General features: G+C 43.6%; 2 protein-coding genes and 1 pseudogene across 4 annotated transcripts; 2 read left to right on the top strand and 1 right to left on the bottom strand.

Moving 5' to 3' along the window:
* Positions 1-7,415: 7,415 nt before the first annotated feature.
* Positions 7,416-13,134, top strand: LOC147458461 (RGS1-HXK1-interacting protein 1-like; annotated as a pseudogene).
* A 17,909-nt stretch (positions 13,135-31,043) lies between these two features.
* Positions 31,044-86,104, top strand: LOC147458460 (5'-3' exonuclease family protein). Of its 2 annotated transcripts, none has more exons than XM_086513080.1 (14): positions 31,044-31,526; positions 32,016-32,135; positions 32,226-32,349; positions 32,443-32,580; positions 32,655-32,864; positions 32,980-33,157; positions 33,307-33,377; positions 33,480-33,582; positions 33,729-33,958; positions 34,151-34,193; positions 34,265-34,563; positions 34,640-34,700; positions 85,318-85,540; positions 85,621-86,104. In XM_086513080.1, the coding sequence occupies exons 1-14, from the start codon at positions 31,366-31,368 to the stop codon at positions 85,766-85,768; spliced, it is 2,109 nt and encodes a 702-aa protein (XP_086369206.1). In that variant the 5' UTR covers positions 31,044-31,365; the 3' UTR covers positions 85,769-86,104. The 2 variants fall into 2 exon arrangements, with proteins under 2 accessions (XP_086369206.1, XP_086369207.1); XM_086513081.1 differs by having other exon boundaries at positions 31,049-31,526; positions 34,265-34,554.
* Positions 86,105-106,118: 20,014 nt separating this feature from the next.
* Positions 106,119-142,464, bottom strand: LOC147458459 (SUPPRESSOR OF GAMMA RESPONSE 1-like). Of its 2 annotated transcripts, none has more exons than XM_086513078.1 (6): positions 142,292-142,464; positions 141,997-142,113; positions 139,982-140,168; positions 107,833-108,350; positions 107,337-107,717; positions 106,119-106,753 (listed from the first exon to the last, which is right to left on the bottom strand). In XM_086513078.1, the coding sequence occupies exons 2-6, from the start codon at positions 142,111-142,113 to the stop codon at positions 106,625-106,627; spliced, it is 1,332 nt and encodes a 443-aa protein (XP_086369204.1). In that variant the 5' UTR covers positions 142,292-142,464; the 3' UTR covers positions 106,119-106,624. The 2 variants fall into 2 exon arrangements, with proteins under 2 accessions (XP_086369204.1, XP_086369205.1); XM_086513079.1 differs by having other exon boundaries at positions 107,337-107,714; positions 142,292-142,463.
* Positions 142,465-144,179: the final 1,715 nt, after the last annotated feature.

The following is a 144,179-nucleotide window of genomic DNA, read 5'->3' as shown; positions in this document are numbered from 1 at the left end:
AACTACGAATAGACATATTGAGCTCTTTACTGATCTATAGATTGCCAATTAGCTGGTTTGTTTGAGCAAAAAATTGACGGTTTATTGGAAGGAGAAACAATAATCTGTCAGGATAACAAGGCCCTAAGGTTTTATATATATACATACAAAAATTTGCATGATCTTTTAGAGAAAATAATCACAGCTTTTTAGCTACAACCTTGCTCATTTGCAATTTGAGTTTTTGTACGGGATATTGGATAATCATGTTATGATATGTTGATGCTTTGAGTTATTAGAAATATTGAGCAACAGGTTGGTGAGGTTGAGTCTCGAGTAACATGTTGCAAACAATTTTTTTTTTTTACTTGCTTTGATGACGGCAGTACAAAGTGACTTCGACATCCGCCTCTTAGCAAGGTTTGGTAGACATAATCTAAGATCCAGTTGCAAAGGTGGCTCAAAACATGTAGTAATTTGTAAATGAAAAATCTTGTATATTTTGAATGCCAAGTTTCTTAAGACTACTTAAATTTGTGCTTACTAATGTATGGCGAGAAATAATTTTTTACAAGGGATATGACTTGAAATAGACAAGGCATGGTTTTCTCTTCTACTTTGGTATTAGTGATTGGTATAAGAGCCTTAATCCTCAAGTGGGGGTCTCGGATGAGATCGCATTTGACTGTACTTTTGAGAATTGATCCAATTTACAAAGGGGATGCTGTCCAAATTTTTCCAGAATTAAATGGCGTAAACATTATTGTAAATAAATGGCTCATTCTCTAAACTTAGTATTTGATCTATGATATGTTGTTAGTTTTTGTTGTAATTTTTGAAACCAATAACAAGGGGAGGGAGTTATTGACACTTGTCTTCCCAATTAATGCCAGTCACACCTTTGCCTTTGAAATAAGCAATGTCCTCTTCTAAATCAAAAAATGATTGATCTCTATCCATGCAAGCATAAAAGGGGGAATCACGGTGAGGAATGTAGCACCGGCTACAAAAATGGGTGCTCTTTTTGGTGTTATAATTTTCGGCCATACGTAACATTTGTACTTGTCATCTTTCACAATTGATACAAAATCTTCAAATCCTTTCTTAACCATACATGCTACCCCTCCTTGCCCTCCTTATTGATTTAGATTCTTTGACCACATCAATGAATGTACATTGTAATCCTCCAAGCTATTAATCCTTTGTGTATCATGCTCCCAAGTTTCAACAAGAAGTACAACATCAGCTTTGCTTGCTAGTTCATCAATGCCACACTGCATTCCATGGGTATCCATTACAATTCCAAAATCATATTTTCAATTGTAACTCCATCTCATAGGTCACGCATCCCTATTTGCTCAAGGGACTTGCCTCCTCCTTGGGCACATTTTCTTTGTGAGAGCTCTCCTTGTTTTTTTTATTCTTTTCATCATATGCCTTGCGACATGTATTTCGTTGCTTAATAGCGCGATCTTCACATACAAAACATTTTGTATCCCTCAAATAGATCCAACTATTATCAAGGATAATCTTTCGTTTGGTCTCATCCAGCATGGTGCATATAATTGGCCGTTCTCCAAAGCGAGGAGCTCCTTGTTTCCCTACTCTATGTGCTCCATAGACCATAACTCCGGACATGCCAAAGTGGGTTTTGAATAAATCTTCGATAACAATGGTAAGAGAAGGAGGTGTCTCTAACTTCTCTTTGGGAATTCCACAAATAACAATGTTCTTAGAACGTCGCTCCCGTTCCTTCAACTCCTCCACATCCACATTCACATTCTCAACATTCTTTGTTTGAACCATAGCTTGCATGAGTATACATTTTTAATGTCACATACATCCCAGATGATGGTGTAAAATTTCTCCTCTTTCAATACATGGTCATGCTCTACTTTGCTCATGCGCTCCTTCAAAGCATTCAAGTCCAGAAGAGAGCGTCTACATGCCTTGACTCCCTCTTCAAGTTGCATGAAACGTGTGGTTTGCATCTCAAGTGTCCTCTTGAGATTCTCATTCTCAACCACAAGTACCCTTAGGGTGCCATTCTCCCTTGCGGTGCTTGTAAGTCTTCGCCTTGTTTGTTTACAGTCTCTTGCAACGATACCAAGTATGCCATGATCATGGTTTTTTATGTCGTTGGTCGGGTGGTTATGTTGCTATCTCCACGCTTAGGAGATTTTGGATCATTTTTCATAATGGTTGTGGACCTTGTTGAAGAAGAAGAACCCTTGCGAGTGTCGGAAGGCATTGATCTAAAATAAGATATGAGAGTTAACTTTCTTGAACCTGTTCACTTCAGAAATGCTACTACAGAAATGCCTTACATAACTCAAAAAACTTATGTCTTTACATCAATGCATAGAGGGCATCTTGCTCTTTGATTGAGGCTATAGATCACCCAAATTGCAGTTCGGATGAAGAAGTTATGATCAAAAGAGTGAACTGTTTCTACTAGGTCAAAAAAACGACTGCGTTTTTTTGTTGAAGGGGAGAGAGAGAGAGAGAGAGAGAGAGAGAGAGAGAGAGGTGTTACATAAGAAAGTATGGAGAAGCATGGAGATGGGTAAATGGATATGGTGCTAAACACACACACACACACACACACACACACACACACACACACACACACAGAATTATCATCCATGAAGGTCAAATATGACCTATGGGAACGAAAACAAAACATTACAAAGGGTTCCTTCTAAGGAAAGGGGTGAGAGAGAGAAAGAGAGAGAGAGAGAGAGGGGGGGGGGGAGGGGGGGATAAACAAAGGGGCCGAGAAGGAGGAGGAAAGAGAAATCAAGAGAGATAATGTGAGAGATATGGAGAGAGAGAGAGAGAGAGAGAAAGAAAGAGCGAGAGGGAGGTTAGATAAGAAATTATGGAGAGACATGGAGATGGATAAATGGAGATGGTGCTAAATACATACACAGAGAGAGAGAGAGAGAGAGAGAGAGAGAGAGAGAGAGAGAGATTGAATTATCATCCATGGAGGTCAGATATGACCTATGGGATCCAAAACAAAACAATACAAAGGGTTCCTTCTAAGTGAAGGGGTTGTTGAATACATCTCAATTAAGGAGTGAGGATCCAATGAGGGGTGGGAGAAAAAAAGAGAAGAAAATACGAAAACCTAAAGAGGGGTGGGTAAGGGGGAAGCTGCTTTGAGAGTTTAGAACTCCTAGATAATGACTTTACCTCCTCGATAAGCTACTCATTTTCCTACCGTGCGTGCTTCTCGCATCTTTTGTAATGTTGCCTTCTTTTGTTTGAGTTAGACGGGTGTAAGGTCTTTTGCAAGCCAAATTTTAGTGTCCTTGAGAAGCCTCGATTACTCAAGGAGTTTGATTCAGTCCCCCTTGGTCTTGAACGTGAGGATTGCATGGTTGGTATGATGCTCGTGTGTAAGATAGGTAATTGCTTGGGGTCCCCCTACCCTTTCCAATTGCTTGGAAGCCCACCAATTTGGACATTGAGGGTGATATCCTCCTGTCTTTGTCGTTCACATAGCATGGATTCCACACGGGCTTCAACCTTGTTAGAGATGACCTCTTGCACTTCTTCCTTTGTTTTGTTGAGCTTGCCTTCCATTTGTTCTATCTCTTGCTTCTTGCCGTTCTCCATTGTGCTGAGTCGAGCCTTGATGGAAACCATTCTTTGTTTCAGCTCATCGTTCTCCTTGCGGAGTCTTTTGACTTCATTTGGATGCGGGCAATGCTCCCCATCTTTGGGGGTGTTGGCACGACCTCGAGCAAGGTGAGCTTGTTGCGGGACAAAACCCAAGTGGCCATGCTTGTGTGCTTGTAACTTCCTATGGTGGGACTCGGGACAATTCTTTCAAAGCTCAAGAATCACGTTAGGCTAGACAGTCGGGGATTCAAGTCAAGGTTAGAGAGTAGGAGGCAGAGAGTTGCGGGTTCAAGTTGGGGCTGGGGAGTAGAAGGCAGAGAGTCACGGGGAGTGTAAAGGTTGCAGGCAAAGGTGAAGAGGTCGCGAGTAGGGAATTGTGGGTGGGGCTTATGCATTGACCCCCCCCCCCCCCCCCCCCCCCCCCCCCCCACGCACCCACCCCATAGGGTGGCCCCTTGCCCACGGGGAGGCTAAGGAAGCTTTGGAGAAGACGACCCAGCGAGAGAGAGAGAGAGAGAGAGAGAGAGAGAGAGAGAGAGAGAGAGAGAGAGAGAGAGAAAGAGCTAAGGGAAGCTTTGGAGAAGACGACCCACACACACACACAGAGAAAAAGAAGAAGAAGAAAATTTTAGCGTCGTAGGAAACTATCCCAAGAGACCTTAAAGATCTATCCGATGAGGAGAGTTGAAAGAGAGAGAGAGAGAGAGAGAGAGAGAGAGAGAGAGAGAGAGAGAGAAAGAAGAAGAAGAAGAGAATTTTAGCGTCGTAGAAAATTATCCCAAGAGACCTTAAAGATCTATCCGATGAGGAGAGAGTTGAAAGAGAGAGAGAGAGAGAGAGAGAGAGAGAGAGAGAGAGAGAGTTTTTTAATTATCGTCCTTCAAGGTCAAATATGACCTATGGGACCAAAGTTACATGTGATGTAGTATGTGTGTGGGTGATGAGTGATTCTTGATGCTCGAAAATTGTGGTGATGGGAGTTGCAATGGAGAGCCCACACTCTGGTTGGGAGAGGAAAGTGTGTAGGTCTAATTCATAGCTAAACATGTGAGGGAAGCAAGTGTGTGTTTTTTTTGGGGGGGCGGGGGGAGGGCGGGGGATAGGTGAGAAAGGAGGGGGCACACACACACACACACCACACAGAGAGAGAGAGAGAGAGAGAGAGACCTTGGGGGGAGGATAGAGAAAGTGTGTGTGTGTGTGTGTTTTGGGTGGGGGGGGGGGTTGGCGGGGGGTTTCTATCCAACCCCGTCGGAATCCACTTATTGAGTACGAAATTGAGGCAATCATGCTTGAAGGTGCTTGTTGAGAGGTGCATGCTATGAAAAATATCAAGAGGATGTGTAATTTGCAATCAAGAATTAGAACGGAGGAAACAGGGACCTACGTCAATCATTACAGTAATTCATTAAAAAAAAAAAACAATTGTCTATTGGATATCTGAATGACAATGCGGATGCCGGCTAGTGTCTGCGCACTTATTAAGGTAGGAGTTGAAACATTGTGAATTTTTGAGACCTCTTATTTGTCCAAGATGGGATAAGTTTATCTTTGCTAGAAAAGGGCATTGTTACACTTTTAACTATTATTGACGTGACACCTGAGTACTAGTGACATTCTTGCATGGCAATTTGATTGTTCACTTGTGTGTGTGTGTGTGTGTGTGAGAGAGTGAGTGTGTGAGAGAGAGAGAGAGAAAGAAGGGGGAGAGGAAGAGATATATATATATATATATATATAGAGAGAGAGAGAGAGAGGGGGGGGGATTAAAAAAAGAGCTCTCTCCAATATTGATTTAGAGTGAAAAATATGAAGAAAGTTCCTTCCATTCCCATCCCCACATGCTTGAGCCTATCCCCTTGTCGGTGATACACACTATCGCAACCATTCGGCTTAGCTCCCATTCCCTTCGATGTGATAGGGCGTCGGGGCTATGGAGAAGAGTTAAATCAACTGTGCACATTATGCTCACTGCAAGTTCAAGAGTCTGAGTACCACACACTACTAGAGTGCTCAACTTTTGGTCACATCCGAACTTGCTTCCCTCACATTTTCAGCCATGACTTAGACCTACACGCTTTCCTCTCCCAGCTATAGTGTGGCGACTCTCATCACCACAATTTTGGAGCTTTCCGAACTTGCTTCTCTCACATTTTCAACCATGACTTAGACCTACAAACTTTCCTCTCCCAGCCATAGTGTGGCACTCCATTGTGACTCTTTGCGACTCTCATCACCACAAGTTTGGAGCATCGAGAGTCACTCATCAACCATACACATACTACATGACATGTAACTTTGGTCACACATGTCAAATATGACCTTCGAGGAGAATAATAAAATCTTTGTCTCTCTCTCTCTCCCCCCCATCATAGGTGCGTTGCCTTTATCTATCCATCTTCATCTCCCTCCCTAGTTTTCTTAGTAAGTAGCCTCCCCCCCCCCCCCCCCCCCCACAACACACACACACACACAAACACGTTTGGCTTTCTTAACCAAATTGTAAGTTGAGCCATGCCTCTATTTTTTGAAGGACAGAGACGGTGAACAATGTGTACTATTGACCTCTGTGCCAATTGTTTTCTCCAACAGGCAATGCTCTAGGCAACGTAACCCTGCTTACAAATTCAAAAGGAATTATTGTTAAACCTTCAAATATAATCAATATTTCCTTTGAATACCACATAAGGATTTTGAATAACAAATAATTTTGAGCATTGACTTATGTTATGGAAAAGTGCTGCAAGAGGGCGATGACACAAGTTGCCGACGGCAGTAGTCAGCAAGAGCTGCTGAACGAGCTACAGGGCATCAGCAGGAGTTGTAGGTTGCAGCAATCGGCATGAACTTCTAGGTGAGGCGACGACAGGAGGTGGCAAAGGGCAGAGCAATCAACATCAGGTAGAGGAGAATAGAACTTACATTTAAAACTGACGAACAGGGCTGGCATGGGTGGGGTGCTATTGTGAGGGCAACCTCGAACTGCTATGAGAGCCCGTGCATAATAGCAAAAGGGTAGAGCAAGGTTTTGATGGTATAGCGAGGACGGATGAGGCCAATGGCAAAAGCTGGCAAAGGATTGAGCTGGCAGTCGACGGCGGGCAGAGCAACCAATGGCAAGCAAAGAAGAACAATCAATGCTGCTTTGAGGGTTAGAGCTAGAGAATTGGCCAAGCTAGAAACCACAGAACTGACGAAGAGGGCTAGCATGAGTATGGTGCTGCCGTAAGGGCAGCTTCCGACTATTGTAAGAGAGCCTGTGCAAAGTTAATGAGTAGGGCAAGGTTTTGAAGGTTGTAGGAATGAACAGGGAAAGCTTAATTGGCTGCAGAGCTACGTCAAAAGACCTCAAGGTATGGGTATGGATGGGGTTGGATATTTAGAAGATGCGGGAACATTTGAAATTTGCTAAGAGGCCTCTCTCTCTCTCTCTCTCTCTCTCTCTCTCTCTCTCGTACAAGTGGGTGCTAGCCGCTCACTTGTAGTAGATGAGAGAGAAGAAGAAGAAGAAGAGGAGAATAACAAGTCTTGAGTTCAACTCTCATCGGATAGATCTTTGAGGTCTCTTGTTATTCTTGAGTTCAACTCTCGTCAGATAGATCTTTGAGGTCTCTTGGAATAGTTTCCCACAATGTAAAAAAACTTCTTCTTCTTCTTCTTCTTCTCTCTCTCATGTACTACAAGTGAGAGGCTAGCACCCACTTGTACATGTGAGAGAGAGAGAGAGAGAGAGAGGGGGGGGGGGGTTTCTTATAAGTTCCTCGAGCTCAAGATACTTGCAAGTGCAACCATTTGGAGATGCTGTCATGGCTCCCAAGAAGAAGGAGGGCGATGGGGAATCGCGTGCAGAATAGTGGTTGGCCTATACGGTGGTGTAGGCACATGAGCTGTATCATAGTGTGGCAGACTCCACTGACACTGTCCTTTAGTCCACGCTCTCCTACCTTTTCGGCCTCCAATCTACCTCCTGCCATTATTAGCATTTCACCCAGAATTAGTCTCACATTGTGAGATCAGTGTTGAAGATGATGAAACAGGAAACAGAAGGAAGACAGCAACTCAGAGTAGGAAGAAGATGGAGAAGGAGAAGACACAGAGCTTGTGTACGAGATCTCTGTAGTCTCTCTCTCTATTGGAATAATTATATTGTGTGTACAAACTCAAAGCTACAAAGCTTATATGAAACCCTAAGAGATAAGGTGTCCTTTCACACCAGATGTCCAGGGGGAAAAACCCAGTGGGAGAAAAGTGCCCCTGGTGAAGCGCGTATACACACTAACACTACTACATGTCTACAAATCCCCCCTGTAGTGATAGTGTGAATCCGTACAAGGTAGCGGATCATCATGTGTATGAGAGTAAGCCCAAAGCTTTTCGGAAAGCTTCAAACTTTTCTCGTGATAACGCCTTCGTAAATAGATCTGCAATGTTATCCTGTGTAGGACAGTAAGTTGCGTATCCATACACAATCAACTGTTGCCGTGAAAGCTGCCCTGTACTCAGCTTCACAAGTTGATGTAGCCACTGTGGGTTGCTTCTTGCTTAGCCAAGATATACATGCATTTCCCAAGAAAAAACAATTGCCACTTGTGGAATGTCGTGTGTCAAAATCACCAGCCCAATCTGAATCGCTGTAACCAAGAAGCTGCATAGAACTGTGCTTTCCATACATATCCCCCCTTGGAAAGAACATGGCAAGATTAGGGGTACCTGAAAGGTAACAAAGTATGCGCTTCACAGCCTGCCAATGATGCATACCTGGGCTGTGCATAAATCTGCTTGCTTGTGAAACCCCAAATTGAATGTCTGGACGAGTGTTGCCTGCCAAATATATCAAGCAACCAACGGCTGCTGCATAAGTATGTACATCAAAAGGTTCTCCAGCATCATGCATGCTCAACTTTGATCCAGTTTCTACGGGTGTAGAGATTGGCTTACAATTTTGCATACCAAACTTGTCCAAAATTTTATGCAAATATTTTGCCTGCAACATGTATATGCCATCTTCTGATTGCACAAACTGAATACCCAAGTAATAATGTAGCAAACCAAGATCAGACATCTCAAAGGTTTTTCTCAAAGCATCTTTAAACGCTTCAATTTCATCTGCAGTATTGCCTGTAAGAAGCATATCATCCACATAAAGTGTTAGCATAATGAGAACTCCATCTCTCTTTTTGACATACAAAGTACTTTCTGTTGGACTATTCTGAAATCCCTGGCCAATCAAATAAGTATGTATCTTCTCATACCATGCTCTTGGAGCCTGTTTGAGACCATACAAAGCTTTACGCAATCTACATACCTTTTGCTCTTGACCTTTTACAACAAAACCACTTGGTTGACTTACATAAACTTCTTCCTGCAAATCACCATTCAAAAAAGCAGTTTTGATATCCAACTGATGCACTTTCCAACCATGATGAGCAGCAATTGCAACTAGTGATCTAACTGTGGACGCACGAGAAGTAGGAGCAAAGGTTTCATCATAATCTATGCCTTTCTGTTGCGCATAGCCTTTTGCCACAAGCCTTGCTTTGTACCTGTCAACAGTACCATCTTGTTTCCTTTTTACCTTAAAAACCCACTTTGTACCAATAGGCTTTTTACCTGTAGGCAAGTCCACTAGATCCCATGTATGATTCTTATGAATAGAATCAATTTCTTGCTGCATAGCATCTTTCCACTGAACACACTCTAAAGCTTGTTCAAATGAATCAGGCTCATCTGCATCACAAAGAGTGCTAAAGCAAGCCAAATCTACTTGCTCTCTGCCAAAAGTAGTACCAGCACGTGTTTTCCGTGGCAACGGTGCATCCAACTTGCTATCCTGCAAAGTTTTCTGAACCCATTTAGGCAAGGTTCTTTCTTCCCTGAGAACTTCTTGCTCTTCACGCATAATTTCCTCTACATCATGAGGTGTCACATGCTGATCAAAGGATTGATCAAGATTATCAACCTGTTGTGATTCTTGATTCTCCACAAAAGAAGGAAGCAAACCTTCAAATACATCATGTGTCTGCATATGAGGTACATCAAAAGCAACCATAGGTTGAGCAGTAGTTTCTGCAAAAATTACATCACGACTTTCAAAATCTTGTTTGTAGCAGGATTGTAAAGTCTATAACCTTTACTTCCACTACTGTACCCCACAAATATACATTTGATTGCCTTATCATCAAGCTTCCCACGTAACTGCTGAGGGATGTGAGCATAAGCAAGACAACCAAAAACACGAAGATAACTGACTGAAGGTTTTTTGTCATACCAAGCTTCATATGCAGTAATGGTCTTCAAGGCACGAGTAGGACACCTGTTCAAAACATGTGCTGCACAAGCAACTGCCTCCATCCATAGCTTATGAGGCAAACTCTTAGCCTTGAGCATACATCTAGCTGTCTCCATTAAAGACCTGTTCTTCCTTTCTGCAACACCATTCTGTTGTGGTGTGTATGGCATAGTGCATTGGTGTTTAATGCCTTTCTTTCCCAAAAAATCCTTAAATGCACCTGACATGTATTCACCTCCTCGATCGGTACGAAGAGTCTGTACTTTGCAACCTGTTTCATTTTCAACCATGGCGACATAATGTTGAAAAACTGCAAACACATCTGACTTTGCTTTGAGTGGATACACCCAACAAAACCTGGAAAAGTCATCAATGAAGGTCACAAAATAAAGGCTGTTTCCCAAAGATGGCGTCCTCATAGGACCACATACATCACTGTGTACAAGCTGCAACTTTCGTGTCGCTCTAACTGAACCATCCTGCGAAAATGCAAATCTGTGCATCTTTCCAAGAACGCAACCTTCACATACATGTCTTGGTGGCATCTCCAATAAAGACAAATCATGCACCATATTATGACGTTGTAAAGTCATCAAACTGCCATAACTAACATGCCCAAATCTAGCATGCCACAACTCAGCATCCTGCATGGCCTGAGTCTTTGTTTCTGCAATACATACCTGAATCTGGTTTTCATAACGATCTAGCACAAATAGTCCATTTTCCAGCGTACCTGTAGTGATAAGAGAATAACCATTCTCTCGATCTCGTACAACACATCTGTCATCCTCAAAAATGACCTGAAGACCATTTTTTGCAAGAGAGGATACAAACAACAAATTCTTCTTGATCCCTGGAACATATAAGACATCTGGCAAGCATAAATCTGAACCATCTGAAATGGTAATCAAAATCTTACCAACGCCTTTGATTGGATAAGAAGCATTATTTGCACATGTCACCTTCTTTCCTGCTGGAGCTGCATCCAATGAACAAAACAAATCCTTCCTTGAAGTAATATGCCTGGATGCACCACTATCAAAGTACCAAATCATTTGTGTCTTGTCAACATTGTAAGCAGAAAAATTTGAACATACTACAAAAGCATAAGAATCCTGCACAAAGTTTGCAGACTCTTCTTTAGCTGTAGAAGAATCACCAGAAGCTGAAACAACCAAACTTGACTCTTTCTTCTTTTCTTTAGCAATTCGCTTTTTACACTCACTAATGTAGTGACCAGGTTTCTTGCAGTAGTGACATTTACCTTTCTTCTTAGACTTGTCGGAATCACCTTTAGACTTCTCTGAAGATTGTCCTGCACTAGACTTGGAGTGATGAGCACTCTCTTTACCCCTGTTTTTGTTCTGTACAACAAGAGCATGATCCATACCATCCACCTGTAAAGACTTGTTCTTACGTGATTGATCCTCCTGCAATAGCAAAGCCACTAACTCTTCAAAATGAAGAGGGTCAGGATTAGCTCGCAAAGACAGAGTCAAAGAAGTCTGAAAAGTCAAATAAGATGGTGGTAGTGAATTGAGTGTTTTGGAAACCAAGTCCTTCTCTGGAATCACTTCATCAATGCTAAGCAATTGCTCTTTAAGATCCCTGATTTTTGTAAGATGCTCGACAATATCGTCACCTTCGTCCATCTGTATTTTGTCAAGTTGTTTCTTCAAAAACTCTATTCTGGCAGCGTTTCTTCCTCCAAACATAGCTTGCAGAGTGTTCCAAGCATGCTCAGAAGTTCTGCAAGATCTGATATGTGGTGTGATTGTCCTCTTTATGGTTAAGGCAATCACAGCCATAGCCTGTGCATCTTTAGTATCCCATCTCTTTTGCTCTGGAGTGACTTGTGAGGGTCCTGCACCAAAAGCTGCACCACGACCAGGCGTGGCAGGTGCAATGCTACCTGGACGAACTTCATCTCCAGATACGTAATCCCACAATCCTTTACCAACCAAAACATTTTTGGCCATAAAAGACCAAAGAGAATAGTTGGTACCATCCAATTTGTCTTCGGATGTAAACGCACCAAAAATCTCTTTCTCCGTAGATTGAGCCATACTGTAGATGCACACAAGAGAGCAAAAGAACCTCCAAGAGATTCACAAATCTCTTCTCCAATCCAAGCAAAACTCTACACAAAATCTCAGCACAAAGCTAAAACAAGCTGCTTCCCAAAAGAACTGTTTACCTGAAGAAAATCTGTCAGAAAGCACACCCTCTTGATCTAAACGCCTCGGAAAAGTAACTTCTGCTACGCTGCTCAGAACGAAATTCTGAGGGCTCGAACGGCTTCGAAAGGGGGGTAAAACCCCAGGTCGCCTGCTCAGAATACTCCCGGAACGTCGAGGATGCTCCCACGAACAAATTTTCCGAAAACTGCCTGAAAACTGCGATTGCGCGCGCGGACGCGAAAACGCAAGTAGAGGCTCTGGAAATCACCTTGCTCTGATACCAATTGTTGAAGATGATGAAACAGGAAACAGAAGGAAGACAGCAACTCAGAGTAGGAAGAAGATGGAGAAGGAGAAGACACAGAGCTTGTGTACGAGATCTCTGTAGTCTCTCTCTCTATTGGAATAATTATATTGTGTGTACAAACTCAAAGCTACAAAGCTTATATGAAACCCTAAGAGATAAGGTGTCCTTTCACACCAGATGTCCAGGGGGAAAAACCCAGTGGGAGAAAAGTGCCCCTGGTGAAGCGCGTATACACACTAACACTACTACATGTCTACAATCAGCATACGGCCATTATAAGACTTTTTTTTGGGGAAACTTAAAGAGGGACTGCAAATTGTGAGCGATCATCCAACAACTGCCTGCACTGTAATGGCAAGGGCAAGGCTTCTTCTAACAAAACGTCCAAGAAGATTTTTTGGTGAGAAATACCATAGGTCGGTTTCAAAGTGAAGAGTCCTTATTGACAAGATCTGAAAATAGAGTCGAGGAACTGCATCAATCCATTGATCTTTTGAAAAAGGAAAGCAAGAAGATGAACTTCTACGAGGAAGAACAAAGCTCAAACAAGTTGGAACTCAAATTCAAAAACTTGTGAATACTATTCATAAGAGAGAAAGCCAGTCAGGGTCTATGGAGAGCGTCAAAGAGTTTCTTGGTAGAGTTATTTTGAGGTTCCCAGCCAAGGTTGCATCCATGACGGCAGAAGAAGCAACGAAATTCTTTGACAAAGGGTCTCGAAGATAGCAAATTTTGGGATACATGTGTGATGCCTTGAGAAGTACATGTATATAACTATAGAAGCCAAAAATTAGTGGTAGTGAGGGTGTATCGAGATGCAAGCATTCATGTCCATGCTTCCGTCACCCAGTGGGGAGAGTAGGCTGCAAAAATTCAATTAAGAGTTGGAGAGGCTCCTGAACTCAACTCATGTTCTTGCAATACTTGCAAATGTTCCACATGAGAAATGCTGATGAGATTTGCCATTATGTACTAGACGTGATCTCGCCTCTTCCTAGAGTTATTCCCAATAAATTTTGTAACCTGATTTTGTTGCAGTATGTTTTTGGGCTTGCATTGAAAAGCGTATATATGTGGTCCAAGTAAACATGATATTTCCTACATGTGAAAGGTGATAAGGTTGAAGTCAAAGAAAGAGAGAGAGAGAGAGAGGGGGGGGGGGGGGGGGGGGGGGGGGGGGCTCAACCCTAAGCATGTAAGTGTGAGTACAGTTCCTCTTTCGGCGAAGAGCATGGTTTTGTAGTTGGGAGCAATATGGGTGGTGTAATGTATGAAGCTTGACCCACTGGATTTCTCCCAAGCCATAATACTTTGGCGTTGTGGAAAAGCTTCATTCACTTGGGAGTCAATTGAAGCATCGTGTAGAGAGAGAGAGAGAGAGAGAGAGAGAGAGAGAGAGAGAGAATTTGGCTCTTTGCAAACATCGTTGATGTGTGTGTGTGTGTGTGTGTGTGTGTGTGTGTGTGAGAGAGAGAGAGAGAGAGAGAGAGAGAGAGAGAGAGAGAGAGAGAAGAAAAGGGAAAGAGAGGGACATGGCCTCCACGTAACCTACCCTTCTCTTCTCCCTCACCTTTGGGACCTTCCCTCTCTTCCCTTTTCCTTCCCAAACGAATACAATATGTTACAAAGGGGGTGAGAAAGGAGGAGGAAAGAGAAATGGAGAGAGAGAGAGAGAGAGAGAGAGAGAGAGAGAGAGAGAGAGAGAGAGAGAGAATTATCATCCACGGAGGTCAGATATGACCTATGGGACCGAAAACAAAACATTACAAAGGGTTCCTTCTAAGTGAAGGGGTTGTTAGATACATCTCAATTAAGGACTAAGGGTCCAACGAGGGGTGAAGAAAAAAAGAGAAGAAAATACGCAAGCCTAAAGAGGGGTGGGTAAGGGGGAATCCGGTTTGAGAGTTTAGAACTCCTAGATAATGGCTTTACCTCCTCGATAAACTGCCCATTTTCCTGCCCGGCGCGCTTCTCGCATCTTTTGTAATTATGCCTTCTTCTGTTTCAGTTGGACGGGTGTAAGGTCTTTTGCAAGCCAAATTTTAATGTCCTTGAGAAGTCTCAATTGCTCAAGGAGTTTGATTCGGTCCGCCTTGGTTTTGAAAGTGAGGATTGCATGGTTGATGCGATGCTCGTGTGTAAGATAGGTAATTGCTTGGGGTCCCCCTCCCCTTTCCAATTAGTTGGAAGCCCACCAATGCGGACATTGAGGTGATATCCTCTTGTAGTTGTTGTTCACATAGTGTGGATGCCACACGGGCTTCAACCTTGTTAGAGATGACCTCTTGCCCTTGATTCTTGACAACCTTTGTGAAGGTGATTTCTACTTCTGCCTTTGTTTTTTTGAGCTTGGCTTCCATCTATTCTATCTCTTCCTTCTTGCCGTTCTCCATTGTGGTGAGATGAGCCTCGATGGCAACCATTCTCTGTTTCAGCTCGTCCTTCTCCTTGCGAAGTCTTTTGACTTCATTTTGGATGCAAGCAGTGCTCTCCATCTTTGGGGGTGTTGCCAGTACCCCGACAAAGGTGAGCTTGTTGCGGGACGAAACCCCAAGTGTCCATGCTTGCGTGCTTCTAGCTTCCTATGGTGGGACTCGAGACAATGCTTTAAGAGCTCAAGAATCATGTCGGGGCCAAACAGTCGGGGGTTTCAAGTCGGGGTTAGAGAGTAGGGGACAGAGAATCACGCGTATCAGGTTGGGGCTGGAGAGTAGGAGGCAGAGAGTTGCAGGGATTGCAGAGGTCGTGGGTGCAATGCTAGTTGGGGCTAGGGCTTATGCATTGATGCCCCCCCCCCCCCCCCAAATAAGGCGGCCCCTTGCCCAGGGGGAGGCTAAGGGAAGCTTTGGAGAAGATGACCCGTAGAGAGAGAGAAGAAGAAATTGGCTGGTGGAGCAGTATCATGGAGTTCTAGATTACAAGATTGTGTTACTCAGTCTACTACAGAGGCTGAATATGTTGCAGCATCAGAGGCATGCAAAGAATCAATTTGGCTTAATCGACTAGTAACAGATTTGGGAATCAAAGAAGAGATGCCTGTGTTATATTGTGATAGTCAAAGTGCTATACAATTGGCTCGCAATCCAGTTTATCACTCAAAGACAAAGCATGTGGATGTGAAGTATCATTTCATCAGGGAAATGCTCGAGGATAAGCAACTTCATCTTGTCAAAGTTCACACCACAGAAAATCCTGCTGATCTACTTACAAAAGGACTTCCCTCAGAGAGCTTTGCGCATTTTCGCAAGCAGTTAGGTGTAGGGTAGTACATCACTTCTCTACATCTCTTGTATATTAGCTTGTATAGTAGCTTCTCTCACACTTAAAGTACCACATTGGACTTAAGTGGGAGGTTGTTGGGGTATAAAGCCCAATGTGGTCGCCCAGGTAAGTGGGCGGGCCGCCAGGTATGTACACATATTCTTTTGTAAAAACCTAATAAGAACTCACTATGCTCTACACATTACAGTAGAGCGAGTTCACCATATCGTCGTGCTCTTCTTCTCGCACTCTCTCTCGCGTCGCACTTCTCCTCGTACTCCTTCAATGGTTGAAGCGAGAACCTTTGGATTTATCCCAAGCCGTGATACATTGGCATTGTAAGAAGGCCTCATTAACTTGGGAGTCGATCGACGCATCCTTGACCAAGTGACATGCATCCCATCTTCCAAACCATTTCTTGATGTTTAGCATCCACCCCGAACTTAGTATTTTGCTCTTGCATGTCTTTTGGACCTTTTGACTTGCTTCATATGCGATTCTAGTAAGTCGATACAAAGGGCTACGTTGTGTCTTAATCATGTACTCCACAACCCTTTGCATACCCAAATACCTCAATGGGAAGCGATCCGGACTCAAGAAGTAAGAACATGTAGGGTGTTTGTGTCTTGACTTGGAAAAAGTTGGTGAGAAAACGCTTCTGAACATTCTCAAACTCTTTCCAAGTAGACTTCCCAATGCTACCACCCCACACCTCCACTCCATAAAGAAGCATCGGTGTCACCAATGGGAAGGTACTTTTTGAGAGCCCAACACTTGATCTCTCTAGCATTGCATATATTCTCAAATGCATAATAAGCCCTCTTTCCGGCTTCCAAGCGACACATTGCACAATCCTTCCATTTATGATTGGATGGAACCTCAAGGCCAAGGTACTTGAAGCTATCTACCACTTCAAGTTGCTCATTGTTGTATACAATGCATGGATTTTCGTCATTGAGGGTCATTACAAGCATAACCTTGGTTTTGGATCCATTCACGATCAGCCTGCTATGTACGCAAAAGCGTTCCAAGACACTCATAAACTTTTGTGCATCTTCTAAGGTATGTGCCAAGAGCACTACATCATCGGCATAAACCAAAAGCATGATGACCGCATTTCCGATCTTAACCTCTTCTATGCCTTCTTGTTGCATAAAATCAAGAACCATGCATTCCAATTCATCAATGAGTAGCCCAAAGAGGGTTGGGGAAAGTGGGCATCCTTGTTTGACACCAATGGTGCTTGCAAAAAATTCTGATATTCCATCTCCCATACGTAATCGACATATCAATTTTTGGTAGATGCGAAAGACTGCATGCATAAATTCTCTCGGCACATAGAGAGAGAGAGAGAGAGAGAGAGAGAGAGAGAGAGCTTGGGGGAGGATAGAGAAAGTGTGTGTGTGTGTGTGTGTGTTTTTGGGGGGTGGTGGGGGGGGGGGGGGGGGGTAGATGAAGGATGGGAAAGGAGGAGGAAAGAGAAATCAAGAGAGATAGTGTGAGAGATGGGGGGGGGAGAGAGAGAGAGAGAGAGAGAGAGAGAGAGAGAGAGAGAGAGAGAGAGAGAGACGGAGATTAATAGACAAAGGAAGTGCACCTATGATAGGTATATATATGAGAAAGGAGGAGGAAAGAGAAATCAAGAGAGATAGTGTGAGAGATGGGGGGGGGGGGGAGAGAGAGAGAGAGAGAGAGAGAGAGATTTTAATATCATCCTTGGAGGTCAGATATGACCTATGGGACCAAAGTTACATGTGATGTAGTATGTGTATGGTTGATGAGTGACTCTTGTTGGAATTAGGGTTGCAGAGAGACACACAGAGCTTGGAGAAGATGAAGGAAGCTCAAGGCACACAATAGAGAGTGTGTGACTTAGTGTGCAATGGAAAGATAGATAGCCCTAGAGTTATGGGCGTACATAAAATGCTCGGGGGAAAAAACCTCCTAAAGAGGGAAAAAATGCCCCGGCGGTCCTAGTGTGTTCACACACATCACTACCACATGTATATGGCAACAAATCCCCGCTGGAGTGATGCGGTGAACGAGAGCTGGCACGTGAGTAAAGGGAAGTGCCATGCCCTGAGGACATGATCAGTCCACAAAGGAGAGTAAGCCCAAAGCTTTGCGGAAAGCTTCAAGCTTCTCACGAGACAATGCCTTGGTGAAAATCTGCAAGGTTGTCCTGTGTTGGCACATAAGCCAAGCTGATCTCTCCTGCTGAGAGCCTCTCCCTGACATAGTGGTAATGCACCTCAATATGCTTTGTGCGAGCATGAAAAACTAGGTTCCTTGCAACTGCCAATGCGCTATGACTGTCAGTGTAGATAGCGTTGGTAGTGTCCTGTCCAACACCCAAATCATCCATAAGGCGTCTGAGCCATACACACTCAACCGTAGTTGTGAAGCCTTCCTTGTACTCAGCCTCACAACTCAAAGTGGCCACAGTAGGTTTTTTCTTGCTCAACCATGATATACATGAATTGCCAAGCATGAAACAAAAACCACTTGTGGACACTCGCGTGTCAAAACAACCAACCCAATGAGTCCGAAAAAGCATGTAAGTCTGGCGGCAATGACCCCCCCTTGGGATAAAACAAGCTAAGATGTAAAGTGCCACTAAGATAGCGGAAAATCCTCTTGACAACCTGCCAATGCTTAGACCCTGGGCTATGCATAAATCTGTTGACCTGTGAGACTACAAACTGAATATCTGGCCTCGTGTTGCATACATAAATGAGGCAGCCAACAACAGTTTGGTAAAGAGTGACATCAGCAGGATCGCCAGCATCATGTAGACTCAACTTCAAACCTGTTTCCATGGGAGTGGCAATAGGTTTGCAATCCTCAAGTCCAAACTTACAAAGCAATGTCTCTATGTAACTTTTCTGACACAAGGCAATACCACCATCACACTGCTTAAACTGTATATCCAAGTAATGATGCAACAGCCCCAAATCTTTCATCTTAAAAGTAGCATTCAAATCAGCCTTAAATTCAGCAATATGTCTCTCATTTGGTCCAGTGATCAGCAAATCATCGACATAAAGAACCACCATTAGGCAAAATTTGGACTTACAAAGGGGCCCTTTAAAGAGTTTGACTTTACCTTTCTCTACCAAAATGGGCGCATGGATAAATTTTTGCAAACAAACTCCGAAGTTGGCGGAGGTTTGACAGTTAGAATGTCCTCTTCAAGCTCTATCTACTGATATATAGCACGCCATGAGATTCCTCATATTTTAGAAGATTCTATTTTGGATTCACCTATGATGTGACAACTCTGTCGGAATCTAAGTGAATCAAAAAAAGCATCTTCTAAAATATGAGGAATCTCATGGCGTGCTATATATCAGTAGATAGAGTTTGAAGAGGACATTCTAACTGTCAAACCTCCGCCAACTTTGGAGTTTGTTTGCAAAAATTTATCCATGTGCCCATTTTCGTAGAGAGAGTTAAAGTCAAACTCCTTAAAGGGCCCCTTTGTGAGTCCAAATTTTGCTTAATGAATGAGAAGTACATCACCCTCACGCTTTACATACAATGTGCTTTCTGTTGGATTGTTACGAAAGCCTTGTTTAACCAAATGAGTGTCAGCTTTCTCATACCAAGCACGAGGAGATTGCTTCAACCCATACAAAGCCTTCTTACATTTGCACACTTTGTCCTCTTGTCCTTTTATGACAAAACCGCGAGGCTGCGTTACATAAACTTCCTCAAATATGTCACCATTCAAGAAAGCAGTAACAATGTCTGATTAATGTACATCCCAACCAAAATGAGCTGCCAATGCACATAGAAAACGCACAGTAGTCATAAGACAAGTGGGAACAAAAGTCTCTTCATAATCTATGCCTTTTTGTTGTGCATAACCCTTTGCAACAAGTCGAGCCTTATGGCGATCGATCTCACCATCCAGCTTGCGTTTCAACTTGTAAACCCACTTCGTACCAACGACCTTTTTGCCAGGAGTCAAATCACATAAAATCCATGTGTCATTTTCTATAAGTGCATCATATTCTGATTGCATGGCAGCCATCCAATTTTCTGAATTCTGTGCTTCATCAAAAGACAGAGGCTCCTCAACATCATGTAAGCTAGACACAACCAAAGCATAACAATCTGATGCATAAGATGCATGGCGAGAGCCTGAACGAGTACGACTAGACAAAGGTGCATCCAATTTACTGTCACGCAAAGTGTGCACCAACCATTTTGGCATACCTCTAGCCTGCTCATTTTCAGCCCTTTCCTTATCAAGTACATCATGTACATTTGCATCAGTAATAGGCTGATCTATATCATTTTCAGAAACCCCCATAGGCTGTACATTTGCCTTATTGGAACTTACATTTGTATTTCCACCACTGAAAAGAGGCAACAAAGTGTCATAAATGTCTTGTGAGCTTATATTATTGTCTCTAGTACATGGCAGCAAGGGCTGAACAAAATCTTCCACAAACACTACATCCTGTGAAACCAAAATACGTTTTGTTTGCGGATGATACAACCTGTAACCTTTGCTTTCAGCAGTATAACCAACAAAAATACATTTGGCAGCCTTATCATCCAATTTTCTGCGCTATGTTTGTGGCACCAAAGCATATGCCAAACAGCCAAAAACACGCATGTGCTCAATAGAAGGCTTTCTATCATGCCATGATTCATACGGAGTAATAGATTGCAAAGCTTTCATAGGACACCTGTTTAGTACATAAGTGGCACACATGATGGCCTCAAGCCAAAAAGAATGCAGCAAAGCTTGACTTTTGACCATACATCGTGCCATTTCCGTAAGTGACATGTTTTTCCTCTCAGCAACACCATTTTGCTGAGGTGTATAAGGCACTGTACATTGGTGTTTTATCCCACGACTAGCCAGAAAAGCATTAAATTCATGAGACATATACTCCCCCCCTCGATTGGAACGGAGGGTGCCCATAAAACATTTCGAGACATTTTCAGCCATAGACAGAAATTCTTTGAAGCACATAAAAACTTCGGACTTCGCTTTAAGCGGAAATACCCATGCATGCCTAGAGTAATCATCAATGAAAATCACAAAATAAAGGTAATTGCCCAAGGACGGAGTTTGCATGGGCCCACAAACATCACTATGCACAAGCTGCAATCTGCATGTGGCCCGAACTGAACCATCCTTTGGAAACTTAGAATGACGCTGCATCTTACCCAAAATACAGCCTTCACAAACATGTTTGATAGGTGCTTCAAGACGCGGCAAAGAAGCAAGCATATCAGATTTCTGCAAACACAGCAAATTGTCGAAATTCAAATGACCAAAACGTGCATGCCAAAGTTTTGCATCTGAAATAGCCCTTGAATCTACAACAACATTTGCAAAATTTTATCCACACTTGTCATACAAAGTGAGCTTATACAGCCCATGGCACAAAAGGCCAGATGCAACAATTTCATCACTGAAACTGAGATCATGAACTGTACATCTATCATGCACAAATTTGACTACAAGTCCAAGTCTAGCAAGTGCGGATACAGACAAGAGAGTCTTCTTGATCCCAGGTACATAAAGTGCATCAACAAGTGTGAAGGAACTGCCATTTGCAGCAGTAAGCACAATCTTTCCAACTCCCTAAACCGGATTAGAGGCATTCTTGGCACAAGTGACTGAATTCCCAAGAGGGACAGACTCGAGAGAGGTGAACAATTCACGATGTGAGGTAATGTGCTTTGTAGCACCACTATCGAAATACCACACATGTGAATTTGCAGCAAAACTGACAATCATGCATCATGGACAGCAGGATTGTAAGTGCACTCCGTGCTAAAAGCCCATTCTGCATCAACATCAGCATTACAATCTCCTTTTACAGAAGACTCAACAATGGCTGCATTTGTAGTGGAACCAGCATTTGCAGTGGAACCACCCTCTTTCTTCTTAGCCACTTTTGCCTTCAACTTAGGACACTGCTTGATCAAGTGATCATTAGATTTACAATAATGGCAACGCATCTTCTTTTTGCCCTTATCACCAGAATTGCCAGACCAAGTGCTGCCAGCAGAAGCATTGGTAACAGAAGTTTTGCCACTCGCAGTAGAACCATAAGAAGTGGCTGCATTGTTGTTACCACCCTTTCTTTGAGAAGCAATAAAAGCCTGTTCAACTGCACGCTGTCTAGTCCTGTTTTTTTGGAAAGTGACTCTTGCAACCTCAATGTGCATAATGCATCAAACTTGACAACTTTTGGATTTCCTTGGGTCATAAGTCTCCAAGTACTAGCAAAAGTCTGGTAAGAATCTGGTAAGGCATCAAGAACAGTCTGCACAAGGGAACTGTCTGAAATGACTTCACCTGCAGAAATAAGTTGCTCATTGATATCCTTGACACTAGCAAGGAAAGTGTCCATATCATCTTCCTCATGCATAATCTTCGACTCCAGCTCTTTACGCAGCAAAGCAATTTTAGCCTCATTGCGACTTGCATAAAGACCAACCAAAATATCCCAAGCCTGTTTTGCAGATTTTGTTGAATGGATGTGAGGAACAATGGTGCGCTTCACAGACAACACAATCAATGCATGAGCTTGCGTATCCTTTACATACCAACGAGCTTGTTCTACCGTAGGCAAAACAACTCTAATAGCTGCAATCCTTGCAGCAAGATCTACAACATCCTCAACATCGCCTACATCCTCAGAACTAGGACGTACATCAATGCCCTGCACAATGTTCCAGACGCCCTTTGACACAAGAACGTGTTGCATCATATAAGCCCACATAGGGTAATTGTCCCCATCCAACCTGTCCTCAGCAACAAACATCTTGAACACATCTGTGTTGTTGTTGTCAGCCATGGTAAATGCTGCACTTGATGTGAAAACTGCCCGAAAATAGGAGAAATGAAGCGGGAACAACTCGTGCTATATAGCACAAACCGTAGAAGACTATAAGGCACCTGTTATGCAAAAAACGGCACTGACAAAATTTTTGCACAAAATGACAAAATTGCCTATGCATACCTGCCTGTAGTGGAAACGGAGGCCGAAATGAGCCCGAATCAAAAACCTGAGCAGACCGAGCTCTACGAGTTCACCCTGAAGAATTTGTCGACTTGCGAATGCTTACCAAAGCTCACTGAAATCGGAGAAAGTGAGCAGGCGTGTGCTAGAGCAGCTGGCGACTAAGCTCGGGAGGACACAACCTGCTCTGATACCAATTGTTGGAATTAGGGTTGTAGAGAGACACACACAGCTTGGAGAAGATGAAGGAAGCTCAAGGCACACAATAGAGAGTGTGTTACTTAGTGTGCAATGGAAAGATAGATAGCCCTAGAGTGATGGACATAAATACAATGCTCGGGGGAAAAAACCTCCTATAAAGAGGGAAAAAATGCCCCGACGGTCCTAGTGTGTTCACACACATCACTACCACATGTATATGGTAACAACTCTCAATGCTCCAAATTTGTGGTGATGAGAGTCATAATGGAGAACCCACACAGTGGCTGGGAGAGGAAAGTCTGTAGGTCTATGTCATGGCTGATAATGTGAGAGAAGCAAGTTCGGATGTGACCAAAAGTTAAGCACTCTAGTAGTGTGTGGTACTCAGACTCTCGAACTTGCAATGAGCATAATGTGGAACAGCCGATTTGACTTTTCTCCATTGCCCCAACGCCCTGTCTCGCATCGAAGGAAATGGGAGCCAAGCCGAATGGCTGCAATAGTGCGTATCGCCGACAAGGGGATAGGCTCAAGCATGTAAGTGTTAGTCCGGTCTACTCTTTCAGCGAGCGAAGAACATGGTTTTGTAGTTGGGGGCAATATGGGTGGTGTAATGTATGAAGCGTGACCCACCAGATTTCTCCCAAGCTGTAATACATTGGCATCGTAGAAAAGCTTCATTCACTTGGGAGTCAATTGAAGCATCATGTAGCAAGTGTAATGCATCTTATCTCCCCAACCACTTCTTTATGTCTTGCATGCATCCCGTGCTTAAGATCTTGCTTTTATGCGTCTTTTGAACTTTTTTTCTTGCTTCCCATGCAATTGTAGGAATCAATGTGAGGGGTTTTGACGCATCTTTATCATGTACTCTACAACCCTTTCCATGCCCATAACCTCAATTGGAAGAGATCTCGACTCAAGAAGTAGGAGAATATATGGTGTTTGTGTCTTAACTTGGAGAAAGTTTGTAAGAAAACCCTTTTTGACATTCTCAAACTCTTTCCAAGTAGACTTTGAAATGCTCCCGCCTCACACTTCAACTCCATAAAGAAGAACCGGTGTCGCCAATGCATCAAAAAGGTACTTCTTGAGAACCCAACACACTTGATGTTTCCTGTATCACACATGTTCTCAAATGCATATTAGGCTCTCTTTCCGGCTTCCAAACGACGCATAGCACATTCATGCCACTTGTGATTGGATAGAACCTCAAGGCCAAGGTACTTAAAGCTCTCAACAACTTCAAGTGTCTCATTGTTGTACACAATGCATGGCTTCTCCTTATGGTTGGTTCTCACAAGCATAACCTTTGTTTTGGATTCATTCACAAAACAACCCATTATGCAAGCAAAAGTTCTCAAGGACAACCATAAACTTTTGTGCATCTTCTAAAGCGTGTGCTAAAAGCACTACATCATCCGCATACAACAAAAGCATGATTACTGCATTGCAAATAGTGACCTCTTCAATACCTTCTTCTTGAATAAAGTCAAGTACAATTTGTTCCAATTGCTCGATGCATATACCAAAGAGAGTTGGTGACAACGAACATCCTTGTTTAACCCCAATAGTGCTCACAAATTTTTGAAATTTCTCTTCCAATGCGCAATTGACAAATCACCTTCTCATAGATTCGAGAAACCGCAAGCATAAACTCACTTGGCACTTGGAGTTCTTCCATCCTTCTCCACAAACTGTTACGTGGAATCATATCAAAGGCTTTCTTAAAGTCCACAAAACAACAATACAATTGATTTCCTTTCAACCGACTTTCCTCCATGAGAACACGAAGAGTGACAAGATGATCAACTGCGCTATGGCATCGACAAAAACCCGCTTGTCCTTTTGCACGCTTGTCATTCTCTTCATTCCAATCACTCAATTTCATCTCCATTATGCACCAAACAACTTTGGCATAAGAGACCCGATCATTATAGTCCGGTAGTTGTTTACATTCTTTACATCCTCTCCTTTATGCAAAGGCTTGACGCAATTAATACTCCAATCTTAAGGCATACCATGTTGAAGTGCAAGGTTGAACATATCACACATCCACTCATCGGTAAAATCTCCCGTCCATTTGATCATCTCCGGCTTGATACCTTGAAGATCTCCGGATTTGCGAGTAGCCAACTTTTCAAGCCCACGGCATACATCCTCAATAGTAAAAAAAGAGGGCATACATGGGAGTGAACCATAAAATGGAATTTTAGCATTTTCTTGCTCACATAATTTCCTACAATGTGTGTACATATCCACAAGACTCAAGTTACCAAAATTCTCAACTTGCTTGCCCCTCAAGTTTCTCCAAAATCTTCCACATGCACGTGTCTTTTCTTGGACTTGAAAAAGTTGTTTCTTTACTTTCCATCTTCTTCTCTTCTTTTGAATCAATGCTTTGTATGTATGCAAATGACTTTGATAGTTGTCTTTGTCACTAGTTCCATCAAGCTTTATCAAGGACTTTCGAGCATCTCTACATTCTTTATCAAACCACCTTTTGAGTGATCTATCTTTGTTGATACCATGGAGACACTTTATGGCAAAGCATTCTTCGGCACAAGAACAAATAACTTTCTTGAAAGCTTCCCATTTAGTTTCCAATGGTGCGTCACATTGAAGCTTTGTCATTCCATAACTTTTGCTCGGCCATTTCAATGTACATTGGTGCCCGTTTCAAATCCATACTTAATGATAATTTTTCTTCCCTTTGGCTGAGATTATCATGCTTATTTACTTCTCACATAAAAGGTCAATACATAAGGTCCGATGGTTTGATTCCGAGGTCCATTGGCCAAACATAAAATTGAGAGAGAGAGAGAGAGAGAGAGAGAGAGAGAGAGAGAGATTTTATTATCTTCCTTGAAGGTCAAATATGACCTATGGGACCAAAGTTACATGTGATGTAGTATGTGTGTGGCTGATAAGTGATTCTCTATCCTCAAAAATTGTGGTGATGAGAGTTGCAAATGGAGAGCCCACACTATGGTTGGGAGAGGAAAGTGTGCAGGTCTAAGTCATGGCTAAAAATGCGAGGGATGCAAGTGTGCTTTTTTGGGGGGGGGGGGGGGGGGGGGGGATAGAGTAAGGGGGTGAGAAAGGAGGAGCACAGAGAATATAGACACACAGAGAGAGAGAGAGAGAGAGAGAGAGAGAGAGAGAGAGAGAGAGAGAGAGAGAGAGAGAGAGAGAGAGAGAGAGAGAGAGAGAGAGAGAGAGAGAGAGTCAGGCTCTTTGCACACATCGTTGATGTGTGTGTGTGTGTGTGTGTGTGTGTGTGTGTGTGTGTGTGAGAGAGAGAGAGAGAGAGAGAGAGAGAGATGAAAAGGAAAGAGAGGGACATGGCCTCCACGTGGCCTACCCCTCTCTTCTCCCTCACCTTTGGATCCTTCCCTAACTTCGCTTTTCCTTCCCAAACTAATACAATATGTTACAAAAAAAGGTGAGAAAGGAGGGGAGGAAAGAGAAGTGGGGGGGGGGGGGAGGAGAGAGAGAGAGAGAGAGAGAGAGAGAGAGAGAACGATTTTATTATTGTCCTCGAAGGTCAAATATGACCTATGGGACCACAATTACATGTGATGTAGTATGTGTATGGCTTATGAGTGACTCTCGATGCTCCAAAATTGTCGTGATGAGAGTCGCAATGGAGAGCCCACACTGTGGCTCGAAGAGAAAAGTGTGTAGATCTAAGTCATGGCTGAAAATGTGAGAGAAGCAAGTTCGGATGTGACCAAAAGTTGAGCACTCTAATAGTGTGTGGTACTCAGACTCTCCAACTTGTAGTGAGCATAATGTTCGCAGTGGATTTGACTCTTCTCCATTCTCCCAATGCCTTGTCTCGCATCGAAGGGAATGGGAGCTAAGCCGAATGGCTGAGATAGTGCGTATGGCCGACAATGGTATAGGCTCAAGCATGTAAATGTGAGTGTGGTTTCCTCTTTCAACGAAGAACATGGATTTGTAGTTGGGGACAATATAGGTGGTGTAATGTATGAAACGTCACCCACCGGATCTCTCCCAAGCCATAATACATTGGCATTGTAGAAAAGCTTCATTCACTTGGGAGTCAATTGAAGCATCATGTAGCAAGTGTAATGCATCGCATCTCCCAAACCACTTCTTTATGTCTTGCATCCATCCCATGCTTAAGATCTTGCTTTTATGCGTCTTTTGAACTTTTTTGCTTGCTTCCCATGCAATTGTAGGAAGTCAATGTGAGGGGTTTTAGTGTTTAGGTCTTTATCATGTACTCCGCAACCCTTTCCATGCCCATAATCTCAATTGGAAGGGATCCTGACTCAAGAAGTAGGAACATATGTGATGTTTGGAGAAAGTTTGTAAGAAAACGCTTTTGGACATTCTCAAAACTCTTCCCAAGTAGACTTTGAAATGCTCCCGCCTCACACTTCAACTCCATAAAGAAGAACTGGTGTCACCAATGCATCAAAAAGGTACTTCTTGAGAACACAACACACTTGATGTTTCTCGCATTACACATATTTTCAAATGCATAATATGCTCTCTTTCCCGCTTCCAAATGACACATAGCACATTCATGCCACTTGTGATTGGACGGAACCTCAAGGCCAAGGTACTTAAAGCTCTCAACAACTTCAAGTGTCGCATTGTTGTACACAATGCATGGCTTCTCCTTATCGTTGGTTTTCACAAGAATAACCTTTGTTTTTTACTCATTCACAATCAGCCCACTATGCAAGCAAAAGTTCTCAAGGACAACTATAAGCTTTTGTGCATCTTCTAAACTGTGTGCTAGAAGCACTATATCATCTACATACAACAAAATCATGATTACTGCATTGCAAATAGTGACCTCTTCAATGCCTTCTTCTTGCATAAAGTCAAGTATCATTTGTTCCAATTGATCGATGCATAGACCAAAGAGAGTTGGTGACAAAAGACATCCTTGTTTAACCCCATAGTGCTTACAAGTTTTTCTGAAATTCCTCTTCCCATGCGTAATTGACACATCACCTTCTCATAGATTCGAGAAAAGCAAGCATAAAATTTCTCCACAAATTGTTACGTGAATCATATCAAAGGCTTTCTTAAAGTCCACAAAACAACAATACAATTGCTTGCCTTTCAACCGACTTTCCTCTATGAGAACACGAAGAGTGACAAGATGATGAATGGTGCTACGGCATCGACCAAAACCAACTTGACCTTTTGCACGCTTATCATTTTCTTCAGTCCAATCGCTCAATTTCATCTCCATTATGCACCCAAACAACTTTGCCATAAGAGACCCAATCATTATAGTTCGGTAGCTGTTTACATTCTTTACATCCCCTCCTTTATGCAAAGGCTTGACCCAATTAGTACTCCAATCTTAAGGCATACCACGTTGAAGTGCAAGGTTGAACATATCACACATCCACGCATGGGTAAAATCTCTCGTCCATTTGATCATCTCCAGCTTGATACCTTGAAGATCTCCGTCTTTACGAGTGGCCAACTTTTCAAGCCCAAGGCATACATCCTCGATAGTAAAAAAAGAGGACATACATGGGAGTGAACCATAAAATGTAATTTCAACATTTGCTTGCTCGTATAATTTCCTACAATGTGTGTAAATATCCACAAGAATCAAGTTACCAAAATTCTCAACTCGCTTGCCCCTCAAGTTTCTCCAAAATCTTCCACATGCACGTGCCTTTTCTTGGACTTGAAAAAGTTGTTGCTTTACTTCCCATCTTCTTCTCTTCTTTTGTATCAATGCCTTGTATGTACGCAAATGACTTCGATAGTTGTATTTGTCCATAGTTGCATCAAGCTTATCAAGAACTTTAGAGCATCTTGACATTCTTTATTAAACCACCTTTTACGTGATCTATCTTTGTTGATACCATGGAGACACTTTACGGCAAAGCATTCTTCGGCACGAGAACAAATAACTTTCTTGAAAGCTTCCCATTTAGTTTCCAATAGTGCGTCATATTGAAGCTTTGTCATCCATAACTTTTGCTCAACCATGTCAATGTTTATTGGTGCCCGTTATAAATCCATACATAGTGATATTTCTCTTCCCTTTAACTGAGATTATCATGCTTAGTTGCTTCTCCACATGCAAGGTCAATACATAAGGTTCGATGGTTTGATTCCGAGGTCCATTGGCCAAGCATAAAACTCTTTATGCAATACATGATGGCTTTGGAGAGTAGCATCTAGTCAATCACACTATCCGCATTATGTTTTCTACATGTAAATCCATTGGTTCCACTCTACAAAGATACACCTTTGGCAATGAGCATACCTGTGCTATTTACACATGTGTAAAAGTAACTTTCCATAGTAATCCGGCTCTTTCTCATTCATATATATATATATATATATACATAGAGAGAGAGAGAGGGGGGGGGGGGGGTAGACAAAGGGGGTGAGAAAGGAGGAGGAAAGAGAAATCAAGAGAGATAGTGTGAGAGATGGAGAGAGAGCATCCACTCCTTACGCAAGAGAAAGACAACGAGCACGCGTGCATATTATAATGGGAAAAGTACCTACCTCTTGTACATTATGCATAAAATAACACTGTCCATACTACTATGGAGACGAAATCATTGAAGGAAGACCCAAAAGTCCCTTGCTACTAAAGGTACATGGGAAGATCTTCACTGCCGATGAGTATAGCCGAGACCTACAAGAATCTTTCCAAAAGATTAAGGAGGCTATATCCGTCTCACAGCAAAGGAAAAATGTTGATGCTAACAAGCATGGAAGGACCTTAAATTTCAAGGAAAATGATTGGGTCCTACTCAAATTTCCCAAGGCTCTATTGAGGCACACTACGGACAAAAATCCTATAGGCCACCAAAAGTATTATGCTAAACTAGCAAAAAGATACTATGGTCCTTTTCAAATCCTAAAACCAATCAATGAGATGGCCTATCAACTCAAGTTGCCCAACCATTTCCTCATTCACAATTCTTTTCATGTGAACCTACTTAAGTCTTACAAAGGAGAGCCACCACAAGAACCAATCATTGAGGACCGGCCCGAGATATATCAAGAAGAGGTGCTTCAACCCAAATCGATTCTTCGACATGAAGACAAGATACTAAGACAGTAAGATTATCCGACGGTACCTTATCAAGTTAAACATTGATCCTTTTGAAGATGCTTAGATGGATGCAAGGAACACAGCTTAAGGATAGTACGAACCTTGTCAATGCTTACAATGCTACATTAGAGTAAGCAAATGTAAATGTTTCTTTTAAATGATCAATGTTTTTGTCTTATAAGACTAGTTCTCTTTTTATTGTGCACAAATTTAAGTAGTATGCATGCTTAGAATCATGTTTGTGATGACGACGTCTCTCAAACACCAAGTAGAATTTGTCACTCTAATTTGGGAATATGATATGGAATCAAGAGCAGACATACTTGTGGCAGCTAAGTCTCCCAAGCACCAAATGGAGTAGTCATCCATTCTGGAATGATGTCGTAGGGTAAAAAGGGATCCTCTACCCGCCAAGAAACATAGACTAATGACTAAGGCTTTATCTCCTCTACCTCATAGTCGAGGACGACTATGATTTAAAGAGAGAGGTATTGTTATAAAATCTAATATCTAACTAACCCAAATGATTTTCTCATATTAAACTGATCATTTAATGTGGGAGAATAAATGGGAACAAGAGTTAGAATATCGACATGTGCTTATGGATCTATCTCAGCACGGGACCAAAGTCAATGGGTCCAAATGAAAGATGGTTTGTCAAAGAGCAATGCTAGCTAATGGAGCTTGAAAGACCTTAGGGTGGGCTTCATTAAAGAACTAAAAGTTAGTGTTAAAAGTCCTTAGACCTAGGACCTTAGGCAAGCTAGGGCTAAGCTTGAGGTGGGAACGTGACCCAAGCTTGAGGTGCTTGTCATGCTTGCTGACTAAGGTGCTCGTCGTGCTTTATGACTGAGGTGCTTGAGGGGCTTCATGACTAAGGTGCTCAAGGAGTGAGGTGTTCCAAAGTCAACATGATCCCTACAAGAAGGGGGGCGAGCACTAAAGCTAGGGGCATGAGAGAGAGAGAGAGAGAGAGAGAGAGAGAGAAGCAACTGCCGCTCTGTGTCCCCAACCCCCGCCTCCAATTGAGAGAGAGAGAATCTTCACATGCATCTCTTATTTTCCTTTTTTTAAATTATGGTGCAGACATAATAAATAATGCATACAGTATTTCAGAAACTCAATTTGATTTTAGCGGGAAAAGCCCAAAGGCGAGCCCAGCGACCTTGGCAGACTTGGCGGCCGGTTCATGTGCAAGGTAGAGGTTCTCCATGAATGCAGATCGGGCGTGCTGATGACTTTTGCATGGCATTCTTCACTCGAAACCATCGGTGCCCTTGTGAGAGCAGCAGAGAGGCACTATGCACCCGTGGCGCACCGTGCTAGACAGCCAGCGGGCACTCACCATCGCTTCCCTTCATGAATCAGGAATTCGACCGTGAGACTCGCCCTTCTAAAACAGCTATGGCTTGTGTTGCCCTTTAGCAAGAGTGATCGTGAGAATGGGAATCCAGGGACTGCTGCCATTGCTGAAAACAACCACCGCCACCGTGCATATCAAGGAGTACTCAGGCAAGATTGCTGCCGTTGACACTTACAGCTGGTTGCACAAGGGGGCGATCACTTGTAGCAGGGAGCTTTGTCAAGGCCTTCCCACTACCAAGTAATCTCTCACTTCTACTCTGTTTGGACTTGCTTGATCAAAGAAAACCCATCTCATTCTAACGTCATCTTTAAAGTGGTTGAGAGCAGAGATTAAGCAATCTAGTCATGGAAATTGGGTTCAAATTTGGGGTCTACATCTGTTTGGCTGGGTGTTGCCAGTGGCATGCACTAAGAACCAAACGTAACAGGTCTAGAATGCCCGCTATGAATTGATTATGAAACCTTTAAGATCCCAAGATTGACAATAAAAAGTCGTCAACAGTGTCTTGTTTATACTCATACCGTGCCTGCTTGATATCAGGACCCCACTTCCTTGATGTCATTTAAAGCTTCTTATTTTGATAGAGAAAATCTCCTTTACAATGGGCTTAGGGCTTTGTTCTCTGAGCTCCATTGCGATCAGGGGTACCATCCTTGTTGTGGCAATAAAAGGAACTGGCCGTTACTTCTCCATGGGAATGCTAAATGGTGTTGCTCTCTTTGGCAGGTTTGTAGATTATTGTATGCACAGAGTAAACCTTTTGCGTCAGTATGGTGTAAGGCCTCTTCTTGTTTTTGACGGGGGCAGACTGCCCATGAAAGAAGAGCAAGAGATAAAGCGAGCCAGGTATTTTTTCCTGTGAATCAATAGTACAGTCCTTAGTAATTGAGATATTAACATCGTGCCTTAAAGACTTCGTCTGTCCTTGTTTTGCAGGTCAAGGAAGGTCAACTTTGAAAGGGCAGAAGAGCATGAGCAATCAGGGAACACTGCTGCTGCTTACGACTACTATCAAAAAGCAGTTGACATCACGCCGCAGATAGCTTTTCAACTTGTCAAGGTGCACACATAGCAGCCCATGAACAACCAATTACTCAGTGAGACCTGCACATGCAGTTTTCTACATCTGATGCATATACTTTGGCTAGTCAAGGTTTTGCAGGAAGAGCACATACCCTACATTGTGGCTCCATATGAGGCAGATGCACAGTTGGCTTTTCTATCCATCCAAGGCCATGCAGATGTTATCATTACAGAAGATTCTGATGCAATCCCATTTGGATGTGCAAAGGTGGGATGCATGTGCCATCTTAGCTGAAAGCTTGCTGAAACTCGGAGGTCTCTCAAGGATTTTGTTGTATCCAGGTTTTGTTCAAAATGGACAAGTTTGGGCAAGGGGTTGAGTTTCAGTACAACGACCTTGCAAAAAACAGGGACCTTAACTTTACAAGCTTCACAAAGCAAATGATTCTTGAAATGTGCATTCTGAGTGGTTGTGATTACCTGCCTTCACTACAAGGCATGGGCATCAAAAGAGCACATGGTCTTATGAGGAGATTTCGCAACTACCAGAAGGTGTCAAAACAGTAATTCATAATCAGAGTCTGCATTGCGTAACTAGCCTTTACTAACAGTGTGAATGGGCACGCATTACCACCTCACCTTACTTGCTCTCATTGTGGTTGTGCAGGTCATCAAACACCTCAAGTACAACGGTGTGAGTGTCCCTTCTTCCTATGAAAATATGTTTGCAAAAGCAATCGCTACATTTCAACACCAACCAGTTTATGATCCAGTTCTTGAAGACATTGTACCTTTGACCCCACTCCCTTTAGAGTCTTCGCAGAGCTTGACCTTCTTAGGCGAATATCCTTTTGATCATGGCTATGATATGTTGAGATCCTTTTTGCAATTCCGTTCTCCCATCGCTGTTAAGAATGGATAGCCTTGTCCAGATTAAGAATGAACCGAGCTAATTACAGTGCATTGGACGGTATCTCCTTAACTGGTAAAACATCTCTCTCACAGAAGCTTGGACAAGCTATTGCCAGGGGTGAAGTTGATCCAATCAGTAAGATGCCATTTGAGGTGAAATTTCTCTTGTTCTAAATGTTGCTCCTGAATTGTTTTGAGCTTTCACACCAGGAAACTAATTTTTTAATCTGGTTTGGTGATATTGCCAACAATCAGTTAAAATCCAGCTCGCTCAAGGCAAAAAATGCTAGCCCCATTAGACAACGTAAAAGGCAGCTGGATCTGCCTATTCAGAAAAATTTGCTAACGAGCTACTTCCGTATCCCTCATTCAGCTGTAAATGAAATGAAGTTATTAAGTATATTGATGTATGTGGCATATGGATTATGAAAGGTCTGCAGAAATTTTAATTGTCTGCAAATGCTCTTTATATTTTGCTCAATGAACAACCTTAACTTTTCAAAGTCTCAGCATCCACAGAAGCAAAACGCCAATTCAAAGCTCCAAGGACATCTGAGCTTGAGACAGTTTCGCTTGAGCTGAGAGATGATTTTGAGAGCTTGGACGTGACTTTTGCAAAGACTTTGGAGTGTAGAGCTCAGAAAATTCCCCCAGCATTACATTGTAGAGCCTCAGACTTTTCATTTTCACTTGAGGAAGAAGATCAAGTTCTGGACTTTCTAAACTCTAAAATGGTAATTGTATTGACTTACTATCTAGTAGGGTTGTGCTACAATCATTAAGGATATTTTCTTTCAAGAGTTATGCAAAACACTGAATCTGAAGATACTTCTTAGTGCTCGACTGCAAGGCTTAACCTAAGAATTATGTCTTGGTGGATGGAATGAACCAGCATCTTAGCTCTGAATGTGGGATCTTATTGACAGGTCTGTGCAAATTTACCAATGTCAGCAGAAGTAGACATTCAAGGTACACTTAAAACTTGTTAGTTTATGTAGTGTGCTGTTGAAATAATTTCTGAATCAAGTATGTGGTTTCAGAGTCTGCAAGCTGTAAGATGATTGAGACATCCTTTACTGGAAAGAGTCGTATTCAGAAGAGTGGAGGGAAATGTGTTGTTCGAAGCATATATTTTTCAAAGAATAAAGTTGCTGAAAAGCCTCTCAGGAGCCTGGATGCAGAACCATCAACAAGTGATAATGCTTTTGTAGATGAAGGGCCCTCAGATGTCCCAAGTTCAGACTCGTGCAAAGTTAGGAATCCTGATGTTGATTTTTCTGATGGTTTTCCTACACCAGTCAAAAAGCATGATCAAGGCACAATTGATAAGGTTGTCAATGTAAGCTCAAGTATTCAAGTAAAACCAACTTGCTTGACTCCGACTCTCTTTGATCATTCTGCTTGTTGATTTTCAGGGAGCTAGACTTCAAGTCAAGCAGGGTAGCAAATTGGTAGATCATATTTCTATTGCTGAAAGTAAGTAGTCCTAGCTGAATAAATTTGGTAATATTAGTCTTAAAGCTGTTAAGCGCACATCTACACGTTCTTCTGCCTAACAAGCCATGTTTATATCTTATCCATGACCGGTCAGAACAGCTTTGGGTATATTTCTAAAACCCTTACAATGTTGAAGTGTCGATACTGTTTCCTTGTTGATCATTTTGATATCAAGCTTGTCCATAAAATCTCCTTTGGCAGCTAATGTTAGGTATCCTAGGTTATCTTTCATTTGACAAGCTGGTGCTTGCTGAAGAAACTATGGGCCTTTGGTCCCTTGGGGTGAGGGAGAGAGAGGTCTAGGAATGAAAAGACGGATCAGGCTTCAGCCCCTAGGCTGTGATTGAGACAAGTATGTCATAGAATGATGACGTAGCCAAGGCCGTCCATATGGAGGACGACCAAGCAAAGACTAGAGAGCAGCAGGGGAGCGCATGCATGCTGAGTGCTTACGTGGCATCCGTAGTATGTACAGTGGCCCATGATGTGCGGTGCTCTATGCGGCGCTTGTACTATGATGATGTGGCTAGCTGTATGCGTACTGCTTATGCAGCATTTTTACTATGCATGCTTTGTTTGCAGTCTCCTAGAGTGGGATCTAGAGTTGCTTTTGAGGGCCAAGTTGTAAACTTGCATTACAGATGCTTTTAGAAGCTTTTGGGTCTTTTGGACCTATAAATTAAAGGTTGGGGCACCGGTCGTAAACTCAGGTTATGTGTGTGGTCTCACTCAACCGTTGTAAAAACGTTTCTGATCTATAATAAGGAAATACAGATACTACCAAGGGCCCCCAAGTTCTAACCTGGGGGCCAATGCTTTTGAGAGGGGAAATGTGTCTAAACTCCAAGTGTTATTTGGAACTTGGGGGCCAATGGAACTCCGTGTGTTATTTCAAGCTCAGTTTGCTGTTTCCAGTTTAATTTAGTGTTGTTGCAGTGATTCAAGCAGTTGTTCAAGTGACCTGCTGGGTACAGCCTGAAGATTGATGTTGTACGAGAGAGGGAACTTTAGGGTGAAGGTACACATGCTAATGGCTGTTCTTAATGGAAGGAGGCAGGCTGGACTCTTTTTGTTGCAAATTACACAAGCAACTTGTATCCAAGGCATTGCCTGGTTGTCCCATATCCCTGCACAAAATACAAGAGGGCAAGAGTTCTAACTTAGGTATCCTACCTGCCAAAATGGTAGTAAGCTCTTTCAAGTTTTAATCTCTAGTGCTTTTGGGTTTGCCTGAGCCCTTCTCTAATATAGCCTATGAAACCTTGTTATAGGTCCAAACACCTTGGAGGAGCAAATGATTGATTTGAGAGAGAGAGAGAGAGAGAGAGAGAGAGAGAGAGAGAGAGAGAGAGAGAGAGAGAGAGAGAGAGAGAGAGCTTTTTATGTCTATTAAAGGCTGAAGTTGGCCTATGAGAGAAATTAAATATACACTAGTGTGTCCTTGATGTATCGAGAAAGGACAAAAGGCCAAAGTAACAAAATGTGGTCCAATGGAAGGGGGTGATTCATGGGAGGCTAGGATACAAGATACATGGTATATGAGGGGGAGGGGTGGAGCTCTATCTCTAGGCGGTATAGGTGCACATCTGTATACTTAGGGAAGTAAATGAAAGCTGCTCCTAAGAGTGAAGTAGGCTCACAGCAAAACGATCCTCCAGTCTCCTGCTGAGACTGACTCTGCGCATCTCTGTGAAGATCCATCTGATGAAAGGTCTCGAGGGGCCTCTTGCTTGAGGCACTCGAGCTCTAAGCCGCTGAAGCAAAAACTCCTTCCAAGGTCCTCCCCTGGAAGCAGTCCTCCGACAACAAACTTCCCAAGAAGGGCTCTGCTCTGCTGTGCTGGAGCCTCTCTACTTGGCTGATACAGGAGCTCGAAAAGATCCAACAAGATGTAATCTACCACATAGTAGCCAACAACACCTGGTTGGCCACTACAACTCTGCCTGCCAAAGAGAGTCGTGCCGAATTCTAATGTAACAACTTCCTCCTGATGGATAGGAGGGGAGCAATGTGTTGCTCAGGAGACAAGTCCAACATGACAGCCCAAGTAGCGAATTGCAATTCTTGGGGGACTCCATCTAAAACCCTCACCTGACAAGACGTAGGAGCATTGCCAACCCAGAAAGCCACTGTCTTCCTCCAGTTGATTAGTGCGCCTGATGCACAACAAAACATCGCTAGAGCCTACTCACATCTGTGTAGGTTGGCCTCCTGGCCCGCCAAGTACAAAGTTGAGTTGTGTGTAAACTCAGCATCCAGTAGCTCATCGCCTTGAATAGGGAGCGCTAAGCCACGCAGACCAACCTGCTGTGAAACCAAGAATCTGCTCATCACCTCATTATAGAACAGAAAGAGGAAGGGGGCTAGAGGATAGCCCTGTCTGACCGAGCGTGTGAGCATGAAACGGTCTCCTCTGCCTCTTGCCAAAAGCACCTGACTGTGTGTACGTGTGAAGAGAGCTGACACACCTTTGATCCAAGCATCTGAGAAACCCATCCTGGGTAGAGTGCCCTCCAAGAAGTCCCAGTCAACTCTGTTGTAGGCCTTCTCAAAATCGAGAAGTATCACCAAATCCTCACCTCGGAGGCGCGCGGGGGCAAACGCCTCCCAAAAAGTGAAGATGTTGTCAAGGATATTGCGCTCCTTGACAAAACCTGTCTGGGTCCCATGTATAATGCTCTCTAGAAGTGGTTGAATCCTCAAACTGAGAGCCTTGGCTAGAATTTTGTAGGTTGAGTTGAGAATGGTGATGGGCTGTCGCTGCCGAATCTCATCCAAGGAGCCACCCTCCTTGGGAATGAGGTAGATCAAGCCTTCACTCACGCTGTCAGGCATCTCTCCTGTGTGCAAGATGTACTGAAAAGCACTGCAAAGGTCTGAGCCAAGCAAGGCCCAATACTCCAAGAAAAAACTGGGAGTCAAACCATCCTCACCAAGACAACTACCTCGGGGAAGTGCTCTAAGGGCTGTATGGAGCTCCTCTAATTGAAGAGGCAGCTCAAGCCTTTGACGCATCTCCTCAGTCACAAGACAAGGCATCTGTGCCCAAACATTCTCTCTGCATGCATCCTGGCGCTTTAATTGAAGCTCTGCTGACAGCAAGTCACAATAAAAGTCAGTAGAAACTGCACACATATCCTCTGGCTCTGAAGTCACCGACACATCTGGTCTTCTCAACTAACTGACACTGATGTGTGCATGACAGGGTCCCACTGTCTCAAAGAACACCCTAGTCACTATGTTACCCACTTGGGTCCATTGAGTCGCCTGTCGATGAAAAGGCGCCTCTCCTCTATGTTGACAAGCTCCTGGCGAGCCTGTTGCAATTGCTCCTCCAACCAAGGACTGTCTGGGTACTGCTCCTGTATCCTTTGCAAGGAAGCAACGCCCCGTCGGAGACGTTGCTCCTCCTCCCTCGCTGAAGCTAGGCGAGTCGTAGACTCCTGAAGAAAGAAACGACTAAGTTGAGCAAGTCCATAGGCCACTCTGTTAGCAAGAGAGTCCTTCGTGTCCAAGCCCTCTGTTTCAAGAGCCACCACTCGCTCTCTGAGCTCTGAGTCCAACAAGATCCTCGCAGGGATGCGTACCATCGTGCTCCCCCTCCTTTGTCTATCTGTCACAATGAGGATCGCTGGTGCATGGTCTGAAAAAGATGTCCCAGTTAAAATGCAAATTGTCCCACCCAAGTCACAGATGTGGTCACTGGCGTGGAAGCGATCTATCCGAGATAAATTCACTCCTCCCACTCTGCGGTCCGAGCAAGAGAAGGCCAAGCTGTTTAAGAGCCTCACAAAGCCAAAGTGCTGCCAAACATCCAAGACCCTCAAAGTCATACATAGCCTCTGCCAAGCTGTCAACTCAGCCCCGTGCACAGTGGCATGGCTACCTCCAATCTTGTCAGAGGGGTCCTCTAGCATGTTGAAGTCATCCCCAATGCACCATTGCTCTGCATGCCGCAAAGACTCTACAATATGAGACCAAAACTCTGCACGTGCACTTGCCACATTGGGCGCATAGATGTTCAGGAAGCCCATGAGGCAGCCTTGAACGTGCATAATAATCCACTAGGCCCTGCTAGACACAATAATACCTCTGTCCACAATGGCATGCTGCCAAGAGTCCGCAATAGTCATATATACCCCTCCCTGGATACCACCAGGTCCAAATGCAACTGACCAAAATGTCTCATATCGCCCGCGCAAAAGTTGACCACATCGTCTAATGTGGCTCTCACATAGATGATGCTACTGCAACATAAGAAGATCAATCTCTCTGCCCACAAGGCATCGCTGAAGCTCCTAACGCAATCGACCCCTTTGACGTTGAAACTGGGGCCCACCTAATCCCTACACGTTCCATGAGACAATCCTCATGGAGACGGAGAAAGAACTATTGCTGCAACAACATCTGACTGTACTATCTTCGAGGCCGGCTTGGATGGGGAATAATCCGCATGTGAGCGTCCCCGAGATAGGCGTGACTGCAAAGAATGTCTAGCCCAAGCCCAAGAAGAGCATGTTGTGCGTAGGGCAACTTCCTCTGTCCAGGAGTCCTCATGTATGTATAACATGGTGGGCTCTGTGTGTTAGCAAAGATGTGTACCACAATTTGTCTACATCCTATCGAGTCTGAAGGTGTCACTGAGAACTTGGCCAACGGCCACAAAGTCTGTACCAGGTCTGTAACCCCCAGGTCTCCCATGTGGTGAGATAACTCGAGGGCGTGTGCCTACAGCCACTTCATCATTGAGTCCAGAGTCCACTCAGATTGGTCCCTGCCACATAGGAGAAAAGAGAAGCCAACCGTTGTGTCCAGGGCCTCTATCCCTCTAGGTGCAAGGAACAATACATGAACTCTGAAGCAAGCTGCCTCAAAGTCTGGTGAAGGGTCACCGAGAAACCGTGTGCAGTCGTAAGTGAAGAAGTCCCACCTGCGACGGATGTCAAAACTTGTCAGTCCACAAGGAACTGCTGCAAAGGGAGACGTCTGCACCAGAAGGGGGATTCGCAAGAAAGGCTGTCCCTCTCTTGCCAAGTGACTCATGGCAAAAGCACTGCCAAGAGATCTCCTAGCAGTCAAGGAAGAACCTACCCCAAGGGTTGGTTGCGGGGGAAGATGAGGAAACATGGGGGGAAGTGGGGGATGGAGGAGTGGGGGTGTCGAGACCTCGTCCTGCTGAAGAGGGTCGAAACGGTTCCCTGTGGGAACCCACTGCTGTTGACCTGGATAGTGACCACTCGAAGGGCCTAGCTGACGTGGTGGCCCTTGACGACGCCGACCACAAACTTGCTGCCGACCCTACTCTGTCTGAGTCCCAGGCTCGGAGGGTGAGTCTGCTTGAGTACCCTGTGTGTCATGAGGACGTGGCAATTGCTAACCTTAGTTGTTGGTTTCTTTCCAATGATTTTTGTTTAATTTTTGAGACCCTCTTTTTGAAGTTGCAAATGGTCGAACATTGTATGGCCAATGTGAACGTTAGTTTCACCCGTAGACGGGAAGTTGGTCGGCACTGGAACTCGTAAAGTAAAAGGATGTCTAGGCTTAGTTCAAGATCATGTAGGTCCCCCCGTCACACTTAGCAAGTTGGTGGATAATAGGACGTGAACTCAATAAAGGCATAAAGTCAAGGTGGGATCACCAACAAAAAGTATCTGACAATTGGGCCACATTGCACTTTTGGATGCGGTCCCAATGAGGATAGATGGTCAAAAGACCAGTGGGAGCCCAACGGAAGCATCTCCTATAATTTAGGAAATTGCTATTTTGGGCCATGAAATTGTTTGCGTCATTAGCTTCAGAATGACAAGGGGAACATTTTATTACTCTGTTGCAAAGTCAATTGATGCACCAGTTAAGAGATTTTTAAGCGGGAAGCCCAATGCGGGGAAATTGCATGGATGAGTGCCAAGTGACACTTTTTGGCCAATTTACCAAGTCTGGGAGAACAAAACTCGTAACTGACTTTGGAGCAGTTTTGGAGTCTGATAACTCTAATTTTCAGCCATTTCTCTCCATTTTTGAGCTTCCTATGATTTTATCTAGGACCAAGGAGCTCATTTCAGCATTGGAAGGCATCAGAAGCATTTTTACAGGGCTGTTTTGCTGCATTTTCAGCGATACACAGGTTTTGGTAACCATGGAAATCTTCCCCTTTTGCATCTATTTGTTCACAAATGCATTACAAGTCCAGCGCAGAAGAGGGGGCGCTCGATTTATGCTGGGGGGATGCTTCATTGAGAACGTGTCACAGGATAAGAGCTATGGAGTGCTTCCTTTCCACTCTATGTACAGTGTGGTGCTAGGAGTGATGACCTGCACACTACACACTGCTCTCTCTCTCCCTTACGTGCAGTTATGTGATGCCCCACAAGAGGGCTCTTCATTTGACTGATGTACAACTGTGTGGTTTCATGCTTTTGTGCCGAGGCAAGAGCCTCTTTGGCAGGAACAGGAGTAGCTAATTGCTACTCCAAAGCAGGCACCGGTGAGGGTCAGAACCTCACCAAACAGGTGCGCTTTCAGCGCTGTGTATGCGTTGTATTTTGACTGTTTTTCAGCCATACAGACGCCAAAACCCTTGGGAATAGTGTCCCACTGCTAGAGGGCCGTTCGGGGACTGTTTAGGGCTGAAAACAGGGCAAAAACCAATAAATACAACGAGCTGAATTTATTGTTTTTGGGTAGAAATCAGAGGTTTATGCCAATGGAAGTGAGTTCCAGCAGGGGAATTGGTTTCGCGCAAGTTTTGGGGCTGTTATGTTCATAGTAACACGGAATGGCCGTTTTCAGGTCTCCGTTCCCCGTTCCCATTCCAAGATCCCGTTCCGAATCCCCGTTCCGTGTTTCAAACGTGAGTACCTGTAACAGGGAATGGCATTTTGTTCGGCGTTCCCGTTCCGCGTTCCCGTTCCGGTTTCCCGTTCCTGGTAACTATGGTTATGTTGCCGAAATTTGGCCAAAACAGGTGGTATCTAGTTGAATACATGTAAAGAATTCCCAGGACTCTACTTTGTAATTTACCCTCTCAAAGTATAAAGAAATACCGAAAGGGGCGCCAATTTTGGGGCCTACAAGTTCTCGGCGTCTGCTCAGAGCATTCTAGCTTCCGAGCCGTGTGTGCGCTTAAGTGTTAATTCCTGTTGCAGGCTTCCTTTGCACGTTCTCTTTGTGTGTGTCTAAAGTAAAGAATTTCGGGTGAAAGTCAAAGCCTATCGCCCCACGGGCCGGTTTCACTGTGATCGTGTCTGTTGCTGTTGGCCAGTCCTAGGAGGCTAGGGCTAAGCTTGAGGTAAAGGTCGGGGCCTCCTCCGTGGATAGGCCTTCGCAAGATGGCCCATCTGTTGACAAATGAAACATTGATTCGGCAAGCCCGAATACTCCACGCTCTGGCGGAACCAACCACAACTCACCCAAGGTAGTAGAATGACCTTCAAGAAGGTGTGGGTGTCTCGAACCAGAACATGTACAGTAGTCTGTGGGAATGCCAGCTGCCTTGGCAGCTACAAAGGCTGCCGTGCGAGGTGACTCCAGGATGATCCCAATCTCTAAGCCAATCCTGGCAGGAGCGGAAGGTACTCTCTCCTCAAGACGGGGAAGCAGACCGAAATGGGTAGGTCTACCTCCTCGACAAGAACATCGGTAGTTGGGTTGAAACCGTGGTGCCACTGTCGAAAATGAGCTCGAACTGCTCGGATGGCTAGGGGGGTCATTGCAATGATCTTGGACGCCATCTTGGGAGTTTCAAACTCTTTCTGGTAGTAACCACGTCCAAGAAGCTGAACATCGAAGATCTTGCCCACCTCTGCAAGAAGGCGGGCCTGGAGGATATCACGCACCTCCCCTCTGCTGGGTCTGGTGCCAAGAATCTTGCAGATAATAGAGGTGGCTGGAAGGTGGGCCACCTCTACCTCTAAGCTCGCTTGCTCTGTCGGCGAAAGAGCAAGTCGGATGGTGGGTTCTGCGGGGTCGGGCGAGGGGGCTTCAGTGGAGTCCCTCTGTGTGACGGGGCAGAATCTTCCATGTGTGTTTGTTGCTGCGAAGGTGAGTCAAGGGTGTCGATGAGAGCAAGGTGAAGCGGCAGGGTGAGTCGATGCTACTGGGAAGCAATACCGAGGAGGGAGAGAGGGAATGCTAGCAGGTTGCGGGCAACGCAAAGGGGGGGGGGGGAGGAGAGTCTGTGGGGCGGGGCGGGCAGCGCTGCGTAGCGTGCGGGCTTGGTGGGCAGCCTTGGGTAGCACGAGAGGGGGGGGGGGGGGGGGGGTGATGGAGCGGGTTGGCAGTGTCAGGGCAGCGCGAGGGGGAGCAGGGGGGAAAGATAGCGATGACGTGCGCGATAGCAGCAGCAGCAAGTTGCAGGAAGCCAGAAAACATAAGTCCGGACTTCTTATTTTCATCAACTTCATTCAAGTAGATTAAGTAAACAAAGAGACTGGATTTCATTATTTTGAATATGGTCAAAGTCGATACAAGTGGGACAGACTCGCCCTACAATTTTACATCAAGTGTGATTCCCTTTCCTTTCTGATTCTTCAAAGCGGCCTTTCTTGCCCGATGATTGACCACAAAGCAATTCTTGTGGTACCAAGAGATCCCCAAAAGGACGTCACATCGCTCTAGAGGCATGATATAGAACTTCAACACAATAGAAGTCCTCGTGCCCTAGATACCCTTGATAGTGCAACAGAAGTTTGCCTATGATATGTGTAATGTTAATGTCCCTCCCTAGTGTCGCTAAAACTGCTTCCATGAGTGACCCTATTTCTTAAAGTGTTATTCCAAGTCAAGCTTCTAATTTCAGTGAGATGAAGCTGGCCTTGGCTCCGCCATCAACGAAGATAAGGACTTCTTTATCATGTACTTTGCCCCACGCTCCGCAGAGCTCTGTACTCTCATCTATCTATTCTAGGCTCGCCCCCACAGAATCTGGAACGAGTCTTGCCTTTATCTTCCCTTTTTTTGCACGCGCATGTACCGGTTTGGAAGCCTCTGGTTTGTACTCTGCCTGCTCCTTAGGAGGCAAGAATGTGCCCTTGCTCCCCACATACGTAACACCTGCCCTCTTTATAGTATTCTGCATGTTGCTCTACATATAACTTTGGGTCTTTGGGTTTCTTCTTTTGCTGCTTGCCCTCCTTTTTGTTTCCATTTGAAGTGTCTTGTCTTGTTGTGGTGGACATTGGCTCGGCAGCAGACCCGGACACACAATGACACGTGGCAGATTGTACGACAACAGAGTACGGCAGTCTTGGATTTTCGCTGCAAAATGCCCGCGGATCTTGTAGTATGCTGTGCATTGGCAGATATAATTCTCCTTTGTCTCTGGCTCTCTCTGGCAAACATGGCATAATCTCTCCTCAAAAGTGGACACAGCCGCACGGAATTTGTAGATTTGCGCTGAGATGCTTTTGGGGCTTGAATGCTTTAATTTCTAAAGCTTTTGGGTCCAATGCTTTTGAGTAAGAAGCTTTTGATTTTGGGGCTCTACTTTTTTTCGCCGCAAAATGCGTTGATATGCTGACGTAGCAAGCGTACGAACAGTTGTACGATTTTCGCTTTTTACGCTGACATAGCCGCACGGAATTCCTAGATTTGCGTTGAGATGCCTTTGGGGCTTGAATGCTTTAATTTCTAAAGCTTTGGGTCAATGCTTTTGAGTAAGAAGCTTTTGATTTTGGGGCTCTACTTTTTTTTTGGGCATCCCTTGTAACAATAAATAAGTGGGCAGGGCTTCAATCCTCAGAGCATCTGGACGCAGAGTCCGAGAGTGAGCACCTACCCACTCTCTTGTACTTTGAACACAGATTAATACAAAAAGAAATACCGAAAGGGGCTTCAGTCTTTGGGGCCAATATCTCTAGGCATGGAACTACGCCAGGCCGTGAAGACTCAATTGTGAAATTGTGACTGTTTTGAAGTGAATCTCTGTTGTGTCGCGGTAGAATCTTGGGGTGTCCAAGTTTGTTACAATATGTTAGACTGTCGGCATGCATTCCAAACCCCTCGTTGGCATGCCCCATAAGTCGTTGAATGGTCTCAGACTTCTGTTTGAGGCAATATTGCGGAATTTCCTTGGGTAGATCGCTCAACTTGTTGCTTGAAGGTGATTTTGTTGAAATAAGGTGATTTGATTGCCCACCCTCCTTGAAATTTGGTCTTTTGCTCTTTTTCTCGAGTTGTTCAAACTTATTCAGATTGTGCACACGTCTTCTCTTCTTCCCATACATTGGCTCGTCAGAGTCAGAACTATATGGTATCCTCGTCGGAATTGCTAGAATGCTGGCATCGCTTTTCAAACCTTTTGTGGAATCTGCTTTTCTTGTTTTTCTTACCCTTCTTGTTCTTCAGAGTCTTTCTCCTCTTTCGGTGCTTCCAGTCCTCCTTGCTAGAGTCAAAGAAAGAGGAGCTCTTTGAACTGTCAGATGATGAAGACGATGAATTGGGATCATCTTCAAAGCAACACGCTTCTTGGATTTGCTTGCTTCCTCAAAAGTGGACTTTTGACCCAAATAGCCGGGATACTTTGGTGAACGACTCTTCTTCAGAGAAGTCTTCTTAGTATTCTTCAGTTTATTGACCTTATGCTCAAGAGCATCGCCAAATTCTTCTTGCAAGTACAATTTTTGCTTATCTGCACCTGGCTTCGCTTTCTGTTTCAAGGCCGACTTGAGAGGTGAGTGTAAGGGAACATGCCATCGTGATGAACCTCGTCAAGTGGGTGTTTCCTTAAGTACTTTGCATACCGTGGAACCTTGGACTACTTGATCAGTGCTCTCTCTTCACTAGATCCATTGCAGGAACCCATGTTTGTTACGGAAAAAAGGATCGGATCCTTTGTAGAAGAAGAATCGTTTGATATGTGTAATAGACTTGGACACTCCAAGCCAAAGATCTACAACAACACGTGAGAAAGACTTCAAACATCTGAACGAAACTTGAAAAGAGGGAGAGAGAGAAGAGGAGAGTCAACACGATACAACGGAGTTTCGTGTCCATATGGTCTGGCCCCAAACACTGGTCTCCATTCTGGTATTTCTTTATTATTGCTTGACAAAGATACAATATTCGAGGGTCCTCTCTCTCTTGATGCTCCGAAGCTAATCTACCAAGAGGAGAGGCACATGTACTTATTTAAAGGACCTTGGCCAAAAGGTTACAATGAAAAGCATTGTAGTGAAAAGTTTTGGCGTCCAAAAGCTCTAGACCTAAAAGCTAGCGTCCTCTGGGCCCCTCCATAAAACATGGAGCATTCGTATTGCCACGTCAGTAGGTTCAGCATTTTGTGGCACTTCCGTGCAATGCTGCCATGCGTCCAACTATACACAATTTTTGGTCTCTTGCTTTATTTTAAAGGGTTCATGCCGGGTTTTGTAAGTTGTGTAGAGTTAGGTTTTTAAATCTAACCCTTTAGTTGTCCCCAGCCGAACTCTTAAATTTTGGGCATTCCACGTCTCTCTCTCTCACTCACACACACACACACACACACACACACACACACACACAGAGAGAGAGAGAGAGAGAGAGAGAGAGAGAGAGAGAGAGAGAGAGAGAGAGAGAGAGAGAGAGAGAGAGAGAGAGAGAGAGAGAGAAGCATATATTTACGTCTCCAATTGGCCAAAATGATCTATGAGACCAATCTGTCACAAAGTGGTGACTGTGATACCATGTCTAGGTTAAAAAATAGAGATATTAAAATGAATCTAGAAGTGCTATTAGCTGAAACTGTGTGGGGTATGTGTGACCACTGATACAATGGGTGCCCAAGACAAGAGGGTGATATGATGGGTGATGAAGCCATCCTCATCTGTACTCTGGATCGAGATAGTATGGCTTGAATCTTTTGCTATATTCTTCGTCAATGCTGTGAAGCTCCTCTACACAACGTGGGCGTCTCGATCTCCCTAGCTCCAATGATCTGTCTGTAACAGACTTGGACACTCCAAGTCAACATTCTACCGCGACACAACAAGAATTCACTTCAAGACAGTTCACGGTTCACAATTGATTCGACACGGCCCGACGGAGTTCCGTGCCTAGAGATGTTGGCCCCAAAGACTAGCGCTTTCGGTATTTCTTTTTGTATTAATCTATTGCACAAAGTACACGGGAGTGGTTGGGTCTCTCTCTGACTCTACGTCCAGATGCTCTGAGAGGTGGGAGCCCAACTACACTTATAAAGAGTTACAAGGGATGCCAAAAGAAGACCCCAAAAGTTGTCCATAAAGAGCTGTCAAAAATAAAGCTATTTTCTCTCTCAAGCCATTGCTTGGCAAAATAAAGCAAAGCCTAAAATTAAAACTCTCTCTCTCTCTCTCTCTCTCTCTCTCGCACGCGCGTAGAGTTTAACGTAGCCAAAAGCTGCCCACGCAAAGCTGCTTTTTTTTCTGTACGCAATTTGCCACATCAGCAACCCGCAGATTCCGCCGCGTTTTCCAGGAGCTGTACGGCAGTGCCACGTCATCTTGCAACGCAAAGTCCGGGATTGCCTGCCACGTCAACAATGACCGCATGTGTGTGCTGCCACATCAATGGTTTGTGACACTGTCAATAAGAGTACTGCAGGTGTGAGTATGAGTTGAGCTTTGCAGTGGTGGTTGCTGAGCTGCTCCTCTATCTGTCTAGTGTCTGGTGTGAAGAAAGCCGTAATTTGTCTCTGGATTGTCTCTCTCGAGCTCTCCTCAGTAAACTATCTCTGTGTCTATGTAGCTCAAGTAGATAAAGTCCAAGACATCTCTGGTCCTGATGGCTCATGACTCTTGAGAAGGGTCCGAAATATATAATGTATCTCTTTCTCTGGCTTTGTATGGCATAGGTGGCATATCCTGCTAGCTGCGGGTATCCCCTGAGTCTACCGGTCTCAATCTCAGGCTGGTGTGAAGATGTCCGTATTCGACTAATGGCACACCGTAACCCATGAGATAGATGTGTATCCATATAGTTGGGTCGAGTCACAAACACATCTCTTGTGAGTTGGAGAAGATGCTCTGTATAAAAAGCCACCTTTGTGTCCAACTCCTATGTGGGCTCTATCCATGTCCTTCTGGTGTCCAAATTGGGTCAGCACCTAGCGAATGAGTCTAGTAAACTCCACCCGTTTAAGAGACAGTGATGGTGCATCAAGGCAGTACTGGAAGGGAGGCAAGCTGTCCATGCTGAAGCCATGTATCTGGAATCGCGATGACATTTGCGCATACCAGCATGATGTGTCCCCTTGTAAAGCTAACTGTCTGAAGGACTCAAGGGCCAATCTGACATATCTGTCTTTGGTAGTATCCCATAAGCTGTGCATAAAGGAGATTGATTTGGTAAGCGCCTCTATCTCCATGGGGGGTTGCTAATTCTGCTCTAATGATCTTGTGTGGCACGGAGGCCTTGGCTTTAATCAACTGAGAGATCATAGATGCCAAGGGCCTTTCCATACCTCTCCACCCATCCTGACCCACAGAGGGTCCCCAAACCTAAACCCTACAAAGCATAGTTGAAGCTACCAAGGTATCAGAGAGCCAACGCTTTGCTCGGGGTTCATGGAACTAAACCTGCAAACACATCCTCTCCAATCCTCCCAAGGCCGCATATGCTCTGGTCAGCCTAGTCTCTGCTGCTCTCTTCAAAGAAAATCTTTGCCCAGCTAAGACTACCTCAAGATAAGTGTATGCATCTGTGTACTCCACATTCTCCTGACCATAAGTGACACTGTGGTGTGGTGTTAAACACCATAACCTTGGTTTTACCAAGTTTTATAGACAATCCACTATCCTCCGCAAAGCTATGTAATGCGTCCAAATGTCGTTGCATACCCTCTGGTGAGTCAGAGATCAACACAATTCATTGGCATATGATAACAATGGAATCCATGTCCCTGCTAGCTGGGCACCTCTGTCACTCTCTGTGTTATTGTAATCAGAAACCTCATCTATATACATACCAAGTAGAGTAGGAGACATTGGACAACCTTGTTTCACTTCAATATTGGAGTGAACTAAATCAAATTTCCCCTCTGGAGTGCGTATATGTCCCATCACTGATCTGTATAGAGCCATGATCTCCCAAATTAACTCAATGGGCACTCCCATCTCTTGTAGTTTGCGCATCAATCTGGCGTTGGGCACCATGTCAAATGCTTTGCGGAAATCCACAAAGCTACAATAAATCGGTCTCCCATGTGCCCTACTCTCCTTAATGATGGCTCTGAATGTCAAAATATGGTCAAGACTGGAGAAGCCTCTCTTGAAACCGGCTTGCCCCGTTGCTTGTATGCCCTCACTCCTTGCCCATTCGCTCAACTGTTGCTCAAGGATGCATACAACCATGCCAATGTGTGTCCAATCATAATAGTGCAGTAGTTTGCAGGCTTCGTAGGATCACCTGCCTTGAAGATAGTCACAATAGTAGACATTCTCTTGAGTAGACCCTCACATGTGACACGATTGAATAGAATTGCAAGAACCTTTGTGAGCATATCTCTAGCATGTATAAAGCGCTCTGCTACTAGACCATCATGATCATATGCCCTCATGGTCCTCATTCTATCAATGGCCGTCCTTATCATCTTAGTGGTAAAGAAGGTACTTGTAGATGGGCATGGCTCAAGAGAATCAGGAAGGGGTGTGTGGTTAGATTTACACCACTCTGTTGCTTCATAGGTCTACGGCATATGCATGTACGGCTAGTGTGCCTCTGGGCTGGCCACCCTTTGCATATGCATTTAGACTGCATTGTCTTGCCGCCCACTTCTAGGCCGGCCGCGCACCTTTGTCCGGGCGCCCTCATATATTCCTATATATCATTTTCTTGTTGGGTCGTGGGGGATTTTTTCCAGGCATTGCCCTACCTCCCCTTGGGCATCTATTTATGGGGCCAGGGGGTATCCACTTCCATCATCTGGTCAATGTGTATTGGGTCTTTTGCTCATGGTAGTCATGGGGGGCTGATCGCCCTCTCTTCCACCATACCTTGTGTTTGTGGTCTCTCTCTCTCTCTCTCATGTTCTTTCTTTACTGCCGAGAGGGTAAGGAAAGCCATTGACAGGATGAAGACAAGGAGAGCACATGGTCATGATGGTCTGGTAGCAGAGCACTTCATCCATGCCAGAGATATGCTTGTAGAACTCCTGGCTATGATGTTTAATCGAGCTATGTATGAAGGCTTCCCGGAGACTTGGAGTATGTCTACGATTATGCCTTTTTTCAAGTTAGGAGATCCCATGATTCCCGCGAATTATCGCACCATCATGGTTGGTCACACATTAGCTAGGTTATATGCATCCGTTCTTGAGCAGGAGTTGTGTGGATGGACAGAGCGAGAGGGCATACGAGCACCATGGCAAGCAGGTTTCAGGAGAGGTTTTTCCACTCTTGACCATATTCTGACACTCAGAGCTATTATTGAGGGGGGTAGACATCATGGCAAGAGGATCTATTGTAGCTTTGTGGATTTCTACAAAGCTTTTGACACAGTGCCGAGAGCCAGACTTATACGCAAACTACAGGACATGGGTGTGACTACAGAGCTAATACGGGGTGTTCTGGCTCTATACAGGACAATGATGGGGCGGGTACGCACCACTGAGGGAATGTCTCCACTCCACTATTGGAGTAAAGCAAGGATGCCCCCTATCCTCGACTCTTTTTGGGATGTAGGTGGATGAGTTTTCGGACTATGTAGAGCGTCGGGGGGACAGAGGGGCGCAGCTAGCAGGGACATGGATTCCGCTGTTACTATATGTTGATGATATTTGTGTTGATTTCTGACTCTCCAGAGGGGATGCAACGTCATTTGGATGCTTTGCATACATTTGCTCGTGACAGTGGATTGTCTATCAATCTGGGGAAAACCAAGGTTATGGTGTTCAACACCACACCAAGTGGGTCAGGAGGTCGGCACCCACATTTACGTATGGCCAGGAGATTGTGGAGTACACAGATACATATACTTATCTTGGGGTAGTCTTCGGTGGACCGGTGTTTTCGCTAAGGAGATCATCAGAGACTAGATTGACGAGAGCATATACAACTTGGGGAGGACTGGAGAGGATGTGTTCATAGGTTCAATTTCAGGAACCGCGAACAAAGCTTTGGCTTTTTGACACTCTAGTGACTCCAGCTCTGCTCTATGGAGTTCAGGTGTGGGGACCCTCAGTAGACCACCATGGGAGATTTGGCAACACAGATGGATGGAGATGTATGGAGAGGCCTTTGGTCTCTATGATCGCTCGGATGATTCGGGCTAAGGCCTCAGTACCACATGATATTATCCGAGCCGAGCTAGCTGCCCCCCTCCTTGTGGTGGAGGCATTGACTAGTATGCACGGTCTATGGGATCTCCCCAGGGACAGATACGCTCGGCTTGCCTTGGAGTCATCTCGACAACTAGCTCTACAAGGCGATACAGCATGTTGATATGGACAGATGACAACATGGTTTCAATCGCATGGTCTCAACATGGATAGATTACCTCCGCTTCAATACTCCCTGGATGCACCCTCCCTGTCTCTCACACGGACAGAGATCACCAGACTCGTACGTCCGGATCTGATTCAGCTAGATACCAAGAGCACATGGATACAGCCGACACAAGAGCTGGGCACGAAGATGGCCTTCTACAGAGAGCATCTTCTCCAACTCACGGAGGACGGCTTTGTGACTAGGCCTGCATGCATGAATACACACTTATCTCATGGGATAAGATGCGCTATTGGACAGATACGCGCCAATTTCGAGGGGTGCCGGCAAGGGCCAGGATATGTCACCTATGTAACTTAGAGCCAGAGACAGAGTTGCACTACACATGTCATTGCATGGCATACTATGAGATACGCGGCCGCTTCCACTGTTTGTTCAGAGAAGGTTTCGGACCTTTTTCTAGAGTCATGAGATACAAGGATCAGAGGTGTCTCTGATTGTTCCTGCTAGAGCTGCGCAGACTTAGGGAGAGCTTGTTGAGCATCAGGGGAAAGACAATATAGAGACGAATCATAGATTTCTTTACGCTCTGCATAGGCGGATGGGGAGATAATGCTCCCCTTCCTATGTTGTTATTTTGAATCCGATCCCTTCCGGAAATGACGTAATTCTCCCCAAGCGAAGCTAGATGAGCTACAAGAGCGCCCAAGTGCCATTCCCCCCCGGGGGGGGGGGGGGGGGGTCAACTTCACCTAAAAGGGGTTGGGAGGTGCAAACGGGAGACACCACCAACCTCAGCGGACGCCACCTGTGAGCCGACGCCCTTCCAAGCGGGTATGGCATTTCCTAGGGGAAAACGTCGGGTTTCAAAGGCAGTTTAGTGAGGTGAGCGATAAGTTACCTGGAGGAGGCAACTCTAAAGGGAAGACCGAAGCAAGTCCCGTAGTACCTAGGCCTCTGAACAGAGGTACTTGGAAATGGGTCTCTCAAGGGATTAGTCATGGCCCTAAGAGTGTAGATAATTCTGGACTCTCGTAGTCCAGAGGAAACTAGTGACAAAAGCGTCTGCCTTCGGTTTCTGGGTGCATAGTCTTGGTCGTTCTTCTTGTATATTTTTTTGGTCCTGAGGGGAGCGGTCGGGCGTGCCCTACCCGACTCTGGAAACAAAACAAAAGGAGAGCCAACGGAGCAGTCATTACAGCAGATCTCAGAGCCTACTCATACTAGAGGTACGTTGCTTGACCGAGCCATTGAGCTTGGCAGATCCAGTCGCCTACGACCTCCGGGGGTCTCCCACTACTGACGAAGGCTGCACAGAAGATACAGATCACTCTAGCTTGACATGCAAGACGCCCAACCAGAGTACTGACCATGGAGGAGGTCGATGAGATCCGACATCGACCGATGAGAGATTTCATCTGAACCCACAAACCCCCCCCCCCACTTTCCTTTTCCTTAGTGTTTTAGTGTCAGTTCTTTGTATCTTTGTAACTTTGTAATTTCCGTACTCAGACATGGTATCAGATTCACCAATTGTAACTTTTTGGTCTCATAGGTCATTTTGGCCTTTTGAAGACGTTAATATAACATTCTATTTCATTTCTCACGCTTCCACACACGTGCACTCACATGGTATCAGTCACCAGCGTTGAGGGCGCATCACCAACAGCATCGGTTCCCCCTCCCAAGAGGCAGATCTGCCAATGATGAGCTTTCAACCAGGTTCACGTCAGCTCTTGGTGAGCTCTCATCGCGGAGACTTCTCTCCCACGTGCGTTTTTGGCTTCATCAGATGGCGATCATCATTTCCCCCCGGCGCTAGACTCCTGGGTCTTGCCATTTATTTGTACGTCCATGCTGGTGATAATGATTATCTACTAAGGGTCCCCATATCTACACTCCATATAGCATAGCTGAGGCAACCGGAGTATCAAAAAGCCATAGCTAGGTGCGAGGCTCCTGGGATTGAACCTTGAACCCATCCTCTCCAAACCTCGCAAAGTTGCGTATGCTCTAGTCAGTCTAGTCTTTGCCGCTCTCCTCATAGAGAAAATCGGCCCACTAAAAACCACCCCAAGGTAAGTGTACACATCCATATACTTCCCTATGTCTTGTCCATAAGTAAAACTGGGTGGTGCTGATTGCCTGACCCATTGTGCTGTAGTATTGAATACCATAACCGTGGCCTTTCTAAGGTTAATAGACATACTAGTATCTTGCGCAAACGTGTGTAAAGCATCAAGATGGCGTTGCATCCCCTCAGATGAATTTGAAATAAGCACAATATCATTTGCATACAACAATAGGGGTGTCCATGTCCTTGCCAACTGTGCTCCTTCCTCTTTATGTAGTCTCAAACCTCATCCATATACATGCCAAAAAGAGTGGGGGATAGTGGGCAACCTCGTTTCACCCCAACGGTGGAGTGAATAATCTCTAACATCCCTTGAGACGTACGCACTCGTCCCTTGGGACGTACGCACTCGTCCTATAATTGTCATGTACAAGGCCATGATCCCTTATATAATCTCTATAGGCATTCCTAGCTCGTGCAGTCTGTGCATTAATGTGCCCCTCCCGTTGGAACTATATCAAAAGCTTTGCAGAAATCCACAAAGCTACTATACATCCTCCTCTCATGAAACTTTCTTTTCTCTCTTTCTTTATCCTGCCCTCAATGATAGCTCGTAGTGTGAGAATGTGATCTAGGGTAGAGAAACCCCTCCTGGAACCAAACCAACTTGGCACTGGAATGCCCTCCCTGTGCCCATGTGCTCAACTCATGCTCAATAATGGATGCATACTGTCTGGCCATGTAGAGAGTTGCATACTCACTCCATATGTCTAAAGATGTAATAGCGGGCGTGTCATAAAATCTAATATCTAATATCTAACCAACCCAAATGATTTTCTCATATTAAATTGATCACTTAATGTGGGAGAATAAACGAGAACAAGTGTTAAGATATAGACATGTGCTTATAGATCTATCTCAACACGGGGCCAATGGTAAAGGGGCCCAAATGAGAGATGGTCTATCAAAGAGCAAGGCTAACAAATGGAGCATAAGACCTTAGGGTTAGCTTCATTGAAGACCTCCAATAATGTGTGTAAAAGGCCTTTGACCATAGTCAAGCTAGGTCTGAGCTTGAGGTGGGAACCCGGCCCAAGCTCGAGGTGCTTGTCCTGCTTGAAGTGCTTGTCGTGCTTGATTAAGGTGCTTGAGGTACTTGACCTATTGCATGATTAAGGTGTTTGAGGTGCTTGACTTGCTGCATGATTAAGGTGCTTGAGGTGCTTTGACATGCTTGCCTGAGATGCTTGTGGGAACACCCCTAGTCCAAGTGCTTAGTTATGCTTGATGACTAAGGTGCTTGAGTACCCAAGGTCAAAAAGATCCCTACAAAGAGGGGGGCGAGCCCTTTTCTTAGGGGTTAGAAAGAGAATACACACACTCTCAAGGAAATTCCAAGCTTAAAGAGGCAGTAGGGACACAAGGCAAGCCCCTACCCATGTTACCTCCATGAGGTGCTTGAACCCTATTGGCTAGGATTAAAAGGGGTCCAATGATAATTTACAACAATTATCTAATTGTTTTTGCATTTATCAAGTCCTCTCTCTCTCTAAGGGGAAAGGGGGACACTTGTCCCAAGACTACACCTATTGCTAGAAATGGCCCAAGCTTGTGATTGGCTAGGCTTGGCATGAGCCAATGAGCTTCAATGATGAGCTAGAAGAGGGGGTCGACCTAGCAAGGAGGGGGGTTGCTTGCAAGGTATACTCACCCACACACACACACAAACACTCTCATTGTGTGCTATGCAAAGTGCCAGAGCTCCCTCTCCTTCTCCAAGCAAGTAGAGGTTGAGAGCCTACACCAACACTCTTGGATATGGAGTGCAAATCCAACCAAGAGCCATGCTTCAATGCTTAAGCTTGCCATCTCCTTCTTCTTCATTACTATGCTATTATGTATGCTAGCAACAAGAGTTATGATAAGTGAGGAACTAATTCTTTCTCCTACGAAATGTTTCTTCTTCCTCTTTCCTACCCTCATTCCTTGCTAGCTCTCTCCACCTTCGAAGGTGTTTGAGGTCTTGGGACTGAGGCTTGGGATAGTTAAAGCTTTCTTCAAGTTTATGTTATGTTTGTGATGCATGAAGCTTTCCATCTTCATTGCCTCACCTAGGTCACAAGGAACACAAAGATTGTATTGTAACAAGTCTCTCTTAATGGGAGAAATCATAATACAAATGCCTATTGGAGGGGGGACCGGCTCCACATAAATCCGGTCCTCAATTGTTGTCATGTTTTCTAAATTCTCTCTCTTGCAAAAGTATTGTTCATGCCAAGTTAACTAATTGCTATGGTTATGTTGCTATCTTCAATTATGTTCACCCGCTATGCTCACAAAGTCATTTCTCAAAAGTACTCTCATTAATTTCCGCTACTCTCTAATTAAATAGGCCAATTTCATTACATTGGTGTCAGAGCATTTGGTTTCTCTTTTCTTGCTTAAGAAGAGAGGTCCTTAAGTAGCTTATAAATGGTTGATGTTGTTAATTATATTAGGGTAAGTGGAACTGGGATCTATTATCGGTTTTGTTGAGCCCACTATGTGGGGGATGGTGCACACCTCGGGAGCTTTGGACTTAATAATGGAGTCTTTTTAGACTTGCCTACGGCTTTACCATTATTGAGCCATAAGAAGTCCGAAAGGAGCTAGCCCTTGGCAACGCTGCTATGTTAGACCTACTCCTCTACTCTCTATAATTAACCACTTCAAGCCGTGGGTGTAGATACTTAAGAGCCGATTTTCAAAGGCTAAGAGGAGTGGTAACTAAGGTTTTGAATTGCCAAAGCATACACTAAGTGCATACATAAATTTTGTTAACATGGCTGACAATAATCAAGAGAGTAGAATGAACATTGATAGCTTTGATTTTGCACATGAAGGTGCTAATGATGATGCTCCCATGTTTATGAATTATCTCGTCACTAGGTTGCAGCAAGCTATGGGCAACCCTGTTTTGCAAGCCGAAGTTACTCAACAACTTCGTGCTTATGGAATTTCCCTTCCTCTCCAAGAGGAGAGAGAGCTTAGGAGGCCTCTTGAAGAGACCCCCAAAAGAAGACTCTCTCCAATCGAGAGGAGGAATCCAAAGAGCAAGAAAGCAATGAAAGTTTAAGTTCCTCTGAAGATGTGGCTCCACGAAGACGGCGGTCTAGACGATCGTCCACTCCTCCCAAGAGGAAAAGATCAACACATAGTCCTTCTCCTCATCACTCAGAAAGGCAAGAGAGGAAACAAAGGAAGAAAAGGGCTAGGAAGAGGTCACCCTCTTCTCCTTCTTCTTCACCTTCCTCCTCTTCTGACGAAAGTTATGGCTATTCTCCTAGAGAATACAAGAGGGGAGGACATCGCAAATCATTTCTTGCATGGCGAAGGTCACAAAAGCTAAAGAAGTTCAAGGAGGGAGGAAAGAGTATCTCTTTTCTCACCTATGATGGCACCTTCGGTGCTACCGACAAAGTGTTGGCCTTCATTCAACAATTTGATGCGGCCTTTGGAGATGAGGGCTTCATAGAGTCCTCCAAGCTACGCCATGTAGCTATCTATGCACTTCCAAAAATCAGCTCGTCCATGGTGGGCTAGCCTTCGTGGCAATGGTGAAGCCCCAAAGACATGGAAAACTCTACGAGTTTCCATCATGAAGCAATTCCTTGCAAGCGATGCAAAGGACAAAGTGCTTACCGAATGGCGCAGCTTGAAGCTCCTCTCCCATGAGTCTATCCACAAATATGTAGACAAGTTTTGGGATTTACATCTCAAGGCTACTGTCTTTCAAAAGATAGACTTTGCCGAGCAAAGGTAGCAATTTTGTGCGGGATTACCTGAAGAGATGGCCGAATACATCAACTCTCAACGGCCTGGTACTATTAGCGAAGTAATCCATCACACCATGATTGCTTCACGCATCAATTTCCATCAAGGGGCTAGACGTAATGTCAAGCCCATGGAAAACAAAGACAAAAATGATGCAAAGGGGAAAACCAATGTTCAAAATACTTCCTAAGTCAATTCCAACAACAACAACAATCGGTCCAAGGAGAAGGGAGTTTACAAAGGTAAAAACAAACTCTCTCCTGAAGAGCTTGAAGCTTTTTGCAAGGACCATAAGTGTTTCAAGTGTGGGGAGCAAGGACATGGCTATCGCTCTTCCCCCAAGAAGAATACTCGCAATGAGACTTCTAGGGCTTCCACCATCGAAGCTCCAAAAGAGGATGCTCATTGCAAAGGATCATCATTTTCCTATGCTTGGGGAAAGGTAAGAGAGCATGATGCCTTCATCTTGTTTGACCCTCGCTCTACTCTTAACTTCATATCAATGGAGTTGGCCACCAAGTTGGGCATTCAAGCTTTTGAGATGGGAGATATAGTAGTGACTGATGCAGCTTTCAAGGGACAACAAGCCTCCGTTACTCCCTTGATTGGGAAGTTGAGGCTTCATGTCCAAAGCTATGTCGACAAGGAAGACTTCTTCATCTCTCCTCTCCAACATGAGGATGTTATCCTAGGGGCACCATGGTTTGATCGCATGGCTGCCAACATGAAGTTCCGTGAAAGGAGAATCTACTTCACCTACAGGGGAAAGAACATGTATATAGATGCTAGTGAGCGTGGTTGCACTATTCCACTTGTAAATCCTCTTGCTTTTGATAAATCAATGAAGAGCTCAGTTTCTACGTACATGATTGTTGTCAAAGAGTCTCTAAAAGATACTAATGTTTCATCAAATGTACATGGTAGGAATCAAGAAGAGTTAGACTTGTCTAATTTTCTAAAAGGATTCCAAGATGTGTTCATCGATGATATCCCTATGGACTTACCTCCAAGACTAGGGGATGATGACCATTGCATTGAGCTCCTTCCTGGAAGCTCACCACCTAACAAGCCTCCTTATCGAGTCTCACAAGCTCAACAAGAGGAGATCATGAGGCAAGTACAAGAGCTGGTAGACAAAGGGATGGTGAGGCCTAGTTCCTCTCCCTTTTGTTCTCCAGTATTTTTAGTGCAAAAGAAAGATGGTACATACCGTATGTGTGTGGACTATCGAGCACTAAACCATATCACTATCAAAAACAGATTTCCCGTACCTCAGGTAGAAGATCTGTTTGATAAGCTACAAGGCTCGACCTACTTGAGTAAGATTGACCTTAAGAGTGGCTATTATCAAATAAGGATAGTGGATGAAGATATCTTAAAGACCGTGTTTCGCACAACATTTGGTCTTTATGAATATCTAGTCATGCCTTTTGGCTTAACTAATGCACCAGCTACGTTCAATCGTTTGATGGAGAAAATTTTTAGACCATACCGCAAATTCACTGGAGTGTTCTTTGATGATATCATCATCTACTCCAAGTCTTTGGAGGAACATAAGCAACATCTCCAAGTGATTTTTCAAGCATTGAGGGAGAACAAGCTTTTTCTCAACCAAAAGAAAAGCGAATTCTTCCTTCAAGAGATTCAATACCTAGGTCATATTATCTCTAAAGATAGTATCCAAATAGATCCATCAAAGTTAGAGGTAATAAAAGCATGGCCTAACCCAAGAAATCTACATGATCTAAGAAGCTTTGTTGGTATGTGCGTATACTATAGACGCTTCATAGCAAAATTCTCTCAAGTAGCAGGACCATTACACGATTTAACTAAGAAGAACGTTAAGTTTGTATGGACTGCTAAGGAGCAAAACGCTTTTGAAAAGCTCAAAGAGAAGCTTACTTCCCAACCAGTCCTCGTGCTTCCGGATCTCTCAAAGCCATTTGAGGTCCAATGTGATGCTTGTGGTGATTGCCTTGGAGCAGTTTTGCTTCAAGAAGGGCATGCCATAGCATATGAGAGCCGAAGGCTCAATATTGATGAACGAGTCTTGGGTATTTATGAGAAAGAGCTTTTAGCTGTTCTACATGCCCTAGACACATGGAAGCACTACCTATTGGGGACTCCATTTATCCTACGAACCGACCACCAAAGTCTCAAGTATTTCATGACGCAAACCAAGCTTTCCGACAAACAAATGAGGTGGGCAAATTTTCTTTCGCAATTTAATTTCCATATTGCTCACATAGCTGGTAAGCACAATCAAGTGGCCGATGCACTTTCACGACGACCCAAAGTTAATGCGGTGTCTATAGCTACTCACAATGATCTATCCTCTATTATAGATGGGTATTCTACTGACCCTGACTTTAGAGACATAATGTCAGCCCTTGCTTTGAGGAAGAAAGAGGAACCATTCACCTTGCAGGATGGTTATCTTCTCCACGGCAATAGGCTATGTGTTACCCATTCGCTTCGTGAGAAAGTTATGTATGAATCCCATGCTCCTCCATATGCGGGGCATAGAGGTATTCAACCTACTCTCCGAGGAGTAGAGACGTACTTCTATTGGCCTACCATGAAAGTGGACATACAAGAGTATGTTTCAAAATGTGTAGTATGCCAAAAGACCAAGTATGATAGAGGGAAGCAACCTGGATTACTCCAGCCATTGCCTATTCCAAATTCACCATGGGAAAGTATATCCATGGATTTCATCTTTGGATTACCCAAGTCTATCCATGGGAATACAGGAATATGGACAATAGTTGACAGGTTTAGTAAGCAAGCACATTTTATTCCTGTCAAAAAGACTATTAAGGCACATCAAATGACAACTCTCTTCATATCTCAGATTTTCAAGCACCTTGGATTACCCACATCCATCGTGTCAGATAGAGATCCTAGAATGACCAGTAATTTCTGGAAAGGTCTCTTTGAAAATTTAGGAACAAGATTGAATTTCTCTTCGGCCTATCACCCACAAACGGATGGCCAAAGTGAGATAGCCAATCTTACGATACTCGATCTACTCAAGACTTATGTTACCGAAGTAGATCAACGCTCACAATGGGAAAAGTACTTACCTCTTGTAGAGTATGCTTACAATAATACTGTACATACTTCTACGGGAAAAACATCTTTTGAAATCATTGAGGGAAGAGCTAAAAGTCCCTTGCTACTCAAAGTACATGGGAAGATCTTCGTCGCCGATGAGTATAGCCGTGACCTACAAGAATCTTTTCAAAAGATTAAGGGGCTATATCCATCTCTCAACAAAGGCAAAAAGTTGTTGCTGATAAGCACAGAAGAGCCTTAATGTTCAAAGAAAATGATTGGGTCTTACTCAAGTTTCCTAAGGCTCGATTAAGGCAAACGACGGGCAAAAATCCTACAGGCCATCAAAAGTATTATGCTAAACTAGCAAAAAGATACTATGTCCTTTCCAAATCTTGAAGCCCATCAATGAAACGGCTTATCAACTCAAGTTGCCCAACCATTGGCTCATACACAATACCTTTCATGTAAGCCTACTTAAGCCCTACAAAGGAGAGCCACCAATTGAACCAATTATTGAAGACCCTTCCGAAGTTGAAGACCAAGAAGAGGTGCTACAACCCGAAGCTGTTCTTCGGCATGAAGACAAGGTATTACGACATGGTAAGATTATCTGTCGATATCTTATTAAGTTCAAAAATTATCCTTTTGAAGATGCTAGATGGATGCAAGGAATACGGCTTAAGGATAGTATGAACCTTGTCAATGCTTACAATGCTACATTAGAGTAAGCAAATGTACAAATTTCTTTTAAATGACTCATGTTTTTGTCTTATAAGACTAGTCCTTTTTTTAATTGTGCACAAATTTAACTAGTATCCATGCTTAGAATCATGTTTGTGATGGCGACGTCTCTCAAACACCAAGTAGAATTTGTCACTCTACTTTGGGAGAATGAAATGGACTAAAGAGCAGACATGCTTGCCGCAGCTATGTCTCTCAAGCACCAAATGGATTAGTCATCCATCTTGGAAAGATGTCGTAGGGTAAAAAGGGATCCTCTACCCGCTAAATAAAATTGACTAATTACTAAGGCTTTATCTCTGCTACCTCATAGTCGAGGGCGACTATGATTTCAAGAGAGAGGTAATGTCATAAAATCTAATATCTAACTAACCCAAATGATTTTCTCATATTAAACTGATCATTTAATGTGGGAGAATAAACGGGAACAAGTGTTAAGATATAGACATGTGCTTATAGATCTATCTCAACACGGGGCCAATGGTAAAGGGGCCCAAATGAGAGATGGTCTATCAAAGAGCAAGGCTAACAAATGGAGCATAAGACCTTAGGGTTAGCTTCATTGAAGACCTCCAATAATGTGTGTAAAAGGCCTTTGACCATAGTCAAGCTAGGTCTGAGCTTGAGATGGGAACCTGGCCCAAGCTCGAGGTGCTTGTCCTGCTTGAAGTGCTTGTCGTGCTTGATTAAGGTGCTTGAGGTACTTGACCTATTGCATGATTAAGGTGTTTGAGGTGCTTGAGCTACTGCATGATTAAGGTGCTTGAGGTGCTTTGACATGCTTACCTGAGATGCTTGTGGGAACACCCCTAGTCCAAGTGCTTAGTTATGCTTGATGACTAAGGTGCTTGAGTACCCAAGGTCAAAAAGATCCCTACAAAGAGGGGGGCGAGCCCTTTTCTTAGGGGTTAGAAAGAGAATACACACACACTCTCAAGGAAATTCCAAGCTTAAAGAGGCAGTAGGGACACAAGGCAAGCCCCTACCCATGTTACCTCCATGAGGTGCTTGAACCCTATTGGCTAGGATTAAAAGGGGTCCAATGATAATTTACAACAATTATCTAATTGTTTTTGCATTTATCAAGTCCTCTCTCTCTCTAAGGGGAAAGGGGGACACTTGTCCCAAGACTACACCTATTGCTAGAAATGGCCCAAGCTTGTGATTGGCTAGGCTTGGCATGAGCCAATGAGCTTCAATGATGAGCTAGAAGAGGGGGTCGACCTAGCAAGGAGGGGGGTTGCTTGCAAGGTATACTCACCCACACACACACACAAACACTCTCATTGTGTGCTATGCAAAGTGCCAGAGCTCCCTCTCCTTCTCCAAGCAAGTAGAGGTTGAGAGCCTACACTAACACTCTTGGATATGGAGTGCAAATCCAACCAAGAGCCATGCTTCAATGCTTAAGCTTGCCATCTCCTTCTTCTTCATTACTATGCTATTATGTATGCTAGCAACAAGAGTTATGATAAGTGAGGAACTAATTCTTTCTCCTACGAAATGTTTCTTCTTCCTCTTTCCTACCCTCATTCCTTGCTAGCTCTCTCCACCTTCGAAGGTGTTTGAGGTCTTGGGATAGTTAAAGCTTTCTTCAAGTTTATGTTATGTTTGTGATGCATGAAGCTTTCCATCTTCATTGCCTCACCTAGGTCACAAGGAACACAAAGATTGTATTGTAACAAGTCTCTCTTAATGGGAGAAATCATAATACAAATACCTATTGGAGGGGGGACCGGCTCCACATAAATCCGGTCCTCAACTGTTGTCATGTTTTCTAAATTCTCTCTCTTGCAAAAGTATTGTTCATGCCAAGTTAACTAATTGCTATGATTATGTTGCTATCTTCAATTATGTTCATCCGCTATGTTCACAAAGTCATTTCTCAAAAGTACTCTCATTAATTTCCGCTACTCTCTAATTAAATAGGCCAATTTCATTACAGGGCGCGGGGGAGTGCTCGTAAACCAATCTCCAAGCCTCACTTGAGTCGTGGCTGTGACAAAGTGATGACGTGGCGGACAACTGAAACCCTAATTTTTGCCAAAAATCCTAAATTCCAGAAATCGCGAAGGCGGATTATTTAATTTTTTTTATTTTTATTTTTGGAAAATGATGAGCGACGCGAATTTTGCTTTTGCTTTTTTTTTTTAATAAAAAAAAAGAGAAAAGATTCTCTAAGAGAGAGAGAGAACTGATGCTTTTGATTTTAAAAGCTTTTGGAGCTCTGCTTTTGGGCATCCCTTGTAACCTTTAAATTAGTGGTGAGGGCCTCACTTCTCAGAGCATCTGGACGCAGAGTCTGAGAGTGAAACCCTAACCGCTCTCTTGTACTTTGATGATTGATTAATATAAAAAGAAATACCGAAAGGGGCGCCAGTCTTTGGGGCCAATATCTGTAGGCACGGAACTCCGCCGGGCCAGTGCAAATCTATTGTGATCTGTGAATTGTTTTGAAGTGGTTATTTGGTGCTGTCGCGGTTGATTCTTGACTTGGAGTGTCCAAGTCTGTTACAGTGGTATCAGAGCACGGCCGATTTCTCTTCTACGGGAAATCCGATCCCTGATTTTTTTTTCTGCGGCACCTATGGCTTCAGGCAATGATCAGTCGACTCCCTCTGCATCTGGAGATGCGGGCTGGGATCACAACGAAGATTCAGACAGAGAGTATGGCCCGCCTCAGCCTTCTCAGGCGGAGCAAAGAGAGATGGAGTGTCGTCAATTGATTGGCGATGCAACAAAGATGATGCTCAATTTTGCCGAGGATCCGAAGATGGCAAAATATATGAACCAGACCTCTTTGGAAGAGGTACAGATGGAGTGGCAGAGAACCACAACACCACTCCCGAAACCCGCTCTCAAGAAACCTTCTGCCTCCAAGAAATATACGGAGAAGGAACTGGAGAACGTGGTTGATGCACGGATTGCTCAGCTTTTTGACACGCAAAAGAAAGCCAAAAAGCACGGCAAAAAGCAGAAGAAAGGCACTGACTTCCCGGGATATTTGGGTCGTCGGTCGACATTTGACAAGGCAATGAAATTGAAGAAGCACGTCAAGTTTGAAGACCTATCCAGTTCTTCTTCTTCTTCTTCTGACAGTTCTTCTAGCTCCTCGGATTCGAGCGAAGAAGACAGAAAAGGTAAAAAGCGAAGCAAGAAGCAACGCTTTGGAAAGGGCAAGAGAAAGGCAAAGAAGGCTAAATCTCGCCCAGAGACTGACAGTTCTATTGAGGACTCGTCTACAGACAACTCAGATTCCGATGACGGAAAGTTTTATGCGAACAAGAAGAATTTTTACAAAGCCAACCAGTATGACTTTCTCAAAGATAAAAGCAAGAAAGTTCGAGAGTTTAAGGAAGGTGGCCACTCGATCAAGTTTGATACTTTTCAGGATACTCAGATGCTTCGAAGGCTTTGTCTTTTATACAGCAGTTTGACATTGGTTTCGCGGGAGGACGCTATTCAGAGCACTCCAAGATTCAGAGAGCTGCCTCTTACTTTAAGGGGAATGCTCGTACTTGGTGGTCCACACTTCTTTTAAACAGGACTGCGCCAGTTACATGGTTGAAATTTAAGAGGCTTTTTATTTCTTCTTGGTTGACTCAAGAGTTTGAGCGAGATATACGAGCTGCTTGGAACCATCTTCGGATGACCAAGAAAGATACAATCAATGCTTATTGTGAAAGATTCTGGAGCTCTTTTCTACCCGCCTCATCATTCAAGAAGATCTCATTCAGAGAACAGATTGAGCGGTTTACCTTGGGTCTACCTACAGAGATCCGAGATCACTGCTTGGAACAGAAGTCAGCTTCTATTCAGGAGTTGATGAGTCATGCGAAGCGGGGCTTTACCATTTACTCTGGCAGTCTGACCTACCCCACAGATGAGGCCATGACACAACGAGCCGAACAGAGTTCTCGGAATGAAAGTAGAATGAAAAAGAGCAACCCAGAGAAAAAAAAGGATGCACGACCCAAGCTTACTCTTGAGGAGAGAGCTCGCTTCATCAGAGAGGGGAAGTGCTTTGGATGCGGGGAACATGGACATATTTCCGCGAAGTGCCCTGATACGGCACAGAAAGAACAGCATGATAAAAACGACGACAGGTCTGAGAGTTCGAGAGCAGCTGAGGAATGTGGCAGAAAAGGCAGATAGAAAAGCAGAACTGGTACCACATGGCGTGGGACCTGCACCGAATCAAATGAATGAAAGTACAAACTTTGCCGCTTTTTTTTTGGGGCAAAGTGAAGGATCAGGAAGCTCTTTTGAAGGAGCCAAGGCCAACTTCTTTTCACTTGGAATTGGCGGCTCGATTTGGAACTACGCCCGACAGACTGACGCCACAGGTGGAGGTAGTTCGACTGGCACCCGGATGGGATGTTGCCATTACACCGAGCATTGGCAAACTTTGTTTGCAATGACAGGGGTGTTCAGGGCACGCGAGTGACGTTCTACTCGGGATCCCTTGGTACCACAAGAACTACGCCGTGGTTGACTACCGGGCCGAGAAAGCGACTTTGATAAATGAAGGGTTTAGAGATTGTACTTGATGAACTTTAGTTTTCTTACTCATTCTTTTGGGAGGACTGAACGATGGATAAAGGTTGAATATGTTTTGACCTGAAGAAAAGAACGCCAAGATTTTTTTTTTCTCCACGCTCATGTAGATTGCTTTTGAGAGGGCCTGAAGATCATACCATTGATCTGATATCTGGAAGCACGCCACCGAATCGGCCACCTTATCGTGTGAGCCGAGTACAGAATGAAAAGATTATGAACTCAGTGAAAGACCTCTTGGAAAAGGGTCTTGTCCAACCTAGTACTTCACCGTATTGCTCTCCAGTGTCGTTGGTTTTGAAGAAAGACGGATCTTGGAGAATGTGCATCGATTATAGCACTCTCAACGAAATCACCATCAAGAACAGATTTCCGATTCCTAGGATCGATGATATACTCGACAGGTTACAGGGATCCTCGTGCTTTAGCAGGATTGACTTGAAGAGTGGATACCATCAGATCAGGATAGCGCCAGGAGATGTCTACAAGACAGCTTTTCTAGCGACTTTTGGGTTATTTGAGTTTTTGGTGATGCCTTTTGGCTTAACCAATGTTCCTGCGACATTTAACCGGATGATGGATAGGATTTTTCGAGAGTACAGGCTATTTGTTGGCACTTTCTTTGACGACATCATTGTTTTCTCCAAGAATGAGGCAGAACACAAAGATCATCTGCTTCAAGTCTTTCAGGCATTACGAGATCACACATTAGTGATTAATGCTACGAAAAGTGAATTTTTCCTACCAGAGATACATTTTTTGGGACACATTGTGTCAACAGCAGGAGTGCAAATGAACCCGGCCAAGATAGAGACTATCCGTGAATGGCCTGATTTGGGGAATGTCCATGAAGTTAGAAGCTTCTTGGGACTGTGTTTGTACTACAGGTGGTTCATACGAAAGTTTGCAGAGGTTGCTTCCCCTTTGCATACCTTGACACAGAAAGGAGTACCTTTTTCGTGGGGACCCACAAAGGTAGTCTGTCTTTCAGACGTTGAAAGAGAAATTGACTACGGGACCTATTTTGACTTTGCCGGACTTGCAGAAGTCATTTGAAGTATTTTGTGATGCTTGTGGTCGTAGTCTGGGTGCGGTCTTGATGCAAGAAGGCCATGTCATAGCTTACGAGAGTCGTTTGTTCTCTAGGCCGGAGATGACATCACAGATCTATGAGAAAGAGCTTTTGACGGTTATCCATGCTCTTACTCAGTGGTGGCATTACCTACTCGAAGCGGATTTTACTGTCTTTACAGACCATCAGAGGTTGCGCTACTTCTTGTCACAGAAGCAGCTTTCGGAAAAGCAGATGCGGTGGGTGAACATCTTGTCACAGTTCCACTTCCAGATTGTCCATGTGCAGGGTCAGAAGAATGTGGTGGCAGATGCTTTGTCTCGGAAACCGTTGGTTCTGGCTATTTCCGCGATACATCATAGGAGCTTCGAGGATATGGTCGATCAGTGTGCCACAGATACAGATTTTGCAGATATTTTCACACGGATACGGGATGGGGAGACAGTAGCTGGATACTCCCTTCGGGAAGGCTACTTGATGAAAAAGACTATGTTGTGCGTTACACAGCCGTTGAGGGAAAAGGTTATGACTGATTGCCACTGTCCACCTTTTACGGGTCACCGCGGCATTGCTACCACCATGAAAGGGGTAGAGAGAGATTTCTTTTGGCGGAGACTGAAGAAGGATGTGGAAGAGTTTGTGCGCAGTTGCTTGGTATGCCAGAAGGTGAAGTTTGACAAGCATAAGGCACAGGGATTGTTACAGCCTTTACCCATACCCACCCGCCCCTGGGAAAATATTGAAATGGATTTCATTTTTTTTGATCTCGTAAGAATATAGAATGATCACGATGATTTTCCGATTACATGGCACGCCTGAGACGATTGTCTCCAACAGAGACCCCAGATTTATGAGTTTGTTTTGGAAGGCAATTTGGGAGAACATTGGCACGCGGTTGCAGTTCTCGTCATCGTTCCACTTGCAGACTGACGGGCAATCTAAGATTGCCAATTCAGTGATTTTAGATTTATTGAAGTCTTGTATCTCGGATCAGAAGACTCAATGGGAAAAGAACTTACCTTTGGTGGAATTTGCCTACAATAACACGATACACTCTTCGACGGGGAAGACGCCATGTGAGATTGTTGAAACTGCTGCGAAGGTTCCATCCTTCCTGAGCACGAAAGATTAGAAATTTGAAGCGGATGAATATACGTGAGACTTGGATACGGCTTTTGCCAAGGTTCGCGAGACTTTGCAGAAGTCTCAAGAACGACAGAAAAAGGCAGCGGATCACCATCGTCGCGACTGGGAACTGAAGGAGGATGATTGGGTGCTCTTACTTTTGAGAAGGCACGCCTAAGAAAGAAAAAGGGAAAGGAGAGGCTTTTTCCAAAGCTTAGTATGTGATACTACGGACCTTTCCAGATTACTGACAAGATAAATGATGTCTCCTTCCGATTGGAACTGCCAGATACTTGGAGGATTCATAATGCATTGCATGTGAGTCTCTTGAACCCTGTTAAGGGTGATGTGCCTGATGATGGGGAGCCTGATGAGCAACCCGAAGTGGAAGAAAACGAGGAGATCCTTGTTCCTGAACAGATTTTGGCACATAATGATACGAAGAAAGGTAAAGTCCGAAGGCGGTTCTTGGTTAAGTTCAAGAACTTTCCTGCATTTGATGCGAAGTGGATGGAGGAGGAGGACCTAGCAGATACTCCTCGGATTGTGAAACTTTACCTCGATGTTTTGGTTTAGCATAGTCTACCAAACAGAACCCAGAAACTCAGCTTGGCCGAAGATCTGGTGCAGTGGGATGCACAAGAGGGGAGTTACTCTGCTCCCTTGTCAACAGATGCCTCGATTTTGATACTAAAGTCATTGATGTCTCTTTGAGCGTCAGGGATACTGAGAGCTGACAGTATTTTGCTGGATGACTTTATGAAATGGAATTCCTGATTATGATACTGATTTGTTCTTGACTTCTTGTGAGTGCAGGAACTGATAGCCGAAATGACTGCAGCATTTTGGTCTGATTGATCTCGAATAGACATGGTTGCAATAGGGGTTAGTCAATCGGACATCGATGAGGTCCCGATTGGACCTAGATGTGATTGCTAGCTACATTGCCGATAAATCATGGTCTAAGATCCGAATGAATGTTGAATGTCATGTGATGTCTGGTGATGTCCTGTGATGTCGTGTGATGTGACTGTCGATTTTGTACATGTGCTAGATGTGCGTTCCTAGTACGTAGGTACTAACAGTCAGTGTCTGCTAAGACGGTTTATGGCTTTTGTCGGTTTTTCAAGCGTAATCGCGGTCGATTACAATGCTTTCAAGAGGGGGGTATGTCACAAAGTGATGATGTGGCGGACAGCTGAAACCCTAATTTTTGCCAAAAACCCTAAATTCCGGAAATCGCGGAGGCGGATTATTATTATTATTATTTTTTTGTGGAAAATGATGAGCGACGCGAATTTTGCTTTTGCTTTTTTTTTATAAAAAAAAAGAGAAAAGACTCTCTAAGAGAGAGAGAGAATTGATGCTTTTGATTTTAAAAGCTTTTGGGGCTCTGCTTTTGGGCATCCCTTGTAACCTTTAAATTAGTGGTGAGGGCCTCACTTCTCAGAGCATCTGGACGCAGAGTCTGAGAGTGAAACCCTAACCGCTCTCTTGTACTTTGATGATTGATTAATATAAAAAGAAATACCGAAAGGGGCGCCAGTCTTTGGGGCCAATATCTCTAGGCACGGAACTCCGCCGGGCCAGTGCAAATCTATTGTGATCTGTGAATTGTTTTGAAGTGGTTATTTGGTGCTGTCGCGGTTGATTCTTGACTTGGAGTGTCCAAGTCTGTTACAGTGGCTCAAGAATAACTAATATAAATCTCTCTCCAGCTGAGCTAGGTAAGTTCTCTTTCTCCTTGTGTAGTCTGACTCTCATCTCTCTGCACTCCTCATCATGCCAATTGTTTTGGGGCATCTACCCAGAACGAGGTCTCTCTGAAGGGTGTCTATGCATTGTACGAAGGCATGTGCTGTTGCATCATGTAGTGTGTCTATCAGAACTTGTGTGACCTCATGAAGAGGGCGCCCCGGTTCCTCCACGTATAGGTGCATGTATATCTCATCATTATAGACAGATTTTGTCTCCCTTGTAAATGTATAGCAAGTCGGCGTGGGTGCTTGCGAAGGTGCAACTATATTGTAAGAGAACATCAGCGCAAAAATCAGCACAGCATGGTCCACTACCACCCAAACTTGCCTAGGGCCCACCACAAAATCATCAATAATGGAATGAAATGGGTGCAGTCATGATGAAATCCACTATACTAACTCCATGACAATGGGGAAAACAAGTAAAACCGCTCGACCTGGCATGATCATCTCTGCAAGTAATGTGTATCATTGGGTGCAGCTCCTCCTTGTCAAGTACAACCACTCGCCAGACCCTGGTCCCATGAGCTCTGATCTCGTCTCCTATTTGCTAGTCGACTCCCAGCTATATCCACTAACATGCATTAAAGTCTGTCCATGTGCTTGATGAGAATACAATGTCCCTCCCAATGAAACTCTCCTCAGAGTCTCCTACATTCAGTCTCAGAAATCCGTTACAGTTCCAAGCATGAATGTTGAATTTGGTCCCATAGGCCTCGCACTGTCCTGTGGTACCCATCTCCACAATCACAATGCGGCTGTCTTTGTAGAAAGCCACCTTCCCCTCTTCCCTTGCCTCCTTTATCTCTGACATGACCTTCCTCATGTGTGGTAGCTGTGTGTAATGTGCAGCGAAAGTGATTGATGGTGAATGCTCAGGACGAGTGCTCAGTGTGTACTCAAGGTTTCTTTTACTTCATGAGAGAGTTTCTTTTACTTCATGAGAGATATGTGCAAAGACTAGAGAGAAAAGAGAGAATGATTCTGTGAATGAAAGTTGAGAGAGAGAGAGAGAGAGAGAGAGAGTGTGTAACATTAGATGGGGGGTTTGGAGGCCCCTCTCTCTATCGTTAGAGAGGTATTTGCTTTAGATTGCATTTGACTATTCACATACCATAAATCTTCATGAGAGACTCATCTAGACGATCATTAGAAACTTGGGACACATTAGTTTTCTCATTTATGACACTAATAGAAGATGTGGGTTCTGTGGGTTCTTTCTTAGGACAATCTCTTTTCATGTGACCTTTCGTGTGACACTTAAAACATCTTCCTTCTTTTCCATACTCGGTTCTTTCTTAACCACCCTTCTACTATTCCTTGAGCATATTTTTCATCAAGTGTCAACTTAGGGGTTTCTTGAGTTTTAGCCTTTCTTTTATTATCACTATTAGGTGAAGAATTCTGTGCTCTAGGTGTGGTGGAAGATTGAGAAGGAGAGATACTATGGTTCTTATCATTGTTCTTACCATTCTGTTGATTTTGTTGGTTTTGAGGGGTACTTGACTACTACTCCTTCCGGCTAACCTTTTTTGTGTCCGATTTTCTGTGCGAAAGTGATTCTGACGGCGTCATTGTAGTCCTTTGGGTCGAAGACTTGCACATCGTATTTGATATACTCATCCAAACCAAAGAGGAAAGCCTCTTTGCGATCCTCATCCGACTTACGCAATTGAACATCAATCTGCAAAATACGGTTAGAAAAAGACATAACAAGAGTTCTATTTTGCTTGAGGCCTCTTCAATCCTCTCTCAACCGATCAAAATACTGTGCTGGCATAAAACAACCCTTTAGCTTGTTTTGGAAGTTGGTCCAATTGTAAGACAGTAGTGCGCCATCCGTGGCATGCTCAAGGTGCTCAACCAAGAGTGCCTTTTGCCAGGTTTGATACCAATTAATGACATCACCCGGATACATGGTAGTAGTCAGCAATTGAAACTTTAATGTTACTCTTTTTCTTGTTAGTAGCAAACTAAGCATTAAATTGATGCAACCAAGAATAAATCACAAATGCATTCATCCTACCATCATACTTACTGAAAGTCAACTTTTCAGTGATTGGATTGTTGGAGTCATCGTCTGGACTACGTGATGACTCGACAACCTCCTTGAGTGGGTCGCTCTTCGAGGATAGCACTTGTAGGACCAAGTCTTGGATGCGTTGGTCTCGTTGTGCCTCACACTCTAGCTCCATAGCTGCCCTCTTTTCTTCAGCCGCTATGCGTTGAGCTTCGCTTGCTTGCTCTTGCTCTAGCTCCATAGTTGTCCTCTTTTATTCAATGGCTATACATTGAGCTTCGCGTGCGTGCTCACTCTCTAGCTCCATAGCTACCCTCTTTCCTTCAACAACCACACGTTGAGCTTCACGTTTCGTTTCCACGGCAGCTCCCTGAGCCTCTTGTTGTAGGTAGCATCATCTTCATCATAGACTTTATCAAAGCCTCCATTGGCATAGATAGGGACGGAGGAGGATCTGGAAAGGATCCTTTCAGTGAAGGCACTTCTTCTCCAATTCCACTTTCATCACCCTCATGCAAAGTATCCATCCTGCTTTTGGTGATGATTATGCACTGAGTACTTGGATACTTGGGTTCTTAGGGTACTTAGATACTTGCGTTCTTGGTACTTGGTGTACTTGGATACTGCTTGCAATCTCATTGAAGAGGGCTTTTCTCCTACCCAAGCTCAACTCCTTCTTGTGGGTGCACCCCTTGGCAGCCTTACGCTCACACCAAAGTTGCTTTTTCCACCTCACGTGCAAGGTCTGCTCTTAATGAGTGGAAACAGGAACAAGGGGAGGTTGGACAAGCCCTTCTTTTCTGGGTTACTTGTCACTCTTAGAAAATACAGATTAAAGAGATCGACATGCCCAAGTGGTCTTGGGTTACGTGCAATCTCAAACAAGTAAAAAAAATAAAAAGAAGAAATTTTTGTGGTTCTTTTATGGCCTAGTGGCCCTTAAGACAGAACGATGAAGACGGAAGCGCGCCCGATGCGCGATGGATTAAGGGTGGGAGTGGCTAGTAATCCGGGGTAGAGAGGTTCTTTGGGTTCTTTTTTTGATTGATGATACCGAACATTGCCAAAGAGCTTTGATACCAATGTAATGTGTAGCAGAATTGATTGATGGTGAATGCTACTCAAGGTTCCTTTTACTTCATGAGAGCATTCCTTTTACTTCATGAGAGATGTGCAAAGACTAGAGAGAAAGTGAGAATGATTCTATGAATGAAGGTTCAGAGAGAGAGAGAGAGAGAGAGAGAGAGAGAGAGAGAGAGAGAGAGAAGCTTACACCAGATGGGATCCCAAACCCCCCTCCAAGAGCCCCCCTCTATATCGCTAGAGAGGTATTTGCTTTAGATTGCACAAATGCTGATACAATGGTCCTAGATGCTGATGGGATCTTGTTGTGGGTGCTTGGATTTGCAAGGCTAAGGGCTGAAATGCAAAACACTAGGGATGCTGGATGGGATTTGCCACATCGTCAAGGCTATGGGCTGATCTGCGGTCGCCTATGTCGGTGATGGGCTGGAAACTGAAAAGCGCTGGGTGATCTGAGGGCTAAATCTGAAAACGCTAGCTGATCTGCTATCTTGGGCTACAAACTGAAAACATTGGTACCGATAGTTGGATCTATGACGGTACGGCGAGGTTATGGCTGAAACTGAGAACGTTGGTGTTGATGGGCTGATCTAGTGCAAAAACGCTAGAGATGCCGAGGTACAACGGGTACTTGGTACCTAGTATTGAGGGTATTGACTTGTGCTTGAGAAGTGACCCCTTGTCACAAACTGATGAAGTGGCATGTCTAGGACTTTATAAAGTTGTTCCAACTTATGGCTCTTAGCCGAGGCGGGGCCTAGGGGACATAAAGAAATAAAAACTAGCAAATGGGCTAGCTGTATGGACGTCGCGAATCGCGTTGGCTTCTGACATGGCAGTGCGTACGGATCTCTGCGTTTCATGCTGACTGTACGGATTTTCGGAAATTACGCAAATAGCTTTTGGGGCCTAATTGCTTTTGAGTTTAATGCTTTTGGGGCTCCGCTTTTAGCATCCCTTGTAACCTTTATATTGGACCCAAGGGGGCTCACTCTGCAGTGCATCTGGACATAGAGTCTGAGAGCGAGCACCCGCGGACGGTTGTACTTTGCTCAAAGATTAATATAAAAGAAATACCGAAAGGGGTGCCAGTCTTTGGGGCCTATCTCTCTTGGCACGGAACTACGCCGGGCCGTGTCGACTCTTTATTTTGTGAAGTGTTTTGAAGTGAATCTCTGCTATGTCGCGATAGATCTTGACTTGGGGTGTCCAAGTTTGTTACAATGGTATCAAAGCACGATTGATTTCTCTTCAATCTGGAAATTGGATCCCTTTTCTCGTGACACTTATGGATTCCGAAAAGAATCAATCGACCTCTTGTGCAACCGTTGAGGTGGGAGGAGGCAATGCAGAAGATTCAAACGACTTAACAGAAGACGAGTACGGGCCACCTCGGCCTACACAGTATGAACTTTTGCAGACTCCAAGATCAGGAGGGTTCCATCTTTTCTAAAAGGAAATGCTCGAACATGGTGGTCCACTTTTCTTTAGAGGAAAGAAGCCACAGTTGACTGGTTGAAATTCAAACGGCTCTTTATTTCTTCTTGGTTGACCCTTGAATACGAACGAGATGTAAGAACCGCTTGGAACCATCTTCGGATGACGAAGGGAGATTCTTTGGATGCATATTGCGAGAGGTTTTGGGACTCTTTTCTATCGACCTCTTCGTTTAAGAAGGTCACCTCTAAGGAACAGATTGAGCGGTTTTACTGCGGACTCCTTACAGAGATCCAAGATTACTGCCTTGAACAAAAGTTGGACTTTATTCAAGAATTAATGGGTCATGTGAAACGAGGGTTCTAGATACATTCGGGAAAGTTGACTTACCCACTGATGAAATCTTAAAGGTGATGTGCCAGTTGATGGGGAGCGTGATGAGCAACCTGAAGTGGAAGAAAGCGAGGAGGTACTCGTTCTTGAACAGAGTTTGGCACACAAGGAAAGAAAGATGAAAGGTAAAGTGATTCGGCGATTCTTGGTTAAATTCAAGAACTATCCGGCATTGGATGCAAAGTGGATGGAGGAGGACCTAGCAGATACTCCTCAAATTTTGGAACTTTACCTTACAACATTCGGTTTAGCATAGTCTACTCCGATAGAACCCCGAACTCAACAAGGGTGAATCTGGTGCAGCGGGTTTGCACAAGAGGGGAGTCACTCCGCTCCTTTGTCAACAGATTACCTTGATTTTGAACAAGGTCATTGACGTCCCCTTTGGGTTTCAGGGATACTAATGGGCTGACCAATATTCTACTGTATGACTTTATGAAACGGAATTCCCGAAATTGAAGATGATTGATTTGTACTCTCTCACTTGACTTGTTTGAGTACTAAAAGACGAAATGAATGTAGCCTTAGAATCCACAATTGCATTTACAAAATTCTTCCCACACTTGTCATACAAAGTCAGCTTATACACTCCACGACATAAAAGATTGAGCAATCTCATCACCAAAATTGAGATCATGAACTGCTGCATTTTGGTCTCATAAATCTCTATGGACATGATCGCAATAAATATTAGTTAATCGGGCATCAGTTTAGTCCGGAATGGATCTAGATGCGATTACTAAATACGTTGCTTGCAGTCATGGTCTGAGATTTGGAATGATTTTTTTTGGATTTGTCTTGTGATGTCGAGTGATGTCCTGTGATGTGACTGTTGTTTTTGTACAAGTGCTAGATGTGTCGTGTCTAGTGCGTCGGTACTAACATTCAGTGTCTACTAAGACAATTTATGGCCTCTGTCTGTTTTGCAGGCGTAATTGAGGGCGATTACAATTCTTTCAAGAGGGGGGTGTGTCACAAACTGATGACGTGGCATGTTCAGGACTTTATAAGGTTGTTCCAACTTATGGCTCTTAGCCGAGGTGGGGCCTAGGGGACATAAAGAAATAAAAACTAGCGAATGGGCCGGCTGTATGGACGTCGCGAATCGCGCTGGTTGTTGATGTGGCAGTGCGTACGGATCTCCGCGTTTCATGCTGACTGTACAGATTTCCAGAAATTGCGCATGCAGCTTTTGGGGCCTAATTGCTTTTGCGTTTAATGCTTTTGGGGCTTTGTTTTTAGCATCCCTTGTAACCTTTATATTGGACCCAAGGGGGCTCACTCTACAGAGCATCTGGACGCAGAGTCTGAGAGCGAGCACCCGCAGGCGGTTGTACTTTGCTCAAAGATTAATATAAAAGAAATACTGAAAGGGGTGCCAATCTTTGGGGCCTATATCTCTTGGCACGGAACTACGCCGGGCCGTGTCGACTCTTTATTTTGTGAAGTGTTTTGTAGTGAATCTCTGTTGTATCGCGACAGAATCTTGACTTGGGGTGTCCAAGTTTGTTACGCCCCTAGGGTCACTTTTATATGGGATTAAAGCTGGGTTGGGCAATGCCAATAAAATTCCTATGATTTTTGAAAATGTCACTTATTAGTGAGTTAATAAACTCACTTATAAGAGGTGCTTCACATGCATATAAATACCTAGGTTGGGTACTAATGCGATTGTATGGGAACACTTCCAAGTGTCTACACCTAGCAGACTCTGGCTATGTTCATGTGCAATCAGAGGGTATGCAACTTATCTATAATTGCCTAGATATGCAAGTCCTCTGTACATGCTCACAAGGGTGTCAGAACACTTCTTAGGCTGTCCTAAATCCTAGAGATAGGAGTTAGCTTGTCCACATACACATAGGGTTAGATGTGCACGTGACACATAGGGTTAGATGTGCATGTGACACTGTGCAAAGGTAAGGTCATCTCCTAAGAAGACACCTATCTTCTTTAACGTTGGCCTCCTTTTCAAGAACTCCTCCTTTTCTTCCATCGAGGGGAAGCGCAAAACTAGTGCCCTTTCTTTGAATGAGGATGTGCCTATATTTGCCTTCTTTTTCCCCACCCTCCATGCTTTGGTATGTGTGGATGTTGTCACCCCATCATTGTCATTAGCTCCTTAACTTCCTCATCCACATTATCATGGTCTTTAATACCAGATACACGTACATGCATGTATCATGTCCTTCGTTCTTCTTCCAACGTCATGTTAATGATAGTTTGGGTGGATGTAGGCTCCTTGGTCTTCTCTTTCTTGGCAACCTCAATCCACTTCTCGGCATCCTCTCTTGCCTCTTGCTAAAGGTTCTTCTTGATAGCTTCGACCCATGCGTTCTTCGCATCGAGCTTCTTCTCAATGCTCCCTGCGATCTTTTTGGTAATCTCTTCTTTGATGGCTTCCTTGTCGGTGAGTATCTCCCTCTCTTCTTTTGTCATAAGGTAAGCAACAATGCCTTTAGAAGAGAGTCTCTCTTGGAGACTTTCTTTCTCCTCTTTCCATCTTCTCTCCCTCTCCTCTTGCTCGCGGGAAAAAGCTTTTTTTTCTTGTCTCCTTTCTTCTTTCATCTCCTTCCTCCAAGTTTTCAATTCTATCTCCAATGTCAAAATGCGCTTCTTTGTGAGCGCGAATTTTGCCTTGTTAGCCATACCATTCTCCTTTCTCGGTCTGAGAGAGAGAGAAATGAAATGTTATATTAACGCCTTCAAAAGGCAAAAATGACTTGTGAGACCAAAGGTTACAACCATGTGTGACTCTAGTACAATGTCAAGGGAACATAAAGATAAAAAATAATTGAGGGTACCTAGAGTGGGTAGGTATGTAAGCCTAACCTACCCACTCTAGGTACAACTCAGCTCGTTGGTTTTGTAGAGTATGTTCAAAGCATGAATGACCTCTATACAAACCTGCACCTACTCTTGGGCACCGACGACGTGGGTAAGGGATGTCATAGCTATTGTCCAAGCTATGCATGATAAAGGTGATAATCTTATTCTTCCTATTTCGACAAGCAGCAAAGTTGAGGTCATATATTGCAAGTTTGGACCTTTGTACTTCTTTGGTTATTTTTAGCCTCTTCTTCGTAGGTTTGTAGTAGTATTCATTTTTCGATTTTGTATTTAGCTTAAATTAGGACTTCAGAATTTGTTCCTTCAAAAGTTGTTGTGTGAAGTTTGATTTCTAGGATTAAGTTTTTAACATGTCTTATCCTTTTTTGTTTAAAGTTGAGGACTTGTTTTAAGTTTTAGCCAAGTAAGCTGCGTCAACTTATTTTACGCATGTCTTTTCTAAAAACATTTTTAAGTTAATAATGTTTTGTTTATCTAGTTTTGTTTCGTAGCAAATAAAGTGATTTACTTTTTTTTTTCTTTTCTCGTGTTCCTTGCTCTTTTAGTTTTATGAGTGCTTTATTCCCTCTTATAATTCGTGAGTTGAGACTATTTTGAACTTATGAAGGTATATGTAAGCCTGACCTATATCCTCCTCATCATCAATGTCCTCATCACATAATACATCAGCTCAAAACATATGCAGAGTGGATACATTCACATGAGAGCTAATGAGGTGCACAGTGGGGGAAGTAGACAATGGTGATCATCCCATGAGCTCTCTCATGGGTCTCTACAATATGGCCGCAATGTCCTCCATGGTCAGCTCTCGGGTGGGGGTGGGGGGCTTGCTTGATGTCGCCCAATGATGCTCTGTAGCCTCCGATGTAGACCTTGTCTACGGTGTGAAGATCCTTGCATCCTCGGGCATCGTGAGCGGCCAAGCTGGATGGCTCGATCAAGAACGCCCCGATGAGGGTGTGACTGGGTAACTTGCGGTGGGCCATCCGGAGTAGTCCCTCTGTAAAAAGTAGTGATCTGGCTCTGTATGGATCCTCTATGTGTAGGCCTTTTTCTCATAAGGGTATTCTCTCTGAGTCTATGGATCTCCATCAAGAATAGACCTAGGCACCTCTGATCATAGTAGAGAGAGCCAGAGACAGAGGAGAATTATATTTGCCAATGCACAGCATACTACGAGATCCGCGGGCATTTTCATTGCTTATTCAGAGAGAGCGTTGGCCCCTTATCCCACATCATGGATTAGTCTCTATCTCCAACTGGTGAGATGAGGTGCGTAGTTGACCGATAACACATCTAATGCCATGAGGATAGGTGGGTGTCCATATACTTGGGGTGTGAGATGAACCCATCATCCGTCATCCGGAGAAGGTGGTCTCGATAAAAAGCCATCTTCGTCCCCAACTTATGTGACAGAGACAGCCAAGTCCTTCTATTATCCAGCTGAATGAGATCATGTCTGATAATCTTGCTAATCTCTAAATGTGTGAGGGTGCATCCACGGAATATTGAAAAGGGGGCAGCCTGTCCATACTAAATCCATGTAGCTCAAACCAAGATGATACTTGTGAAAACCAACAGAAAGTATCACCATCACTGGCCAGTTGTCGCGATGACTCAAGCACTAGTCGTGCATATCTGTTGCGTGGTAGCTCCCATGTGCTATGAATAAAAGACACTGATCTAGCAAGAGCCTCCACTACAATGGGTGGTGCGCTCATCTCAGTTCTGATAATTTCATGTGGCACTGAGGCTTTCCCATGGATCAGCCTGGAGATCATGGATATAAGTGGTCTCTCCATGGATCTCCATCCATCATATGTGTACCCTGATCTACTATGATGATCTAGGCTAGGCCCCCATATATACACTCCATAAAGCACGGTGGAAGTGACCAATGTGTCAAATAGCCACAACTTAATGCGTGGCTCATGAAACTGCACCTGTGAACATATCCTCTCTAGTCCTCCTAATGCTGCATCAAGCACGGTGGAAGTGACCAATGTGTCAAATAGCCACAGCTTAGTGCGTGGCTCCTGAAACTGCACCTATGAACAAATCCTCTCTAGTCCTCCTAATGCTGCATATCCCCTTGTCAATTTCGCCTATGCAGCACCTCTCATAGTGAAAGTAGGTCCACTTAAATACAACACCAAGATTTGTATAAGAGTTTACATACTCTACTATCTCCTGGCCATATGTAAAAATAGGTGCTGATCTCCTGACCCAGTGCGTTGTAGTATTGAATACCATCACCTTGGTTTTGCCTAGGTTGATGGAGAGCCCACTGTCATGTGCATAAGCATATAACGCATCTAGATGTCTTTGCATACCCTGTGGAGAGTCTGAAATAAGCACAATATCATTGGCATAAAGCAATAGAGGTATCCATGTACCTGACAACTGTGCTCCTCTATCCCTTGCAGTCTCAATATAGTCAGCAATCTTATCAATATACAAATCCAAACAAAGTCGAAGAAAGTGGGCATCCTTGCTTCACCCCAATAGTAGAGTGAATAGGGTTTGAAAGACCCTCTGCTGTCCGTACTCTCCCTATAACAGTCTCATATAGTGCCATGATACCTCATACAAGCTCTTGTGGGACTCCCAAGTCATGTAGTCGCTATATCAACTTGGCTCTCGGGACTGTGTCAATGGTTTTCCGGAAATCCACAAAGCTACAATAAATCCTCCTCCCATGTGCTCTGCCCTCCTCAATGATCGCCCTAAGCGTGAAGATATGATCAAGTGTAGAGAATCCCCTCCTGAATCCAGCCTGCTTTGAAGCTCGTACACCCTCTCTCTTTGCCCATCCGCTCAACTCATGCTCAAGCATAGATGCATATAGCTTGGCCAATGAGTGGCCAATCATGATAGTGCGATAGTTAGTTGGCAGGGTTGGGTCTCTAGACTTGAGGAGTGGTACAATTGTAGATGTACAACAAGTCTTAGGAAACCCCTCGCACATGGCCCTGCTGAACATGAAGGCCAACAAACCATCATATGATCCCTAGCATGTATGAAATGCTTTGCCACTATACCATCATGATCGTGTGCCCTCCTTGTGTGCAATCTGTCAATGGCTCGCCTCACCATCTCTACCGTGAATGAAGTAGAACATGAAGGCCAACAAACCATCAATGTATGTTAGATTTACTCCACTCTGCTGCTTCACATAGGTCTACGGCATACTTGTAGGCTAGTATGTCTGCGGGCCACCCATGTATAGGTTGCACTTTTGTCCGGCCGCCCAGGTTTGGGGCGGCTGCCCCCTTTGGGCACTCCTATATATGGGGCCAGGGGGGTATCCATTTCACATAGATATCATCTGATATCTCGTTGTATAGGTCTCTTGCTTTGGTAGTCAGTGGGGGGCTGATCGCCCTCTACCGTTTTGTGTTTCTGTCTCTCTCTGTTTCTCCTCTCTCACGCTTTTGCACACGCGCACTCTCACAATCTTCTTCTTGGGAGGAGTACCTGATGCGGAAGGTGCACCCGGACGGTGGAGAGCCCGAGCTCTGATACCATGTGAGAGTGTGCGTGTGCGGAAGAAAGAGAGAGAGAGAGAGAGAGAGAGAGAGAGAGAGAGAGAGAGAGAGAGAGAGAGAGAGAGAGAGAGAGAGAGAGAGAGAGAGAGAGAGAGAGAGAGAGAAAATGAAATGAAATGAAATATTAACGTCTTCAAAAGGCCAAAATGACCTATGAGACCATCAGATACAAAGTGGTGAATCTAATACAATGTCTGAAGTACAAGTACAAAAAGTACTGAAAGTAAAAATGAAAACTGAAATGAAGTGTGAAATGTGAAATGTGAAAATGTAGAATAGGCCCTCAATGACAATCTGGGTGTCGTGCTAGAATGCCTTTGATCCTCTGTTGGAGTCTCCGTCGATGTAGTGTGCTCCTGTGTCTCGGTCGTGGTCGTCTCGATCTCCCGAGCTCAATCGCCCTGTCAATGAGGGTGCCTCTGGTATGAATGCGGGTACGACCTTGTGCTGGTGGTTGGTGTCTTGGCTCCCTCGATCCAAAGAAATCTGTGATCTGTCTCTGCAACTGTCGTACTCCATGTCTCCCCAACAGACTGTCTCTATGTCGGTGTAGCTCAAGTAGATATAAGCCAAGGCATCTCTGGTCTTGATACCTCATGACTCTATCTAGGGGTCCAAAACCCTCCCTGAATAAGCAATGGAAGCGCCCTCGTATCTCATAATACACAGTGCAGTGGCATATGTAGTGTAGCTCTGTCTCTGGCTCTCTGCCGCATAGTTGACATATCCTAGACTCTGGTGGTATCCCTCTGAATCTACCCGTCTCAATCTCCAGTTGGTGTGAGGATGTGCGAATCTGACCAATAGCACATCGCAGACCATGAGATAAATGAGTGTCCATGTAGTTCGGACGAGTCACAAACCCATCCCTTGAAAGTTGGAGAAGGTGCTCTTTGTAGAAAGCCATCTTCGTGCCCAACTCCTGTATCGGCTCTACCCATGTCCTTCTGGTGTCCAACTGTATAAGATCCTGACGAATGAGTCTAGTGATCTCCGTCCGTGTGACTGACAGGGAGGGTGCATCCAGGGAATACTGAAAGGGAGGCAATCTATCCATGTTGAGACCATGCCTCTAAAACCATGAGGTCATCTGTGCATACCAACATGATGCATCTCCCTGCATCGCTAACTGTGTAGAGGACTCAAGAGCCAGTCTAGTATATCTACCTCTATGTGTATCCCATAGACTGTGCATAAAGGACACTGATCTGGTAAGAGCCTCAATCTCTATAGGAGGGGCGGCTACCTCCGCTCGAATAATCGCATGTTGTACAGAGGCCTTGGCTCTAATCATCCGGGATATCATAAATACCAAGGGTCTCTCCATGTTCCTCCAACTGTCATGATTCACAGATGGTCCCCAAACTTGGACCCCATAAAGCATAGCTGAAGCAACCAAAGTATCAAAGAGCCATAGTTTTGTTCGTGGTTCTTGAAACTGAACCTGCGAACACATCCTCTCTAGCCCTCCTAATGCCGCATAGGCTCTGGATAGTCTAGTCTCTGCTGCTCTCCTCAGAGTAAACCTCGGTCCCGTGAGTACCACCCCCAGATATGTATATTCATCTGTGTACTCCACAGTGTCCTGGTCATATACGAGTGTAGGTGCCTATCTCTTGACCCACTGTGGTGTGGTGTTAAACACCATAACCTCGGTTTTACCAAGGTTCACAGACAGTCCACTATCCTTTGCAAAGTTGTGCAATGCATCCAAATGTCTTTGCATGCCCTCTAGCGACTCTGACATTAACACAATATCATCAGCATATAATAATAAAGGGATCCATGTCCCTGCCAGCTGAGTGCCTCTGTCACCCTCTCTATCAATGTAGTCAGAGACCTCATCTACATACATACCAAAAAGTGTAGGGGACAAAGGACACCCCTGTTTCACTCCAATAGTGGAATGAACAGTGTCAGAAATCCCCTTAGGAGTGCGTACCTGGCCAGTCACTGAGCCGTATAAAGCCATGATCCCCCATATGATCTCTGTGGGTACTCCCAACTTCAGTAGCCTGTGCATCAATTTGACCCTCGGCACTGTGTCAAATGCCTTGCGGAAGTCCACAAAGCAACAATACATCCATCTCCCATGTGCCCGACCCTCCTCAATAATGGCTCTGAGTGTAAGAATATGGTCCAAAGTGGAGAAACCCCTCTTGAATCCAGCCTGCCCTGCTGCTCGTATGCTCTCATTTTTTGCCCATTTACTCAGTTGCTGTTCAAGAATGGATGCATACAACCGTGCCAATGTGTGCCCTATCATAATAGTACGGTAGTTCCCTGGTACCGTGGGGTCCCCTGCCTTGAAAAGAGGTACAATAGTAGATAATCTCCAGGACTCGGGTAGTCCCTCACACATGACACGGTTAAACAACCGCGCAAGAACAACCGCGCAAGAACCTCTGACAGTAAATCTCTAGTATGTATCAAGTGCTCTGCCACCAAACCATCATGATCATATGCTCTCCTAGTCCTCATCTTGTCAATGGCGTTCTTCACCATCTCAGTGGTAAAGAAGGTACTAGTGGCTGGACATGGCTCTAGAGGGTCTGGTAATGGTGGTTGCCCAGGTACTGTATATAATGATGCTGCATGTTGACCCCAAATCTCGGGAGAGGTAATCATTGGAGGAGGTGAGTGCTCATGGAAGAGACGTCAGGCCTCACCTGAATCTCGGCTCAAAAAGAGCTGATACAAATCACGTTCCATCTGGGCTAAAAAGGCCCGCTTCTTCCGTCGCACTAAACGCCGAAGGGCAATCCGAGACTGTCTATATGTAATGACTCCAAGTATAAGCTCGCTCTGAATCTGAACTCTCATCTCTCTGCACTCCTCATCATACCAATTCTCTGATCTGGTTGAGTGTGTGGGTATGCCTCTGTTGCTGCCCCATGCAAGATCTCCGTCAATAAAGTGGTGATCTCCTCCACTGTATATACAGGCTCGGCTGCCCCCATCCGTCTGTAAATCTCTTCCACATAAACTGAATCCGTCTCTGGTGTAAAAGTATACTGTGTGTGTAATCCTCCGTGGTGTCTGAGAGACTATACTGAAAAGAGACTGAAAAAGTCAGGAGAACATGGTCCACTGCTACTCCAATAGGCCTAGGGCCCACATTGAGATCTTGAATATGAGAGATGAAGCTCGGTGAAGTCATGACATAGTCCACTGTACTGGCCCCATGTCTGTGTGGAAAGCATGTGAATCCCCCAGACGAAGAAAAAATCTCTAGACCATTAAGTATGGCCAGACCATGCGTAGTTGTCATCTCCATGAGATACCTCCCATACTCTGTGTGCTCTTTATATTGTGAGTGTCTGTCAAGTCCCATCTCCGATATATCCATCTCTCTAAGCATCTCCTCCGAGGTATCATAAAATACCGTTTGGGAGTTGGCCGTCCTGGCATTAAAGTCTCCCAAGAGAATGATATCTCCATCTCTAGAGAACTCCCATATGTCATCATCAAGTATAGAGAAAGGGGATTGCCCACTAGGTGAGGTATAGACTGATGTGCTAGGGGGAAAGTAACATATAGCAATGTAAGAGAGAGAGAGAGAGAGAGAGAGAGAGAGAGAGAGAGAGAAAACAAACGTTAGGTGCTGGGAGGGGGTGACTTACACCACTTTGCTGCTTCACATAGGTCTACGGCATACTTGTACGGGCTAGTATGGGCTGGCCACCCATGTATAGGTTGCACTTTTGTCCGGCCGCCCAAGTTTGGGGCGGCCGTCCCCTTTGGGCACTCCTATATATGGGGCCAGGGGGGTACCCATTTCACATAGATATCATCTGATATCTCAGTTGTATAGGTCTCTTGCTCTGGTAGTCAGTGGGGGGCTGATCGCCCACTTTCCCCATTCCTGGCGTTTTGTGTTTTCGTCTCTCTCTGTCTCTCTTCTCTCACGCTTCTGCACACGTGCACTCTCTCAATATGATCCCTAGCATTTATGAAATGCTCTGCCACTATACCCCTCGCACATGGCCCTGTTGAACATGAAGGCCAACAAACCATGAATATGATCCCTAGCATGTATGAAATGCTCTCTCTGTCTCTCTCTGTCTCTCCTCTCTCACGCTTCTGCACACGTGCACTCTCTCAATATGATCCCTAGCATTTATGAAATGCTCTGCCACTATACCCCTCGCACATGGCCCTGTTGAACATGAAGGCCAACAAACCATGAATATGATCCCTAGCATGTATGAAATGCTCTGCCACTATACCATCTTGATCCTGTGCCCTCCCTATGTGCAATCTGTCAATGGCTCGCCTCACTATCTCTGCCGGAAGACACGGCTCCGGCGGGTCTGGCAATGGTAACTGCTCCGCTACTGTGTATAGAGAGGATGCATACTGTGTCCATGTCTCTGTAGAAGTCATGACTGGAGAGGGTGAGTGCTCTCTAGTGTCCTGGCTCAAGAGTATTTGATAAATATCTCTCTCAAGCTGAGCTAAGAAAGATCTCTTGAGAGAGAGAGAGAGATAGAGAGGGGGTATTGTTCTATATGCTGACGACATCATACTGGTTTCTGAGTCTCCAGAGCTATAATGGCATCTCTAAGTGCTTGATGGTCTTTTATTTGTATTATAAACAGTACAGGGAAACTGGGTGTATATGAACAGATTTACTCAATATTGGTTTTGATTGTCTGGCATTGTGCAGAGAAGCATACTCCCAATTTCAGCAGCAAACTTCTTGGAGACAATGGTCAGCCTCAAAAATTTGCATCCGACACCTCACACATCGAGCATTATGCTACCATAGCTCAAAAATCTATGGAACGATTTGTTTCCACCATCGCTCCTTTCCGCTGCTTTGCACCAGGTGCGCGTGCTAGTGGCCTCCGACGACCGACTAAACCTGGAGGGAATGGAAACGCTAACAGGTAATGCTTCTTTTCTGCTGTTTCAGAGGTGGATATTCAACTTTCTGCTTTCCTCTCTTTAGTAGCTTTGACTTTGCCAGGTTACCATTCAAGGCTAGCAAAGTAGCTGAGGACTTGAGGCAGTTTGCTTTTACCCCCAGTTGCCGCTCATCGTTGGCTGAGAAGGCCGTGTTGGGTGTCAAGTCTGTTGCAAGACTGAATGAATATCTGCACTCCGAATGCGACTGAGATTTTGTTTGTATGATTCTGTTAAATCAGCAGAAAAATCCGAAGGCTTATTGAAGATTGCCATTCAAAGCCTCATCTGCTGATGTGAGCAAAATGCAAAGGTCTGCAAGTGCATTTCCTTTCTGCATGTTGGCATGAGAAATGAGCTGTGACCAAATTATTGTCAAAGGTCAATGATGAAAGCGTGGTCACTCTCCCATCCCCACCACAACCCTTGTGTCATTGTAATTTTTTTGACCAAACATTCCATTGGGTCTGTCCCCAGGCGACCTGGGTTTGAGTTTTTGCTCCAGCAAACAGCATATTCATGAGGCAATGAATCCGAGTTTTTGGCTACTCAAGGCTTGAACGGGCATCGAGTTTGCCCATTGGATGCAACAACGTGCCCTTTGAGATTAAAGGGTGAGGTTACCCATGAATGGTCCATGCTAGTGTGGGTAGGCAAGCCATAGCTCGACGTTAAGATGTACTCTTATCATTTCCTCTGGTTCGATGGAGAGCTCGAGCTTCATTTCTCTCGTGGTTTCCAGTGTCCGTAGTTGTCAGTCATGCTAAAAGTAAAAGAAAGCCTACAATGAATCTCCACCTATTGAACACGAAACATTTGCCTACCTATATTATATTTATTATATATATATATATATATATATATATATATATATATATATATATATATATATATGTATATATATATATATTTTGGAGAGAGTAGAACTTTGAAATTACAACACACACACCCAACCCCGTAAGTGGAGGCAATCCGACTTTTAAGGTGAGTCATCCCAGCCGGGTTAGGGTGGCCAATCCATCATTTGGACTAGGGGAACAACCCCTAAGGGCTACATGTCATACGAGTTGTCCCTACCTGTATTTATGGCTCCTTTCCATTTTGTCACCATGTTACCATTTTCCTTATGATGGAGATACAAGAGTTTGTTCAGAATTAGAAGCTTAGCTACTAGGGACACACAAGAAGTAGTAAATGAGATTTTTCTATTTAAACTTTTTGAGATTATGGTGTCGTGAGGATGCTATGAGAACATTTAATAGCTAGACAAGTGTGTGCACTCACACATTTGCGCGCGTGTGCACGCAATTATCTTTGACAAAAAAATTGTAACTCCCACTACCATACGTTGATGTTTTTTAGCCAAGGAGGTAAAATAACAAGATTTTTGGAATATCTTTTTTCCAAGGTCTTGTATAATAAAAATTCACTACATTCTCGCCTATCCAAGCTTGGAAATACTAAAATCCACCAGTGAAATCCTCTTTTGGTTTTTTTGCTATCCCTCTCTCTTGGAATGTATCTAGTATTTTAATGAGTGTCTGCCGTGGTAGTCGAACATCCTATACTCCTTTTCTTGCTAAGGTATAAGTGGAATAAAGCCTTTTTCAATGTAGCCTATTTAAGGCTTCCTTGGTTTGCATCTCATACACACATAGCTTGCACACAGCAACTTATGCAATCCTATTCCTTTAGTTTGTTGCGGGTCGTAATCCGAGGAGTTACCTATATTTTTTTTGTCTTCATGGGTTTACATTAGCTTTACTCTACATGTTTTAGTTCATACTATTATTAAGCACCAAATTGCACCCCTTTGGGTGAGTTCACTACTTAGGCACAAGCCTATAAGGTACCATGCAAGTCATCGGAAGAATACACGATCTTGGTTTCGTCTTTCGACAAATTTTTCAATACGATCAATCTCATGGTGGAAAAACTAACGGATATTGGAAATGTGGGCTCGTCCTCATCTCAGGTGGATTGATCCCTCTTTTTTACATAATTGTGAGGTTTCTCCTTCCCAAGGAACTAATGATATCTAACCCAAAGGTATACTTTTAATTGGGGTGCCCGACATTTTGGATAAATTATTTTTCATAAATTATTTTTCAGGACAAGGAAAGTACATGGTTTTCAACCCTTTTTTTTACATCTATAAATGTAGAAGTTTAGAATTTATAAATACATACTATTGTAGGAATAACCATAGAATGATCATCGTGTTCATTGATTGCATTATACTTTGCATTTGGAGTTTTTTTTTCAAAGATAGCATTTAACCTGGGTACATAACTATAAGCATTTAAATTCACCTTTGAAATGTTCGGTGGGCTCTAATTTAATTTCTCTAAAAGTAAGAGAGCTAATGCAAATTTCTATGCTAAAAACCTTGCTTAGATAGTTGTTTATATTGCCTATATGGATGAAGGCTATCGCTCTTCTCCAACTCTGTAATGACCAAAGAAAAGTTATGCATGAGCTTTTCTAGCTCAATACTATGTTTTAAGATCTTGTCAAGACTACTATACTTAATCTTAGTTGCCATAAACATACTTGGCAATAGAAAGACCATTGTGTGTGTGTGTGTGTGTGTGCATGCGTGCACGCGTACACACACACACACACACACACACACACACACACACATGTATACTTATCCAACAGTTAAAATATAAATTTTTTTTCTCCCCCAAAAGTTAGTTTCCCAAAATACTGTGTGGCTATGGAGGTTGTTAAACTACCATCTCAGGTCGGTACTCTCCTTGATGATAGTACCTTGATGACCTACAATAAGGTTTTTTTACCTTCTTGTTACTACGATGAGTTTGGGTTATTTTTTGATATGCATGCAGTTACCGACTGGCTTTAGCTGGTTTTTTTGGGATATTATGCTACGACTGCAAGCTGTGCATGAACTGATTGTTTGTAGGAGGGTTTTTTTGGATATTATGCCGTGACCGCATATTGTGCATGAACTGGTTGTTTGTAAGATGGTTAGTGAAAAACTATGGCTTGCAGTATCCGTTTTTTTAAATAAAACTTGTCATTCTTTGAGGGGATCAATGGTCTTTTAATCCATAAACCGATCACGCTAATTACTTATGTTCTCGCTTTTTTATGGTAAGAAGTTGGTTGTTTCATAACTGTGGGTTATGACCAAAAAGCAATTGGTAAAATTGTGTATTGCCTTATGGTTGAGGCTTCTAGATACCCTTGCATAATCATAGTCTTGGTGCTAGATAATGCCATGGTCAAACGATAAAATAAAGGAGATCTTTTGGTACTGGATATTGTCGTAAGATTGGTCTGTCTTGATACTACGCTGCTTAAAATTTCCTTTGACACTAATAATGATAAAGTTGGCCCCAAAGGATGAATATTATGTGAAACAAGTTGTGGGGAATACGGTTTGCATAATTTGAGATAAAACGTTATTACCAGGGTCATATCTGGCTATTCTAATGTGAAATTAGTTTAAGTTAGGATAGATTTAACATATTTCTCTCTATATCACAATACATATAGATTGAGGTAAGTCGGATTCGATATGCTCATGTGGGCTTGCGAGTTTTGGTTTTTACTTAGCCAAAATTGAAGCTTTAAAAAGGGATTTTTTGGTACATATCTTAAGTTGTTAGTTAAGTTACTTTATGCTTTATGGTACTAACAAATTTGGGCTTGGCAATATGGCAAAACAATATTTGAAAAGCTAGCCTATGGGTTAAAATAGGACACTTGGATCAAAAGGGGCAATGGCCTTTTGATCAAAATGATATATATGTTAAATATCTATTTAAGGTCTTATAAAAATTGGGCTATATAGAAACCATACATATAATTACTGCCAATAAATGAGATAATGAACTTTTTTTCACAATAAAAACTAAAGAACGGAAAGACATGAACACTTTCGATAGTGGTTTTAAGTTAAAAAGAGTTGTAAGTTGAACATGGATAACAACTGATATAGTCCATTGACACTTGTAATACACATCCAAGGTTAACGAATCTGTTGTTTTGTTTAGATGAATGCAGGTGAGGACTCTATCCTTTCTTGGATTTTTTTTTTGGCTTAAAGCTATTGTCTGCCCAAGAGTACACTTGTTCCTACCACTTGGGAAGTAATTTTGTATTGGATCATTATCATTGTATACTAGAATGTGGCTTCATTCTAATATACCATGTACAAAGATAATTCTAAGACTGAATTGTTTTTGTACTAATTTTCGTTTTTTCTCTAAAGCAAGATGTCTTTTGAATGTAAAAGTTCATATATGTCTTATTATATAAGTCAAAATAGCTACATGCACTCATTTTAGTAAATATGTATAGATGAAAAACCCCAAACCAAGGGAAACCCATAAACAATGTTACATCACTATCCAAAGTATGGAACTTACAAAGCAATTAAAGTAAATCTCATGGTTTTGAAGGGAGAGAGGTCATCCAAATCAAAACTGAAGTGAAGTGAATGGCATAGAGAACTCTTGAAAATGCCAAAATAATTTGCAACTACCTTATGAAACATGCAAAATTTCGAGGATTTCACATTGTCTAGAACATCCAAAACTTGACCCAAGTCAAAAAAGGTTTACATTGTGATAAAGAGGAAGAGAATTCACCAACTAGAGGAAGAACCTGTAATTCTTTAAGCATAGAGATGGGTGGCACATACAAAACACAATCAAAGACATATCTATAGAAAAGGACTCTTGTAAAATAAGCTTATTTTTGGGGATGCTCAAGATGACATTTTCCCACCACACCTCTCTTTTATGCATGTTCCATAGTGCATTAAAATGCCCAACAATCCAAGAGGGAAAGTGTATGTATGTGTGTGTGAGTACAAATTTTTTGTGGATCAACTATAATTGCACTAGATTGACTGCACTTGTTTAGCAATATCGGTAAACATGAAAGGACCATGAATCTACCAATCTCCTAATCTATCCTCACTTAAAAGTGGATCAATTGGACATAAGAAATCAAACATTCAAAAATTCTATGCCACAATTGTCTGCAATGCATATTGAGACCAAAATTTCTAGAAGCCGTTGGAATTGGAAGAGAGTGTCCATTATCATCGATCACTATCAATACATTTGATTTCAAAGAAACAAGCCTGGTAAGACAAAATATGACCCAAAGGTTTTGTAAAAACCATACTCCAATGTATGTTTTCAAGTCTCAATGAATTACCTTGTTGTGCATCCCGAGCATGCCAAAACATATGCCTTGGAATCAAATGCCAATATATCACGCTTGAAGTCAAAGAACATGTAGGTACCTTATCCTCAAGTTTTCCAAATATGACTTTCTAATACGAAGGTTGCTAGTGAAAAAAAGAAGCGATGAGACATATACGACATAAATGGGCAAAGCATGATTGTCCAAAATTGTTTTTACTCAATTAGCACTGACAATAAAGTGGCTTCTCTTTCCACTGAATGAAACTTAAATGTAAAATGTTTAATCCCCCATGTCACCTTTGCATACAAAGCTGATCATACTCAAATCCTTTTTTTGCTTTTGTCCTCCCAAAAAGCTCCATAAGTTTACTTAAAAGAAGCAATATGAAAAACTAACCAATTCAAAAGAGGTAGGAAAATTGAGGTATGCCATCAAGGAAGTGCATAGTTTTGAGATGCACATGTAGTAGCCAAGTTGATAATCTCCAAGATTGTAGCTTAGTTTTGAGTTTTTTAATAACCCAATCTAGCTACTTAGAAGAGGAAGCTCACCAAGCTAACAAGTATCTTAGATGGCGAACAAATGTAGACAATGAAACTACGTCGCATAACCATAGATCTTAGTGCTATTCTTTGGAATTCAATGTTAATGGTTTGGATTTCATATAGCTCAATCCCACAACTAATCCAAACAATGCAAAGAAGTCATGGTTTGAGCAATAAAATCCCATTGGATTGTGACTTTTCCAATATCCACTTGCATTATCAAAAAAGTATTCCTAATGGCTTCAAAAAAAAAAAAAAAGCTCCTAATTCAAAGATTCCACTCAAAGACAAAAAAAATCATGCGTTAATCTATAGCATGTAGCGACAGGCAATGATGAAGCACATAAATTTGCAACAATATTATCAAAGAAAGATGAATACAACATTGAGAGAGAGAGAGAGAGAGAGAGAGAGAAACGCTAAAGAGAACTTAAAAGAAAACGCTAAAGGAAAAATGAAAGAGCGAAAAAACACCTATTTATATGGACACAAAAGGTTTTTTGACTTTCCACCTTCATTCGTTTTTTGACTTTCCACCTTCACGTGTCTTTTCATTTCCTAAACTCACCCCTTCACTTATGCACTTAATATGTTTTGAAAGAATTTTTATTTTTTTGAGATTGGGGAGACCTAATCAATACATCTTGATTTGTATATTTAATATCAATCCATGCCATCGTTCACCAAATTATCATTAATTTTCTTCTTGGAATAAACTCATATGGTGTCTTATGAAAACCAAAAAATAGGCAATATGGCATATGATTGACAACCATCTTTAAAAAAATAATTTGAAACCATAGGTATGGGAGAACTGCTCACATAAAGACATTTTCGGGTAAAAGCTTAACAAGCCCCTCTTTTCAAGGATGAGAAAGTGACTTTTTTTCCATGCTTGATAGGTTACAAGAATAATCCAAAGAACCAACATATGAAATCTAATAGCCTAAAATTAGGAGCTTGACCTACCAATCATTATGATTGTTCTCAATGTTAGCCCTATTTCTATGTATACATTTGTCGTGACTTCACAACACACACACACATACACACCTTGTTGTCCATCATTGACTTCTAAGGGAGGGTTGTTTGAAAGAGGTCTTTGTTCCTCTCTATGTATCCTCTCTAGATTGTCATGTATGTACTCATGGAGTGTGCATTCCTCTGTCAGATAGATATTGTAGGCATATGTTGAGTGTGTGGAAGAATCCTCCCAAACCTCCCCTCAAAAGAGAATCAATTAGGGGTAAGTTTTTAGTTTTCGTTTCAATTGGCGTCTATCCTCATTGTGCTCCATTAATCATGAGTGCTACTCTAACTTGTAAACCCAACAATTCTTTGGCAAGTTGAAGGTAAAATTCTCTTGGGCCTTGAAAAACATATCCTTAGAACTTCCCCTTGGAACTACCTTACACACTAAAGATCCCGAGGCATATAACAGACTTGGGTCATGGGATCAATTGTGAGGGATCACTAGCAAGCAACTCAAGGCTCTTCAAGCCTTGAACATTAGAGATCACAAGGTCTTTAATGGACCTGGATCATGGGATGAATGGTGAGAGATTACTGACAAGTAAGAGAAGACTCTTTAACTATTAAAAGAAAAATCAGTTTTTAATCACCCTTCAAAGACTTGAACTGAGCTTGAACCCTCCCATGCTATTAGATGCTTGATTGGGTATCTACGAGTCCCCGTCTGTTAGAGTGTGGTGGAATGCATACTTGGGTTGAAAGGGTTGGGGGTGCTTGTGACAGAGTTCATGGTTAATGTAGGTAGGTGGGCTACTACATATGGCATGGCAATAAGCTGCACTCTTATCATTGCCTATACAATCAAGAATAAGTACCCTATGCCACGTATGGACGAGTTGTCTCACCAACTCCAGGGGGCGGATATTTTCTAAAATTAACTTGAGATCCAAGTATTATCAAGTCACCGTTCAAGAATGGGATGTTCCCTAGAATACATTTTGAAGTAGTTTTGCACATTATAAATCCTTGGTCATGCTATTTGGGTTGACCAATGCACCTATAACATTTATGACACTCATGGATAGTGACCTACATCCAAACTAAAAAAAATTCATAGCTATTTTTCTAGATGACATATTTGTGTATAATGGGTCATGTCGAGAGACATTTATGCCAAAAGTTGGAGTTGTTCCATAAATACACTACTTTTGTAAAGGAAAGTGAATGTGAATTTTTTGTGAAACTTTCCCATACTTGGGCCATTTTAAATATGTTATGGGAACACAAATGGAGTCTAAGAAAGTTAAGGCTATTCTCAAGTGGCCAATATCAAAAAACCTCAAAGAGTGATAGATTTTTCTTGACATGTCAGATGTTTACTGTCAACGTAATTTTATTGAGGATACTTTATCTTGGAGTTGGATTCTAGCGGGAAGACTGATAGGCCAATTTTATTGCAAAGGGGATGCCTTGTTGTATTTGAGAGTAAGAAGCTCGATCAAGCTCGGTGTAACTACTGGACTTTTGAGCTAGTGCTACTAGGGATTGTATATGCTTTTGAAAAGCGGCAACGTTGCCTATATGTGTGCATGGAAAATACAATGTGGTGGTTGATGCTTTGAGTTGCATGCGAGCCAACATAAGCTTAGTTTCACAGCCTTCAAGCATGATTGCACACATTCAACATCCATGATGCGTTACACACACACTCTCTCTCTCTCTCTCTCTCTCTCTCTCTCTCTCATACTGAAATCTACATACACTTAAATCATTTTGCAATAGCACTTGAGGGGGAAAAGGTAAAGAGAAGGCTCCTTTGATATTCCTTGCAAAATATGGAGATGGATGATGATTCTACTTCTTCCATGGTCTATGGAAATTTTTTGTTTCTCACATTCTTAAACTTTTACAAAAAGTGTTTTTTTCCCTAAGAGGCTTGAGTGGATAATAATTATTTTTTGAAAATATGGAGCATTGGGATGTTTGTCTCTTGGACTAGTTTTACTGCCTTTTTTTTTAAAAAAATGTATACATAAGAGCTCAACTCTTGGCCCAAGGGTCAATATTAGAGCTCCCGTTGAGACACAAATTGGAGGTGCAAAGGCATGCACACTAAGGTTCTTTGCATCTCTTTCTCTTCTTTTTTAATGAGAACATACAATGGGTTTTTCTTATCTAGATGTAAAGTGCATCTCGTAGGTTGACATCATGGATGACTATAGATCATTAAGGGAAGCATTTATAGTTAATAGAGCACAAATAGAGTTGATGGGAGCTGATGGGAGCTGAAAGAAAAACTTACACACAATGTTTGCTATGCCTCTTCTTCTCATCTCTTAATGAGAACATACAATGGGCCTTTCCCTTTCCTATATAGAGGTAAAGTGTGCCTCGTAAGTTGATGTCATGGGTGAGTACATAGCTTTAAGGGATCTTCAACCAAATATGTGACGTGATTGAGGAGAGATTTTAGAGGCTTCTTACATGAGTTGGGGACAACTTTCTTTGGGTTAGATACAATATCACTTCTCCATATGATACTCAACGGGTACATACATGACAATCTAGATTGGAAACACACAAAAAGAACATAGAGCTCTTCCCAACACAAGAAAATGGGTTCACCTGCCAAGGTAGACTTTGATGATTGAGCCACCCTATTGGGTGCCTACAAAATGGGATAGAATGGGGGGGTGGTGAGTGAGGTGTTGGAGTGGATAGCAAAACACCATGGTGCATAGTGCAAAAGGTAGAGAGGTAGCAAGGAACATGACGTGTAAAGGAAGGGGAGAGAGAGAGAGGTGTTGGAGTGGATAGCAAAATACCATGGTGCATAGTGCCAGAGGTAGAGAGGTAGCAAGGAACACGACATGTTAAGGGGGGGGGGGGGGGGGGGGGGGAGACAGAGAGAGAGAGAAGATCGTAGTATTGATCACAATATATAATAGGGAGAAGAAAAGAAAGAAGAAGAAGAAACTAGCAATTATCACAACTAGATTTTGTGACTATATTTAAATGAATTAACTTTAAAAATGAACATGGGGCAACTACTTGTTGATGCATTTGTGTCAAATTATGTCAATATGGCAATCAAATTCTCAACCACACTTCTTTTTTTTTGGTTTTCGTGAAAATACATGTGACCTAATCACAATGGTTTCTTCTTCCCTTACTATATTTTGATGGCATACAAACACATAATTATTTGTATGTTGTGTTTAGACTAGAACCAACACAAGTCACCATTGCATCTGACCTTTAAGAGTGCTTGCTTATACTTTAATTCATGCATTTGTGATTAGATTTTATGAAAGAAAATGTGATTTACAACATGCTTTTTTTTGTGTGGCTCTTCTTATCATTTCTTCATAATGAAGTTTTAGCAAAAAACTACATTGCATATTGAGGAATTTTAGCTAACAATGGAGCTCTCTTAGGTCATTTTGTAAACATCCTTTAGCATGGTCTATGACCACAGTCTCTAAGCACAATTTTGAGAACAAAGAGCATATAAGAAGCATTGAACCTACTAGAGTTGCATTAATGTTCGATGCTTTTAGTAGTGATCATGTCTTATGTGTTAGGAAATAGGACTTAGCTAAGTAGATGAATGAGTAGTTTACTTAATGGAGAGAGATAATTTTTTCATGTGAAAGATTATAGAGTAGAGAGAGAGAGAGAGAGAGAGAGAGATATCACACACGATATATGTAGTTCATCCAATGTGGGTTACGTCTACGAGAAAACAATCACTCAATGGCTTTAGTACTTCAAACAAGAAGTAATTACAAAGGGATTATACCCTTTTGGAGCTCCCGCTTTGCTTCACTCCTCTCACCACATCACATCAACTTCACAATGCACCACAATGTTTCACAATCCGTTTTTGTGTGTAGAAGAGGCCTCTTTTTATAGGCCAAAAGGACTGCTCTTTCTCATGAGAGGCATCCGTGTGTAACCGCCTGTGTGTTGACAAGTCCAAATTGGACCGTCCAATCCGCCCATGTGTGGTCGTCCTCGAGAAGACAAGTCTGTCTTTGAAATCGGCTACCGGCCACCGATCAACCGACCAAACGATCGATCGTTTTTCGACCACTTTCCGGCCGCTGTCCGGCCATTATATTCCGACGAAGCCAGTCTCGAGCAAAACTCGAGACTGACCGTGAAAATTTTGATTTTTGATGAGTGGTTTTTCTTCACACACAATGGCTTCTCCTCATAATGGAAACCTTACAAATGTGCTTTTTAATACAAAAAATTGTAAGGGGTAAATCACGCTCCATACTTAATAATCTCCCACTTGGAAACTGATCTTCACACCAAACCTGTGACTGATTTCCATCTTGGATTCTTATCCTTGAATGCCGATTGAAGATGAGCAGAAGCTCAACTTCTTCTTGTTGACCACCTTTGTAAACATGTCTGCGGGATTTTCACGTATATGCACACACTTCCAAAATGTGCGTATGAAGTGATATCTCACCTCAATGTGCTTTGTCCTTGACTAAAAAGTTGAGTTGACACAATTGTATTGTTTGAATACAAGCTATTCTAAGAATCTGTGAAGCCACAAAACTTCTTTGCTTGCCTCTGTCATTGCTACATACTCTGTCTTCGTGGTAGAAAGTGAAACCACTTTCTACAGCTTTGAAGCTCAACTTACTGCTGGGCCTCAAACCGTGAAGACATAGCCAGTAGTACTCCTTTGAGTATCTTTGTCACCTGCCATATCTGCATCAGCATACCCTTGAAAAAAAAATCAGTTCCTTCAAAATACAAAGCATTTGTTGTTGCCTCTTTCAGATACCTAAGTATCCACTTCACAGTTTGCCAGTGCTCTTTACCTGGGTTATCCATGAACCTACTTACAACTCCCACTGCATGTGCAATATTTGGCCTTGTCTAGACCATAGTATACATAAGAGAACCTACCGCTACAGCATATGGAACTTTAGACATATAGGCTATCTTCTCTTGTGTCTTTGGACACATATCCTTGGTTAGTTTAAAGTGACCATCCAAAGGTGTAGAAATCGTTTTTACATTTTGCATTGCAAATATTTTTAGTATCTTCTTGATGTAATCCTCTTGAGATAGCTTTATTATCTTCTTCATCCTATCCTTTGATATCTTCATACCAAGTATCCTCTCTGCAGCACCTAAATCTTTCATTGCAAAATTTTAGACAATTTCTCTATTAGGTCTTTGATGTCCTGTATGTTAGCACTTGCAATCAGCTTGTCATCAACATACAACATTAGGATGATGAACTTCCCATCTCCCAAATTCTTTGTGTAGACGCAATGATCTGAGTTGCATCTTTTGTGAATCCATGATCCAACATCCATCGATCGAACTTCAAGTACCACTGTCTTGATGCTTGCTTTTAACCATACAAGCTTTTTTTTAATCTGGAAACCATTTTCTCCTTACCTTTTACTTCATACCCCTTTGGTTGAAGCATGTAAATTTCCTACTCTAAGTCGCCGTGAGGGAATGCCGTATTTACATCCTTTTGCTTAAGATTTACATCATGAGCAGCCACAAGGCTTAAGACAAGCCTAATTGAGTTCATTTTTAAAACATGAGAAAATATTTCATTGAAGTCAATACCTTTATTTTGAAAAAACCCTTTTACCACAAGCTTAGAATTGTACCTTCTCTTCCCACCTTTTTCTGGACGTCTACTTGCTCTTGTAGATCTTTGGGGAATAGGTTGAGGTTGTTGTACGTTGTCACCGTTTACACTCCTTGAGTCTTCATCGTCCTCAAGCTCCATGTACTCATCACGTGTTTCTTTTGTTTGTTTTCTTTCCAAGTAATCTTTGTACATATTTCGTTTGTTAAAAATTCCATCCCTACTCCTAAAGATTTTACCATCTTCAGGATTCCATAGGTGATACCCAAAGTCATCTTCTCCATAGCCAATGAAGAAACACTTTTTGGACTTTGCATCTAGCTTTGACCTTAGGCTTCTATCTATGTGCATGAAAGCCTCGCACCCAAACACTTTGAAAAATGAATAGTTTACCAGTTTACCTGTCCAAGCCTCCTCCGGAACTCCCCCATCCAATGCCGTTGAGGGTGACCCGTTGATTAAGTACAGAGATGTACTTACTGCTTTCCCCCAAAGCTCAATCGGTAGGCCTGCATGTAGCCACATGCTTCATGCTCGATCCATGATTTTCCAGTTCATCCTTTTCAAAATCCCATTTTGTTGAGGTGTCCTTGGGATTGTCTTTTGCCTCCGAATGCCATTGCTAGCACAAAAGCTTTCAAAAGCTTGGCTGCAATATTCGCCTCCATTGTCGGATCTAAGGCATTTAACCTTGGTACCATGTTTCATTCTCCATAAAGGCTTTCCACCTTTGAAATATGAAAAACACATTGGATTTATTCTTCATTACAGAAACCCATGTTTTCCTAGTCGCATCTCTATAAATGTTATATAGTACAATGAGCCACCAAGTGATGGTGTACTTGCAGGACCCCAAACGTCAGAATGAACCAACTCAAGTTTTTTATTTTTTCTTTCATTTTTTGATTTTTGAAATTTCACACTCTTTTGTTTACCATAAACACAATCTTCACAGAACTCTAAGTCCACTTCTTTCAAACCTGGTAGAAGCTTCTTTGATTGAAGGATTTGCATTCCTTTGGCACTCATATGCCTAATTCAGTAGTGCCACACGGCACTGTCAATTTTTGTAGTTGTTGCACAAGCTGAAGATTGAGAGTTCACAGTATACAAGTAAAATGTACCAACCTTTTCTCTTTTGGCAATCACCAAAGATCCCTTTGAGATCTTTCACCGTTTGTTTCCGAATGCAATGTTGTGACCTTCATCGTCCAATTGTTCTGTAGAGACAACGGGGGCCTTACAAATGTACATTTTTAATACATAAAATTAGAAGGGTAAATCAAGCTCCATACTTAACATTATGAGACATGCACATTTTTTAATTGCTCTCTACATGCACAGGCATGCTATAATCAAATGTTGTTGTTGTCAGTAAAAGTATGACACCAACTACTAAATCAATCAAGCAGATTTTGAGACAACACACTCTCACCTCTAGATCACATCAAATGATCTCCTATGGGTGGTTTTTTGTGTGTTGGGTTTGGCCCAACTCACAAAGGTTCAACCGATTCCTTAGGACACATGAAGTCTCTATTATTGTGTAATGAAGAGTCTGTCATCTTGGCATACATTCTGCAATGGAGACCCATCCAAGCTCGATGTAAAGGCCTATGAGTGATGAATAATGAAAATTAGCCTAGGTCGACTACTTGGGAAGATTTTGAGGTAGTCTTTTGAATAATGAGAGACTAGAATTGGATGAACTACAAAGCACTTAAGATGGACTACCTTAAAATCCATCGACTGGTGTGAGGCCTTGCTTGTTTTTGAAGAAGGAATACAAGGCAAAGGTTCACCAACAACAAGGATTGCAAAAGATTTTTGAAAGCACTCAAATTTTTGGTAGTGCAATTGGGAAAAAGTTAAACGTAGGGCATTGTGAGAAATTAATTGTTCATCTTAATACAATAAAAAGAAAGAGTATGGCTCTTGTTGGTGAGATGTCTAAGAAGGCCAAGGGGTGAAGATTTCTCGTCACTCACGAGTGCATACTTTGAGAGAGGAAAGAAAGATAAAATAATTGCATCTCTAGTTTACACGGAAAACCATATTGTCCGCAACTAAAGCACGAGAAGTTGGAGAAGAGCAAGGGTGAAGCCATGCACATGGTGCTAGTTTTCCCTTGCATCTCCTAATTATTTAATTGTTCACGTTACTCATAATGAAGCTTCCCACTAGTGTTGTCTTCTAACTTGGATGTGGCAAACCACATTTGGACACCATAAGTTATGGCCTGCATGCATGCTACCATTATTAGCTAACGTGTTTGTATTTTGGTGGATGATGGAACCACACATAATTTTCTTAGTTGAAGAAGCCCAAATTTGTATAGTCTACCAATGTGTACGCATACATTGTCGTGATAATTGTTTTAGACACTATGATCAAGGGTGCAGTCATTGTTCAAGGAGGCACTATGCACCTTGATTTTTGTGCTATGTATATACTCCATGCAAATGCTATTTAAGATCATTGTTGGTTACATGGTCTTGATAGTTCTTTGAATAATGGCTATGGATAGAAGACACTTGCTTTGAGGGATATGATTAACAAGTTTAAATTGCTAGAGTAATACGATATGTCCTATCCATTGATATATGTAGCTGGATTATAATATTGGGATAATGTAGTACAATAATCTTATTTCTATTTTCATTTATCTTTGATCTTGTTTTTAATCACTCTTTACATAATAATAGGCATTTGAACAAGTCTCTTTGTTTTCTACGATGTACCTTGCACCATAAATAACATAGAGTGGGCACCTATAGAATCTCTTTTGGGGTGCCACCTGTGTTTTATAACACATCATTGATGTTGTACATGGTAGAGAACCCATAAGTAAGCCACCATATTAGCTTGATATTAATAAACCAAAATCTATATTATCTTAGTATAATTAGAGCTACTGGGTTAAAAACTTGATTAGATGATTAAGTCTCCCCAATCTTGAAAGATAAAAAATCCTTTCAAAACATCTCGAGTGCATAAAGTGAAGGGTGAGTTTAGGAAATGAAAGACAGTGGAGGTGGAAAGTCAAAAGACTTTTTGTGTTCATATAAATAGAGATGGTCGAATGCATCTTATACATTTGTGTTTTTCCTCATAATTTTCTTTTCTCTAGCGTGAAATTAAATTAGGAACACCTTTTAATTTTTTTGAAGCCATTTGGAATACCTTTTAAACTTTCAAATTAGATGACAATCTCATGTATGATTTCATTAAACCAAGGTTGTATCCATGGGATTCATCAACATCTCTGTAGATGAAAAATAAGAACGAGGTCATATGCTTGTGTATAACTTATTGTGGCTTTAATTCTATTACAATCGAGAATAAGTTTTCCTTATCAAGTAACGATAAATTCTTCATCAATTACAAGGTGTACAACACTATACACTAACTGAATTATGTATGGATATCATCAAGTGCACATACATCCAATTGATTTACCAATTTCCAATTGCTATACCTATCATAGGTGTGCATAGGTTCAATTGGTATACCTCTAGGTTGTCATCTAGATTTACCAATTTCCAATTGATATACTTATCATAGGTGTGCATAGGTCCAATTGGTATACCTCTAGGTTTTCATCAAGATTTACCAGTTTCCAATTCATATACTTATCATAGGTGTGCATAGGTCCAATTGGTATAACTATGTTGGCATTTAGAACTTGGGTTGGGCATCATAATTTTGGGTTAGGCCTTTTGGCCTTACCAATGCCTTTGCAAACAATTTGTGGTGGAAAAGTATGTTCATACTTGAATTTTTCATGAACACCACTCGAAGAAGATAGACTGGTCCAAAGCAAGAAGTAAGACAGAGCACAAAACAAATTTTATTTCCAAATCAAGAAGTAAGACAAAGCACAACACAAATTGGCTTCCCTTGAAAATCTATGGCTTGAATTGAAATGATTTCCTATTGATAATGCATACTTACTTTGGTGTGTATGTATCCCCAAACTCAAACGCTAGGCACAAAATTTTTCATGAGTGTCATGATAGTCAAAGTGCAATTCACCATGATATTTAAAAGACTTAAGAACAAGTATGTCAAAATTCTACTAGCCATTATGTTGAAGGTTTTTTGTCGAATTTTTTGGCAAGTTCAAAATTCCAATGAGCATAATGCAAAGGAGAAACCATGCATGGGCACTTTTCTTTATATGCTAGAGCACTTCTCTATTTTAGGTTTGAGGAACATAAGATCAATGTTCTCAAGTCCTTTCAAGGCCCTCTTATCCTTACCATTCCAAAAACCAATAGGGGCTCTTTTGTTGTGGTGGTTCACAGCCACCAACTCACTTGTGTACAAGCATTCTTCTAGCGTAGAGCACAAACCATCTCTCTTTAAATCATTTCTTCAAGTTGCAATTGTTAATATTTTATTTAAAGTGTGTAGTGCACTATCACTCTCACTAGCCTCTATCGTAGCAAAAGTTTGATTGAAGACCATAGGCTGCAGTTTTCTTGCCCTTTACAAGTGACATTATGGTCAATAGTTTTTATGATATTGCAAGGTAATGCTCTAATCCACAAAAACTTTAGTAGATGAATTCCTAAGATCATGATAAGCTAGCTACAAATACAACACATGTGGAGAAAAAAATGCTTTCAATTCGCAAAGGCATTAGCTTTACATTTTCAAAACTTTTTTTTTTTTGTTGAAAAAAGAGTAATTTCTTGCCCAAACTGTTTTCTACTTCACATAAAGGAAGTGCATCTAGTCCACAAACTTGATCTTGGTAGATATAAATTACAAATTTTTTTTGCATCCCTAGAGTTACAAATCTTCACTAGTTGATACATCTTTACTACTTTGTAGGATTTTTGGAGATTGAGGTTACTACTCTTAATAGATTCCTTTTGGTGCCATAATCACCACCAATTTTACCACCATTATGCTCGCATTGTAGATATTACCTTTCACATATAACTTGAAGAGTGATGGCATTAGAAATGATAGCCTGACAATGAATTTCATACTGTTTCCTTGAGAAGAACCTTCATTTTTCCTTAATACTACAAGATACCAGATCTTCTTATGTTGCATGCACATATTTTGGGAGTGCCATTGTGGTTTCCATCGTCACTCGAAATCTCCTTCTTTATTGTTAGAGAAAGTATCCAAGCCAGTAGCGAGAAGCCAATTAAAAGGCGAGTCCTTGTGGTGATCAAAATAACTTTTCTGTTTAAAATTGGTTTTTAGCCAAGATCTTTAAGGCCAAACTGTAAGCTCTTTTGAAATGAAATGCTTCCAATTGTGAGGTGTTTGGTTCAAATCACTGTGGCATCAACACCTCTAATTTGGCTCAAGTTCATCCCTTTTATGGTTGAATTTTTGTTACACACAATGACCTTTATCATGACATAGCTTCTTGCATTGAGCTTTAGAAAGATCTATTAGGGATGGGCTTTGTCTAAACCCCCTATGTGAACATCCTCTTACATGTCGAGAGACATTTGTAAAGCATAGCCCTTGAAGTCGGCCATGAAAAGCCACATGCATGCATTGTTTGTAAGTGTATGTGTCAATAAGATGCCTCTCCCTTTATGCCCACCATATATAGACTTAAAAAAGTCCTTTTTTGAACGAGAAAGTCTCATGAAAATGAAAAGCGAAATAGATTTTTTTTCTTCAATATTTTGACTTCATTATTACTTGCACAAATGAGCAAAGCTTGCCAATTTTATTTTTTTTTCTAACTAGAGAAAAAAGCACACACTTGAAACTTTCTTGGTTTTTAGGTTAAAAAAGGGCAATCTTGTTTTGATGGTCTTGGACAGTATAATAACAACATAGCCCTGCAATGTTTATGCCACACCAAAGAGACGATACTATATATTAATAGGTGACTTGGTTAAGTTTCTCACTCTTAGAAATAGAGTCAAAAGCAACGGCCAAAACAATTATAATCATTTCAAGCACCCAAATCCAACAATGCTTGACTCAATAAGACACTCTTGAAGAGAGATACATCACACAAAATTCACAACAAGTAGTTTTGAGAGAGGTATTTCTAACTAATTGATGATGCAAATATAATAAAAATGGCTAAAATTGAATGCTAATCAAGGACTTTCTATACACATTGCAACAAGCCAAGAAGGGTAGTAGCTCAAGACAATTTTCCAAGAACAAGCCCCATGCCTGGTTACTTAAGCAAGGATTTAAGTGAGAGAGGCTTATTAGAGAGAGAGATAATTAAAAGAGAGGTAACTTAGTTCTAATGTCTAGTATCAACGAGATTAAAAGATGCTAATCCCTATATAGGGCTCTGATACCATGGGGCACAACTACTCACAAGGTCACCCATCCCTGTTGTTCACTCCCAACTACAAAATTTCCACCAATTAGTATGACCGTCTCAATCCGAAAACCTTAAGGTGTTAGAGACCTCTAACTATCCAATTTATGCAAGCCTTATAGCTAGGCATCTCTTATAGTGCTTACCCCGACAGGTTAAAGCAAAATTAAAATGTCCTTAAAGAGATGAAGCTGCTCCGAATTTCCTTTTCTTGAGAGATATGTCAAAACTTTTTGGCACATCTAAACTTTCTTCTTTACGCTATTAGTGCTTTTGTGTCATAAGCAAGACTCAAAGTTGAGAGGGAGGCACCTTCTCAATTTGCACGACATAGTAGTTGCGTAACTTTGTGGTGCTCTTGCACACAAACATTCCAGCCATTATGAGCTACTAATGTACAAATGCTACAAATGATAGTCGTACGACAAACAAAAGAAAATGTCTCATCAAATAACAAGCAAGTTGAATGTTCTTTAAATTACAGCAATCACTTTGCAACATAAAGCAGCCAAAAACTCAAGCTTTTCTTCTCAAGAATCACAATATTGCATGTCAAGAAGCTGTACACATAGGATATTAGAGTTTACCAAAAATAGAGCACTAAATCTAAACCACCCCTGTTGATGGTTTGGCTCTTGATGTAGAGGCTTCGTGGGAAGTTTGATGGAGGCTCGTTGAAGGTAAAGTTGTCTTGCAAAGTTGATCTCCTTCAGCATTTACTTTAGCTTTACCCTTTTCCGTGATGGTCGGAGATTTCTTCTCTGCATGGATTTGAGAAGCTTCATGGAGTCTTACCGTTGTTGTTGTTGAAGCTTTTGAGTGTTGTTGAAAGAAGAAGTTCTTCCAGCTTTCTATCAGGACCAGGCTTTCTTTGATGTGATGGGAGTCGATTATGTGGAAAGTATCCTTATACTCCCCAATACTCAACTTGAGTATAGCTTCTGCCACTCCAAAGCTAAAAATTACCGTTTTAAAACTTGTGTTCACCATGTCCTCTAGCTCATTGATTGGCGGCTTCCCTGCCATTATCATGTTCTATAAGTCATTAGATTCTTTGTCGCTTTTGGATCTATCATAGTTGTGCATGTGATTTTGAGTCCTGTATCTCCACATATGCTAAAATTGATTGTCGTAGGGGACAATTGATCTTCTTCCTTATGCCTGATCTTGCATTTGTTGAAGATTTGATCTATTGAACTTAAAGACAGAAAATGCATTTTTTTGGATTGAATTAAGCTGTATGATTGCAAATGAAATTCAGCAACGGTCAAAACCAATGTGATGACTCTTGGGGACAAGAATCACAATATTGCACTCCCTTTTTGTTTGTTAAGTTGTGCACTCGGTGACACTTTCATACGCAAGATTTTTTTTTTTTTTTTGGATTGAATTAAGTTGTATGGTTGCCAAGGAAATACAACTGCTGTCCAAACCAATGTGATGACTTTTGGGGACAAGATACATTGGTTAGCTTTTCTTAGGGCACTCTTTATGCAAGACTTTTCAAAGCATAGATGCTTTGGGAATAAAAACCTTACATGAGTGTTTTGAAGTTCTGGTATTTCCCTTACTATACACTCAGTGCTTCTTTTATCTGTTTAACAGTCTTTGGACTGACAACAATGAATGTCCTCACAAGCTTTCAAACAATAGGCTGCTAAAAAGCAAGATTATGGATAAAATGTAGAAAGTGAATGATTTCCACAGACATAATAACTTATGATGAGGAGTAATGTTAATGAATAATGGCTTCTTCAATTGGACCCAAGGCTTCCCTCCCCCTCTTTGCCCCACCATTCCATTGTTTCCCAAGTCATATTGCTTTAGCATAGTCAAATTCATTGCATGAGCCATTCCCCTCCCCCCTCTTTCCTGTCCATATACCACCACAGCAATGGTCCAATTCATTGTAGAACCAATGGCCATACAAGAACCTTGTGTTCTATAATAGGAGTTATGTGCTTTTTTTACTCCAAGAATCTTCATCTGAGTACCAAGGTATAAATCAAAGGACCATTTGAAGTTATACAATACCCTTTAAGCAGTTCTGGATTGGCAAGAAACCAAAAAAAGGGCCACAAAATGATCATATAGCCTTAACAGCCAGATAACATGGCGTGTGTCCGCTATACAAAGTAAGGATCTCAGTAAGAACCATCACTGAGAAATGGCCATAAAGTATTCACTACAAGTTCCGCATCAGAAGTGGCATTTCCAAAAACCCTTAAGCTTGCTTCCACATTAGTGAATTGCAGGTAATTGTGCCCAGCAATCGTTCAATGGCTTGTCATACAAAATTCCAATGACTTCTCACAAACTAGAGGGCGCGCCGCTTGAGATTAGAATTCCAAAGACTACTGCTAAGGATGCAGTGACCACTTTACACCCACATGTTTGCATCTCATGGCAAAGGTTGACTACCTTGCAGAAAATCAGTCAGGCTAAAATCTTCCGTCTTTTGAGAATCACTCCAAAGTTTTAGCTTTTCCGCCCAATCTGCTGTTGAGCCTTGGGAATTGAAGAGATATTCCTGCATTCATGGACCAAAACAACCTTGTTGAGACCATCTAACAGGAGCACTGCATAGGTTCCCACATTTTTGAGACATGTTTACATATTGCATAATCGTGTCTCAGAGAAGAACTTGTGCATAAGACCTGACGGAATATAAAGATGGCAATTTTCCTTTCATATATCAGCCTTTTTAACATTGCTGGGCATATCAACAGCAAAGAAAAGCTGAGAGCTGGAATCAATCTAATCGAGTGACCTGAACAAGAAAGTTGGGTGTGCCCTGGAAGAGCCCAGACACAGCATGCAGATGCATGCCCCTTTTCAAGAAAATTTAAGGGGACTTCAGCTTACAGCCAGGTGTTATGGGGTGCAAGCCTTGCTCTTATACAAACTCTTTGAAAAACTGAGCACATAAAAAACGAGTGACCTCTAACTATGTAAAATATGTGCACATAATTGTCAACATCATAGACGGTGTATCTTAAAGAGCAACTAACAGCACATGATGTGAAGAGTAGTCAAAAGATAAAGTGAGAAACCATGTGATGAAAATTGGGAAACGAAAGCACCCTGTAAGTCGTTATCGGGATGGAACTCACCAGAAAGTCTGATGGTGGTGTGCCAAGAACAATCTTGTCAAGAGAAGGTGCATCTTGGCTCTCCACCAGCTTGGAGCAGGCTTCAGTCACTATGCTCTTCCAATCACTGGTGCCATCACCTTGACTCAATGCTTTCAGGTTCTCATTGCACAATAATTTCAACAAGTCAGCATCAAGGGAGCCTGAAAATGGCTGAGACCCCAGATTTGGTAAATTATCCTCTCTCAGTAATTCAGATTGAGGAGCATCTGCCGATGCACGACATTCAGCACCATCAATCTGCCTATCTTGACACATAACTTGGGGTTGCTCCATTTCCAAATTTATCTCTGAAAGCCCAGGTTTCTCCTCCACTGGATCAGCAAAAGCTGCTATTACCTGCTGACATTATTTTCAAAAATCATGGAGTGTTAGGTCTCCCTTACTCGGAATGTCAATCTGGACTGCAGAATCCAAAGTACCTAAAACAGAACTAGCCCTTTGGATATATTTTTACCTGTTTCTGTGCTATAGATGCATTGAGACGATTCACGTCTTCAGATAAAGCTTTCAAGAGTCCTTTGTTACAAGGAGCTGGGGTCAGAGAAACTGATGTTACTCCTGATGAAGCGTTGCTTTGCTCTTCTATCAGTTCCAAAGCCACCTGCTCAACTTCCTCGTTGTTATCATTTCCTGTTGCTACAGCCTGCCTTGGTTGAATCTGGTAGAAAACTTTAGATACCACCAGTTCACCTTCCCGCTCCTCTTCGTCAACACCCAGGTGGTATTGATGCATCACCCAATTGGTTTTCTCTGGCTTCATCTTTTTGCCAGAACTGACATAGAGCACCATGATCTTCTTACATCCTAATTGCTTTTTGTTCTCTAGAACTGCGCGCGTCTTTCCTGTCTTGTGCCACCGTATTTCACCTTCATCAACACGTGAATGAACTTTTCGACGCTTCCTTGTGCCAGTTGTGTATGCCCTTGTTGGTCTATGGAAGAAATGTGTACTAGTACCATCACGACGTATTCCTGGGGTAGCAAACACAATCACAAGGAGCATGCAGACTCTCTCTCTCTCTCTCTCTCTCTCTCTCTCTCTCTCTCTCTCTCTCTCTCTGTGCCCCTGCGCTGCACTCCCGCTCCCTCGCTCGCCTCGCACCCGCTGCCCCGCGCTCTCCCCCCCTCCTTCCCCGTCTATCTATCCCCCCGCCCCGCTCCCCCCCCCCCCCCCCCCCCCCGCTCTGTCTATCGCCCCCGCTGCCCCTGCGCTGCGCTCCCGCTCCCTCTCTCTCTCTCGCGCTGCCCGCCCCGCTCCCTTTGTCTATCGCGCCCCCCCCCCTCCTCTGTCTTTCGCCGTTTAATTTTTTCAACCAACCTATCGCCCCCCCCCCCCCCCCCCCTCTCTCTCTCTCTCTCTCTCTCTCTCTCTCTCCCGTACTATATCTCTATCGCTTCCTTTTAACACTATCGCCCGTACTCTCTCTCTCTCTCTCTCCTACCCCATGCGCTGTTCCCCCCCCCCTTCTCTCCCTTCTCTCTCTCTCTCTCTCTCTCTCTCTCTCTCTCTCTCTCTCTCTCTCTCGCGCGTCCGTACTCTATCGCTGCCCCTCCCTTGCCATACCTCCTCGCGTTCCCCCACTCACCCAGCTACCGCGCCCGCTGCTAGTGTGGGTGCACACGTACGCTTAGTGACTCCTTTTCGGACGGCAATCAAGCATGAGGAAGCTGAACGATAAAGCCGACCCCCTAGAGGATGCCATTCAAAAGTGCAAAGAGGAAATGACGGAGACCATTACCAAGATGAACTGCAATCTCTTGGGCACAATAAACATGCTCGAAGGACGCGTGTTGATCCAAGAGAGCAAGATAAATACGCTGGAAGACTGAGTGACGACTCAAGATGAAGAGATTGCGTCACTCAAGAAAGATCTCGCCGAAGCACGATCAAGAAACACACTGGAAGAGGGCGAACTGCAACCCTCAGTAATCGAAGAAATCAACACGATCAAGGAGCAAGTACGGGCCATCAAAGAGGGAGAAGAGCAACACAAAGAAATGACGACTTCTTGGGTGGATGTTCTTACCAAAACTCAACAGAAGGCGGATGAAGCCGAGAAATGGATCAAGGTGGCCAAGAAAGGAAAAGGCAAGGAGATAACGCCCACGTCCACACCCACTATCATTAATCAGACACTAGAGGAGGAGCAAAGAAGACGGGTGTGCGCTTTACATGTGAGAATTTGCGGTCTTAAAGACAAAGGCAATGTGGACGAAGAAGTAAAAGAACTCACAGCCTTGATGGGGGTTCATGAGCCGACGCACACAAGGGCATGGAGAGTGGGCAACATAAAGAAAAATGGAGGCAATGGAGAAACCTCAAAAGAAAGGGCACTCATCCTCCGTTTTCCCTCCATGGAAGCGAAGAAGTCCTTCTTGAAGAAAAGACCAACTCTTAAAGAGACTGGCATCTTTCTCGGGGATGATCTCACCCTCTCGCAGATCGCTCGTATGCAGGAAGTAATGCCGGAGATTAGAGCGGCAAGGGGAAAAGGCAAGATTGCTTTTTACCGAGATGGAAAAGTAGTAATACTAGAGCGACGCTCCACATGACGGTGCAAGACTTATGGGACCACACTCAAAGTGGATGCCTGGAACTGTAATGGATCTATGCGTCTTGATGTGGGTGCTTTTGAGGATAGCTTTACTGGAAGAGACATCATCTTTTACTCTGAGATACACCAGGCCCCTGGGCAATCCATGCCTCACATCAGTGGATACAGGTGGCAGACAACTTACAGACAGAAGACACGCTCAGAGCACAGAGGACGGGGCTCGGGGGGAGTGGCAATGTTATTTAGAGAGGATCTGCAGCCACTGATACATATAGCCCATAGGGATGAGCAGGCTAGGTACATGTGGGTGAGATTGAAAGCAGAGACCGGCAGATATCTCTACCTTGCTATTTGCTACTTTCCCCGGGGGCATCAGTTTATGCATCACCCAGAGGACAGTCCCCTTTCTCTATTTTGGATGATGACATATGGGAGTTCTCTAGGGATGGTGACATTATCATCCTAGGGGACTTCAATGCTAGGATTGCCCATCACCAGGCAGTGTTTTATGATACTTCAGAGGAGATGCTAAGAGAGCTAGATGTTGTAGAGACGGGCCTGTCTAGACTATCACGCGATGTGGAATATACTGAGTATGGGCGACACCTGATAGACATGGGTACCGCACATGGATTGGCCATCTTGAACGGCCTAAAGAGATTTCCTGCTGCGGGAGGTTTTACATGCTTCCCACACAGACATGGAGCCAGCACAGTGGACTATGTCATGGCACAACCGAATCTCATCTCTAGTATCCAGGATCTCACAGTTGGGCCCAGACCGGTCGGGGTGGCAGTGGATCACGCTCTGGTGTCGATGACCATCTCCTTCCAGTTCAGTGTAGCACACAGGCCACGGGTAGCAGCCCCTACTTGCTACACCTCCACATGGGAGACGGATTCTGTATACATGGACGGGATCTACGAACGCCTTTGCACTGAGGACCTGGGGCGACCTCTAGAGGAGCTAACTACTATACTGACACAGACATTACATGATGCAGCAGCAGAAGCATACCCACACACCCAGCCTGAGCAGAGCCGCCGATTAGGGAGCATGCCTCAGAACAGCTGGTACGATGAGGAGTGCCGCCAGACTAGAGACAGACTTCAGAGGGAGGTGCTTTTGGGGGACGTCACTCACAGACAGCCACAGATTGACTTCCGACACCTAGTGCGGCGGAAGAAGAGGGCTTTTTTGGCTCGACTCGAGCAGGATCTATATCAGCTATTCTTGAGTCAAGACTCGCGTGAGGTGTGGCGGCTCTTTCATGAGCAGTCCCCCCCCTTGCTATTTCCTCCACAGACCTGGGGTCAGTACGCATCATCTTTGTACACAGTACCTGAACAACTGCCCCTCCCCAACCCCCCCGATCCATGCCCACACATGTGCTTTTTTCACCGCTGAGATGGTGAAGAAAGCTATTGACAGGATGAGGACTGGGAGAGCATATGATCATGATGGCTTAGTCGTTGAGCATTTCATGCATGCCAAAGACCTACTAGCAGAGCTTCTAGTAGTTATGTCTAACCGTGCCATGTGTGAGGGCCTACCGGACACTTGGAGCCTATCTACGATCGTACCTATCTTCAAGTCAGGAGACCCCATGGAGCCTGGGAATTATCGCACTATCATGATTGGACACACACTGGCACGGTTGTATGCATCCATTCTTGAGCAACAGCTGAGTAGATGGGCAGAGAGGGAAGGAATGCGTGCAGCTGGGTAGGCAAGGTTCAGGAGAGGCTTCTCTACTCTTGACCATATCTTGACACTCAGGACCATCATCGAGGAAGGCAAATCTCATGGAGACGGATCTATTGTAGCTTTGTGGACTTCCGCAAAGCTTTTGACACAATACCCAGAGCAAGATTGATGCGCAGATTACAGGAAATGGGAGTACCCACAGAGCTCATTTGGGGGATCATGGCATTGTACAGATCAGTAGTAGGACATGTATGCAGCCTTGAGGGACTTTCTACACCGGTTCCCTCCACTATTGGGGTGAAGCAGGGCTGCCCGCTCTCTCCTACTCTTTTCGGTATGTATGTGGATGAGGTTTTTGACTACATTGAGAGCGATGGGGATAGAGGTGCACAGTTGGCAGGGACATGGATTCCACTTTTGTTATATGCTAATGATATAGTGTTGATCTTTGAATCCCCAGAGGGAATGCAACGTCAATTGGATGCTTTGCATACGTTTGCCCACGAAAGTGGTTTGTCTGTCAACCTTGGTAAAACCAAGGTTATGGTGTTTAATACCACCCCACAGTGGATCAGGAGGTCAGCACCTACATTCACATACGGCCAGGAGACTGTGGAGTACACAGATGCTTACACTTACCTTGGAGTGGTTTTTAGCGGATCTGCATTCTCACTCAGAAGAGCAGCAGAGACCAGACTGACTAGAGCCCACGCAGCATTGGGTAGATTGGAGAAGATGTGTTCGCAGGTTCAGTTTCAGGAGCCCCGGACGAAGCTCTGGCTCTGACACTTTGGTGGCTTCAGCACATCTATGGAGCTGAAATATGGGGACCTTCATTGGATCACCGCGGGAGGCCGGGTCGCATAGATGGATGGGGGAACATGGAGAAACCTCTCATCTCTATGATCTCGCGGCTCATTAGAGCCAAGGCATCAGTACCACGGGCCATTATCCGAGCAAAGCTAGCGGCCCCCCACTAGTGGTGGAGGCGCTCACCAGATCAGTCTCCTTCATAAACCGCACATGGGAACTTCCTAGAGACAGATATGCTCGCATAGCACTTGAGTCCTCTCGACAGTTAGCCATACAAGGAGATACAACATGCTGGTATGGGGAGATGACATCATGGTTTCAGGCGCATGGGTTCAGCATAGACACGCTGCCACCATTCCAGTACTCATTGGATGCACCATCTCTCACTCTTACACAGTCAGAGATCACCAAGCTCATCCGCCAAGACCTAACCCAGCTAGACACCAAGAGGACATGGATACAACCAGCACAGGAATTGGGCACGAAGATGGCTTTCTACAGAGACCACCTTCTCCAACTTACGGAAGATGGTTTTGTGACGAGACCCAGATACATGGATACCCACTTGTCTCATGGGATACAATGTGCTATTGGCCAGTCACGCACATCTTCTCACTAGCTACGGATTGAGACTGGGAGATACAGCGGAGTACCAGCAGAGGCCAGGACATGCCCCTTGTGTGACATGGAGCTTGAGATAGAGCTGCATTATACATGCCGTTGCCCCGTCTACTACGAGATACGAGGCCGCTTCCATTGCTTGTTCAAAGAGGGTTTTGGACCACTCTCAAGAGTCATGGGATACGAAGATCAGAGTTGCCTGGGTTTGTTCTTGCTCGAGCTGCGCAGACATAAAGATAGCCTGATGAATGGCGAGGCTAGCCAGTCTCAAAGACGGATCACAGACTTCTTCAAAGCAGACACGGGACAGCCGCAAGAGCCACTCCCACAGCAGAGCTCCCCCTCGTCTCACACCAGAGGCACACTGATCGATCGAGCGATTGAACTGGGGAAATCCAGGCGCCCACGACTGTGGAGGACTACACAGCATCGACGGAGGCTACGTCAGAAGATTCGGAGCATGCTGGCCAAGTATGCACGACGCTCGGTCAGACTACTAATCATGGAGCGCCAACGACCGATGCTAGATCTCTTGTGATTCAGCTATCCCAGCAAGCTGCCCATTTTTGCTTAGTTTTTTGCTTACTTCACATCGACCAATCTAGGATCCCATAGTATATATATTTGTTTTGTACTGTTGTTATTTTGTTACTCTGACTTTGTATCAGATCCACCACCTTGTACCTTTCTGGTCTCATAGGTCACTATGGCCTTTTGAAGACGTTAATATAACATTTCATTTCTCTCTCTCTCTCTCTCTCTCTCTCTCTCTCTCTCTCTCTCTCTCTCTGGATGGAACGTGCAGGGCTGGGGCTGCTGAATGCGTAGGGCTGAGGCTTCTGAGCGTGCAGGGGCTACTCTCTCGAACCTGTGAGCTGAAGACGCCATCCTACAGCCCCAATGTCCGCGTTTGCAGTTCAGCCAACCCTGGCGTTTCTCTATCCTCTCCAAGGACAGCCCACCGCCATCCCTTCCCCATCTGCGTTTTAGCAGCAAGGCAGCGTTTTATCCTCTCTCTTGCCATCGCCATCCTGGCCCATCTCCATCACCATCAGCAGGAGTCCATTGCCATCATCATCTTGCCCCTTTGCTGGCTGCCCCAAGGCTGCCAAGGTGATCCCCCATCAGCCCCATTCTCTTCTCCCGAATCCATCTCAGAGAACCCTCAGTTTTCAGCCTGTTCCTGCGTTTCACAGAGGGCTGGATAGCAGCCAGAAATCAGCCCAATTGGCCATCTAAATAAGCCCGGGAGGTGCCTTGCTACAAGGAGTTACTGCGGGCAAAGTCACTTGAAGCAGGTAACCAACTTAGTCGCCCAGGTGGCTTGCGGGGGCTGTTATGATGGAGGTCATGAGTGCTTCACCAACTTGCAAGTCCCATACGAAGACAACCTTCATGCTTACAAACAAGCGGATAACACAAGTGGAAATGGAGATGAAGGAATGGAAAGCACAGATGGAAGTATGGTGGAGGGAGAAGGCCAACCTTCTTCAAATGTTCCATAACAAGGCATGCAATGGAAGAAGGAGAAAGAGGACCTACACGCAGAGATACAAGCACTTAAGGCGGATTACAAGCACTCAAAGAAGAGGTCTCAACCCTCAAGCGAGAGCTTGCTGATAGAGCAAGCAGTGGACTAGAGGAAGGCAAATTCCAGCCCTCGGTGAGAGGAAATCAAGGTCATCAAGGAACATGTACGGATGATCAAAGAGGAAGAGAAACACAATGTGGCAAAGACGTCTTCGTGGGTGGATGTGATCACGAAGACACAAAAGAAGGCGGATGAGACCGAGAAATGGATAGAAGTCGCTAAGAAAGGGAAAGGGAAAGAAACCACATCTATCCTCACTCCTACAATCATCAACATGACTTTAGAAGAAGGGCAATGAAGGAAGACTAGAGCTTGGCATGTACGAGAAACCGGTCTAAAAGACCGAGATGATGTGGAAGGGGAAGTCAAAGAACTTCTCCGCATGATGGGTAGTGAGGCTACTCATACAAAGGCATGGACAAGGAAATGGGGAGACTTCAAAGGGGAGAGCTCTAATCATGCGTTTCCCATCCATGGAGGCAAAGAACGACTTCTTGAAGAGGCGTCCTACACTAATGAAAACGGGCATATTCCTTGGAGATGACCTCACACTCACAACTTGCTCATATGAAAGAAGTTATGCCCGAGATAATAACAGCTCGAGAGAAGGGGAAAGTGGCCTTCAACAAGGATGGACGAGTGGTTATTCTGGAGAGGCGCCCCGCACAACGGCGTGAGACCTGTGGGACCACACTCAGAGTGGCTACATGGAATTGTAACGGATCTTTGCGCCTTGATGTAGGGGCCTTTGAGGATAGTTTCACAAGGAGGGACATCATTTCCTACACTGAGACGAATCAAGCCCCGGGGCAGTCCATGCCACATGTGATCGAATACAGATGGGAAACAGCTTGCAGACAGGAGACTCGATTGGGCAAAGAGAACGAGGTTCAAGAGGAGTGGCAGCCTTATTCAGGGAGGAGCTACAACCTCTGATACATATAGCTCCGAGAGATGAGCATGCTAGGTATATGTAGGTGAGACTAAAGGAAGAGACAGGTAAATACCTCTACATCCCTATTTGCTATTTCCCTCCTAGTACGTCAGTGGACAGTCTCCCTTCTCTATTTTGGATGATGATATATGGGAGTTTTCCAAGGATGGTGACATTATTATCTTGGGGGATTTCAATGCTAGGACTGCCCATCACCAGACACTATTCTATGATACCTTAGAGGAGTTGATGCGGGAGCTTGATATTACAAAAATGGGCCTGTCTAGATTATCACAGGATGAGGAGCACACTGAGTATGGCAGATATTTGATTGATATGGGGATTGCACATGGATTGGCCATTTGAATGGCCTACAAAGATTCCCTGCCGCAGGTGGTTTTACATGCTTTCCACATCGGCATGGCGCTAGTACAGTGGATTATGTTATGGCTCCGCCAGGACCCATTCCTTCCTTTCAGAATTTCATGGTGGGAACTAGGCCGGTTGGGGTAGCAATTGATCATGCTATCTTGCCTTTCACTCTATCGTTCCAGTTCAGCATTGGGAGAGGTCCCCACACATACTTGATATACCTTAACGAGGGAGACGGATCACGTGTACATTGATGAGATATACAGGCAGCTATGCACTCAGGAGCCAAGACAGCCACTAGATTAGCTCACCCAAATTCTGACAGAGACGCTTCATGATGCAGCACCAGAGGCATATCCCCACAGCCAGCCTACACGCAGAAAACCTGGGAGCATGCCTCAGAACAATTGGTACGTTGAGGAGTGTAGAGAGACGAGGATGAGATTACAGAGAGAGGTGCTCATGGGTACTACTACACATAGAGAGTCATGGATTATCTTTCGTCGCCTAGTGCGACGAAAGAAGAGGGCTTACCTATCTCAGTTAGAGCGTGATTTGTATCAGCTCTTTACGAGTCAAGACTCTAATGAGGCATAAAGGATTTTCCATGAGCACTCTCCACCGCCAGCCATCACTTCCACAGAGACATGGGGGGAATATGCTACATCTCTATACAGCATCGGGCAGCATCGAGGCAGCCACCTTTGCCTGACCCTCCAAAAGCATGCCCAGAGACGTACTTTCTTTACTGCTGAGAGGGTAAGGAAAGCCATTGTTAGGTGCAACGGAATGAATGTTGCGCTTTGCTCAAGATGAGTGCTACGAACTGTGCTCAAGGTTCCTTTTGTTCTTATGGAAGGTAGAGCCTTCCGTTCTTAGTGAGAGAATGCTATGATCACAAACAAAGTGAATGGACATTGTGCGTGCAAGTGTACGAGACTGAGAGATAGAGAGAGAAGAGAGATACGATACCAGAGACGACGTAAAACCTCCGAAGGCCCCACTCTCGTCGGCGAGAGTAGTCTACTTATGATTGCACAATCTGGTACAAATGGAATGCATGGACTGATGCAAGTCTAGGCTATTTCGGTGATGACGACGATGATGACGAAGTTGACCTAAGGGCTGAAATCTGCAATCGTTCTACTGCTGTCCAAAAACGCTATGGGCTGAAATCTGCGATTGATCCAAAAACGCTGATTTGGGGGCTGTTTTCGGTGGTTCCTTGACGCTGAAAATCTGCAGTTTAATGGCTGAAAACTGAGGATCTTCAAGGCTGAAAACTGAGGTCTTTACCGGGCTGACTCTGCTACACCTTAGGTGAAAATTACAGGTCTTTATCTGCTGCTGAAAACCAAAAACGCCAGGGGATCTGATGATAAAAAACGCTAGTAGTTGCGGTCCTTGCAAAAACGCTAGGTGCTGGGTACTGTTGGCGATGCAGGTCTGATGCAAAAACGCCAGGCTGGGGATGCTGTGCAAAAACGCTAGGTGAGGGAATCTGCTGCTTGGAGGGGAAAGTCCACCAAGGTTCTTGTGAGAAGTTGCCTGCTGAGCTTGGCTCCTGTTGCCTCTTCTGCCATTTAGTGCTAACTTTGGTTTGCTTATATATTTCCTTACCCAAATTGCCCTACCTACTTTTGTTGGAAAGTCAATTAAATTAATAAGTAAAAAATGTCAAAAATAGGGAAAATAGGCTAAATGCACTGGAAAAATCCCCTAACTGATTCTAATGATTCTGATGGAAATACTGATGATCATGCTGTGTGCAACCACAGGATATGCATCTATACTAAGTGCCTCGGCACGGTCTACGAATAGATTCACAAAAGTGCCAGATCACTTCTAAATCTAGACTCACTTGACTGAACTGAACCCTAATCATTGTAGCTTGTCCACGGACACATAGGGTTGGATGTGTCACGTGACAGCCATTGACAGGATGAAGACACGAAGAGCACAGGATCATGATGGTTAGTAGCAGAGCACTTCATCCATGCTAGAGATATGCTTGCAGAGCCTCTTGCTATGATGTTAAATAGAGCCATGTATGAGGGTTTAATTGAGACTTGGAGTATGTCCACGATTGTGCCTATCTTCAAGTCGGGAGATCCTATGCTTCCCGAGAATTACCGCACCATCATGGTTGGTACACTCTGGCTAGGCTATATGCATCAATTCTTGAGCATGAGTTGAGTAAATGGGCAGAGAGAGAGGGCATACGGGCAACAGGACACGCAGAGTTCAGGACAGGTTTCTCCACTCTTGACCAGATTTTGACACACAGAGCCATTATTGAGGAGGGTAGACACCATGGCAAGAGGATTTATTGTAGCTTTGTGGATTTCCGCAAAGCCTTTGATACAATGCCACAAGCCAGACTCATAAGCAGATTGTAGGATAGGGGGGTGCCCACGGAGCTGATTTGGGGGATTTTAGCTTTATACACGACAAAGGTAGGGCGGGTACGCATTACTCCGGGCATGTCCGACATGGTTCACTCCACTATTGGGATGAAGCTGGGCTGTCCCCTATCTCCGACTCTCTTTGGGATATATGTAGATGAGTTTTTAGATTATGTACAGACAAAGGGTGATACACGTGCTCAGCTTGCAGGGACGTGGATTCCGTTGCTATTATATGCTGATGATATTGTGCTAATCTCAGATTCTCCACAAAGAATGCAACATCATTTGGATGCATTGCATGTATTTGCACAAGACAGTGGATTGTTTGTGAACCTTGGTAAGACCAAGGTAATGGTCTTTGGCAGTACGGCGCAGTCGGTAAGGAGGTCCGCCCCCACTTTTACATATGGTCGAGAGACTCTAGAGTATCCACGGATCAGAGAGAGGTAGTCTCTCGAGTTGTGATCCGGAAGTTGAGATTCCCAAGTAAGGACTTCGTGTCCGGGAAAGCAGAGTTGTTTTGCGGGAAGAGGACTTTGGAAACACAGTTGGGAAAGAGAGTTGCAAGGATGTCATGCCTTGAGTCTGGAAGGTGAGATCCAGAGGCGAGAACCTTGGTTCTCAAGGATTTGGAATAGGGAACGGAAGTTCCTTGGAATAGGGTTTTGCCCTAGGAATCAGAAGCTGAGGCTTCCGGGAACCATCAAGTCTTATAAGTTATTCTAGAACGAACGTGGACATTCGGTTCAAGTGCTTGTATAGACTTCTCCTCAGTAATAAAGATACTATTACGGGGGGGACCAGCCCATCTTCTGGTCCCCAGTACTCTGTCGATCTTCTCACTCTCTATCTCTCTCTCTATCCTCTCGCTTCAGTAATAAGTGATAAATCCTATTTATCCGAATGTATTTTATATTATTATGTGCTCCCATTTGTGACAGTGGTATCAGAGCATGGTCTCCTCACTTTCTCTGCCATGACAAGTCAAGAGAGAAGTAAGCAGGCGGAACCCTAAGTCCTGCAAGGAAAAGCTTGCAGTGTCGGGAAAATTTTTCTCTCTACAAGAAGTCGACACAAGAGGCGACAAGAGCATGATGCTCAAGAACCTAGAGAATCCAAGGAGCGGAATTCTCAAGATCGTTCAGAACCCAGAAGATATCCATGAACATCAATCCAGAACCATAGCCAAGAAATCCCGTCATCTCGGGAAGGATATGAAGAAGGTCTCTAGACCTAGGAACACTCCAGTCAAGTTTGATACTTTTGACGGAAGGAAAGATGTCTTGAAAGCTACTGCTTTCATTCGCTACTGCTTTCATTCGACAGTTTGAAGTTGCCTTTGCAAACAGCTTTTATTGAGAAGTGTCGAAGGTGAGGCATGTGACCAAACACCTCAAGGGGGATTGCAAGTACTGGGTGGTATACCAAAGCTCTGCAAGGAACTTACAATCACAATTCAAGGCTGAATTTTCCGACAAATTTTTTTCCTCTACGCTTTGAGGAAGGCATTCAAGAAGATTGGGATTGGTTTGCCCAATAGGAACACGAGCGAGTCAAAGCAAGTAGTGGTTCACTCTTGCCAAGGTAGCTCCATTCTTGATCCTCTCTGAGGAAAGAAAGATGAACAAATTCAACAAAGGACTTTTGTGTAAACGCATCTGCAAGATACTTTGCAGCAGATGGTGGAGTCAGCAATAAAAGCTAAAAGTGTACACCGTAGTGTACATAGAATACAATCCCCGCGGTGGGACAAGAATCATTGAACACAGAAACATCGAATTTTTGTTACCTCTCCTCGAAGGATACATTGCTATCCGGAGAAAGTTTGGAGTAAGGGAATTCAATCTAACTCCTGAGTTTTTGAATAGAAGACCCTCAAACTTTAAGTGAGAGGGCAGGTCTTCGATCAAAGTTAAATCTTTGAGGAACTCATCAACTGCGTATTGCTTTTATGCACGAGATATGCACGTGTCTAACAAGGACAATCACTCTCGAGTGTTTATCAGAGTAAGGTTGAGTCAGAACATTGTTTTATACGATGAACTGCTTTGCTTAACCATCCAGAAAGTCCATGATTGATCTGGTATCCGGTAGTTCTCCAACAAATTACTTGCTATTGCGGGTAGGAAATTATGAAGGAACCATTATGAGCTTTCAAGCAAAGAAAAGCTTTCATGAAGCTGGAGTACTCTTTAAGCCCACACCCCGTACCCGGTAAGGGAAGATATGGTAGTGCTTTTCGCACAAGTGAAGGAATACTCTCTTTACGAGGGAAGGAACAAGCGACGACTACGGCCTGTGATCAAGGAATCCAAGGATTGAAATCCTAGATTATTTGATGAGCGGGTTTTGCTCTAAGATCGAGCCAAGGGATCGTCAAGTTGAGCGTCTTCGCTCTAAGGATCTTATGAAGGGAAGGTAATTTCCCAGGTTCACCGAACTCTAACACAGCTTAAGAATTATGTATATTTTTGAGTACATGGATAACACACGAAGATACAGACATGTGCCAAGGAACTGGATGAGAGTTTGTTATACTCTCTTGAGCGCCTTTTTGCGCGCAAGGATATTCCGACACGAGAATCTCTATTTGAGATGTGTTCGGTAGAAGGAATTTGAGTTTCTCTACGGAGAAGAGGTTTTCTGATGGTCGTTGATCATTGAGTACGCTATGTGCCTTTACCATTATAGTAGCAAATTTTGGTTGCGGTATATGTTTCTCCATGAGCAGGTCAAGTAGGATTTACACACTGCTGAAATAAATTCGAACTATTATGTTCGTAAGAATATAGTTCGCCAACCGTTTCAAAATTGTAAGAATAACATATGGGAGAACATCCCTGAGAATCAAAGAGGGTTCGCTCTATTGTGAACCAGGTTTGAACGTACGTTCAGAAGATGCTATGGCTAGAATCCTATCTGCCTCAGATTTTGCAAGTCGTTATAGATGCTCGCAAGGTGAATCATTTTTGATGATTTTGTAAGGAAGAGACGCTAATGGGCGTCGAGAAATCACTATTGGTGGTAATAACTCGCAGGAGGAAAAGATTGGAAGGAAGTGCCACCGTACACAAAGAATCTTCGGATTGGAACCGTCCGCCTACATTGAGCGACGGCCCGGAACAAAAACCTTCTTTAATGTGATTGCAGACTCTGTTTGTGAAAGAAAGACATCGAGCTTAATGCTCTATGACTTGGGCATTCCCTATGTGGGAGGACACAAGAGGTTTAATACCCGCTGGACTAACAACACAGGATTATGCGCAAGGACAGATACCTAGATTGATTTCTAGGAAGATTATTCTTCTCGAATTTGAGAAGACGGAATCAAGTTAACAGAGTCTCGGATAAGGAAACTTTGGAACAGAACAATTGGCCTAACCAAAGCAAAGGCCCTGAATAAGAACTTACTTTGGTAAGATGACACACTTTGTCTACCGCAGGAAGATTCACATGAGCTTAATGCTCTCGACAAGCCCTATGCGGGAGGACAGAAGAGGTTTAATATCCTCAAGACTAATAGCGCAAGGTTATGCGCAAGGACATAGACCTAAATTGATTTTTAGGAGGATTATTCTTCTCGAGATTGAGAAGGTGGAATTGAGTTAACAGATTCTCAGAAAGACGCGAATGACGAGTTCTTACATGGCTCGTAAGTTTGATGAATGGTGAAGGATATCCTCGAGGTACTAGAGGAAGGACATGAACTAGTAAGGTAAGTATTGCATTATGAATTTTGTTTCTTTAATTTACTTTTAAGTTCTCTACTGAGAAAGAACCAGCTCAACTCACCATTGAGCAAGATTTGGATTTTTTTCCGGTTTCTCCCCGGCAGTTCAGTTGGACCTCTACAGTTGAGGACAAATGTTTATAAGTGAGAGGGATGTTGCTAAATTGGCTTTATCTGACAGAAAAATAATTCTAAATGAATTATTGGATTTATAAGTGAGAGGGTTTTCTCGCTTCGAACAACATGAGAAATAATTCTAAATGAATTATTGGAATTTTAAGTGAGAGGGTTTTTCTCACTGGAGACATCCGAGTACAGAGTATTCCTAGTGCGTCATTCAAAGTAATGACGGGAGCACTGTGAAAGGGAATATCTGTAAGTGAGAGGGTTTTTCTCATTGGAGACATCCGAGTACAGAGTATTCCTAGTGCGTCATTCAAAGTAATGACGGGAGCACTGTGAAAGGGAATATCTGTAAGGCCACCAGGAATGGGTGCTTCTGATGCGTCACATCGGATGGGTGACAGGGAGCATCGGAAAGAAGTATCCGACCATCTAGGAACGGACATCTCTGATGCGTCATAGGATGGGTAACATAGAGCATCGCGAAGGAGATTGTACCGTAAGTTCGGTAGGAAGGGACTAGGTGATGGGTATTCCTGATGCGTCACAAGGTGGGAGATGAGTGCATTGGAAAGGGAATATCCATAGTCAGGAGGAAATTCCGAACTGTGTTGGTATTGTGCACAAGGAAAAGCAAGCACTTGAATGAAGATGGGTTCAGAGGAAACTTTGAGGAAAAACAGATGCTTTTTGAGAAAGCGGGATTGCTTTTTGGGAAAGCAGATGCTTTCCTGCGAGGAAGTCGAGGAAATCTATGTCTACATTGCAACTGTGCATGTGATTGCATCCAGGGACGCCTGGGAAGTGCTGTGAAAACATTGTTTTTAACTTATAAGGTTTTATTGAGTTTTTGGATAGATTCAGACTATTTTTAAAGGTGACCGGCCACCCACTTAATAAGTGGGCAGCCATCTGATAAACAGTGCAACAGATCAGCCAACGTTTTTTTCTCTATTTTCCTGGAGGAACGGTGTCAGAAAAAAAAAACGGCCGCGATCTCTACGCGAGCAGTGAATGCTCTGCTATTCGTGCCGTGGGCCCGTGGCCAGGAGCTAGAAAAGCATCACATGCCCTCACTCAAAGGAGGGGATCAGTTTTCACGAGGAGGAGAGATGCTGCTGCAAATTTCAGCCGTAAAGAAGATGTTGCCGGTGATGCCCATGGCTGCCCCAAGTGTACCAGATGTCGCCAAGACCCAGTGCGCAAGTTCCCTCGCGAAGAAGTGGCTACGCAGCGTGTTTCCATCGCGACAAGCTGCTGTTTTTCACTGTTTTCAGCCCATAATCGTCGTAGACAGGGCTGATTTACGAGAAGGAACCCGAGAAAACACCTCTTTTGTGTGTAGGATTGGAAGAGAGGATTTTCTATGCAGAGATCTCTTCTGGGGAATTGCTTTTTCGAGAACCGAGTTGCATTACGAGCGTCGCGACTTTGAAGGTACGATTTTCATGTTATGATCTCTAAGTACTTGATTGCAGGTGTACTTCCTCTTCATGAGGGAGTAGGAGCAGAGGAAGGCATGAGCCTCTGTAGGAGAAAAGCCCTCTGAGGAACTAGAGCCAGATCAGCCCAAGGGTTTCGTACCCGAGTTTGGGAAGTAGATTCACGAATCGGAGAGGGTAATCTCTCAAGTTGTGATCCGGAAGTTGAGATTCCCAAGTAACGACTTCGCGTCCGGGAAAGCAGAGTTGTTCTGCGGGAAGAGGACTCTGGAAACACAGTTGGGAAAGAGAGTTGCAAGGATGTCATGCCCTGAGTCTGGAAGGTGAGATCCAGAGGCGAGAACCTTTGTTCTCAAGGATTTGGAATAAGGAACGGAAGTTCCTTGGAAAGGGTTTTGCCCTAGGAATCGGAAGCTGAGGCTTCCGGGAACCATCAAGTCTTATTCTAGAACAAACGTGGTAATACGTTCGGTTCAAGTGCTTGTATAGACTTCTCCTCAATAATAAAGATACTATTACGTGGGGGACCAGCCCATCTTCTGGTCCCAGTACTGTGTCGATCTTCTCACTCTCTATCTCTCTCTCTCTATCTATTTCTCTCTATATCCTCTGGCTTCAGTAATAAGTGATAAATCCTATTTATCCGAATGTATTTTATATTGTCATGCGCTCCCGTTTGTGACATCGGCCATGCTATACGGAGTGGAGATATGGGACCCCTCAGCTGATCATCATAGCAGAGCTGGCGGTACTTATGGATGGAGATGTATGGAGAGGCCCTTTGTCACGAGGACGTGGCAGTTATTAACCATGTCACAGAGATGTGGCAACTGCTAACCTTGGTTGTTGGTTTCTTTCCAATGGGGTTTATTTTATTTATTTTGAGACCCTCTTTTTGAAGTAGCAAACGGTCGGACATTGTATGGCCAATGTGAACGGTAGATTCACCCGCAGACGGGAAGTGGTCGGCACTGGAATTCGTATGGTAAGAAGATGTCTAGGCTCAGAGCAAGATCATATAGGTCCCCCCATCGCACTTAGCAAGTTGGTGGATACTAGGAAGTGAACTCAATTAAGGCGTAAAGTCAAGGTGGAACTTCCAACAAAAAGTATCCGACAGTTGGGCCACATTGCATTTTTGGATGCGGTCCCAATGAGGATAGATGGTCAGAAGACCAGTGGGAGCCCAACGGAAGCATCTCCTAAAATTTAGGGAACTGCTATTTTGGGCCACGAAATGTGTTCGCGTCATTACCTTCGGTATGACTAGGGGAACACTTTACAACTCTGCCGCGAAGTCAACTGACGCACCAGTTGAGATATTTTTAGCAGGGAAAGCCCAAACTCGGAAACTGGGCGACGTGTCAGCTTGTGAGCGATTCTGCCACTCTGGGAGGCAAAAACGAGCTGCATATCATCAAAGGGGGCGCCATTTTCAGCCACAGGCGGATTGTAACAGGTACAGAAGCTATGGAATGCTTACCTTGCCCTCTATGCACAGTATGGTGACGGGAGTGATGCCCCGCACGCTACATACTGCTCTCTTTCTCCCCTACGTGCAGTTATGTGATGCCCCACAAGAGGGCTACTCATTTGACTGATGTACAGTTGTGTGGGTTCATGCTTTTGTGCTGAGGCAAGAGCCTCCTTGAGCAGGAACAGGGGTAGCTAACTGCTGCTCCAAAGCAGGCACTGGTGAGGGTCATAACCTCACCGTACAGGTGCAAAATCAGCGCTGTGTATGCGCTGTAATTTGACTGTTTTTCAGCCATACGGACGCCAGGATCATTGGGAATCGTGCCCCACTGGCAAAGGACAGTTAGGGGACTGTTTGGGGCTGAAAACAGGGCAAAAACCAGTAAATACAGCGTGCTGAATTTACTGTTTTTGGACAGGAATCAGAGGGTATACGACAGTGCAAGCGAGTTCCAGCAGGGGAATGGGTTTCGCGCAAGTTTTGGGGCTGTTATGCTGCCGAAATTTGGCCAAATCAAATGGTATCTAGGTGGATACACGTGAAGGATTCCCAGGACCTTACCTTGTAATTTACCCTCCTAAAGAATAAAGAAATACCGAAAGGGGCGCCAATTTTGGGGCCTACAGGTTGTCGGCGTCTGCTCGGAGCATTCTAGCTTCCGAGCCGTGTGTGTGATTAAGTGTTAACTCCCGTCGCAGGTTCTCTTTGCAAAGTGCTCTGTGTGTGTGTTTAAAGTAAAGAATTTCGGGTGAAAGCCGACGCCTACCGCCCTACGGGCCGGTTTCACCCTTGGTGTCTATGATTTCTCCGATGATTAGGGCCAAGGCCTCAGTACCACATGACATTGTTAGGGCGGAGCTCGCTGCTCCTCCATTGGTAGTGGAGGCACTCACTCGATCAGTTTCATTTATACATAGCACCTGGGCTCTCCCTAGAGACAGATATGCTCGACGAGCACTAGAGTCTTCGCGATAGCTGGCATTGCGGGGAGATAGACCATGTTGGTATGCAGAGATGGCATCTTGGTTTCAATTACATGGCTTTAATATGGATCGGCTACCCCCATTTCAGTACTCTCTGGATGCCCCCTCCATCTCTCTCACTAGAGGAGAGATTACCAAGCTCATCAGACAGGACTTGATTCAGTTGGATACGAAGAGGACATGGATACAGCCTACACATGAGTTGGGTACAAAGATGGCTTTCTATAGAGAGCATCTTCTCCAGCTTACAGAGGATGGTTTTCTGTTCAAACGAGGATACATGGATACTCAACTATCTTACGGGATACGATGTGCTATTGGTCAGATACGCACATCCTCAAATCAGCTAGAGATCGAGACAGGCAAATTTAGAGAAGTACCCACTCAGTCCAGGATTTGTCAGGCGTGCCAGATAGAGCCCTAGACAGAGATACATTACATATGTCACTGCCCAGTATACTATGAGATACAAGACCGCTTTCACTACCTATTCAGAGAGAGTTTTAACCCACTTTCTAGAGTCATGAGATACCAGGATCAGAGATGCCTCAAATTATACTTACTGAAGATTCATAGACACAGATAGGGCCACTTGAAGAGGAGCACAATGACAGAGATCCAGCAACGGCGGCAGATTACAGATTTCTTTCAGTCAAAGACAGAGGAGTTCGAGCGGCCAGCACCTCCAAAGGCACCAAAGGCATACTGCTTGATCGGGCGATAGAGTTGGGGAGGTCCCATCGCCCACAGATGAGGGGGCCCTCTCGACATCGACGCATAATGCGACAAAGAATCCATACCATACTAGCGCAACATAGGAGCCATCCTTTCGGATATTGATGTATATGCATATGATGCCCCTACTGTCAGAGAACTCCAGTGTATCAGCTAATCCCCCCCCTTTGTGTCCCCTTTGTATCAGCTTTCAGTCCACCCCTACCCACTTTTTTTTTTCAATTCTTTGTACTTTTTGTACCCAGACCTGGTATTAGATTCACCACATGTAACCTTTTGGTCTCATAGGTCATTTTGACCTTTTGAAGACGTTAATATTACATTTCATTTCTCTCTCTCTCTCTCTCTCTCTCTCTCTCTCTCTCTCTCTCTCTCTCTCTCTCTCTCTCTCTCTCTCTCTCTCTCTCTCTCTCTCTCGAAAATCTTCTATTAAAATAAACATCTCAAGGGCACACCCTCAATATAAAATGTACAAAAGCCGATCAGCACAGAGGGGTGATCCCAAAAATGTCCTCAAATACAAAGTTAGCAAGAGAACATCATCACTATCAAAATTACAAGAAGGAACAATAGAATTCCAAGTTCCTCAAATGGGTCCAGGAGATGTAGGTGGAATCTCTGCCAAAGAAGCTGGCATAGTTAATCCCCAAGAACCCTAATGGATTCAGGAGATGTAGGTGGTATCTCTTACCGAAGAAGATGAAGCTTGTATAGGTGGGTCATATACTAGGTGGATCCATGCGTCAATACACCTATTTGACTGGAGGCACCATGTTTGCCTTTGCCGCCTTCTTCTCCTCTTCTTTGGTTCTCCTTGCTATCTATACCTCTACCCTCCTAGATCCTGATCATACCTCTTGTTCCTCTTGCAACATTGTTTGCTCTCTATGCTATGAACGCCCTATCCTCCTAGTGCACCCAGCTGCCATATGTTCTACTTTGGTATAGACAAAATAGGTCCAGGTAACCCAATAAAAACCACTATCTGTTGTATGTCACCTCCGTGTAATGTAGGAAGAGAGAGAAACTGAGGTGGATTCTTCATGAGTGTCAGGTGCAGCCGAATCCACAAATCCTTTACTTCCTTTCTTGAGTGATTCCTTTTAGCTTGATTGATGGTTCCTCTTACTTCTCCCACAGAGAGAGAGAGAGAGAGAGAGAGAGAGAGAGAGAGAGAAGAAGAAGAAAGAGAAGAGAAGAGAATTTTTTTGTCGTAGGAAATTATCCCAAGAGACCTTAAATATCTATCTATCCGACGAGGAGAGTTGAACTCAAGACATGTTATTCAAGAGGGAAATGTCATAACCAATCTACCACACTTGGGTGATAGATAGGTTATACGCGCGCACACACACAAACCCAAGAAGAAGAGAATTTTTACGTCATAGGAAACTATCCCAAGAGACCTTAAAGATCTATCCGACAAGGAGAGTTGAACTCAAGATATGTTATTCAAGAAGGAAATGGCATAACCAATCTACCACACTTGGGTGATAGAAAGGTTATACCATTGTCTTCTTATTAGCGCGCGCGCACACACACACACACACACACACACACACGAGAAGAAGAGAATTTCTACGTCGTAGGAAACTATTCCAAGAGACCTTGAAGATCTATCCGACGATGAGGGTTGAACTCAAGACATGTTATTCAAGAGGGAAATGGCATAAGCAATCTACCACACTTGGGTGATAGAAAGGTTATACCAGTGTCCTCTTCTTATTAGCACGCGCGCACACACACACACCCAAGAAAAAGAGAATTTCTATGTCATTGGACACTATCCCAAGAGACCTTGAAGATCTATCCGACGAGAAGAGTTGAACTCAAGAAGTGTTATTCAAGAGGGAAATGGCATAACCAATCTACCACACTTGGGTGATAGAAAGGTTATACCATTTTCCTCTTCTTATTAGCGCGCGCACACACACACACACACCCGAGAAGAAGAGAATTTTTACGTCGTACGAAACTATCCCAAGAGAGAGAGAAGAAATGAAATGAAATGAAATGTTTTTAAACGTCTTCAAAAGGCCAAAATAACCTATGAGATCAAACTGATACAATCCTTGTGGATCTAATCCAATGTCTGGGTACAAAAATAAAATGAAGTAAAGTGAAAGACTAAAACTAAAAGACTAAAATTGTCAGCCTCAGAAGAGAAGAAATGACACTCGATGGGGTCCCAACCAACTCTCTCGAGGGCCCCCTACACCGTTGCCGATGCGGTATTTGCTTTAGATTGCGTAAATGGAATGTACACACATGCAATACCTCAAGCGCAGACTCTACTGACTCGAATGATGATTGTCGCCACGGTAACTCCTCAAGACGAGGCACCTCCGGGGCTGATTTGATGCACCTTTGGATCCTTCTCGATGTGGGATTGTGGATGGCCACCAATGGGTAGATTTGGGGCTGAATTGCACCCCCGATGTGAGAGGAATGAAGAGCTGAAAACGCAGATCTCAATGACACTCGATGTCGGCGAGAGAATGGCTAAGAAGAGGCTCAATAGGCTGCCGAAGTACCGGACCGCAACGGGAAGACCGGCAAGGTCAGATCCAAGCCGTTCCCGGTGAGGGAACGGGGCTGAAATCTGAAAACGCTGGCTTATCTGCTGAAATTCCAAGCGCTAGGGCTGATCTGCAGCTATAGAGGGAAAACACCAGGGCTGATACAAAACGCTGGCTGGCTGCTGCTCTACAAAAACGCCGAGGCTGATCTGGCGTTGTCTCCTTTGATGCCAAAACGCTAGGCCCCTGGTTCCCTTTATAGGTGAGGTTTAGGGCTTATAAATCTCTTAAGGTCTAGGTAGGGCAAAACCTTTGTCAAATTCCTTAAAAATAAATTATAAAAATGATTTATTAATAAGTTTGACCAGAGGGTTAGTTTCTGGGTGGACTATCAAACATCTACCAACTCCGGAATCCGATTGACGCGGGGAAGGCTGTCACAGATTGCTGACGTGTCAAGCCACTGAAGAACGGAGCCAACCTACAGATCTCGGCCAAGGGGCCTAAACCCTAAGAGAAGCAGCAGAAGAAGTTTTACCAACTTATAAAGTCTTGCTGAGTGCCTATTCTTAAAGAGGAGTTCCCACCAACTTATGGGACCCTGTCCAATAAGGCCCAAGTGACCTAAAGACAATAAAATAAAGCAGGACACTCTCCGACTCTCTTGCGAATTCAAGTGATGACGTGGCACTACTGTACAAATCCCTCGCAAAATGCGTTGAAATGTTGACGTGATAGACTGTACGGACACTCCCGCAATTCACGCTGACAGCCCCACATGGCAACTGTACAGATTTCCTGCTTTTGTGCAGATTGCTTTTGGGCCAGATGCTTTTAGAATTTGAAGCTTTTCATGTAACTCCTTTTGAAAGGCCAAGGGCCTTTTAATATGTGCAGAGGGCTCATACTCTGGCATTCTTCCATGTGAAGGTGTAGGCGCGAGTACCAGCATTGTAAAGAGTTCAAGCAATATAAAGGGGCGCCAAGGTTTGCGGCCAGTGTTCTCTTGGGGTGAAACTCCGCCACTCTGGGTCTCATGTGTCGTGCATCTCTTTCAGTACAGTTGTTATTTGAAGTGCTTAAAGTTGTTCAATTTGTTCTTTTCCATTGGCACGTGGTGCCCACCCCCGTTACAAAGGCTTCACCTAGATTGCCATATGATGGAAGCTCTAGATGAATCCTCGTCTCTGCAACGGATGTGGTTGCAAATGTAGGCTCACGATGCCTGCGAACTCCCGTAGTGGTTGCCTCGGTTTTGAACCCTTTGGCTCCGAATTGATGATTACCGATTGCTAAGAAGATGCAGATGGTGTGAACCCAATGTGATGTATACAGATCAATGACGATGCAATGCCTCTTCTGGAATGATGGAATTCTCCAAGTAGATGGGAGAGATGGTTGTTCATACAATGCAAAGACTCTGGGCTGATCTGGATGGCGCCTTCCTTTGTCGTCATAGGCCGCTAACAAATCCTGATGTTCACAATCAACAGCTTCATGCATGTCTTCATTGATGCGATATGTCCTGTCGAACAATTTAGGACTACAAATATCCATGCTACAATTTCTTTATATCAAGGTGGTTGAGCGCGCACACCAAGGCAACTACCCTCTCGCAGGTGCGCCACAACTGTAAACCCCGGCAGTGTTTGCATTTCCTATGCTCAAGGCGCACGGTCCTAGGTCCTGCATTTCTTTGAGTGAGAAAAGCATCCTTGGGCAAAACACTATAGCACATCCAAACACTAGAGAGAAAAAAAAAATCAAAGATTAGTGGATTAGTGCAAAACCTTCAAAGCTCTGATGCCGATGTCAAGTGCAACGGAATTGAAATGGTGAAGGTCTAGGTTTTACACTTTCACAAATCCTTTACTTCCTTTCCTTGCATTAGTGATTCCTTTAGCTTGATTGATGGTTCCTTTTACTTTTCCCTGAAGAGAGGGAATGAGAGAGCGGTAGAGATGTGTAGAGAGAGAGAGAGAGAGAGAGAGAGAAATGAAATGATTTATTAACGTCTTCAAAAGGCCAAAATGACCTATGAGACCAATCCGTTACAAACTTGTGAATTTGGTACCGTGTCTGAGTACAAAAAAGAAATACTAAAATGAATCTAGAAGTGCTACTAGCTCGAACCGTGTGGGATATGTGTGATCACTAATACAATGGGTGACAAATACAAGAGAAAGATACAATGGGTGATGGATCCATCCTCATCTGTACTCTGGATGTTGAGATAGTATGGCTCGAATCCTTTGTTGTAGTCATGAAACCGGCCTGTTCAATCCAAAAAGGGCGGTAGACTTTACTTCAAACCTTGATTTAGCTTTCACCCATTTAATTTGTCGTCCACTTTACCTGTACTTTCAAGACACAACAAAGGGGAGAGGGATACAGGCTGCTAGATTGCACCTGTATGAGTAGACCGACACCAGATTGGCCCCTAACTTAGGCGCCCCTTTCGGTATTTCTTTGTTGTTCAAAAGAGGGAATAAACGCTGTGGATCCCTACAAGCTGCCCCGCACAAACTCGGCTGAATTTCCACTGTTCCGGCCTGATTTCGGCAACATAACTGTACTAGGACACTTCACATCAGTATTCCCACGCATTGACTGACTTTCCCGACGCATTCGGGCACTTTGCAAAACCTGGCCAGAATCTGCAGCACGCTGAATTCTCTGTTTTCAGCCCTGAAAATGCACCAGATCGCCTGTACAGCGGTCCCCTTGCGTCCCCGAACCTCCTGGGGGTATTAGGGTCCGTTTAGGGTCAAAACCCTAAACCTGCAAAAATACACAGCAGGCTGTAATTTACTGTTTCGGGCTCCGTTTCGCGTGCCGGTCGCATCTGTAGCAAGTCCTCGAGCTCCCGCACCTGTAGGGCTACTTGCCCTTTGAGTCGGACGAGATTTCGAGCGTGAAACCTCTCCGAATCACCTGTACTTGCGGGGGATTAGCCGCTAGCTAATCCAGTACCTGTGCAAGAGGCTCTTGCCTCGGCAATCGCGCATGAACCCACACAACTGTACATTGGTCAATTGAAAAGCCCACTAGTGGGGCATAACATACTGCCAAAGGGGAGAGAGAGGGCAGTGCGTAGCGTGCAGGGCATCACTCCTGGCACCGCACTGTGCATAAGAGGGAAAGCAAGCACTCCATAGCTCTTAACCTGTGACAAAACTGAAAATGAGGCTCTCCCCCTCCTAAATTCAGCGCCAACTCTTGTTGCATGAGGCAAGTGCACCAGAAGGTGCCACTTGGCACATTTACAAGCATTTTCCCGTTTCGGGGTTGCCGCCTAAAAATCTCCCAACCGGCTGCCCAGTTGACTTCACGGCAGAGTAAGAAAATGTTCCCTTTGTCATTCCGGAGGTAATGAAGTCAACACATTTTCAGGTCCCAAAATAGCAGTTCCCTAAATTTTAGGAGATGCTGCCATTGTATCTTTCTAGGTCATCCGACCCTCTTTGTACACTGCGGCCACATCCAGAACTGAAATGTAGCCTCTGTAGCAAAGGATTCCACTTTGGCTAGTCAATGACCCCACTTGGCTAACCATAGTCCTTGTCCAACCTTAGTGCTCTTTTGCCCTCAGGCCTGGACTCCCTCTGGACAGTTCCACACTAGCTATGCAATGCAGGGCAGTTAGATTTCCCGAGGGGTGTTTCCAAAAAGTGAAAGTAAATAGATAATAAGAAAGAAATCAACAAAAAGGATAGATAGTAGTCACACGCTGGTGACAGTCTTCGTCAATGCTATGAACTCCTCTCCTCAGTCGTGGGCCTCTCAATCCCCCTAGTTCCAATGCTCGGTCAATGAGAGTACCGCAGGTGTGAGTATGAGTTGAGCTTTGCAGTGGTTGGTTGGTGTGAAGAAATCAGTAATCTGTCTCTGGGATTCTCTCTCTCCAGATCTCCTCAGTAAACTACCAAGTAGATACAGGCCAACACATCTCTGGTCCTGATAGCTCATGACTCTCAAGAAGGGTCCGAAGCCTTCTCTGAATAGACAATGGAAGCGACCCCTTTTCGCGAAATACACTGGGCACTGACATATATAATGTGTCTCTGTCTCTGGCTTTGTATGGCATAGGCGGCATATCCTGCTAGCTATTGGTATCCCTCTGAATCTACCAGTCTCAATCTCAAGCTGGTGTGAAGATGTCCGTATCTGACCAATGGCACACCGTAACCCATGAGATAGATGTGTATCCATATAGCTGGGACAAATCACAAACCCATCCTTTGTGAGTTGAAGAAGATGCTCTCTATAGAAAGCCATTTTCGTGCCCAACTCCTCTGTCGGCTCTATCCATGTCCTCTTGGTGTCCAATTGGGTCAGGTCTTGGCGAATGAGTCTAGTAATCTCCACCCGTGTAAGAGACAACGATGGTGCATCAAGGGAGTACTGGAAGGGAGGCAAGCTATCCATGTTGAAGCCATGTATCTGGAACCATGATGACATTTGTGCATACCAACATGGTGTCCCCCTGTAAAGCTAATTGTCTGGAGGACTCAAGGGCCAATCTAGCATATCCGTCTCTGGTAGTATCCCATAAGCTGTGCATAAAGGAGACGGATCTCGTAAGCGCCTCTATCTCCATAAGGGGGGCACTAACTCTGCTCTAATGATCTCGTGTGGCACGGAGGCCTTGGCTCTAATCAACCAAGAGATCATAGATACCAAGGGCCTCTCCATACCTTTCCACCCATCCTGACCCACAGCGAGTCCCCAAACCTGAACCCCATAGAGCATAGTTGAAGCTACCAAGGTATCAAAGAGCCAAAGCTTTATTCGCGGTTCCTGGAATTGAACCTGCAAACACATCCTCTCCAATCCTCCCAAGGCCGCATACGCTCTGGTCAGTCTAGTCTCTATTGCTCTCTTCAAAGAAAACTTTGGCCAAAGACTACCCCAAGATAAGTGTATGCATCTGTGTACTCCACAGTCACCTGACCATAAGTGAATGTAGGTGTTGATCTCTCGATCCACTGCAATGTGGTGTTAAACACATCACCTTGGTTTTACCAAGGTTTACACACAATCCACTATCCTCCGCAAAGCTATGAATGCATCCAAGTGTCGCTGCATACCCTCCAGTGAGTCAAAGATCAACACAATATCATCAGCATATAACAACAATGAATCCATGTCCCTGCCAGCTGGGCACCTCTGTCACCCTCTCTATCAATGTAATCAAAAACCTCATCTATATACATACCACATAGATACTAGGAGACAATGGACAGCCTTGTTTCACTCCAATAGTGGAGTGAACTAAATTAGATATCCCCTCTGGAGCGCGTACATGTCCCACCACTGATCTGTATAGAGCCATGGTTTCCTAAATCAACTCAATGGGCACTCCCATCTCTTGTAGTATGCGCATCAATCCGGCTCCGGGCACCATGTCAAATGCTTTGCGGAAATCCACAAACCTACAATAAATCCGTCTCCCATGTGCCCTACCCTCCTCAATGATGGCTCTGAGTGTCACAATATGGTTAAGAGTGGAGAAGCCTCTCCTAAAACCGGCATGTCCCGCTGCTCCTATGCCCTCACTCTCTACCCATCTGCTCAATTGCTACTCAAGGATAGATGCATACAACCGTGCCAATGTGCGTCCAATCATAATAGTACGGTAGTTTGCAGGCTCCATAGGATCACCTGTCTTTAAGATAGGCACAATAGTAGACAGTCTCCAAGTCTCTAGTAGACCCTCACACATGATACGATTGAACAGATCTGCAAGAACCTCTGCCAGCATATCTCTAGCATGTATAATGCCCTCATGGTTCTCATTTTTTCAATGGCCGTCTTTTATCATCTCAGTGGTAAAGGAGGTACTCGTAGATGGGCATGGCTCAAGAGGATCAAGAAGGGGTGTTTGTCCAAGGACCGTATATAAGGATGTTGCATACTGACCCCACACAACAAGAAAAGCAATCATCGGGGGAGGGGAGTGCTGATGAAAGAAACGCCATGCCTCTCCTGAGTCATTCCAAATCTCAGACCATGACTGCCAACAACATATTTAGTAACCGCATCTAGATCCATCCTGGACCTCACTGATGTCGGTTTAACTAATCCTTATTGCCATCATATGTCTATAGAAATTTATAAGACCAAAATGCTGCAGTCATTTCTTGTTTCAGTTCCTGCACTCAAACAAGTCAGATGAGAGAGTACAAATCATTCTTGTTCAATTTTGAGAATTCCATTTCATGAAGTCATACAGCAAAATACTTTCAGCACTGCAGTATCCCTGAAACCCAAAGGGATATCAGTGACTCTATCAATCCAGGTAATCGGTGACAAAGGAGCAAAGTGACCAAATTCAACACTGCTGATCTGCGGGATCTCTCATAGTAGACGCAGCTAAACGGAATGCTTCAAGGTAAAGTTCCAAAATCTGAGGAGTATTTGCGAGGTCTCTAGTAGATAATGTCGCCACTGTGTACGAGCATGGCTCACTGCCAATAGCTCTTTTCCATAAATCGGTGCTACCAATTCTGGCCTTGAAAACATTTTGCTTTCATAAGTAATTATCACATGGCCTTCTTGCATCAAGACCGCTCCAGACTACAACCACGAGCGTCACAATAAACTTCGAATGGCTTTTGCAAGTCTAGGAAAGCCAACACTGGTCTAGCTGTCAATTTTTCCTTAAGTGACTAAAAAGCAGTCACCTCTGTCGGTCTCCACGAGAAAGAGACTCCTTTCTAAGTCAATAAGTGCAAAGGCGAAGCTATGTTGCTTTAATTTTAAGCTTTGTTGCTTTATTTTTATCAAGCAATGGCTTGTGAGAAGACTTGCTTTATCTTTCGGGAAGAGCTTTTGATTTTCAGCTTTTCGGGCTCTGCTTTTGGCATCCCTTGTAACTCTTTATAAGTGTAGTTTGCCTCTCACTTCTCAGAGCATCTGGGCGCAGAGTCTGAGAGTGAGACCCAACCACTCCGTGTACGTCTCACTCCACTCCGTGTACTTTGTGCAACAGATTAATACAAAAAGAAATACCGAAAGGGGCGCCGGTCTTTGGGGCCAATATCTCTAGGCACGAAACTCCGTCGGGCCGTGTCGAATCAATTGTGAATTGTGAATTGTTTTGAAGTGAATTCCTGTCGTGTCGCGGTAGAATCTTGACTTGGGGTGTCCAAGTCTGTTACAACATCAATCTCAATATGGCTTCATTCCACGACGTCAAATTATTGATAACCTCGTGAATGTTATCATTGAAATGGAATTTGTGAAATACACTCGATAGGATGTCTTGGTCATGCTAGTTGACATCGAAAAGGCCTTTAATGTTGGGATTTGGGCCTAAGCTATCCCGCGTGGTATTTTTCTTGTATGCACATAGCACTTCTGCAGGTTTGTTAGATGGATTTCTCACAGATTCTTGGCCTTTGTGACGTTCAGTAAGGTTGTCACAAGACGGGCACCACGTACCAAGGGAAAAGAACACACTGAACGACTTTAAGCACTTCAATAACAACGGAACTGAAAGAAAGAGACGACACGGGGAGTGGCGAAGTTCCACCCCAGAGAGCATTGACCCCAAACCTTGGCGCCCCTTTCGGTATTTCTTTATATTACTTGAACTCAATGCCGGTACTCCAATCCCTACACCTCCACACTGAAGCATGCCAGAGAATGAGCCCTCTGCACATATTTAAAAGCCCTTGGCCTCAAAAGCAATTACATGAAAAGCAATTAACTCAAAAGCAAATGGCACAAAAGCATCTTGTTCAAAAGCTGCCAGCCCGCAAAACACGGAAATCCGTACAGGTGCCAACGTAAAACACAGAATTCCGTACTGCTTGCCACGTCAGCATGTCAGCATAAATTGTGGAATTCCGTACATCTAATGCCACGTCATCAGTTGTATGTGCGCTGGTCCTTTTTATTTTAATGCCTTTATGTCACTTGGGCCCCATCGGACGAGGTCTCATAAGTTGGTGGGAACTTTTCTTTAAAAATAGGCCACTCGGCAAGACTTTGCAAGTTGGTAAAACTTCTTCTGCTGCTTCTGCTTCTCTTAGGGTTGCCCCTCAGGCGGACTCTGCAAGTCGGCTCCGTTCTTCAGTGGCTTAACACGTCAGCAATTTGTAACATCCCTCCTTCTTGAAAGAAAGTAATCACCCGCGATTACAGCATATCTACAATACAACTCAAGTTATCTCAAAAATTTCCGAGAGTCATTCCGAGGGACATTCCGAGAGATAATCCAAGGGACAATTAGTTTTTCTCATTCCAAATTGGAGCTCTTCATTTCTTGGGTCGTTGGCTTCCCAAAAGAATCTCATCCAATAAGGAGTCTCATTCCGAATCGGAACTCTTGATATCTTGGTTCGTTGACTTTCCAGAAGTATCTCATTCAATAAGGAATATTCAGTGGTTGGCACATCACGATGCAGCACAAAAGCTCACATATACATGTTACAAGACATAGAAACATAGAGCCGCCGATGAACACTCCTCCCGCATAACCTAATAAGGTCCGGGCCAGGAGATATTCAACGACTCCCTCATCACTCCTCCCGCATAACCTAAAAAGGTCCGGGCCGGCAGATATAGAGGCCTTTTACAAACAAACGCCCCCCAGACCGCAGCCTGCATCGTTTGGAGGTGCTGAGAGTAACCATTGCTCAGACTTCTTAATACTCCTCCCACATAACCATCCACGTCCGGGCAGGGAGTAACAACAACAATATTTTTCAAGCATTCAATACTTTCCCCGCAAATAACCACAAGGGTCTGGCCCATGAGTACGTGCACGGATTCTCAAACATCATTTCTCACTTCACCACCCGAGAGTAAATCACCAAGCATTGAAACCAATATTCAAACCAGAGTCGAACAGTTCAAATCGGCACCAAGACAGGTTCAAAACGAATACCATCCATTTCAAACAAAATTCAAACTTAAAAAGCAATCTCGACATCAGCTGAGCTCAAAAAGCTGACTGACTTTCCATCCTGAAACCTGCACCAAAAATTAGGGTTAAATTCCTTCCATAAGATCGTAGCCGACCACATCATGGTCCATCAGCTCTTGGACAGACGGTGTTCCTCTGGTAGCGATGGTAGTCCCAAGACATAGCAATCACACTGGACCTCCAAGGTTTTTAGCTCGGGAAGAGACACTTGATGAGAGATGTTGAGAAATTTCAAGTCATAATCTACAAGGGTTTCCGTGGCAAGCATTTCAGAATACCCCACTCTGCCGGAAGCTACCAAAAACGATATAACTTCGGGCAACACTTTTCTTGAGAGCTTGTCAAATCCTTGGAGTGAGCGGCTTGGTAGCTATAGACTTCCACCATTACATGACACTGTATCTGAGAAAAACAGCAGCTCGAAACAAATCTTGGATCCTTCTCTTGCAAGTGATCTTTTTGGCTTATGCCCTGCTGTAAGACAGAGCAATGAAGACGGGGGCGCGTCCGATGCGCGATGAAGTAAGGGTGGGGATGGCTTGGGGTGGTCGTTGCTCTAGATCCTTCATTCAGTGTCGGCTGCTCTTCGGCTGTGTTTTCCTTCTTGCACTTTTAACAGACGATTATGGCTCTTTAGGGTGCTCCAGTCTCCACAGTCTCAGTTTATGGTATTTTTTTAATTGGGTCAGACTTTGGTCTGTGGGCCATTTGGCACCAATGGAACTCATTAATGTTTCAAGGCACTGATGCTGACCCGCCGTTTCCCTATTTCAAATTGCCACTTGGTCAAGCACTGCATTTCACTTATGATGCTGGGGACATCACTCTTGATGCCTATAGGGTTTACTTTGACTGGTTCTCGCCCTCAGAGCCACATGGTGCTCCACTTTTTGTATCTCTTATTTTCCGTGGGTTTTCCTCACTTTGAGGTTTCCCACTTGTAAATTCCATCAACAAGATTTACAAAAAAAAAAAAAGTGTGTGTGTATCTACTAACTGTCTACAAGGCACAAGACCCAAGGTAGAAAAAGTTACAACTCACTGTTGGTTACATGACACCCAAACATTAGACCAATAATTAAACCCCGCACGTACTTCTTTAAAGTATCATTTACGTTCTTTTCTACATTAAAGTTTTTCTGTTTCACTACTAGAACATACACAAGATAGAGACTTCAATAGAATCCACAACTGGACGACGTCTAGCTAACATCAAAGGGATATCAATGAGACGCACTCTCCTATTGTAAACATGTACAGTGTGAGGCATCATTGTCTGCCTAACTCTTTAATGCCTCATCTTCTCGCTTCTCTCCACCTTTCAAATCTGCCTTGGATCTTTCCTTCTCTTTTTATCAATCAATAGACTCCCTCTGCTGGCACAACTATTACTCCTACTCCACTACTTCTCATCTCTGCCATGTTGTGTCACCATCTGTGCATGCACTTTATTAGCAAATAAATACTACAGAATAGCAATGATCAATGACGCAACACCATGAATAATGGGTATTAGAACAAACCCAAGAGGATCACTCAACAGTGAAGGATCAGGAACAACCCTATTAGTGACCATACAATCTCCATCTTGCATATGTGTGCGTGTGCACAGATACAGCCACAGTGAAAATTCACACAAGGATTGTCCAATTCATTACCTGGAAGCCTTTCTGGATGGGTACAGCAAATGCCATCATCTGCCGGTAAAGTAGGAATAAACTCATTAATAAAAGGATGAGGCTGACTTGCATCAGTCCCGACTTGAGCAGCTAAATGTTCTAAAATTTCTTTGTCCGTGGGATCGAACTTGACGCCTGCAGGGAGCCCAGGCCACTCTGGTATTACCTGCATTATTCAAAACCATGAATGTCAAGCCTATGCCTAATATTTCCTATAAGACATTGGCCAAGAGATTTGTACAATTGCAAGAATTTTCGATTTGACTCTCGAAAGGACACAAAATCCTAAACATCAAAGACCAGATCGTATCTGACTAAAAAGGAAAAAGCTATCTTGTGCAATAAGCCAAGTCAGATGGTCTTTTCCACTCCTATTTCTGTAAATCAATAAGCTTTAAAATTAACTCAATCATGAACAACCACTTAGTCAACAATTCCACTGGCCAACTCTTGCAATGCTCAAGTCACTCCACCATAATCTTCCACTCGAGCATGTATCTATTGTAGAGCATTCTGCCGCAGCATCTCTCCTCCCAATGTTTCTCCTAATGCCCCTAAATTTTTACACAGAGGTGTAGCAATTCTCTACTTTTCTACTAGATTGCAGCATCTGCCGAATTAAAATCAAAGATTTGCTACACCATAATCTACCGGAAATGATTAACTAGCCATCTTTCCTATCACAATGCTCTCAAAAAAAGGTAATTTATTCGACTTCTCCCACCCTCTTCCAGGACTCCACCAAAATATACATCACCTTTAATACAGCAAAATATACATCGTCTTTAATAGATAGCTTAAGGCATCTTCATAATAAGAAAATGGGTAAAAGACTTTTCCTAAGAAACTATGCACTTCATTGCTTTCACTGTTAAGTCAATTTTGTGAGACACATAGATCATCCAAATACATATGGACGATAAATTATCATAAGTAATGGCTCTAGTACTTTTCCTGCACCCACCATGAAAAATTTGCAATTGAATTGAGTATTGAAGGTCACATAGATTATGAGTGAACTTCCTTTTAAGCTTCTCTAGCAAGACAAAGTCTTTGTAAATAAGTTGTAAATAAGGCAAGCATTTTACTAGCCTTGTTTAGTTACAAGCAGCCGAGTCCAACTTAGCTGTATTTCAAATTAAGGGTCTTTTAAATTGAAAAAATAATGTGCAAAAACCTCTGTTCACGCAATCTTCTTTACGCTTAAGCATGGATGGACAACATTCAATACTCAGCATTCTTTCCGCTCTAATAAAATAGATGTCAATGTGACTTATACTGATCATTCATGGTGTGCATTCCTTAAAAAATTGTCCTTCACAAGCAACACATATCGGCTGCTTGCTTCTTTCTTTTCTCTTAATATGAGATGTCGGATGTCAAGGTTCAATCCTCAGTATTCTTTCCACACTTTAGGGCATCAACTCTCATAGTTTCTTTGCACTTTAATTGATCTTTCATGGTGTACATTCCTGGAAAAATGTTCTTCCAGCAACATATACCAGCTGCTTGCCTCTTTCTACTCTAAAAATATAAGATGTTAAAGAGCCTTATAGATTTGGCATAAAGAAAGCTTTCCAAAAATTGGGACTCTTCAGATTCTCATGTAGAGCATTAACACATAAACTTGTCATAGAATCATCATTCCTTCAAAATATGAAGGAATCAAAATTAACTTTTTGGTTCCTGATATCTCCATGTGTAAAATACCGCATTCTTGGAGTACGAAAGCAATGCAATGGAACCTAAAAAAATATGTCGTTAACTCCCAATATATGGTGCATGAAGCATCTGGCAGCCCAACCCATACAACTTATCAGTTGAGGGCGACATGTCAATCCAAATGCAGCTTGTATGGAAATATCAAACAAATACATATACTTTCACATCTTGGCAGTCTGTACCCAACCAACTTCTTCGTTTTATGACTTTTTTAGTGAGCATATCCACATGTAAGACAAAGTAATCAAAAAAGGTTTGGCCTGCAACCTCACCTCCCGCTTGTCAATATCGTGCCCACAAGAAGGGCATTGCACTTGGTATTCTGCTGGATACGTTGGATTTTTTATTTTTCGGGCGAATGTCCTCCCATTCACAAGCCACGAATCCATCTGCAATCCCATGATATAGCATCAAAAGGCATAGCGACAATGAATGCTTCTACGACAGATCATCAATAAGTATTGACAATCTTGGGCAGTACTAAAAAAAAGTCACACAACTTCAAATCAGGCAGAATTCCCCATGCTTAGATACAGCAAAAATAACAGACAAGGAAGCAATAATTACCTGACCTCCCTCTCTCTCTCTCTCTCTCGTGCAAGGGCTGTCGAAGGCGACGGAGCTGCTCCTATCTCTAGACAAGACCTACAGCCATTTCAGCCATTGGCTTCGTCTCTTACGAAAATCTAGTCAACAAAGTCTACTGGATTGTGTCCCACAGGTGGTTGAAAACATCTATATCAACATCTATCTATCCTATATATAAAGCGAACCCCGCCCCCCCCCCCCAAAAGCCCAAAAAGCACGTGGCAAAAAGAGAGAGTGACCCTAACTAAAGAAGAGCTCCACAAAAAGCGAGGAAAGGGCCACATCATCAATACTATAATGTAAATGTATATTAAGCAGGGAGGGGTTCCTAGCCCCCTCTCACATCCCTCCGAGCCCCCCCTCACCCACGTGGTGCAACCTCCTCAGTTCGGCAAGTAAACCCTACAGTCCGATGACATAGGTGACCGCTGCATGAGAGAGAGAGCTCGTAGGCGTCGCCTCCAGCAACGGCACGTAACCTCTCTCTCTCTCTCTCTCTCTCTCTCTCTCTCTCTCTCTCTCTCTCTCTCTCTCTCTCTCTCTCTCTCTCTCTCTCTCTCTCTCTCTCTCGAAAATTTGTCTCTCTCCATTAAGTAAGCTACTCTAATATCTACTTAGCTACGTCCTATTTTCTAACAAATATTACAAAAGAAATCATCGGATTGCACAAATGTCAATTCACCTCCTAAGGACTCTAGGAGTGACGTCGTGACGTACGTCTGCATGTAGAGAAGGTGCAAGTGGGTGCAAACGTCTCTAGAGGATGGCACAATGTGACTCGGGAGACTCTGCTTGGCTGCTTTTGATCTCTCTCTCTATATATATATATATCTACTTGAGTTACACAGATATAGAGACACTTTACTGGGGAGAGATAGAGAGAGACAATCCTAGAGACAAATCAGATTTCTTTTCACTAGATATGGGACAGCCAGAGGAGGAGGAGTCATTGCAGAGCTCGGCCCACACTCATTCGACCACTACCGGCACTCTCATCGATCGAGCATTGGAGCTACGGAGATCCAGACGACCACGATTGAGGAGAGGGGCTGCACAGCATGGACGGAGACTACATCAGAGGATTCGAGACATACTCTCTCGATATCCAGAGTGTAGATGAGGATGGATTCTAGTAGCAGTATCTAGTTCTTTTGTACCCAGACATGGTATTAGATTCATCATTTTGTAACAGATTGGTCTCATAGGTCATTTTGGCCTTTTGAAGACGTTAATATAACATTTCATTTCATATCTCTCTCTCTCTCTCTCTCTCTCTCTCTCTCTCTCTCTCTCTCTCTCTCTCTCTCTCTCTCTCTCTCTCTCTCTCTCTCTCTCTCTCTCTCTCTCTCTCTCTCACACACACACACACACACACACACACACACACACACACCGGGTGCAACAAAGTATCTCCAAATACCTGCAGACATGTGTCGTTCAAGTAATCAAAATGGCCTCTCATGTGAATAAGGAACGCAAGTCCAAGTGAAGGGTAGGTTGACAGCGTAGAGCAATGCCACAACACAATGTATAATCACTAGCCATACAATGTTTAACATCACATACAAAGGAATTTTCAATGTTTGCCTTTTTTACATCTTCAAAATCACTAGCAGCATGCGTGGTGCTACGCACTGCTCCTAATGAAACATGTCGCCCGTTGTGGCAAGCTAGCCCTACCTCCCTTGCACTGCATTGGCAGCATCTAAATTCGTGGCTTATCTGATTGCCCTTCGTATTTTCTCTTTATTTGTTTTTTATCCCCTCTCAAATAGTTTGACAAGAGGATTGTTTTCTTCAAATACGGCAGGGAGTTTTTGCGTATGCTTGCATGTTGAGGGCATGGGCAAACAAATTCATTATAAGA

This window comes from Adiantum capillus-veneris, chromosome 5, assembly GCF_014529385.1.
Source record: "Adiantum capillus-veneris isolate H3 chromosome 5, ASM1452938v2, whole genome shotgun sequence".
Classification (NCBI taxonomy): Eukaryota; Viridiplantae; Streptophyta; class Polypodiopsida; order Polypodiales; family Pteridaceae; genus Adiantum; species Adiantum capillus-veneris.
The sequence above is the reverse complement of the archived record's forward strand: the minus strand, read 5'-3'. Positions and strand labels throughout refer to the sequence as shown.

Coding starts and splice junctions, on each gene's coding strand:
- LOC147458460 (XM_086513080.1), top strand. CDS start 31,366: ATGGGAATCCAGGGACTGCTGCCATTGCTGAAAACAACCACCGCCACC. Junction 34,564..34,639: donor CAATTGATAAGGTTGTCAAT/GTAAGCTCAAGT, acceptor GTTGATTTTCAG/GGAGCTAGACTTCAAGTCAA. Junction 85,541..85,620: donor GGGAATGGAAACGCTAACAG/GTAATGCTTCTT, acceptor TGACTTTGCCAG/GTTACCATTCAAGGCTAGCA.
- LOC147458459 (XM_086513078.1), bottom strand. CDS start 142,113: ATGGATTCGTGGCTTGTGAATGGGAGGACATTCGCCCGAAAAATAAAA. Junction 140,169..141,996: donor ACGATATTGACAAGCGGGAG/GTGAGGTTGCAG, acceptor TGAATAATGCAG/GTAATACCAGAGTGGCCTGG. Junction 106,754..107,336: donor CACCACCATCAGACTTTCTG/GTGAGTTCCATC, acceptor CCATGAATGCAG/GAATATCTCTTCAATTCCCA.